At 33.3% G+C, this 144,179-nt stretch overlaps 10 protein-coding genes and 1 pseudogene across 17 annotated transcripts; 7 read left to right on the forward strand and 4 right to left on the reverse strand.

Annotated features, from left to right (window-relative positions):
* Positions 1-26,790: 26,790 nt before the first annotated feature.
* Positions 26,791-29,100, reverse strand: LOC107909007 (46 kDa FK506-binding nuclear protein). Its single transcript, XM_016836367.2, has 2 exons — positions 28,321-29,100; positions 26,791-28,035 (listed from the first exon to the last, which is right to left on the reverse strand). The coding sequence occupies exons 1-2, from the start codon at positions 28,961-28,963 to the stop codon at positions 28,016-28,018; spliced, it is 663 nt and encodes a 220-aa protein (XP_016691856.1). The 5' UTR covers positions 28,964-29,100; the 3' UTR covers positions 26,791-28,015.
* Positions 29,101-29,365: 265 nt separating this feature from the next.
* LOC107909006 (mitochondrial import receptor subunit TOM40-1) lies at positions 29,366-33,804 on the reverse strand. The gene is made up of 11 exons (XM_016836364.2): positions 33,337-33,804; positions 32,397-32,478; positions 32,168-32,267; positions 31,963-32,058; positions 31,808-31,858; positions 31,652-31,717; positions 31,121-31,222; positions 30,442-30,510; positions 30,283-30,366; positions 29,837-29,932; positions 29,366-29,658 (listed from the first exon to the last, which is right to left on the reverse strand). Exons 1-11 carry the CDS (start codon positions 33,467-33,469, stop codon positions 29,605-29,607), a joined length of 933 nt encoding a protein of 310 aa, XP_016691853.1. The 5' UTR covers positions 33,470-33,804; the 3' UTR covers positions 29,366-29,604.
* A 1,053-nt stretch (positions 33,805-34,857) lies between these two features.
* Positions 34,858-43,603, reverse strand: LOC107909005 (helicase-like transcription factor CHR28). Of its 8 annotated transcripts, none has more exons than XM_016836357.2 (12): positions 43,353-43,597; positions 42,352-42,416; positions 42,045-42,233; positions 41,321-41,949; positions 40,644-40,715; positions 40,455-40,532; positions 39,416-40,346; positions 38,988-39,118; positions 37,455-37,691; positions 35,960-36,547; positions 35,549-35,758; positions 34,858-35,186 (listed from the first exon to the last, which is right to left on the reverse strand). In XM_016836357.2, exons 2-12 carry the CDS (start codon positions 42,386-42,388, stop codon positions 35,079-35,081), a joined length of 3,210 nt encoding a protein of 1,069 aa, XP_016691846.1. In that variant the 5' UTR covers positions 42,389-42,416; positions 43,353-43,597; the 3' UTR covers positions 34,858-35,078. The 8 variants fall into 8 exon arrangements, with proteins under 8 accessions (XP_016691846.1, XP_016691847.1, XP_016691848.1 ...); XM_016836358.2 differs by having other exon boundaries at positions 42,352-42,443; XM_016836359.2 differs by having other exon boundaries at positions 42,051-42,233; positions 43,353-43,596.
* A 24,668-nt stretch (positions 43,604-68,271) lies between these two features.
* Positions 68,272-73,875, forward strand: LOC107909003 (uncharacterized). Its single transcript, XM_016836354.2, has 12 exons — positions 68,272-68,840; positions 69,472-69,748; positions 69,824-69,898; positions 70,254-70,312; positions 70,383-70,518; positions 71,324-71,420; positions 71,545-71,611; positions 72,253-72,351; positions 72,552-72,641; positions 72,922-73,070; positions 73,258-73,356; positions 73,647-73,875. Exons 2-12 carry the CDS (start codon positions 69,499-69,501, stop codon positions 73,771-73,773), a joined length of 1,248 nt encoding a protein of 415 aa, XP_016691843.1. The 5' UTR covers positions 68,272-68,840; positions 69,472-69,498; the 3' UTR covers positions 73,774-73,875.
* A 30-nt stretch (positions 73,876-73,905) lies between these two features.
* Positions 73,906-77,728, reverse strand: LOC107909004 (phytochrome-associated serine/threonine-protein phosphatase). Its single transcript, XM_016836355.2, has 10 exons — positions 77,416-77,728; positions 76,783-76,929; positions 76,600-76,667; positions 76,061-76,118; positions 75,554-75,664; positions 75,421-75,471; positions 74,854-74,997; positions 74,683-74,778; positions 74,525-74,596; positions 73,906-74,359 (listed from the first exon to the last, which is right to left on the reverse strand). Exons 1-10 carry the CDS (start codon positions 77,494-77,496, stop codon positions 74,276-74,278), a joined length of 912 nt encoding a protein of 303 aa, XP_016691844.1. The 5' UTR covers positions 77,497-77,728; the 3' UTR covers positions 73,906-74,275.
* A 19,706-nt stretch (positions 77,729-97,434) lies between these two features.
* LOC107909000 (uncharacterized) lies at positions 97,435-100,810 on the forward strand. The gene is made up of 6 exons (XM_016836350.2): positions 97,435-98,054; positions 98,212-98,310; positions 98,913-99,090; positions 99,533-99,630; positions 100,202-100,263; positions 100,442-100,810. The coding sequence occupies exons 1-6, from the start codon at positions 97,560-97,562 to the stop codon at positions 100,563-100,565; spliced, it is 1,056 nt and encodes a 351-aa protein (XP_016691839.1). The 5' UTR covers positions 97,435-97,559; the 3' UTR covers positions 100,566-100,810.
* Positions 100,811-100,861: 51 nt separating this feature from the next.
* On the forward strand, positions 100,862-108,217 carry LOC107908999 (lipoyl synthase 1, chloroplastic). The gene is made up of 7 exons (XM_016836349.2): positions 100,862-101,883; positions 102,162-102,325; positions 102,579-102,669; positions 102,785-102,942; positions 103,089-103,260; positions 107,402-107,512; positions 107,826-108,217. Exons 1-7 carry the CDS (start codon positions 101,515-101,517, stop codon positions 107,910-107,912), a joined length of 1,152 nt encoding a protein of 383 aa, XP_016691838.1. The 5' UTR covers positions 100,862-101,514; the 3' UTR covers positions 107,913-108,217.
* A 12,811-nt stretch (positions 108,218-121,028) lies between these two features.
* On the forward strand, positions 121,029-124,304 carry LOC107908997 (pyruvate kinase, cytosolic isozyme). The gene is made up of 4 exons (XM_016836346.2): positions 121,029-121,199; positions 121,476-121,772; positions 122,751-123,212; positions 123,332-124,304. Exons 2-4 carry the CDS (start codon positions 121,515-121,517, stop codon positions 124,142-124,144), a joined length of 1,533 nt encoding a protein of 510 aa, XP_016691835.1. The 5' UTR covers positions 121,029-121,199; positions 121,476-121,514; the 3' UTR covers positions 124,145-124,304.
* Positions 124,305-127,491: 3,187 nt separating this feature from the next.
* Positions 127,492-130,165, forward strand: LOC107908998 (alpha-galactosidase 1). Its single transcript, XM_016836347.2, has 15 exons — positions 127,492-127,664; positions 127,743-127,801; positions 127,918-127,974; positions 128,072-128,106; positions 128,196-128,299; positions 128,394-128,469; positions 128,557-128,615; positions 128,690-128,755; positions 128,858-128,941; positions 129,019-129,083; positions 129,165-129,247; positions 129,335-129,425; positions 129,516-129,565; positions 129,657-129,797; positions 129,895-130,165. The coding sequence occupies exons 1-15, from the start codon at positions 127,537-127,539 to the stop codon at positions 129,985-129,987; spliced, it is 1,191 nt and encodes a 396-aa protein (XP_016691836.1). The 5' UTR covers positions 127,492-127,536; the 3' UTR covers positions 129,988-130,165.
* An 875-nt stretch (positions 130,166-131,040) lies between these two features.
* Positions 131,041-135,623, forward strand: LOC107907742 (ABC transporter B family member 19-like; annotated as a pseudogene).
* Positions 135,624-138,407: 2,784 nt separating this feature from the next.
* Positions 138,408-139,415, forward strand: LOC107909001 (ferredoxin-thioredoxin reductase, variable chain). Its single transcript, XM_016836351.2, has 2 exons — positions 138,408-138,620; positions 138,752-139,415. The coding sequence occupies exon 2, from the start codon at positions 138,793-138,795 to the stop codon at positions 139,276-139,278; it is 486 nt and encodes a 161-aa protein (XP_016691840.1). The 5' UTR covers positions 138,408-138,620; positions 138,752-138,792; the 3' UTR covers positions 139,279-139,415.
* The last annotated feature ends 4,764 nt before the right edge of the window (positions 139,416-144,179 follow it).

Below are 144,179 nucleotides of genomic sequence, written 5' to 3' on the forward strand. Positions count from 1 at the left end.
TGAATGGTGGTCATATGTTGGTTGAAGGAATTAAATAAACAATTGAGGAGCAGTCGGTCCAATTAGAAGCCAAACATGCGACGAAATTAAGAAGGGAATTATCATTTCCTTCTTGCCAAGCGGTGGCCGACTCCAATCTAATTTAAGAAGCCAAATCAGCTTTGAAGAGTTAAATTAAAACTCTACTAAGCTGAAGCTATTTTCATGCAACGGGTTTAGCTAGGAAACAGGGGATAAGATTGAATTTAATTTTTTAAATATGGAAGGATATTATTCCATAAATAGAGAAGATTAGCAGCTGGAAGGTGAGGAGAAAAAAACAAAAAGAAAAATATATAGCAGCGTAGCGGCAAGCAGAATTTTCTAAAAAAATTGGACCAACAACCCGATCAAGGAGCTGGAGTAGCAGCTAGTAAATTTGGCTAATTGGGAGAAGGGAAAATCGGTCGACTTGAAGAACTTCATCTTCCAAGAGCCAGTTTGTAATTCATATTCTTTCCAATGGATTCGTGTTCTGTTTTGCTAGCTATGATAGGCTAGTTTAGTTAAGCTTAGTTCGACACTTCTGAAACTGGGCACAAGTAATTTGAAAATTTTATTTTGTTCTCAAATCAAATTCGGCACTCTTGAGTTGTTTGATTTTATCTTCCAAGGAATTTTTCTAACTCAATTGGAGTGATCACCTAATTATTTTGGGAATTTTTCTTATAACCATTTAAGTGCAAATTGAGAAATCCAATTTCTTAATTATACTTAGAATTAGTGATAAATAATTGGCCGCAGCTAATTAAGACAACTTCGGATTTAATCTTAGAAGCAGCTGGTGGATTTTCTTTGGTTAAGGCAAGGCGAAGTCTCTAAATCTCTAAAATTCCTTTAACAAAGTCGACACAGAGATAATTAAAGGAAGGTTTCAATCATGAACGTTCTCTAATTGAATAATTTACTAGGGATAGGAAATTGCTTCGTAAGTGATTTTTTCAGCCTTGCTGCTAATTTGATTTCTTAATTTCAGGTTTCAAAGGACTTGTGCTGGGTGGATTAAGGCGTCAATAACTAAGCATTATTCTTCTCTTGATATTTTCTCCTCAGCAATTTTAATTCGAGCCAGAGTTTATTTGTTACTTGAAGACTATTTTTAGCAACCGTAAAACATAAACCCCCCATTTATTCTTTTCTTTTCTTTCGCATGCCTCTTACATTCCTTTAATTTTAAATCACTTCAAATAGATTTGTTGCAAGCTTCCTTGTGGGAAGATTCCGTATTTACCCTATATTACTAGTGAATGTTGGTTAAGTAAGTGAATTTAATTTGGCAGACGTAAACGACAGCTACCAAATTTTGGCGCCGTTGCCGGGGAAGCGACGTAGTCAAATCTATTTGATTTTCAGAACTTATTTTGTTTTCTTGTTTTTGTCTTTGCAGGTAGATTAGTTCCTTTAGTATATGTTATTAAGGAGTGGAAGACGAACATCGAAAGATCCTGTTAACATCACTGATCGGCAAGCCGATCATTCCAACCCCCACGTTGAACCTAACGTTTCAGAGGATTCCAACATGGCTAACCAGACCTTGAAGCAATTGGCCGCTCCTAACTTGGCTGCGCAACCACCATCTATCACGTATCCTGCCCTTGATAGGCCATTAAAGCTTAATTCGGGATTCCTGAACTTGTTGCCGAAATTCAATGGACTACCAGGTGAGGACCCTTACCGTCATGTTAATGAATTTATAATAACTTGTTCGACTATGCAGCCAGATGGCATTGAAGAGGAACAAATCAAGCTCTAAGCTTTTCCTTTCTCGTTACAAGGTTTGGCAAAGGACTAGTTATATTATATGCCACCAGGTTCATTCACAACTTGGACAGGGTTGCATAAGGCTTTCCTTGAGAAGTATTTTTCGGCATCAAGAATAGGGTCAATCAGGAAGGAAATTTGTGGAATTAAGCAACCGGTAGGTGAGTCATTATATGAGTACTGGGAAAGGTTTAAACGACTATGTGCGAGTTTTCCACAGTATCAGATTAGTGAGCAGCTCTTAGTGCAATATTCTTATGAAGGGTTGACACCACAAGATCGAGGGATGATTGATGCAGCGAGTGGAGGTGCATTGGTTGATAAAACTCCTTAGCAAGCCCGAAATTTGATCGCTAATATGGCGCAGAATACACAGCAATTCGGTCTCAGGAGGTCCGACTTGGGTAAACGAATGGATGAGGGCCAGTCGAGTATGATGGAGGCTCAGTTAGCTAATTTAACGGCTATGGTAAGTAAATTGATGATTGGAGGTAATACGAAAGCTTCACTATGTGGCATTTGTTGTTTGGAAGGACATACCACAGATATGTGTCCAACATTACAGGAAGGGGAAGCTAACGCCGTCTTTCCAAATCAGAGAAGGTATGATCCATATCCAGTTACCTATAATGAGGGATGGAGAGACCACCCCAATCTCAGATACCAAAACCGTGCCACACCTCCGGGATTTGAGCAGCAAAATTCCCGACCATATAATTTGTCACAGCAACAACCCAACCATCAAAACCTTAGTGTTGAAACTAAGACTCATACCATGCTTGAACAAATGATGAAGATGATGGTTGACCAGAAGAAGGAAACCGATGGAAGATTCCAGTCTTTAGAATCGACAGTGAAGCAGTTGAAAACCAGAGCCTCGTCGACCGACGTTAATCTTGGGAACTTGCAAGCACAGGTAAATAATCGGTTACCATCATAGCCTGTTGCAAATCCGAGGGATAATGTCAGTGCTATAACTTTGCGAAGTGGGAAGGAGTTGAAATCGTCACTAAAGAAGTCCCAAAACAGCAATGAGGAAGAAGAAACTGAGGTAAGAAAGGTCCGATTTAGTGATATTGAAGAGGAAAATTTAGCCTTGCCAAAGGCTGATTTACAACCGTCGCAAGCAGCTCCAAAGGAAGCAGGGAAATCACGTTCACAACAGTCCCCTACTTTGCGCGATACAACAAATTTTGAGTAGGAAACAAGGGTTCCCAAACTTCGAGCTCAAGCAAGTCAAGATGCTAATAACCAGCCTCGGTCTTATGTGCCAAAGGCGCCGTTTCCACAGCTTTTGAGGAAGGAAAAGTCAGACGACGTCAATGCTAAAATTCTTGAGACTTTCCGTAAGGTACAAGTTAATATTCCATTGATTGATGGAATTAAACAGGTGCCTAGATATGCTAAGTTTTTAAACGAATTGTGCACATCTAAAAGGAAATTAATTGGAAATGAGAATATTAGTCTAGGCGAAAATGCCTCTGCGGTATTTCAAAAGAAGCTTCCTATTAAATGTAAAGATCCTGGCATGTTTTCGATACTTGTAAGATAGGAGACCTAAAACTAGATAGAGCTATGCTTGATTTGGGTGCTTCTATAAATGTCATGCCTAGGAGTATCTACGATAGAGTTCAATTAGGTGCATTAAAAGACACAGGACTGATAATTCAACTTGCAGATAGAAGTAATGCCTATCCTGATGGCGTTTTAGAAGATGTTCTAGTGCAAGTGAATGAGTTAGTTTTTCCAGCTGATTTTTATATTTTAGACATGTGAGCTAGTGATAACTCAGTTGATGTACCCTTACTTTTAGGTAGACCCTTCCTTAAGACAGCTAGAACGAAAATTGATGTGCATAAAGGGAACTTAACAATGGAATTTGATCGTGAGATAATTAAATTTAATATATTTGATGCTATGAGATATCCCACTGATATTAATTCTGTATTTACTCTTGATGTAATTGACAATTTTGTTCAAGATGTCTATGAATTAGGGGAAGAAGACGAGTTGAAATGTGTTCTAGCTAAGAGCATTTTTTATATCGCCAAGCAGGAATTTATCATTTCTAATTCTTTAATTGATTTAGTTTGCGATTTAGACTCGCCCAAATTGACACGATTCAAGCCGATTCTCCCAAACCTTACGGTGACTGGTAAGCAAATTCCTTCATTGATTTCACCACCTAAATTGGACTTAAAAGAGCTGTCCGAATATTTGAAGTACATTTATTTGGGGGAAAATCAAACTTTACCATTGATAGTGTCGAATGCTTTAACCGAGATGTAAGAATCTAAGCTGCTTAGAGTTCTTTGGGGCTTAGTACGACTTTATGTACTCACAAGATAGCCTTGGAACCAGATTCAGTTCCCAAAAGAGACCCTCAACGACGATTGAATCCACCAATGATGGAAGTAGTCAAGACTGAAATTTTAAAGTGGCTGGAAGCCGATGTCATTTATCCTATAGCCGATTCAAAGTGGGTGAGTCCAATTCATGCTGTACCTAAGAAGGGAGGAACTACAATAGTTACCAACAAGGAAGGGTTAGAGATTCCTACGAGAGTGCAGAATGGTTGGCGGGTTTGTATAGACTATAGGAAACTGAACAAAGCCACTAAAAAAGACCACTACCCCCTCTCATTCATGGATCAAATGTTAGAAAGGTTCCAAGAGTAACTCAGCCTGTGGTCATCTTCTCGTGACCAAGGAATGATGAACTGAGAGCGCTAGTAATCCCAAGGATCATAATAACGAAACCTGCAACCTTTTCTTACCAAGATAGTAGGAAGGTTCCGTGGAACTATGAGTGCAATACAACTGTCCCTGGAATGGAGACTGCAAAGGACCAGGATGTGAGTGCCGATCCAGAATATGTGAAAGGAAGGGCCATAATAGTGGAACAAGAGGGGAAAATAGCTAAGCCTGTGTTGTCTATCAACGAACCAGTGAAAGAGGAAGAAGCCGTGGAATTCTTTAAATTCTTGAAGCACAGCGAGTATAATGTTGTCGAACAATTGCATAAACAACTGGCTCGCATATCCGTACTAACCTTGCTCTTGAATTTAGAAGTACACCGAAGTGCGTTGATGAGGATGCTAAATGAGACATATGTGTCCAATGATATTTCTGTCGGCAAGTTAGATCGGTTGGTCAATAATATCAGTGCTGATAATTTCATATTCTTCAATGATGATGAAATAGCTCCTGAGGGCATGGGATCTACTAAAGCTTTGCATATCACTGCACGATGCAATGGGCATATTTTTCCAGGAGTATTGATTGACAACGGATCAGCTTTGAAAGTGTTGCCATTATTCACACTCAACAGGCTTCCCATAGACAGTTCGCACATGAAAACATGCCAAAATATGGTGAGGGCGTTTGACGGTACAGAAAGAAAGGTCATGGAAAGAATTGAGATACCCCTAATGCTTGGCCCAACAGTTTATGAGGCAGATTTTATTGTGATGGATATCAAACCTTCCTACAATTATTTATTAGGAAGACCATGGATACATTCGGCGGGGGCAATACCGTCATCATTACATCAGAAGCTGAAGTTAGTGTCAGAAGGTCGGCTAGTGACAATAAATGCCGATGAGGATATAATAGCAGCTGTATCCAATGAGATGCCGTACGTGGAGACTAATGATGAGTCATTAGAATGCTCATTTCAATCTTTGGAGTTTGTAAATGCTGCATTTGTTCCTAAAGGAAGCAAAATTTTGGTGCCTAAATTATCCAAAACTACAGAGAATGGTTTGCAGTTGTTAGTAGGAAAATGAGCTTTACCTGGAAAAGGGCTGGGGAAATATCTTCAAGGGAGGATTTAGGTTCCAGTGCTGAAAGAAAAGCAAGATCACTTTGGCTTAGGATACAAGCCAGACAGAGGACAGAGAAAGAAGGAGCTAAAAAAAGACAGGAAAGAAGAAAGGCGCGTCTAAGTGGGAAGGGAACCAAATAAAAGCAAATGATAATTCAACACATATTCCACCAAATGGCATGACTTTGAAGTTTATGAAGATTGTGGTTTATCTCTGGACTTGTTGAGGATGGTAGAACAAGAAGAAAAACAAATCCTACCTCACAAAGAATCAGTAGAAATTGTGAGCTTGGAAGAAGGGAAAGAGGTGAAAATTGGAACTGAGATTTTCGCAAAGACGAGACGAGACCTCATTGAATTACTCCAAGAATTCAAAGATGTCTTCGCGTGGTCATACCAGGATATGCCCGGATTGAGTACTGACATTGTAGTGCATCGCTTACCTATAAGGGAGGATTGCAGGCCAGTTCAACAAAAGCTCAGAAGAATGAGGCCTGATATTGTGCTTAAAATAAAAGAGGAGGTCAAGAAGCAGTTTGATGCTAATATTCTGAATAGGTAGCCAACATCATTTTAGTTTCCAAAAAAGATGGAAAAGTACGAATATGCGTAGATTATAAAGATTTGAACAAAGCAAGCCCAAAGGACAATTTCTCATTGCCACATATTGATACTCTGGTCGATAATATAGCGAGATATTCGGTGCTTTCCTTCATGGATGGGTTCTCAGGATATAATCAGATAAATATGCATCCGGAGGATATGGGAAAAACTACATTCATTACTTTGTGGGGAACATTTTGCTATAAAGTAATACCATTCGGATTAAAGAATGCGGGAGCAACATATCAGAGAGCCATGGTAGCATTGTTTCATGATATGATGCACAAAGAAATTGAGGTGTATGTTGATGATATGATCGCCAAATCTAAAACAGAAGAGAAGTATGTACAGGTCCTAAGAAAATTGTTCTTAAGAATAAGGAAGTTTCAGCTCAAGCTCAATTCGACGAAATGCACTTTTGAAACCAGGTCAGGAAAGTTATTGTGCTTCATAGTCAGTTAAAGAGGAATCAAGATTGACCCAAACAAAGTCAAGGCAATACGAGATTTACCATCACCACGTACTCAGAAAGAAGTTCGAAGTTTCTTAGGAAGACTGAATTACATTGCTCGGTTCATTTCACAGTTGACCGAGAAATGTGATCCCATATTTCACCTTTTGAAGAAACATAATCCTGATGTCTGGAATGAAGAATACCAGAAATCCTTTGAAAAGATAAAAGCAATACTTATCCAATACTCCAGTGCTGTCACCACCTACTCCAGATAGACCCTTGATTTTGTATTTGATGGTGCTCGATAACTCCATGGGATGCGTGCTGGGTCAACATGACGCGACTAGAAAGAACGAAAAGGCGATATACTATCTCAGTAAGAAATTCACTGATTGTGAAATGAGATATTCGCCTAACGAAAAACTATGTTGTGCCTTGATTTGGACAACCAAGAGGTTGAGGCAATACTTACTCTATCACACGACTTGGCTAATTTAAAAATTAGACCCTTTAAAGTATATGATGGAATCAACGGCATTGAATGGAAAAATGGCTAGATGGCAAATCTTGCTCTCTGAGTTTGATATCGTATATGTATGTCAGAAGGCTATCAAGGGGAGTGCAATAGCAGATTTCTTGGCTAGCAGAGCTTTAGAAGATTATGAGCCTCTAGACTTCGATTTCCCAAATGAAGATTTGATGTATGTCGCAAATGTTGAAGAGGATCCCCAAGAAAATTATTCTTGGAGATTAAACTTTGATGGAGCATCGAATGCGTTAGGCAATGGGATTAGGGCAGTCCTGGTGTCTCCGAATGGAGATTATCATCCTTTCACTAGTAAATTGGAATTTGATTGCACTAATAACATGGCTGGGTATGAAGCTTGAATCATGGGTATACGGGCAGCCATAGAGCGGAAAATTAAGACATTAGAAGTGTACGGAGACTCAGCATTGGTAATATACCAACTAAGAGGGGAGTGGGAGACAAGAGACCCTATATTGATCCATTATTGGAAATTGATTCTAGAATTGATCAAAGAGTTTGACAACATTACTTTCTGTTATCTCCCACGGGAAAAAAATCAGATGGCTGACGCTCTTGCTACTTTAGCTTCCATGATTAAAGTGAATCAGTTGGAGGACATGAAGCCCATTAAAATTAGTATTTATGAGATCCCGACCCACTATTACAACATTGAAGAAATAGAGAATGATAATCGTCCCTGGTACCAAGATATATTACTATATGTGAAAAATCGCGAATATCCTGATCAGGCAACGGAGAATGATAAGAGGACATTGAGGAGATTAGCTATTGACTATGTCCTAGATGGAGAGGTCCTATACAAAAGGGGAAAGGATCGAGTACTGTTCAGATGCGTGGACGCTGTAGAGGCTAAGGAAATTTTATAAGAAGTCCATGAGGGTGTTTGTGGAACGCACACCAATGGATTCACAATGGCTAGACAGATCATGAGATTCGGATATTACTGGTCCACAATGGAAAGAGATTACATCAATCATGCCAAGAAATGCCATAAATGCCAAATTTATGGGGATAAAATACACGCGCCTCCGTCACCTCTTCATGTTATGACTTCTCCATGGCCTTTCTCCATGTGGGGTATGGACGTCATTGGACCAATATCACCGAAGGCTTCTAATGGACATCGTTTTATTTTTGTGGTTATTGACTATTTCACTAAGTAGGTAGAAGTAGCCTCATATGCTAATGTCACGAAGTCAACAGTTAGTAAGTTTTTGAAGAAAGAGATCATATGTCAATATAGAATGCCTGAAAGAATCATATCTGACAATACGCTGAATCTGAATAACAACACAATAGCGGAAGTCTGCAGTCAGTTCAACCTTAGACACCATAATTCATCACCGTATCGCCCAAAAATGAATGGTGCAGTGGAGGCGGCGAACAAAAATATCAAGAAAATTGTGGCAAAAATGGTTGAAACTTACAAAGATTGGCATGAGAAATTACCATTTGCTCTTCTTGCTTACCGAACAGCTGTCAGGACTTCTACTGGGGTAACACATTTTTCTTTGGTTTATGGAATGGAGGCAGTTTTACCCATTGAAGTTGAAATTCCTTCTCTCCGAGTATTGGCTGAGCTAAGGTTGGATGAGGCGGAATGGATCCAATCTCGGTAGGATCAGTTAAATCTAATAGAAGAAAAAAGACTAAAAGCTATTCGTCACGGTCAAATATACCAAAAACGAATTATGAGAGCATATAACAAAAAGGTCCGTCCTAGAGAATTTCATGAAGGGGACTTGGTGTTGAAGAAAATCCTCCCTTTACAAAAGGATTTCAGAGGGAAATCGATGCCAAACTGGGAATGACCTTATGTTGTAAAAAAGGCTTTTTCTGGAGGTGCTTTGGTTTTGAGTGAAATGGATGGTAAAAACTTACCGAATCCCGTAAATTCTAATTCAGTCAAGAAATATTTCACTTGAAGGCAAAAGAGGAATCAAAGTGAAAACCCGCAAAGGGCGCTTTGACCCTTAAAAAATGGATAGGCTAAGGCAAAAACCCGAAAATGGTGGCTTAAACACTGTCAGATTGGGGCATATGGTGATCCTGCTACACTTAAGTCAATAAGGGAAGGATATACAACGTCTTGGGGGCATCGACAAAGTGCTGTAAATCCCCTAAACACATGTTAAATTCAGAATGGTTCTTGATTTGCACGGAGAAGTTCAAGCAGCGATATCCAAGGCACCTAGTCTTTATATAACTTGTACCGAGTTTGTTTATTCTTGAAAATACTTTATTCTTCGATGTTCTTGAATACTTTTTCTTTTCAAGACACTTGCTATCAATAAATTCCTTTTCTATTATTCGAGTTATCTCCTGAATTAATCAGTATCTTGATCTTTGTGCAAGCATGTCGCATTAGAATAATGATGGATGGACTAATAAACTTTCACAAAAGAAGTTTTGCATATTACTATGAGAATTTAATAAACCTGAAACAAGACTATTGTCTAGAACACACCAAGTTTAAAAGAGAAAGTCTAAGTTAAGATTGCTTTTTTTGGAGTTGGTTGTCTAAATATCGAATGAGATGGCAAGAAGTCTTGGAAGTTCCCTCTGGAAAAAAAATCTTTCATTTATGCATGAGCATTTGGTAGGACACCCGGGGAATGGTGTAAAAGAGTTTTATGATCTGTATCCTTGAATTACGATAGGAGAGGATTGAGAAGAGTCAAACTTTCCTACCATTGGGTTACAGTGGAAGAAGGATGGTACAAGTTCTGCATCCTGATGGATTGAGCTTTGAAGTTCACAATGGAGGGCAATTTGATTGAGTGTTTCTTTGGTGATGTCAGCCAAGCAAAAGGCGTCAGCGACAAAACCTTAATAAACTTTAAATAATAACTTGAGTGATAATTCTCAAAAAATGACATTCTGCATTCATTCAAATGTCATTCATACATGTCTAGTTAGGAGCATTGAATTCATTTTGATCATAACATCCTAATCACTAGGCATAATTAAGTTCATAGAATAGATTTTTCCAGGTCATGTTCCCTAGAGAACAGATCAAAAGCCAATGATCCTATCTCCCTAAAGTTGTAGTGGAGCGGATTAAAAACTTGGATCTTATCTCTCTGAAGTTGCAGAGAGCAGATCGCATCTAGTCTTATCTCTCTGAAGTTGCAGTGGAGCAGACTAAGCAAGCAAGTCCTATCTTCTTGAAGTTGCAGTGAAGCAGACTGAAGATGGCAAATCTTATCTCCCTGAAGTTGTAGTGGAGCAGATTAAAGCCGATAATACTATCTCCCTGAAGTTACAGTGGAGCGGATTAAAACCTTAGATCTTATTTCTCTGAAATTGTAGAGAGTAGATCGCATCTAGTCTTATCTCCCTGAAGTTGCAGTGGAGCAGACTAAGTAAGCAAGTCTTATCCTCCTGAAGTTGCAGTGGGGCAGACTGAAGATGGCAAACCTTATCTCCCTGAAGTTGCAGTGGAGCAGGTTAAAGCCGATAATCCTATCTCCCTAAAGTTGTAGTGGAGCGGATTAAAATCTTGGATCTTATCTCTCTGAAGTTGCAGAGAGTAGATCGTATCTAGTCTTATCTCCCTGAAGTTGCAGTGGAGCAGACTAAGTAAGCAAGTCTTATCCTCCTGAAGTTGCAGTGGGGCAAACTGAAGATGGCAAACCTTATCTCCTTGAAGTTGCAGTGGAGCAGGTTAAAGCCGATAATCCTATCTCCCTAAAGTTGCAGTGGAGTGGATTAAAATCTTGGATCTTATCTCTCTGAAGTTGCAGAGAGCAGATCGCATCTAGTCTTATCTCCCTGACATTGCAGTGGAGTAGACTGCAGCACTAGTTCCTATACCTCTGAAGATGCAGTAGGAGGGAATGAGGCTATTTGAAGAAGAATAGTACCAAGACCGGGCAAAATTGAGCATTTTTTAAGTCTTTGCTCTATTCTTGTTACACGATAACGAGTAAAGAGGGGCAGCTGTAATACCCGATTTTGTCCGGGTAAAAGGCCCAAAATATAAATGGGTCTGCAAGACCCAAAATGAACAGAGGCCCGAATACAGAGGCCCAAAACAGATGAAGAAACCCTAGGGTTTCTAAGGATTAACAGGGCCGCAACCATGTCCTCCACGCGAACGGGATCTTCGCAATCTTCACCTGCAAACACAAGAAAGGAAATAAAATCAAATCAAATCAAATCAAATCAAGCATATTTCTTTTATATTTCTTTATTTCATTCGGCTATAAAATAGCCATTGCAATACTATAACAGCGAGCCTGATTCGAAATCAATAAGAAAAACACAATTATTTGTGCAGCAAAACACAGTTAGTTCAATATCCGAAAGAGCAAAAATCGTTCCAAGGTTTATATTTATTTCTTTATCTTTGTTAATCTACAGTTATTTCATTACATGTTGTTATCTATATACTACGAAAATAAATAGAAAGAAAAGGAAAGAATCGACCTGAGTGGGACCCAGAACCGTCGTGAACAGTCAGAAACCGAAAGGTTTCTCGGTGATTGGAGGATCTTACAGCAGTGCTTTGTGGGTTTCGATGTCCTTTTCTGGCCATCGCATACGGCGGTACCGCCACCGGAGATCAGCGGCCAGCGCGGTGGCCGATGACCGGCCGATGGCCGGACTAGATGCCAGAGAGTGGGGAGGGGAGGGCCTTTTAGAGGATTTTTTTGTTTTTTTTAAGGAATGAGAAAATGAAAATTTTTAAGGTTTTTTTTGCTTAAATAGCCTAGTGAAACGATGCCGTTTCACCAGGCCTCTCCAGATGCCAAAACGGCGTCGTTTTGGGGAGACCGACCCGACCCGGCCTAGGATCCGCGTGTTTTATACGGACGGGCAAATTGCGCTTTTAGCCCCTCCGTCTTTTAAATATTTTATAATTAAGTTTTTTATATTTTTAAATTCGCCCTTTTATTTATTTTCAATTTCAATTTAACCCTATCTAAATGACGCCGTTTTAGAGAAGAAGGGAAAATTTCCCTTCCAGTCCCTCTATGTAATTCGCGTGTTCAATTTAATCCTTTGGGTTTTATTTATTTGCGGATTTACCCCAAAATTTTGAATTCCAGTTCAATTTAGTAATTTCTTATTATTTTTTAATGTAATTATTATTTTTTTCATTTATTTATTTATTTTTCTCTTTTTTTTCTAACAAATATTCTTTTATATAAAAACATGTATATCTATGTTTTTTTTATTTTCGAAAATGCTTAAATACCTATTTATTTTAACATGTATTTTATAATTTATATGTATATACATATTTTCCTACTTTTCTTTATTTTCACAAATGCATTATGTATTTTTTATATAAATCTTTTATAATCTAATTTATATATATAAATTCATGTGTATTCTTCATAGTTTAATGTGTATATCATGTACCTTTTATTTTATTTTTTTTGCTATTTATTTGTGTTTTCATTTATATTATTTTGCTCGTTTATGTGATACTTTGCATGTCATTGTTTTTTTTATGTATATTAGTTTTATTTATTTATTTGTATGCATTATTTCTATGCCATTGTAATATTTATTATTGTATTGTACACTTAATGTAGCATCACATCATTTTTTTACTCGATTTCAAACTTTTCAAAATTGAGATAATGCTTGTATTTAGGATTTTCAAGGAAATTGAGTCCTAACATATTGTGTTCCGATTTTCTTCGTTAAATCTAACAATCGAGCATTTCTCTTTAATCAAAAAAAATAAGAACTCATTATTGGGAATTCAACACGTTGTGTCCTAACGTATTGGATGTGACGCATTGATTTCTCGAAATGAAGATTTTTTCTAAAAAATAATAAAGGAAATATTCCGAGTTTGGGATTTTGGAGAAATTGTGCCCTAACGTATTGGGCTGCGATTTCTTAAATTTTGAATAAATGGATATTCTTTTAAATTTTTATTACACGAGTATTCTGTCCTAATTCATTTTTGAGGAAATTAAAATGTCGTGCCCTAACGCATTGGGTGTGGCATTTTCTTTCTCTGAAATGATAAGGGTCTTAATACGTAACGTTTTTAAATTTTTGCTAAGGATTATATATTTTCAAATTTTCGACATTAAGACATTAATTAATTAACTAGGTGCCAATTTTTGGGCGTTACGAGGGTGCTAATTCTTCCTCATACGTAACCGACTCCCGGACCCGTTTTTTTTTAATTCGTAGACCAAAGTTGTTTTTAGGTGACCCAATCACACCTTAATAAAAGATTGGTGGCGACTCCAAATTTTCATCGACAACTAATAATTTTTGTTTTTTTTCTAAAAATAAAAATGGTTTCGACAGTATTGATTTGAACGCCACACCTGAAATGTTGATAAGTTCAGAAACAATTCAAGATTGACGTTACTAGTTGCTAGATAAGTCAATTTGAATCTTGAAGAACTAAGAGAGTGAATAAGTTAAGCTTAATGTCATTCAGGTTCAAAAGTCCTTAACAAAGGTAACATTTGAGCTATTTATAAGCTGAATAAGGTCCAGCCGAATAGCCTTCTAATGATTACAATTTAATAAGCTGAAGTTGACTTAGTTTTCAGCTGGAAAAATTCATGGAACAACTTCAATGGTTGGCTGTCCATTGAGATGCCCGAACAGTCATGTGCTGTGTCCATTGGTGTGCACGAACAGCCTTGTGCTGTGTCCATTGATGTGCACGAACAGCTATGAGCTGAGTAAGCTTGATTCAGTTGATGGCATTAAAAACTGGAATTAAGGTACCCTTGAAGATGCCGTATACATGCACAGCCATTGAATGAAAAATAAAGCAACCGAATGGTCATGGTGTGAACAACTGATAATAAAGGGATTTTGAGTGTGAACAGCCATAATCGAATAGTCATTGAGCTTGCTGGCTATTCAGTTTAAGAACAGATTCAATAAGGTACATTCCCTTGCCGAATGGTCATCTAGGAAAATGAAAAATTCAGCTCCAAAATGCATGTATGGCCGGATGCATGCTTCCCATTAAATGAGTTCAATGAATCAGCTAAGTTCATGCATGTCCAACAACAACCTGTTTAAGACACATTAATCATTCGGTCAGGACATTAACTAAACAAATTAACACACAAAAATAAACATGTAATTGACCAAGACAAAAACATAAATTAAATTTGTCCTAAATTGAACATATTTATTGATTAGACAAGACATGATTTTAATATGTAATATACTAAGACAAAACTTAAATATGCAGCATGCTCAAACTTATTAAAACCGGACAATAATGACACACAAAAAATTCAGACAAGTAATTAAGCTGTAGGAAAGAATAATTAAATTAAAACTAGTAATTAAAATGTCTAAGAAATTAGCAGCCAAACTAGCTAGCTAAATTAATCTCAGCCTCGAGTAAATTATAAATGTCGCTAGCTGAACCATCCAGCTCTTGATTCATGAGATCCTTTTTATCATCTTTCCAAACTCGTTCCACCATAGTTGATGTTGACACCATTTTTTGATGAAAATGAGGTCGATTTGGGTTTTGAAAAATGAAAACGAAACCGGGAGTCGCCACCGATCCTTTTTGATGAGGTGTGATCGGATCACCTCGAAAAGTTGTTGTTTTTAATAAATCATTTAATTTTATTAAAACAATAATTTTGGCCTACGAAATTCAGAAAAACAGGTTCGGGAGTCGGTTACATACGAGGAAGGGTTAGCACCCTCATAACGCCCAAAATTGGTACCTAGTTGATTAGTTAATGTCTTAATGTCGAAAATTAAAAACTTTGAAGAGATTTAAAATACGATCCTTATTTTTTAAAAGAAAATTTATATAAATTAAGTTACTCGTTAAGACCCTTTCGTTTCAGAAAGAGAAAACATCACACCCAACACGTTAGGGTACAATTTCTCAAAATATTAAACCTTGAATATTACATTTATAAAGGAAATCCTCGTCTTGAGAAAAACAACGCGTCATATCCAATGCATTAGGACACGACGTGTTGGATTCCCAATAACGAACCTTTAATTTACGTTTTTATAAAAAGAGTAGTCCCGATTATTTAGATTCAACGAAGAGAATCGAAGCCCAATACATTAGGGCCCGATTCTCTCGAAGATCCCAAATACCGAATATTACTTATATTTTTAAAATTTCTTTTTTTGAAATCTAAATAAAAATGAGCGTAATGGAATAACAATGATAATGATGTAAGTAAAATAATACAAGCACAACTAAAATGAGCAACAATAAAAAAGAAATAAAATTCATAAAAAAAAGCAAATCAAGTATATATGAAAGGATAAATAAATATACAAGAAAAACTAAAGTATTTCTTAAAAATAATAACGAACATATAAATAAACAAATAAATATCAAATAGAAACGACAATAACAATACAAATAATAAGAAACAAAGTATTCATGTATGTATATCAATATGTTCAACTCGTAAGTTATAAAGTGAGTGAATGTATATACATATTACGAAAACGAATATGCATATCTATGTATATATATATAAATTAAGAAACATAAAAACATAAGTATGTATATATCTAAAAATATGTAAATTATATGTAGATTATATGAAAATAAAAAAAACATATAGATGTACATTTATATTCATAAAAATATGTGTATACATATATAAAGTACAACAATATATATTTAAGTAGATATATATATAAATAAACTTGAAAAATTATGGGCGTACACATACTATAAGAATACGTGTGTATATACATATATAAATTATAAGGTATATAAAAATACAAGTATGTACATATATGAAAATAAAGAAAAGAAAAAAAACGTAAGTATGTCTATATATAAGTATGTACAAAATCTAAAAAATATATAACAAAATCTAAAAAACGGTATAAATGGGTAAATAATAATTATAATAATAAATGCAATAATAATAATAATAATAATAAAACTGATTAGTTTAATAATAATAAAAAGGGGACTAAATCGAAAACAAAACAAAATTCCGGGGAGAAATCAAAAATAAAATAAGGCGAAAGATCAATCTGTAATGCGCACTGAAGGAGGGGGACCGATTGGGTAATTATCCCCAGCCTTTGAGCGCACCGTTTCATGCAAGACCAAAATGAAATAGGTGTAAAAAAAATGGGGTCAAATTAAAATAAATATAAACAAGCAGAAGGACTAAATCAAAACAAATTAATGATGGGGAGGGACCAAAGGCACAAATATCCCATTTCATGAAAATACACGGATCCCCCTGGAGCGGGTCGGATCGCGCACGGGTATGGGGCTTAAACGGCGCCGTTTTGATAGTTTATTTAAACAAAATTTTTATCAAAATTTCATTTTTTACAATTAAAAATAAATAAATAAACCCTCAAAAACATTCTCTTTTTCTCTCTGTTTCAAAAACGCTTCCCCTCCCCTTTTGAATCCAGCCACGACGCCGGTGAGCTCACGCGAAGGCTTCGCCGTGCCGGAAAAAAGAAAGAAAGAAAAAAAAGTCTCCCCCTTTAGCCTGTTTCCCCCTTGACTCGGCATAAACGAAACCCCGAAAGGCTTCTACGATCTCGACGCACGGAAGGAGTCACCGACGATGGCGCGCCGCAATAGAAAGGTACCCCTTTTTTATTTTTATTTTTTTAGATTTTAAAGAATAGAAAAAACCGAAATAAAATAAAAAGACTATGAAAAGTAAAAGAAAACAGAGAAAAATGAAAGGCAAAATCACCTTCAAAGTTTTTTATTCTTTCTGTTGAATCTCTTTTTTGTTAAAAAATAAAAATCCCCCCTTTTACATTGTTTGATTTTCGGCTTATATAACCGAAAAAATACATTTATTTTTACTGTCTCTGCTCTTTTGTGCTGCTTGTTTCTTCTTTCATGTTGCTTGCAGGTACTTGGCGAAGGCAGAGGCGTGGCTTGCCATTTTGATGTAAGGCTGACTGGCGGTGGCAGGCCTCGGGCGTGGTGTGCGCCGAAGGCACACATGGGTAGCAACGGCGCGAGGCAAGGGCTAGGGTTAGGTTTTTGATTTTTACTGAAATTGTTTTAAGTTTAGGCCATGGTTGATTTGGGTTTGGGCCTTTTGGGCCTGTTGTAAATGGACTGGACTATTTTTAGTTTATTTTTATATTTTCTAGCGGGCCGGAAAAATAGGCTTGTACAGCTGAAATATCAGCTTTGAATTGTTTAGCACAGGCTCGAGTAATCGGTCCACTAGGTAGCTTAATGGAATCTCGATTGGCTTCAATTGAATCCTCGGGCGAGTTCGTATCAGTATAACTCTACAATATTCAGAATAAGTTCTCAATTAAAATTATGTGGTAAAATATTACTGATGAGAACTTGCAAGGGAGAAAATTTATGTATGAAATGTCATTAGTTATGTACATGTTGTACACATGGAAAATAAGATCCACTCTCAAAGTTTGCTATTAATAGATTTTTGGGCATTTGAAGATTTTGGCATATTTCCTGAAGCGAATATTGCATATAATTATTTGAAAATTATATTTATTGACTTGGTAGCATTATAGACTTCACATTGATTTAGGCATTTCTAGTAGTAAATGTCACAATAATACTTATATGTGGATACAAATTAAAAGGAATGATAATAAAATTATCAATTTGTTACAATTTACAATTTAGTAAAATTGAAACACAAGTTAAAGTAAACCAGAAGTTTACTAATACAAATGCATTTACTACTTGGTGTGACCAGTTAGACCATCTTGGATCGTATATGATGCGAAAATTAATTGAGAATTCATATGGACATTCATTAAAGAATCAGAAAATTCTTTAATTTAAAGAATTCACATTTGTTGCTTGTTCTCAATAAAAAAAATTGGTTCTTAGAAACTCAGTAGCTAAAGCTAAGATTTAATGTCTTGTATTTCTGAAATGAATATGGGTCCATTCATCCACCATGTGGATGGTTTTGTTAGTATATGATTTTGGTATATACATCTATAAAATAATCACATGTGTTATCAACTCGCAACCTGTCGTTTGCGAGATTGCTAGTTTAAATGATTAATTTCAGATTATGCAACTAAAACAATTCATCTTGCTAATGTTGGTGAGTTTACATCCCAAGTTTTTAATGATTATTGCATGTCAATTGGGATAAAAGTTGAACATCTTGTAGCTCATGTTCAAACACAAAATGATTTAGCTGAATTATTTATCAAATGCCTCCAACTAATAGCTAAATCATTACTTATGAGAACAAAACTTTCTATTTTAACATGAGATTGTATTGGTTTACATGTTGTACGCATCAAGCCAATAAATTATAAATACTCCCCATTACAATTTATTTTTGGTCAAGAGCCAAATATTTCCCATCTTACAATTTTTGGATGTGCGGTATATGTTCCAACTGCTCCACCACAACGCACAAAGATGGTTCATAATAAGAGATTGGGAATGTATATTTATATGAGTCTCCTTATAATATTTTTGAACTATTAATTCGAGATTTAATTATGACATGAGTTGTCAGTTTTCCCAACATTAGGGGGAGAGGATAAAAAGCTGGATTAATAAAGTACTTGAAATGAATTATCAATATCTAAGATCCTTGTACAAAGCAATGTGAATCAGAAGTTCAACAGATGGTTCATTTTACAAATCAACTGCCAGATTCATTAAATCTCACATACTAGCTGAAAATGCTCCAATACAAATTAATGTCCTGATAAGGCAAACAGTTAGTACAAAAGAAAGTAATTCATGCCTAAAGCGTGGAAGACCGGTCGGTTTCAAAGATCAAAATCCTCGTAAAAGGAAATGACCAAACATTCAAAATAGTCATATAGTGGAGGCGGGGGTTACTGAAGAGACTCATGACATAACTAATTATAAAACTCAAGAAGAGATTTAGGTACCTAAAAGTGAAAATGAAAATGATGAAAATAAAGAGATCTCGATAAGTTATGTCAATACAAGAAAAAGATAGAATCGAAAAAAATGTAGTTGTCGACAACAATTTTGCTTATAATATTGCTATTGAAATAATAAAAGAAAATGAGGATCTTGAGCCTAAATCTACTGAGGAATGTAAAAATAAAAAAGATTGGTCAAAATGGAAAGATGCAATTCAAGCATAATTGAATTCACTTTCTAAATATGAAGTGTTTGGACTTGTAGTCCAAACATGTAACAGCCCGGTTTAGATTCTAGTCGGACAGTGGTTTCGGGACCACAAATCCGAGTTAGAAAAATATTTTAACATTATTTTCTGTGCTTATAGTATGTGAATTGACATGTGTGAAATTTTCGTGATTTAATTTATCCGTTTGAGTGCTTAATTTGGGAAAAGGATTAAATTGTATAAAAAGTAAAAGTGGTATTTTATATGTTGAAGGTGCTTAATTATTATGGTTTGTTAAATGGGAGGTCTTTATGATGTTATTATACCATTAATAGCTTGAGTGGACCATTATGGACATATATTAATTAATTATCATGTTTTATAATTAAGGTTAAAATAGTAATAAGTAAATAACAAAATATTAAATAAATAAAACACAAAATGACATGCATTTGGTTTGGTTTTGCCAAAACTTGAAGAACAAAAGAGATATCTTGGTGTTTTAGGTATTCGGCACATTAAAAGCTAAAAATTGGTATGTATTTTGTTTAGTTTTTGATAATTTTTACGTTTTTGAGATCGTTGCTTTGAGTACTAGCTAGCCCATGCCTAAATTTTAGAATTTGATGATGAATTTGAGTTATGCCATTTTTGATTTTGTAAGCTTTGTGATGTTAAAAGGTGAAATATGAAAGCTTGATGTTAGATAGATATATTTTGTATTGGGAATTTTGATGAATTTGAGTATTTTGGGTTAAATTGTGAAAAGTAGAAAAATTAGGTGCTTAAATGTGAAATAAATGAAATAAATGGGCTGCTAGGGACCTTAGGAAAATTTGGCTAAGGCATGGCTTTGATGAATTTTGTGTATTTTGTGATTTTATGAAATAGGGACTAAATTGTGAAAAATGTGAATTTTAGGGGCTAAAGTGAAAATTGCCCAAATTATGTGTTTGTGGTTTAAATTGAATGAAATTTGTTATTAAATAGCTAAATTTGAATGTATTTAGATCAAGAACAAAAGAAAACGGAATTAGAACGGGGGAAGTCGAAAGTGGTCGAGTAGTCGATTCCATCCGTTTGTACTCGTTCGAGGTAAGTTCATAGTAAATAATTGTTGTTAAATTCATATAGAAATGTATTTAATTGTGCTGAATTGAATTATAGTAATATTATATATGTGTATGTCGAATTTATTTAAATATGGGAGAAGTAACTACGAGCTTGAATTAATGGATTTACGATGTCCGAAAGTCCCGTACGAACCATAGAAATAATTGGGATATATATGTCATGACATAGAATTTCGATATGAGTATTTGTGTAAGACCACGTCTGGGACGTTGGCATCGATTTGAGGTTTACGTGTAAGACCCTGTCTGGGACAGTGGCATCGACGTTTGATTACATGTAAGACCACGTCTGGGACGTTGGCATTGTACGAGCTTTCCAAGTTATCCGAATATCCTTATTGTCTCTGAATAGTTCAACAGGCAATATTGAGAAATGAATGATTATGCAATAATTGTATCTGATTCAGGTACGTTCAGTTTGTTAATATAATTCGGAAATAAAAAGTGAGTATGATTTAAATGACTATATTGAATTACATGACAATGAATGATGCCTATGCAGTAAGTGACTATACATATGTTTGAAATGGTTGGTATTCGGTCTATTTGAATTGAATTGTTAACAATCTCATAATGATTTATTTTTTATGACTTACTAAGCTTTTTAAGCTTACTTTGTGCATTCTTTCGGTGTTTTTTTTTTAGATTTTGGAAGCTAGTTACGAGCTCGGGAATCGTCAAGGAAGTCCGTCACACTATCGACCTCTATCTCGGTATTTTAAAAGTTAAAAATTTTGAACATATGGCATGTATAGGCTAGTATTTGTTTTGGTTGAATTTTGAAATTGTATATATATAAAGCCATGCGGAAATGGCTTGAAATAATGTTTATAGTTGAGTATTTTCGGTCATGATATAAGTTTGCTTTGATAAGTATATTCATGAAATCATGAATGGTATTCTGATTTTTATGGTTTGATTGAATATAACATGAATTACCTAATGTTGATATATGCTTGTGATGGATGATTATATAATTCAGTTCAATAAGAAACGAATGTGTTACTTGATTGTTTTGATAAATTGTTTTGGTGTAGTTTCAAATGCTATGTGATAATTTTGCTATGATTTATGAAATTGGTATTTGGTTCGATTAATTATAGACTTATAGATTGACGTATAATTGACTTATAAATAGAGTGATAATTAGTAAATAATGCACATTCAGGTTCGACTAAAGAAAGGTAAGTTGAATATATATATGTATATGTCTATGATAAGATCAATTTTGGTTTGGATATCTTGAATAGGTTTGTGATGATATATATATATGCATAAAATGTGTTTGAACTGTTAGATATTTAAGTTCAGATTAGGATGACACATAATGATTATAGTTAAAGTGTTATGTATGGAAGTTGACTAAATATTTATATGTAATTAATTGATTGGTTATATGTGTATATTTTAGACATGTGAATTAGGTGAACTTTTAATTATTATTTGTGCTCAAAATGATTTTGGCATGGTCATATTAGTCCATGATGCTTAATTAATAAGCTAGCCTATTAGTCCATGAGATGAATGGTTAGGTGTATGTGGGTTGGCTTAGTGAAGGAATTTGTAACTTGATTGTACTAAGATTTGAATTATGCATTTTCATTAATGGTTCATATCAATTAGGTAAAATGCGCATATGACTTTGATGTTTAAAATTTTATGCTTGACCATATAGAGAAATTGCTTATGCTGAATGTATGTTTGAAGATATGCTCAATATATTTTATATTGTTATAAGATTGAAAGAAAATTTTAGTATGCGAACAATATGAGAATAGTAGTATTAAGCTTCGATATTTGAATAAGATAAGAGTATTGATGTGATTGATTTACAAACTTGAAATGCAAAGACTGCCTATTTTGAGTTGTGTTTTGTTCAATAATTCTTCGTAACCCTAATTCGGTGACGGATACGGGTTAAGAGTGTTACAAAACACCTAAAGGTGTAAAAGCCAGTAGGATGTGAATGGGTATTTGTGTGAAAACAAAATGAAATTGATGAAATCGTAAGATATTAAGCTCGACTTGTAGCACAAGAATTTTTGCCAAAGCCCGACATTGATTAAGAAGAGACATTTTCTCCGCTGGTGGATGCAATCACGTTTAGATATCTTATTAGTCTGGCAGTATGTGAAAAACTTGACATGCATCTAATGGATGTTGTTACATCCTATTTATATGGTACACTTGATAGTGAAATTTATATGAAAATCCATGAAGGATTTAAAATCCCAAAAAGATATAGAGTTTATTGAGAAAATTGCTCGATCAGATTAAAGAAAAGTTTATATGGATTAAAACAATCTAGACGTATGTGGTATAATCGTCTTAAAGAATACTTGTTAAAAGAAGGTTACAAAAATGATCCAATTTGTCCATGTATCTTTATAAAAAGGTTTGGATGATTTTTTGGTAATTGTTGTTTATGTTGATGATATAAATATTATTGGAACTCCTGAAGAGCTTCAAAATACAGTAAATTGTTTAAGAAAGAATTTGGGATGAATGATCTTGGAAAACAAAGTTTTGTCTTGGCTTACAAATCGAGCATTTAAAAGATGGAATTCATGTTCATCAATCAAATTATACGGAAAAGATATTAAAGAAATTTTGCATGGATAAAGCACACCCATTAAGTACTCTGATGATTGTATGATTGTTAGATGTGAATAAAGATCAATTTCGTCCTTGCAAGGATGGTGAAGAGTTTCTTGGTCTTGAAGTACCATATTTAAGTGCCATAGAGGCATTGATGTATCTTGCAAACAAGACAAGACCTGATATAGCTTTCATTGTAAACTTGTTAGCAAGATTTAGTTCTTCTCCAACATGTAGACATTGGAATGGAATTAAACATGTATTTAGATATCTCAGAGGGACTATTGATATGGGGTTATTTTATTCAAATTATTCAAAATCCCTATTAGTCGGCTATGCTGATGCTTGATACTTATCATATCCACATAAAGGTATATCTCAAATAGGATATTTATTTACATGTGGAGATACTGCAATATCATGGCGTTCAACAAAGCAAAGATTAGTTGTCGCTTCTTCAATCTTGCAAAAATAATTGCAATGCATGAGGCAAGTCGAGAGTATGTTTGGCTAATGTTATTGATCCAACATATCCAAAAGATATATAATTTTCCTTTACAGGAAAAGATGTCAACCATCTTATATGAAGATAATGCAGCATGTATAGCTCAATTGAAGGGTGGTTATATCAAAGGTGATAGAACGAAACATATTTCACCAAAATTATTATTCACCCATAATCTTGAGAAAAGAGGTGATATAAATGTTTAACAAATTCGTTCTAGTGATAATTTAGCAGACATTTTTACTAATGCATTGTCAACTTCAACATTTGAAAGACTACTACACAAGATTGGAATGCGTCGACTCAAAGATGTAATGTAATGTAATGTTGCCATCAAGGGGAGTCTAAAAACAAGTTGTACTCTTTTCTTTTAACCAAGGTTTTGTCCTATTGGATTTTCTTGGTAAAGGTTTTTAATGAGGCAGCTTGTAATAGAAGATTGTGTACTCCTTTTCCTTCATTAGGTTATTTTATCCCATAGGGTTTTTCCTAATAAGGTTTTAATGAGGCACATTATCCACTAATGGACATCCAAGGGAGAGTGTTATGAATATCTTATTAAGTGGATGTCCATCATGATAAAGATAAAGTTTTGATATACTTTAAATTCTAATAGTTATTAGAATTAGATCTCTACTTTTTTTATACTTCTTATGCCTATAAATAGAGACTCTGATGAAGCATTGTAAATCATCCCTTTGATTAATAAAGCACATTCTCTGTTACTTTCATATTTTCTTTATTCTTTATTCTCTCTATCTCTCTTTATTTTATAACAAAAATATATTTTTCAAAAAATAAATAAAGATTCAAATTTATTATAAAATAAATGTTAAAGGAAGTAAAAGAAAAAAAAACGACAACAGAAGAGAACATATTTTTTATTGACCAATAGTAATATTTATAATGCTTATCCAAAATCTATATTTATAAACATAAGAAGTATAAATGAAATAAACATCTACCTTTAATTTTTATATTAGAGTCCTAAAGTAGATCAAACTTGTTTTGATCTTGATGGACATCCACTTAATAATAAAATATTTATAACACTCCTCATTGGATGTCCATTAATAGATAACGTGTCTCTTTAAAACCTTACTAAGATAACACTCCGTGAAAAAAAATTCTTAGTGAAGGAAAAAAAAATTACACATATAACATGTTGTCTCAATAAAAATGTTATCAAGAAAAACCAATGGGACAAAACATCGATTAAGAGAAAAAGAGTACAACGTGCATTTACTCCCTTTCTTGACAACATCACATGATATCTCAAATTCTACATATTCAATCTTGAATGCTAGGTTTTCAAATGATCACTTAAATGTATTTTGCTAAATATTTATATCATCATCCTTTTGAAAGTCATGAGTGAAGAAAAATTTTGAGGAAGTATATTTTGATCTTTTAAGAAGTTTCAACAATAATTATAGTAAAGTTTGATCATGGTCCTTCTATAAAAATACATATATATACTTCGGATAATTTTATAATTTTCCTTCAATTATTATTCACTGAGTCAAATTTACCACGTATGTTCAAATCATTGCAATTCATATAAATGTTTACGCAAACATATTGAACAATTTCCCGGGAATTTCTATATGCTTTTATCCTTCTAAATCCTTTAAGGATTTTAATATAAACTTGCACTATATGGTGATTTATATAAAGATTGTAACAACAATTATAAGATACATGTTAAATATTTCATAAATAGCCACACTAATAAAATAGCTAAAAATTATTGCATCTACCACAAGAGAATATATTTTTATAATCATTACTAGAATTTAGCGAAAACTTCATATTTCTTTTTTTTTTCGCAAGACTACTCATTTAAACTTCAATGACTTTTTACCTTTAAATGTTTGGGCTACTAGTTTAGAAACTTCACGCATTTAATTCTACTTGAATTGTGTCTTTTCATTTTGATCCATCTATCCCGTGTTTATATTTTTCAACAAATTTCTTCAAGACCCACATTTTCTTTTATTATATCAATAATAAAATTGCATTCAAAATCGTTGTCGACAAATTTTCATTCTTACGATTTCATATTTATTGTATTGACATAACTGATTGAAATCTCTTAATTTTGTGTGTTGTTGTGGAGCAACTTAAAATAACGCACATTCAAAACTTTTAAAATAGATTGTATTTAGCTCCTAACAAAAAAATGAATTATAATGAGAAATATTTATCAGTACTTATGGCATAATGTGGATTAATGCTGATTCATGTAAAATATCATATCCTATATGCATAAAAAAATTATTCTCAACAAAAATATAGTTTAACTACTAATTGGAAGCACTTAATCATTAATTCTAAACCATTTAATAACTCATCTAATAACTCATTTAATGAACCATTTAATCATTTAATAACTCCATCTACACAACAGTTTCGCATTAGTTCAAGATAAATATCTTTAACTTGAAACCACAAAAAAATTAAAAATCGAAAGTCCCAAACACAAAAATAACCCTATTAGCACCTTCACTTGTTAGCATAGATTTATAAAGATTGACAGTGTACTTAAAATATATTTTTAAACTTAATTGTACCATTTAGTACATAGAAGGAAAATATGAACTCTGATATATATACAAGAATCAAATGACAGCAGCATTTTTCCATCACAAATTTGGTTTATCTCTCTCTTCTCTCACTCTTATCTTCATCTTCCCTAATTTTTCTACCTCTAACATCATCTTACCACAAATGAAGAATACAATAAGATGTTGAACAACTCACAAACTTGTTACTAAAATAATTACGATTCATGTAGAGTCTTAATTCATGTCCCTACATCACTCCATTAAAATATGATGACATAACAATATAACAAAATGACTCAAAAAAAGTTAATCCTACATTCCTACGTCAGAATATGATGACATGACATTATAACACAATGGCTCAAAAGATATTAACCTTCAATTAATGTTCTAACATCAATATTTCAAGTTTGGTTAAAATATATTATTAGTCTCATAGTTTGACAAGATTTGAAATTTAATAAAAAAAATTTAAAATTAAATCATGTCATTAAAATAGTAAGTCTTTTCTATCAAAACTTCTCAACTCGAAATTTTGATGAACCTGTCCTCATATGGCAACATATAGTTGGCAAAAAATAAATATATTAAATTGATAAATTTTGACCAATGACAATAATGAATAGACTAGAATTTTTAAATTGAAAAAATAAAAGATTATTATTTTTTATACAATGCCTAGAAGTTGACATGATTCATTCCTGAATTGACACGTAAATTGAACCCACATCCTCTTGTATTGGAAAGAATATCGATGCCAATCAAGATTGAATTTTTAACTTTCAAAATACAAGAACCAAATCAAATTGTTTACAGGTCCAGGGATTATCAGCACATTTTAACCTTCAAGATTTCACCAAACTTATTCAGTAAAGTGAAGAATTCATAACCGATGAAGCATTTCTTGTTGACACCAAAATATATGGACATTTTTCCAAGCTAAAATGTTGAAGACTCTGTTTAGATTTCACTTTTGTGCACAACCAAAGTCAATGGCGAATTAATTAAGTGTATGAAGCAATGAGTAAATCATTATCAATGTGACCCGCCCTGAACTTGAGCATTTGCATAGCTGATATTAGCTTGTTACCTGTCCATCACAAAGCTTGAACAAACATGCATAAATTAAACCCAACCCATAAACATCTCTTATTTTAGACTAAAAATTGGTTTGCGCCAGTTTTCAGTTATCACAAGAGCAAATAGTTAACCAGGTATAACTTTTGATGGCACCGTATAAAAGGTGAAATAACCAGAGGTTCATTCAGATTTGAGAGGAACCAAAAGAAAAACCATCAGATTCCACTTTTTTTTTTCTTTTAAGTATATATAATTCTCAACATCACATATTAACAAATTATAATTCTCAAGAAACTTAATCAAACACCAAAAAGGCAAGATCAAACTTGAAAGACATGAGCTTACAATGCCAGAAGTTTAGCGTCATCCCCTGCTTCTTGAAAGCATAAACAACCATCCTGTGAGCTAAAGAATGAACAAGAAGACAAGTAAAATCTGATGTAGATATAAACAGACGCAAATTCGAGTCTATGGTAATGATCGTAAACAAATTCGATTCTAATCAACAGTGGAAGTTACAGAGCACATAACTGCAAATCATAAGTAAAATCATATTGTTTTATGCATATGAATGATCTTTCTACAAAACCTATCTGTAGGATCAATTACAACAAAAAAAGACTATCTAGAGGCAGAAACAACAATGAAAACTCCGCAAAATACAAAAAGAAATTATAAAAACCTTGACGTATGATCATGCATGGTACCATTATGTGAAGATTTATTGCTATAATCAGGTTGATAATGAACAACTCTGCTGAAAGTATTCACTGCATCCAATCTGAACATAAACATGTTCAATAAAAATAGAATTAAAAGTTTCAGGCTTGGCAATGGATTATTGCTGTAAGGCTGCTCTTTAAGGAGACCCTCGTTTCCCTAGAAGAAATTAAAACAATTGGTCAAAACAAAAGCAGCAGCTGATGATTCATGTTTCTCACTTTTCACGTTACCCAAATATAATGTTTAATAAAAACCCTAAATTGAATTAGTTAAGTACACTGAAATAGAGATTGATTTTTATATTCTCTACTAAAAACAACAAATCACTGAAGAAATACTGCCAAAATTAAAAGGAATATATATTATGGCAAATTAAATTCAAAAGAAATGCAGTTCAATAACATCAAAAGTGTCTTTTTCTAAGGAAACTGAAATACGTACTAAGTTTTGATTCCTTTTTTTTATGTTTAGGATCATCATCATACTCAGTATCTTTATCATCGGAATCAGAACCGATTAGGTCATCATCATCTTCATCAGAGGCAGGAGAAGGGTCAAGGCGAGCAGCATCCTTGGCCCATTGGATCACTCTTTCAACTTCATCTTCTTCATCATCTTCGCCGTCGGATTTTTCGAGACCGATACGACCTTCGTTAGTGGAAATACTAGTAGCAGCAGTAGGATTAGAAGAAGATGAAGACAAGGAAGCCTTGAGAGCAGCGAACCGTGCGGAGAGATCATCGCCCAACACAGCCTTCAGTTCCTCGTCGACATTGTCGGGAACGACAACCTTCGATTTTCGATCCTTTTTCTCTTCGTCTTCTTTTTGCTCCGGTTGTGGTTTCGGCGGCGATGGTGGTGGTGCCGATGATTGTTTCTTCTGTTGTGAATGGGAAGAGGAAGGTCGGGATCGGAGAGCCTGGAATCGACGGCGGAGATCAGGGTTGAGATAATCGGGTGCCACACGGGACATGTGACTGTCGACAGAGAGTTCTAAGAGCATCTCATCCTGCGCCGCTTGCAACAGCTGATCCACCGCATCGTTCTCCGTCGTTGCGGAGGAGCTCTTCTTTCTGCCGCTCATTTTATTCCCTTTCCGTAAATACTTTTCCCTCTTGGCCACTTCAGTCTTCCTTTATCCAGTGATTCATGTTTGTTTCAGTGACAAAGTTGTAAATATCTCCCTCCTCCTCGTACTTAATAGTAATATCAATATTTGAAGTGATTTACATTTTATTTTAAATCGGTAGAAGCATCTGACCAGTCCCTCTACTTCAAAAAGCATGCAAAACCGGTCCCTCTCCTTAAAAAATTGAATGCTAGCGTTGCATAAATCAAAACCGTAATCAATTTTACCAATTTTTAAAATTTTAATTAAAAAATGTCTAGTATTTTCATCTCTGATGCTCGTGCTTAATCAAAACAAAGACTTAAGAGCATGCTTAATTCAACCAAAAAAAAAAAAACAAATTAGGAAGACAGAATATCCTATGAAATTGTCATCTCAAATTGCATTTGATTTGAGAAATACATCTCTTAAAAGTGAAAATGGCAAGCGTTAAACCAACAACAACCATTAAAATTGCTTCATCAGCTCCAATAAAAGCATCAATTTCAAGTACAAATTCAATGTTTCAATCTTCAACCCAGATTCTAAAGGTGTGACCCAAGAAACTAAACTACTTCAAACTGCCCTTTTTTTTTAAATGTGGAACAAAAAATGAATCACCCCACAGTCAATCCAAATCCAAATTTGTAGTCTTTCTTCCTATGATCTATCTGCAAAAGCATAACACCGGAGAAAAATAAATGTTAGGGCTTTCATCAATCAAGGGAAAGAAATACAAACAATGTTGAAAATAAGGGACCGAGCAAAATATCAATAACAGTTAAAACAAGTTTCTCTTTTAGTGTGTATAATTGCTTGCAAGTCTCTTTCTTAAGAAAGTCATCTTACCTCTGCAGAGAGAATGAAGTTTAGGCCCATATTTAATCGCTCTTCCAGATACGAGGTTGTGCATCCATTGGAATCGATCTTTCCCCTCAAACGACACTGACAATGTAACGAATTGATCAACCGGAATGATGGTTTAGATATATCATTATATCAAGAAAAAAAAGAATTGCATTGCTTCTTTTGACGTTTTATGGAGTACTACATCATTTTAGCCGGTCATGGTTCTCCTGTTGCCTAGCTCTACACCATTTTAAGTCCGTTAAAATATCCCCTTTGAAATATCCCCCCCCCGGCCAAATATCAAATAGCATGGAGGAAAGAAAGATGGCTTTGTAGTCCTTTTTTATTATACCCAGAAGGAAATATAGTTTACACAAAAAGCAATACAAATGCTAAATTCTAACTTCTATAGATGTAGAAACAAAATCTAGCAACCAAAAGTATACCTGTCTAAGGATGTAATCGTAGCCGACACTTGCTGTTACATCTCTTGACATGTAGTTATACATCAAATCTGTCGCGAGAGAAACCTTGATAGAAATGACGTGTAAGAATTATCAGGAAACAAATTGAAATACTTTTTGGAAAGGGGGGGGGAGTCTTACCTTATCAGATACCTTCTGAACATAGCTCAAAGCAACAATTCCAGTATTTGCAACTTGCCCTGTAGCAACCTGGAGCCAGAGAATACTTTTGTTGGTACTATGCATAGAGCAAACAGAGAATATTTCTAGCAGTAACATTTCATTTTTGTGCCTACGACCTCTTGGCAGGGTAAGGTGGAAAAATATGAAGGGAGAAACGAATTAATAATTTTATGGACAAAACTCAGATTTGTAAGAAGCGTTGCCATCATATATACCCAGAGACTAGACGAACAGTAATTCTGAATCTGAATAGCTAAAAAGTTCATGAAGTGGAGCTTAAACCCTTAACTAGGATTTTTCACGTCTAAAAACTAACACGTGGTATAACCAATTGGAGTCATTAAATTTTGACCTAGATGTTTAATGTGCAAAACATTGTTCATTGCATTAACTAGTTTTGAGTGAGTTTTACCTTCATAATATGTGGTCTTGACTCCAATGGCGTGGTTCATTCATAAGTCATTGAAATGAAAGAAAATCCTTATTCTCACAACTAGGCAACCCTAATCAGCATTTTGGTTAGGGAACTAAAATCTAAATTACACTCTTACTTTTGTAACATGTCTAGGAACATATTTAGAAGTAATAGAAAAGCACCCACTAACTATTGGACAAATATTGACAAGCCTTACATTACCATCTTATCTGTTTCATATCGGGCAGCATAACCAATGCCTGACTTTCGGTGCTGACCAGCCCAAAATACTTCACCACCTAGGGATAAATGTTGTGTTATACTCTGCACAAATATGGTTTAGATTTTAGTATACTAAAAACAACAAACAGAATCATAATGGCAGAGGTAGTGGATTCAACAGAAAACTGACAATGAAAGCCATGCAATGCCTCTTCAAAACAGGAAACTAAATGCAAAATGCAGGTGGCCTTTGGTAAAGAAAATCTAGGTTAGTTCTATCATTATCTTTATTTTAATTTTTTGAACGTAGTTGCTTCCATCATTATTAGAATAGTCTCTCAAGAGAATTTTCTATTGAGAGAAGACAAACTAGAGCACTGCAAAGAGAAATTACAAGTCCGCATTATTTTGCATCTAGGAATAGTAAAAGTACTTTTTCTAGGTGCAGATCATACAAAAAGCTGTCCATTATGCTAGGTTATGCTCTCTTAGCTCAATTCAAAATATACAATGTGGCTTCAGATGACTTACCTGGATGTAACTAGCTCCAAATAGCGCACCATTTCCCATTTGGAATTGAGACCTGAAGTCTTTACCCTATACAAGGAAAACAGAAATGTCAAAAAGATGACACACAAAGATGAAAAACAACTAGCTAAGATATAATACAGCTTAAGAGTGACTGACCTTGTAATCAAAGTTGAACATGCCATGTGACATATGAGGCTCATTTGAGAGCTGGAACAGGAAACAACAAAGTCACCAACTAGCTCACACAAAACACAGTCTGCATTTAAACACAAAAGGCAAAAGTCTAAATAATAAATGAACACATGATTTACCTGAGCATTAGCCTTCACAGTAAAATTGTCAGACAAATCCCATTTCAGTCTTGCATTGAGTCTACCATCAGTCAGCACCCTCCCAATAAGCATCAACTGGAAGACCATAATCGATCCCACTTTTAAGTTTATTTAGTAGGATAAAAATTTTAGGAGGAAAAGCGAGTGAACTGGAAGAGTAAAGATAATGAGAGAAGCCACCTACATTCGGGTCAATGAAGTTGGCACCAAATTCATAGTGAGCAGTAGGAATTTTAATGGTTTCAGCAGATTGAGAAGGGATTTCTGTTGGGCCCATAAACACACTGAGAGATGATTGGGAATGAATAGATACCAGTATTAATTAATTAATATAGGAAAGAAAAGATAAAAGAAAACATTAGTAATAATAATAACAGCGAACTATTTTGAAGAGTCAAACATGACGAAGCTACCTGTGACTGAGTGAGAATTTCTGATTTAGTCCTTTGGTGAAATCAAATCGCAATCCTTCAAAAGTTTCTGGCTTCAGAGACACTGTCAAACATTTTCAAGCAATAAATTTAAATTTTCGTAAAAAAGAACAGACCCTAACACCATTTGAGCACATTCATCTTTTTCCGACATAACCCTGCTAAAGATGCATCATAACACCCTATAACCCCAATATGCATCAAAAGAAACAATTTAACAGAACACCTGACAGTCAACAGACACAAGGAACATGTAGGTAATGAAGAAAATATGCCACCAAAGAAAGATATTAAACATGAAATTGAACACACATTTCAAAGAACTCAAGGAAAAGATTCACAAAAAAAGAACCCTTATTGCCAAACATAATAAACCATTGGCACCAAACTACTATAATGCCACCAAGGGAATTGGTTGCGTTATTAGTAGTATACTTGTTCATTTTATGAAACCCAAAGAAACTACTGCCCACTGCCCTAATTCTAAGAAGCAATTGATTTTGTAAAGAAGCTGCAATTAAGATTAATCAAAAATCAAAACCCATCAATCTACTCAGAAAAAAAGAGAGAGTTCACGTTTCGACTTCGACAAGTCATGAAAATTATCAAAAAAGAAGGGGAAAACCCCCCATATTTTCACTAATCAAAGCAGACTAGGGTTCTAAGAAAGGGACTTAACAACCAGACCGGCCAAAAGCTAAATCAGTAGCCCCTCTATTCCAGTGACTTCACCATCCATAGTCAAAACGTTAAACCATAAAATTCCACATTCACCAATAAAGATCAAGAAATGACCAACTAAGGTTTTCTCTTTATTAAAAAAAAGGGCATCCATGATCTCAAGATACAATTAAGAAATCAATAAAGAAAAGAATAAAAAGAAAAACCCGTATAGAAAATGAAGTCAGAAGAGAAGAGTAACTGAGAGCTTCGCGGTGGAGCTCTTCATAAGGAATAGGGCAAGGGAGATTCATGTAATCAGTTTTCTCATCAGCTTTGGAATGAGCCGGCTTGCAAGCATCGGATGAGGTACCAGGAGGTACAAGCCCCGCCATTGTCGTCTCTTGTTTCTCGGAGGAGGAATTTGCCGCAAAATCTCAGGGTAATGATGAGGTACAAATGGGAAGGGGCTGAAAGAAAGGAGGACTATGCAGCAGTCAAGCAACGCTTATTATGGGTTTTAGCCAGGGTTTTATTTTACGATTTCCCTACTCAAGGGTGAATATTAGATTCACAAAAATAAATAAAAAATTAACACATATGAAAATTTAATTATATATTTAATTTAACTACATAATAAATTTCAAAATTTTAATTATATTTTCATATTTCAGGAAAAAGAACTTCAATGTCTATTTTAAAGTAGCAGGAGTTGGAAATTGTTTCCCATCAAACATTAGGGATGTATGAGTTTGTGTTGATGATAAATGTTTAACACAGTAACGATAAGGTGAATGAAAGCATGGTGCTCCTACAACAATATGTAAACACCAATTCTTCTTGATTGACATTGTCGTAGTTGTCCAAGCTTGATGATTACTTGTAATTTAATTATTATTCGTTCATTTTGATATTTGTGAGCTGTAAACCTTTTGAGTTGTTTGATTTTTATCTGAATAGTAAAACAGTTACTTAGGTTTAATTGGGAATAGAAGTGCAAATACAAAAACACTGATGCGTGGATAGTGCTTTGAAATTGAAGTAATTTCTATTCAAAATAAGTCCTTTACTTGTGAATGTGATGGTATCAACTAAATCTCCAAGTGGAATGATACAGAACCTGTAATTATGTTATTCTTTCATTGACACCAGGTAAAAATAAAATAAAATCATTTTTAAAATGTGTTTTTTCTTTAAACAACTATCGTTCAAAGTTGTTTGGTCAGAATAACCTCTACCAGGAACAAGTTCAAAACAGGTATTTCTAGAAGAGCCTGTTCGAAACAACCTTGGACGATAACAATACTTATAGAACAAGATAATTACGAAAGTTGTCATCTCCAACAAGTATTCCATGGAAGATGCTTCACCTGATATTTCTTCACCAAAGCAAAGTGGAGATAACCCCGGAATACAACAGGATCCTTGGATTATTTCACTCCTGGAATGTTCTAAAAGACTTGGCTCGATGGATCAAGTATAGTAATTAAAAGATCTCTTAACTTCTTTTTTTCTAACTGGTATTATCCTTTAATTGACAAAATTGTCATAATGGTGGAAAATGTACCTTGATTGAGGCCATACTGAAGCTTTCTTTGCTTCCCATGGTCAGACCTTCAACCCAAGCCTTGTCGCATGCTTACCCTCCAATGGAACTAATAGGTACATTATCCTTTCTTCAGTGATGAAAGTAGGGGTTTTGAAGCTGAAACAAAGAAACCTTAAAAACAAACATGCAGTAATCCGGAAATAACACTATGTATTACATTACGAACAAAAAGGGTTAACTATGATAACTAAAAGGTTCGATATGCATTACAAAATAATTAAAATATTTACAAGATGCCCTTGCCTTCCTATGTCTGCACTTGATGGGAACAAAAAATTGCGTCTAGACTTCAAAATTGAGAGTCACCATCTTAATTTACAAAAATCTCACTCTTTTTGATGGAAACTACAAGGAGGAACATAAAATGCCAGGAGAATGCAACAAAATGGAGATGGCTAATCACCCATAAATAGATATCTGAGATCTTCCACGGTTAATCGAGTTGCGGAGCTCCCACTTTGATCTTCACCAAAAGCAGAAGCAACCATTTTTCTTTTCTCCTCCTACATTAAGGCAAATGAAGAAATAAATATCTCACAACGAAAATATCCATCAGTCTGCCAAGAATGCAAATTCTTCGTCTTCAAAGTCTATAAAAAACATTTGCTGCTGCTGCAAACTTGATGTTGCAGGCCATTTTCCTAACTATCAAAGTGGCACATTTAGTTATGGAGATCCTATTTGAAATTGAACATTTCTGGCCTTTAATGGTACAGGAAATGTAATTGCTTTCACTGTTGATCCATCAATATACAAGAACCAGAATAAAGAAGACCTAAATATTCCAATTAGCTTACATAAATGACATCAGCATCTTTACTTGGAAAAAATCTGAGTCATCGCACAATCTATAGAAAGAAAGTACCTGAAGAGATAATATTCTATCTTCGACTGTGTCTTTAATGGTGATTCGAGTTACAGTAACAGGACGAGTCTGTCCAATTCTATGTGCTCGATCAATAGCCTGGTCTTCAGTAGTTGGATTCCACCAAAGGTCCAGAAGGATAACATGACATGCAGCAACCATATTCAAACCAAGGTTTCCAGCTTTTAACGACATGAGCATCACAGTAACCTGCAAGAAATCAATGACTGCAAGAAGTCAGAAGAAACAGAATCACATCATGTTCAACAGTATTGATTCAGTAAGCTAAAACATTAAAACGTTTACGAATATATGCAAAATACAAGCCCAAGTCCACAGAATAATAACCAACTTGCCCATTAAGAAATATTGGCATTAGCAAATTACTTAAATTCACGTGGTAGAACAAACCTCAGGGTCATTATTGAAATCTTTGACATTCCTGTCTCGCGCAGCTAAAGACATTGTCCCATCAAGCCTCCTATAGTTTATACTATGATTACGTAGTGAGTGCTCCACTAAGTCTAACATTCTAGTCCACTGTGAGAAAACAATTGCTTTCGTCGGTCGGTCAGCTAGTGAGTTGGAATAAACTGTTGTGCGCTTTACAACTCTAATGCCTGAATGGTCAGTTTCTTTATATGTCTGCTCAGAGGACAAAGAAGTTTCACTGCATCCAATGGCACTCTGCGATTCCAGACTTGAATTCTTTAATAAACATTTTGACTTCAGAATTTCAATGACAGTCTTGATTTTTGATGAACTGTACTCATCCTGTAAAATCACTGAATTTTCAAACTGAGGATGCACAAGACTACCATTATAACCATCCGTAATACAGATCCTAAGAGTACTTCTAGAGAAAACTATATCAGCACCAAGTTGTTCTTTACATCCACGTGCAGGGCATGTATTATCATCACCAGTCAGATGTTCCGACACGCACTGGTAGCAGAAAACATGACAACACATGGTAACAACAGGGTCATCAGGTGGATCCTGTAAAAAGCATTACGCATTAGAATAATAAGACAGATGATTCCGAAATAATAAAGCTTTTCAGCTCACTATCCCTAAACTAAGAGAGTTGGAATTGAAAAATATTTCACGTATACCATAGTGGATTAAAGGTAACAACAGGTAATTATTGAGTAGAGGAAAACACACGCATACACACTTCAAGAAAGCCACATCCCTTACTCCAATAATTTGTTACTCTTCCCAGTAGGGCTGAGTTCAGTTCTGTTGGGCTTTTTGGATTTTTTAAACTTTCATTAATAATTCGGTTCGGTTCTATTCTCAGTTTTTCCATTTTAATTTTGAGTTTTTTTTTTAACTTTATCTTAACAAAAAGAGCTTGAATAAGGCTTTTGGACATTATCTGATAAAGTTTCCAAATCTTTTTCATAAATGTTTCTAAAAAAAAATTAGTTTTTCAAGCAAATAAAAAATAATCAACAACTATTATATAGTATTTTTTAGAAAATACTTTTTTATAGTAATTTTAAGTTATTTTCACTATTTTGAATATAAAATATTTATTTTTACATCATAAAATATTAAAATTAGTTATAAATTAAATTAAAAATAAAATTCAGTTTGGTTCGTGTAACCACGGTTTTTTAACTTGTGAACCAAAACTGTCCAAAACACCACAGATCGGGTCAGTTTTTGGTTTCTCAGTTTTTTGTTGCTCAGTCCTACTTCCTAGATTGAACATATTAAATGTAAATTGCCTCAGCTTTGATCTTAAAATGTTAAAAACTACCATGACAAGAAACTTGCTTATATTCCTCGGACATACCATCGTATAAAATTACAAATAAGTCATTGCTGTAGAAACAACATTCAGATGATGTGCAATAGAGCCATCTATATGTAAAATGCTAGGTTAAGAAAAACTCACTTTGCATACAAGACATATGGCAGAAGCTTCCAAGCAGTTCACTAGATTAATCAGCATTTCTCTAGGAAGTGACTTTGCCATTTCCACAGAAACTTGTCCAACAGAGTCAGACTTTCGAATGGAGTCGGAGTCAAATCCTTTGACAAGGAGTGGGTGGTCACAAGCCTGACGAAGGCGCAAAAGCATCAAAAGAATATTTGCATAATTTTGGTTCACCGTGCCAGCAGCTGCATATGCCTGTAGCAATTACATAGTAAAAGATGTAACTATCACATGATAGAGAATATCAGAACGCATGATTTAATCTCCACATGAGCCAAAAGTTTAGGTTACTCCATTTTTACAGCATCATGTCAGACTAACGTGCATGAAATATGACCAAGGTATTGTACATGATACGTTCGCAAGACACCAACAGAAATGAACTGCTTGTAAATGACAGCACGAAGCAATTTTCACTAACATAAAGGAATTGAATCTTCAAATTGGGAAAAAAATAAACCTTATTATTGGGCAATTACATTCATACAAGCTTAACAACCATTATGATTTTGTACAACAAAAATTGGACCAGATTACTAATATTAAGTTAGTGGAACTAAATTGCCCTATAAGGCTTAAAAAGAAGTATAAACAAGTTACTTTCAATTTTTACCTAGCACTAATAGTAGGTGACTGTTAAAATTAGTAAGATTGAGCAGTATACCTTGGCTGCCAACTTACTGCAAGATTCCATGTTTGCCTAAAGTCTAAAACATATCAAAAGGTTCTAGATAGTAAGGAAGAAGAGGCATGTGATTCTGCCTACTTTAAACACTAATGCAATGAAATTAGATACAAACTACCAATTCAATATCTCTCCTGCAATCACATAAACACAGACAAGTTATAATATTATGGGAGAGTAAGTTCTTATTCATCTTACAGCCTGCAGCCGGATGGAAAAAAATTACAGCACTCACCCACAAGATTAGTTGTCTTAAGTTCAACAAAGTGCACAAAAAAACTCCATTCATTATATTGGTTTACGAAATAATTTCAAATGATTATTCAAGAAAAGGCCATAGGAAATTTATCATATCCCTGCACAGCTCATGGTTTCATCACCTGCATCATCCCATGTCTTAATCATGTAACAAGTTTTTGCTATATGATAAGACTACAAACTCTTAATTACATTGCAACATTATTGAAACCTCCTTATACCTAGAAGTAACCAAAAAAAGAAGAATCCTTTCTGGAAGGTGGAGATACCTTGTTGAAGCAGAAAACTTTACCAGAATCATTTCCCAAACTATATGATTTTGACTAGAAATGAAACATAATGATTTTTGGCGTACAAAATACTGATTCAAATTTCACATTTCAAATATGCACCCACATGGATTATAAAAAGCTTGATATGACAAACACAAAAAAGAGCATGCTGCTTGTTGCAAATTAAAACAGGACAATTCCAATTGAAAGTACACCAGTCACGCATGTTTCAAAAACCAACTTGAAAAGGGAATACGGAAGAAGGATGAATGGCACCTTAAATTGAGAACGTGAATCAGCTTCTAGCTGGGTATAGAAATCCCGCTCCTCAGCTGTAAAGTCCACTTTAGACATGAGAACTGACTTTGGCGGCAACTTAATTATCGGCTCCCCATCAATCAAGGTTGCTAGATAGAAGCTAATCAAATCAGCCAAAACAGCAATAGAGATTCAAAGCTTAAATTCAAGCAAAGCACATCTATGTTAGATAATACAGTTATAGTTACTGATAGTTGTCATACACAAAAGAATTCCGCTTCTGCATAACAAGGATGAATCTACAAATTGGAGGCGGGCGGTTACTGGCCTAAATGCCACATACCAAGAGAATATATGGAGTACTTTTATAGTTTATAGGGCCAACGTATGAACTTTCTCCTAATACACCAAAATCCCACCTAAATTTGTTAAGAGAAGGAAATAACCTTTTGTGCGTCGCAGCATTACTACCTTCAGAATAGCTTGCAGCTTCTTGTAACCTTTTACATAGTCTTTAGCTATAGAACCTTTTATCCCATGGCAAAATGCTGTATATACTGAATATGGTTCATATTTCAGGAACCTGAAATAGCTGTATAAATCATCGATAGCATTTTGTATAGGTGTTCCAGATAAGCACCACCTACGCTTAGCTCGAAGAGAGCAGCAGGCTCTAGCAACTTGTGTTCGATGATTTTTTATTGTTTGGGCTTCATCCAGTATCACCCTAAACCAAGCTGGTTTAGCTAGTGCACCAGCGCTAGGATCAATAGTGGAGCTGTCAATATCTTTCTTACCCTTTTTCATCTTCATACCAACGTGAGATGCTCTCTTCCTCTTCTTGTTAATTGAAAATTCAGAAGATAATCCATATCTCTCCCCAATTTTTTCATCAATCTCATCATCATCAACAATAGGTTGTTTAGGAACTTCATTGGTTATAATTGAATATGTAGTAAGAACTACATCATACTTGGCAAATTCAGAAGGATCCTTAGTTCTACTACCCCCATGATAGATGAGGACAGAAAGTTTAGATTCCTCCGGAACTTTATCTTCCAGCTCCCTGGCCCACTGTCGAAGAATACTCGCTGGACACACAACCAATGTCCCTGCCGACAGCCTCTGTTTGCTGACTGCCCTGGCAGAAGTACTCACTTCCAGAACTGACTTGGAATCATCAGATTCTCCCTTCTGCTTCACTTCTTCCAACTCATCAGTATCATTATTATTATCGTTATAATTATCATTATCATTGTCATCATCCAAATTCAGTGCCACAGTTTTGTGCTTTTCTGGATCTTCTGATTTTGACTTGGACTCTAAATACTTTTGCATTTGTATAAGAGCAATCATCGAGATTGTTTTACCAAGGCCCTGCAAGATCAAGCCATAATCAGTCTCAGCAGAAAACTTATGCAGCAAAATATGCATGAAGGCACATTTATCAGCTTTTATGTTCACACGGGATTTTAAACAATAAACCTGGTCATCAGCTAATATTCCACCCATACAATACACACTTTTTGTTTCTCTCTGAAGCATCCAATCTAATGCAATCTTCTGCAAAATTCAATGATTAAATAACACATGTAAGATGCCCAAAAACAATAATAATAACCCATGTAACCAACATAAGACAAAGAAACATCAATTACATGTAAAAAATATGACCTGATGTCTGAGAAGAGGAACAGACAAAAGACCGTCAGGAAAGGTAGCTTCAACTTTTGGTTGGTTGAGGTCCTGCAAGAAACATAAGTCCATTTAATCTTTCTACATACAATAGAACTAGATTTTAGCAACTAGCGAAATAAAGAAGACAATAAAATATTATTGCATGTGCACAGATCACATGAAGAAAGGCACAAAAGCTAAAAGGCAAGAAAAGAAATCATGTACAAACTCATACTACATAATTTTAGGATAAAAGTTTATTAAGTTCACAATTGCGACATAGTTGCAGTGCACACAACTTTAGCCTGCATTTTCACATATGGACTTCCAATGTTTACATGATAGTATATGTGTCAGCTTTCAATATCATCCAGAAAAGATAATTAACATATTAAAGAGAATGAAGTTATGCTTATGATGTAAAACTCAGAAGTCCAGGAAGTTTGTCTTAAATAACCAAAGGCTTTGTAATTTACAAAAATAAAAAAATAAAAATAAAAAACATCATAATGAGAACTCCTTTTTATCAAAATAATATCACCCCAGCCCGATATGTAAGATGCAAGAATTCAGAGACTTAAGAGTGATATAACAAATTTCCATAACGTGCAGTGGATCATCAAATGTCTGATCATGGCAGGAAAAAGGAAACTCTCAGATTCAACAAGAAATACCTCCAGTGCTGCTTGGTAAACCATTCTCTCATCATTTACAGAAAATCTTTCTTCACTTACTCCAGCACGATACGCATGGCCATCAGGACCAGCAATCTGTGTATGATTAACAGACTTTCCATGCATCAAAGTTGGAGGAAGGATCCTACTAGTGTTTCCGTACATCATAATTTCATCACTATTACCCCTGCTGTAATGATCTCCAATATATCCCTGGCAATTGGAAAAGCTAGGGCCAGCCAAAAGGTTAGAGCTTCCGTGAGAATCACGAATCAGATTGCTGCTCACATTATCAATTAAAATATAGGGTTTGCTACTTGGTCCAGATAGTTGAAGAGAAGGAGGAAGAGTCCTCTTTAAAGCTTGCTGAGATGTCAGTTTCTCAAAATCAGTACCAAAACCATTAGCAATTCGAGAAATAACAGTCCAAGGCTGACCAATATTCCCATTCCCAGTAAAATATTCAGGATCATCATCTAGGGCAATAACTACAGTTGAGGCTTTAACATTGTCATTGGGCTCATGTCTCGGAATTTTTATCTGCGCATGGTTATTTATATTTGAAGGGTTTAAATTAGAAATTTGTGTTTGACTGGGAGAAGGAATCGTTTGGGTCAGCCTAGCATGACCTGCATGTTTAAATATAGTTATATGGATCACTGTGAATAAAACATTGAACTTTGAAGCATCAACAATATGGTAAGTTTGCAAACCAATGTCTAACCAGTACCCCTTGAATTTGTGCCATGTTTAACTGCCCATTCAGGAAGAGGCCTTGAAGATGAGGTAATTTTGTCTTCATCATCTTCTATCTCCAACTCACTATCAGAAGAACTGATGTCTATCGGATTTGTAGCAGCCATTAGAGTTAAGGAGCTAATTATTCTCCTCAGCCAAAGGAGAAAGCAGATTCCTGAAAGGAAACCCAACCTGTGGGAAGATACATTAGTGTAGTGTGGTGGCCTATAGACCACTAGCATCTACAAACCCCAACAAAACAAAACAAATAAGTACACAATATTTCCGCTGACCAGGATAGAGCATCTTGAAGTTAAGCTGCAAATCCATCCATTTAAGAAAGTGCAACTCCTACAAACTGAAACAATGAAATCACGAAGATGATCTGCATAGTCAAACATCCGATAATCACTTCCTTACAAACAGCATTACGTAGATAAGTGCAACAGCTTTGAATAATAATAATAATAACAAAACATCAGAATCATGACTTGATACAAACCAGAAGTTCTATAAAAAAATTAATTGTCATTTGTTAATAAAGTACAAAAATCAACAAATTAAGACTCTTAAGTTATGATTTTACCCAAGCAAACAAATTAAACTTTACCATTCATCTTAAAATGCTATCTATGAAATTAGGCATTTCGGTTATTGCAATCACAAACAACAAGCAGTTGGAGGAGCAGCAAGGAAGTAAATTCACTTCTATACAAAGAAGTACACCTATATGCCAATGGCACGATAAAGAACCTTAATTCTATATGAAAAGGGGTTCCCTCTTTCTCCTAAAAAGAAAATGCGTTTATCATTTCCTTATTAAAGCAGCACCCAATCACCTTGAAGTATTACTACCATTATAGTGCTCCCTATAGTTTCTAAATCATTTCCAGATTCATTCGCAAGATCCCCTCTTCTAAAAACAGGTATTCCTCATTTGATTCTTTGAGCGAGTCAAATGCTTTAAATCAATCAAAAACTAATCACCCATAATTACTACCACAAACTAAGCACCCCCGTCAAAGATTCTTCAATTTTCTTTTTCTCAAAACTACACAGCCCCATTGCTCCCTCCCCTGCCTCCACCAAGTAAACAACATCCCAAACAACTAAATCCCCAAAGAAAAAATAACTAAGCCAATAAGCAATTCCACTTCGTTAAAAGTTCAAAATTTCAAACTTCATAAAACATACATTCACAAAAAATAAACAATTGAGACCCAAAAAAAAGGTCAATTGAGAGAGAGAAAGTTCGAATTTAATCAAATCAATTAAATAAATAAAAAAACCCTACCTTAGTTAGGATTCTTCATTGTACGAAGCTAAAGTTGGTTTTTTTTTTTTGAACTGCCTACGTTTAAGAAGACAGAATCTCCCTCTCAAAGACCTGTTTAAAGCGCAGTAAGATAAAATCTGATAAAAAAAATAGGAAACAAATAGGAAAAAAAAAAGAAAGAGAGCGAAGCAAAGGGGCAGCGTTTCGGACAAGGAAAGGAAGAAAACGGGGTTAGTGAGTATGCGACGTTGACAGAGCATCAAATTTTAGGATTCTGGTAATTTTTTTCTTAAGTGAATATTTAATGCGTAATTAATGTTTAAACATTTACCCTAGTTTGCTAATTACAAGGATAATTTGGGTGAACTTTTTAAGATTTAATACTGTTTGGTGTTTCAGCATTGATTTGGTTTCTGATTTTCCTTTCATTTTGATATCTGAGTACTTTTTTTATTTCAATTAAATACACAAGCACACAAATTAAATATTTATTGGATCACATTATACCATGTAATTTGACTCTCAAATTAAATATTAAAATTAAACTCAGATACTAAACTGAAATTAAAAAAAAATTAGATACCAATTTAAAAATTGAAGCTAAATATCGACAGCAAATGGTATATTAGCCCTTTTTACTTACTAGTACCAATCTTTTTTTCTTTTTCTAGTATAACAAATACAATACAATTAAAATACAAATACGAGACCTACACATATAATTACGAATAAAAAGTAATTAAAAATAGTAAAATATATAAGGCTTAATTTTTTTACTTTTAATTTTATAAATTTAATCATTTACTTATTTAATATATAAATTTCAACATTATTGATAAGGTTTTATTAAATTTAAATATTTTTTATTAATTGAATTTTAATTTAATTAACGTTTAACTTAAATATTCTTTCTGAACTGAATAAATCATTGTTTGTTATTCAATTATATAAATGAGAGGGAAAAGTATTCAAATATTATTGAGGTATAAAAAACATCCACTGACCCTTTAAATTTTGATTAAAAATACACTAACCTTTCTAAAGTTTATCTATTAAATAAACTTTAAATAAGACGACAATTCTACCATTTATAAATTATTATATTTTTTTATATTTCATCTTTATATTTAATAATTTTCAATTAAAATTTTAAAATTTAATTAGTTAAAAATTTATTTTAATAATAATTGTAAATTGAATTATATTTTAATATAACTATATGGTAAAAAAATTCAATTAATATATGTAAGTTTCTTTTAAATTTACAAATACCGTTAATTTGTCATTCGAGTCTTCGCTGTCTATAATGGGGTTGCAAGTCTAGTGTTTTCTCTTCTTTCAAAAGCTAGGACTGGAAGGCCTTTCCTAATTTGTATAAATTCCTCTATGTTTTCAAGTTATCCTTTGTATTGAGTGAAGTGACTACTCGCCTATGCTTTATTTGTGAGTGCATCCCTTGCGAAATTCCCCTAGTCTCAATCTTTTTCTCCTTTTAGTGTGTCCGTGTATTACTTGTGTGCTTTTTATGTGTTCGGTTTAACAATAACGTGAGGCATACTTTACGTACAATTACAAATACAGATACAATAGACATATGTATTGTTCACAATTCATACAAATATATATATCATATTAGTTCAGTCAATCAAATAATGGATTCTAACATAATTCATGTTACAATGTACTTAATTGGATTAAATAAAACACTAAAAATATTTTTGAAATCATTCAGGGGCTAAACTGATCAAATCATAAAATTTATTGGCAAAACTGTAAAACCTGAGAAACAGGGGACACATGGTCGTGTGATTGGACCATGTGGGATGCTATGGACAATGTGGAGGGGTTATACAGTCGTGTGGCTAGGCCGTGTAACAAACCGTGATCATGTGGTAATTGCAAAATTAAGCTACAAGGGAGACACACCCATGTAACCATGTAGCAGGCCGTGTGGAGGGTTATTGGTTGTGTGAGATTCGAACTATCCTAGGGTTCTAGAGGCACACGCCCATGTGGGAGACCGTGTGACCTTATCCTAGGCACGATTTTGCCTTAATTCACTTGTAAAAGAACACACACCTTTCATCGGGAGCTTGTTCGACGTTCTTTACGCTCGATTCTGATCCGACGCACTTAAATCAGGTCATTCAAATGTCATTTACACATGAATTAATGGTTGATTTATGATTAAATAATATATCGAGAGATTTGTCAATAACCATAAAAGATTGAGTAATTGAATTGAAAGATTAACGTCAGATAGAAATTCTACAAAAATTCGAGATCTAAACATTTGAACGAAATGTGCTTACTATTTCTTGGCAAGGATTAAGGATGCTATTTGACAACATTTACAAAATTGATAGACAGAACAATTGTACGGAGGATTATTTAATTCAGGGAAACAAAATAATTATCAACCATTAGCATGAAAATATGGTATAAAGAAAAGGGAGATAAAATAAAAATAGAATAAATAGAAATATAGAAGTCAGTTTTCCATTAGGATTTGAAAATGGACAAATTAAAATTCTAATTAGAAAAAGAAGATAATAAAAAAAAAGATAGAACTCTATTTGAAATTTGGGGAGGAGCAAGTTGTGAATTGGTTAAATTCCTAAAGGTTGCACTGCAAATTTTCCAAATTAGGAGCAAGGGACGACAATTTGCAAATTCCCCTATTTTTAATTTAGACGCATGATTGTATATATATTATGGCATTTTTGTTGAAAATTTATGAATTTAAAAGAGGAGAAGAGATTCAAACTTAATATCACAACGGAGAAAGGCTGTCTTTAACCCATTGGGCTATTGCCCATTTCTTATCTAATTTATTAACACCAACAATATATATTTTATGTTTCCCGAAATCTTAAAATTAAAAAGGAAGGAGGGGGCTCAAAGCCTCAAACTTGGGAAAGTTTTCTATATATTTATTTTGGGCTCAATTTTTATATTCTTTATTAGTTTACATATTTACTCAATTTTTTATATGATTATAATCAATGGCGATAAAATTTTGATTTAATCATTTAAAAACTATAAAGATACAAGCTATTAAAATGGTAAAAATATATTTTTATTGTCGTAAAAGAAAATACAATTTAATTTTAATCCCTAAAAAATTTTGTGGGTTCGCAGCATATTATAACTACAAATAAAAGAATAAAATAAAAAATATATATTTAAATTAACGTTAGACTTAATACCACGAGAGCAAAATTTAAATTCGAGTTTTATAGATGATGAAAAAGTAACATCAAGAGAGCATTAACAAAATTTGGAATTCACTCGAGATTCAATATAAAATCAAATAAAAAATACTCATAAAAAATATATTATATAAAATCTGATATATCATGTCAGTTAAAAGTAAAAATCAAATTGGAATATTAATGATCAATAAGAAAACATATATTTACTCATGGAGAAAGAGGTTTCTGTTTTTCCTTTAAAAGAACACACAAACAACAAAGAAAGATAATACAAAGCAAAAAAAAAAAGGTATAAATCAAAAGAAATCCAACCTAATCATCTATCTATCAGACCCCCAAAAAGTGAAAAATCTAAGAATCCAATCAATCAAATAAAGAAGAAGAAGAAAACCCTGTGTATTAATGGCGTCACGTTTACAAAAATGAAACAAAAAAGGTAACTCTCAGCCAATATCATGGGTTATCTCTCTTTCAGAATCTTGTTATACAAAAGACCAGAGACAGCGCCGTAGGCTTTGTTGCCAGTGACATGACAGCAGATAAGATAGAAAGACCTTTGCCTGGTTAACTGCTCCACTAACACAGCTTTTTTAGAATCTATGAAATGAAACTGAAAACTGTGCTCTTGTTTTGCTTTAGCTCTCTATATATGCGTTGCTTGTTCTGGGTTTTTGTTTAAAGGGAAAATGGGAGTGGTTGGGTTATGTTTTGAACCAAAAGTGGTGGTTATGCAAGGGAAGAGGAAGTTGAGGAGCATGTTTTTGAAGGTTAGAGCAGAGATAAGGAGACAAATGAAGGTTAGGACATCAAAACATGAGTTCAGCTTCCACTATGATCCTTTCAGTTATGCTCTTAACTTCGACAATGGCAACTTCGGTTTCTTTTGCTGATCATCTTCCCCATTATTTTGTAAGCTTCTGTAATGTTGTTTTAGGGTTTGTTTTGTAATTTTATTTTTCTAAGTTTGCTAGTTGATCTTTAGCTTAAGATAAAAGATTCAAATGAAAGGAAATCTTTATTTATATATATATATTATAATAGAAGACTCTTGATGACATAGCACCAATAATATTAGCACCAAGTTGATCGCTACGAGAGAAGAATAATGAAAAATACTTATAATGTTTGCCCTCTCAAGCTATCTATTCCAGGCCATCAGCAAGTTTATTACTCTCCTTATAAATATGTTGAATAATCACTTCTCACTTCTTCTTCAAATAATCTCGAACTTTTTGAATTAAGTTAAACTCCCCATATTTAACATCACTTTTCAATTAATAATATCAATACTATCCACTTCAAGAATCTATCATTTCTGTCCATTCCTCCAATCAAGCTTGAATCCTTCAACCACACCCACACCCCCGCATCTCATATTAAACATGAGCCAAGGAACTAGAAAACCCAACAACCCATTCCCCATTTCAATCCCTTATAATACCCCCATAAGCAAACACCAGTTGAAGCCTTATGAGCAACCATCGATTTTCAACTTGTACCATCCCAAATTAGGTTTCCTCCGGCAAACCAACTTCACTTTTCTCAATCCGATGCTTATGATACTGTTCTCAGCATTCTCCATCGCACGACTACATTGTTGTTGCAGTTGCAGACTCTTTTCCAGTACCGTTTCATGCTCTATAAAATTACTATCAAAGATGAATCTATTCCTACGCTTCCATAGATTCCAACATAATATACCAAAGAGCACGTCCAAACCATTACAGTCCCCAGCAAAATAACCGGGATTAAAATGGTTCTTGTTTACAGATTTAGGAATTTGAATAGTCATGAACTCGAAAAGTTTCTCTTCCTAAACCAACCGCTTCCAAGAGGTCGAAGCTACAATACATCCTCGAATCACATGGTCTAAAGTTTCATCCTTTGATCCTCAATGATATAGATTTGTTACAAACTATATATGTTGAAAGCTAATTGGGTATTACAAACTTGTTTAATATGTAAATGTTGAGGGTTCGATTTTTTAGAATAAATATTAAATTATTTAATCATCGGTGACCAAAAAAGAAAAAAATTAAATAATTGAGTAATCATTTTATAACTTTTTAAAGTTTAAAAAAAATACTAATAGTTAGGTGACTAATGAGATTTACCCATTTTTAAATCATACATAAAAACTAATATTTTTACCCGCATAGGATTATTATATTTAATAAATAAAATTAAATAAATTAGTTCATAATTTTTTAAAATTTTTAATATTTTAAAGATAATAAGATTACAAAAATTTTAAAAACCATAATATTAGAATCACTTTTAAAAGAAAATTTATAATTGATATTAGAATCAAAGGAAATTATAAAAATAGTCACTTTTATTTATTTCAGGTTACATTTAGTCACTTATGTTTGAAATGTTACGTTTTAGTTACTTACTTATCGTGTTGCAACATTTCAGTCGCTAAACGTTAATTGTCGTTAACGGCATCATGGTGAAGTGGCACATTAACTCATCATTTCAAACATTTTTTTTGTTTGTTTTGAGCTATTTTTTTTCTTTTATGTTCTTTGAACTTTCCTTCTTCTTTTTTTATTCCATTCCCGTCTCCTTCTCTTTCTGTTTTCTTACCTTCTCTATTTCTTCTGTTTTCTTACCTTCTCTATTTCTTTTAACGTAATTTTTCTATATTTTTCATTTGTTAAAACTAGTCCCTATACTTTTTTTGAACAATTTAAATTGGGAAGATCAATCAAAGAGAGGGAGAAAGAAGAGAATGAAAAATAAAGAAAAAAAGAAAGAAAGTTGGAAGAACATAAAAAAAATTAAATTGCTCAAAACGAAAAAAATATGGGGACCAGTTATATAATTTAACCTAAATTTTTTGTTTAAAATGATGATTTAACGCGTCACCTCAGCTTACCGTTACACCGTTAACAACAATTAACGGCTCAGTGTATAAAATGTTACAACATGTTAACATAAGTGACTAAAATGTAACATTTCAAATATAAATGGCTAAAATGTAACATAAGATAAACAAAAGTGACTATTTTAATAGTTTACCCTAGAATCAATTAAAAAATAATATTTAATGAGGAAATTACAAATAGTGGAAGCCCCGTAAAAAAGTGAAAAACATGAAAGTGTTTATGTTGCGATTAACCCTTTTGGTTGTCATGATGATGAGATTCTTTCCTTTCTTTTCCTTGTATACCAATTAAAATTACGGTGCGTTAGTTTTTAGAAATTCTCCAATGAACAGTTAATCCAGTATTGGGAAACTCAAAGATTAAGAGTTTTTAAACTCTTTTATATTATTTTTAATGAAAAAATTCAACATTAGAAAATATTTTTACCATTAAAGATATTTTAAGTAAATAACATATATTGACATTATATATATTGTTGAGTACTTTTTCGTCATGTCTCATTAGAGGGGACAATCAAATATTTATGTACAAAGCTACTATTCATAAAATTGACGTTCTTAGTAGACTCTATGCATATGTTGGATACGTGTACTACTCTGGACTGCTTGCTAGATGCTTCTTGGGCATATGCGAGCAAAGACCGCGAGCTCCCTTTGCGAACACCCTCTGATGTGTGCGGCTGAAATATTTATGTGCAAAGCTACTATTCAAAGAATTGACGTTCTTAGTAAACTCTATGCATGCTGGATACGTGTACTACTCTAGGCTGCTTGCTGGATGCTCCTTGGGCATATGTGAGCAAAGACCATGAGATCTCTTTGCGAACAACCTCTGATGTGTGCGACTGAGTCCGCAAGCTCCCCTTGTGAGCTTCGTATGGTTAAACTTGCACGCATCTATTTAGTGGGCCCTAAACGAATCGCGGTAGGCAACCCGAATCTTATTTAATTTTCGGGTTGGTGATCATAATATATATATTAATTTAATGAAAATTGAGTTTTTACGTAATGCAAGAAAATGGAAATTGAAAAAGTGTTTCAACTTTCATTATAATATTGCAATAAAATAAATAAATAAAGAATAATAGAATTGAAATAAATATCAAAAAAATCAAAAAATATTTGTTTATATTTTATTTCCAATAATGTCTACAATTACGGACTAAAATTATGGTGTATTATATATAAATGTGAATAGTTTATATGTAATTTACTGCAAATGAAAATGAAAAACTCAAACTATACTTATTTCTTTCCAATTATAGTTATGCTATATTAATAATGATTAGACCATGGCAAAGTTAGGTTTTAATAAAATTTTAGGTTGGTTTGATTAGTTTGGATTTGGTTGGTATTAAAAAATTATTTTATTTTTATATAAAAAATAAAAAAAAATATAATACATCAAAAATATTAAAATATTAAAATAAATATTTCTCAACAAATTGAAAATAAATTAAAAAGTGTTTATATTTAAATAACACTAATATAGATGTAACTTAATAAGCAAATGCCTCTAAAATAGAAGCAAAATTAACAATAAAATTATAATTATACAATATCCAAAAAATAACAACATAATAGTTAAATGGTAGCAAAACTGTGGGAAACAGGAACAAAACAATAGTTTTATTTTTGCAAATTCAAGCCTAGACCAGGTTAAAAAATTTTATGCGAGGCTTGACCCAATTTTTAAATGGATTGACTTGGGTCACCGGCCATGGAAAAACCATGAGTCCTCCAAAAAGCGGGTCAAAATTTTTATGGGTTTTAAGGACAAAACTGACCCAATATCAAGCCCAATATTACCGCAAGTCTTATTGTTAAATGAAACTTATCGAAGTACAACAAAAAGTGGATAATGAGATTAGGAGTTCAATCTCCACTCATAAGAATAAAACGCGCTTTATTACTAACCGTTTGTTTTTTAGAGGACACTTGTGATGAAAAATTTAGTCACTGCTACTATCAGTTGGGAAAAAAAAAGAAGAAAAAGAAGTAACGAACTAATTCAATCCAAATTTTGAAATTTATTTTTCGTGTAAACTGCACATTAATGAGACCACAAATATTCAATTTCATTTAATTAAATCACCAAATTTTATTATTAATAAAATAAATTACTTATGCTCATCCTGTTACATAATTACCATGGAAATTTTGGTTATAAATATTGTACGAAATTCTAAATTTAATTATATTTGGAAAGTAAGTCATATCTAAATAATTATAATACATTTAACTTTTCGTAGTTACAAATTTTTAAAATAATTATAATTTAATATTTTTTAAAATTAATTTCTAATACTAAAATAAAAAATTTAACCCCCTGCGGGGATATAATACTAATATGTATGATAAGATAATTTTTATCTTTATAATTTAAGTCATATACGCATGGTCAGGCAGAAAAGATAGAAGAAAGTCTGACATGAATCATCAAAGAGCTGCAAGGGATTAGCATGTGAATGTGATGTTTACTCAACGTACAGTAAATATGGTTCCAGATTCCACGGCAATATTAGGAAGAAATGTTCATCTTGGTTTGAGAATTTATGATGTTCCTCCCAAGATAATTGAGATGGAGATTCTACAAAATAGTGTTGGTGTCAAATATCGTTGCTGTTATGACTAAATGTGCTTTGCTTCTTTATCTACCAAAAAATAAATTTATACCTTATTATCTATTTTTAATAATAAAAACTTATTGATATAATTAAATAATTGTGCCTTACATGATGAAAATTTATGTTATTTTATTTTTAATTGAAACGATTCAGACCTTAAAGTAACATTGTTGGGAAGACAGTCTTGAATTTCGAAAAGATTAATCTTCAAGAACTGTAAAATGAGCATGGAGGACATCTTGGTTAAAAAAAATGTGTAGCCAATTTGGTCTCACACCCAAGTTTTTATTAATATAAGTAATTTTAGTTATTTTTAATTTTTTTTGAGTTTACAATTACATATACAATACATTACAATTATAAATACTTAGTTGATTAACCGAGCACAAACAGATGAAGAAACATAATATACCAAAAAAAATAACTTACCTCTGGCAATTAGACATAAAAGGATTAAAGATTCACACATAACAATTACACATGAATTTTTCTTTTATCACTCATATAATAAATATTCAATGACCCGAAACTTTAACCTTTACTAACAATATCAAAATTTTCTTAACATTTTTATCCTTGAAAGTAGAAGTGCCATAGGTAGCCACCAAAAAATATCCCTTAATAATTGACCAAAGCTTAAATTAAGCTGACTCCGTAGTAAAGTTGTTTATAGGTTAAGCTAGGTTAGGTCGAGATAGGGGCGTAGTCAGGGAGTTGGCAGGATCTTGGTTCACATTAAAATGGAAAATTTTTCATTTAAATCATTTAAAATATTTTAAATTTTAAATTAGTAAAAATAAAATTGTACATTAGCTCTCCTAAAAATGATAAAAATTTATTTTAATCCTTTAAAAATTATAAAGACGTAGACTATTAAAATGATGAAATTGCATTACTATCATAAAAATTACAATTTAATTTTAGCTCTCCTTATAAGATTTTTCTGGCTTCACCTCTTGGTTGAGGTTGGATTCTAATAAAAACTTCAAATTTGAGCTTAATTCTACTTAATTTGCCAAATGTCTAGTTTATTGTTTAAAAAGTAATAGAAATAATTTTAATTATAAATATTAATGCACAATTATTTTTATTATTTTTAAACAGTAAAACGGACGAGTTTGGACGAACCAACTCGAGATTGAAAAACTTAAATAATTTGACCCAAAATAAACCATATCAGATAGACTACTTGTGTCTGTACTTATTAATAATATTGTGTGTAACACCCCTTACCCGTATTCTTCACCGAAATAGGGTACGAGGCATTGCCAAAACACATACACTTGTAAACGTATTTAACCGAGTTATAAAATTTCATCTAAATTAAAACTTTCAAATTGTTAACATGCTTTTATAATTCTTTATAACATATCCTCAAAATATTATATTCATAATAAATAGGGCCTACAAGACCCGATACATATTCATGCAATTCACAAGTCTTAATAATTCAATGATTCATTTCCATTTCATTCAATTCACAAATTTCACATGTTCACAATTCAAATCATTAAGTTCAGTACTAATACGTATTTACCATTTAACTCAACATTTATCGATTATACCATTCATTAACACAGTTACTAAGTTCACCTGTCAACCACGATCATTGGTGAGTCCCCTTGTATAAACTCACTACCACTTATCCATTTACTATAATTTTTTTGGGCCCATTTGTCACTTATCATCCTTAATCAAATTAGGAAACAGTTACGGAAAATTGAGTACTTCACTTCCACTTTACCATAGCCCTGCCACGGTCTTACACGGATCACATTTATCACTTGTCACTGATCAGATAAGTGTAGCTAAAGCTACCACTTATCACTTGTCACTTGTCACTGATCAGATAAGTGTAGCCTAAAGCTACCACTTATCAGTTGTCACCTGTCACTGATCAGATAAGTGTAGCTAAGCTACCACTTATCACTTGCCACTTGTCATTGATCAAATAAGTGTAGCTGAAGCTGCTACTTATCACTTGCCACTGATAAAAAGTACTCAAATTTGACGTTCCGTTCAATTTGATCATTTATTCGGTTTTTCGCATTGTTATTTTATTCTCAATCCATCAACAAATATATATCATCATATACTATATAATTCATGAAATTAACATTTAATCATTAAATTTCAGCCATATGAACTTACTATTTTATTACCTTTCCACACTCGTTTCCTATGCACATCACACAAGATATAAACATATCATTCAACCAAAGTCGCAAACTAGTGTATTTAAACATAACTCTTTTTGGAACTAACCACATGATAAACCATTTCACTAGAGATTACATAATTTAAACCTTACCACCCTTTTCATGATCACAAGCATATTTCCAATTGGGCACTTACCATTTCAATGCATAACTTATAAATTTAACGTGGCATAATTCAGCCACTACTTGGCCAAAGCCTAAGCATGTACACCAAATATGTTAGCCAAATACACATATAGCATAAGCATTATAAGCATGGACGAGCACAACATTTATTAATGTACCACACTTACCAACATGTGTTAATTCATAAATCATTCATGACATTACTTCATGCCAAATCATATACCAAATATACTATTCACACATACTATGAAACTTTATTTTCACGCATGAGCTATGAAACTTTATTTTCACGCATGAGCTTAAACCATGTTCAATAATGCACAAATATAAGCATCATTTCTATTTCATCGTTTATCAATTATAATCAAACATATAACCAATTATACATAAATCATTCATATACTTCCCAATTTTCCTCCTCCTCCTCTCCATTCTACATCCTTAATTTTTATAACTCGCTTATAAGTAACATTATCTATAATTTCACTATTTACTTATGTATGTTCAATGTTGTCCATCCGTGTCATAATCACTAAATTATTTTTATCTTAAGATACAGAACTCCAAATTAGGAGACGCTAATTTTCCTTGAAACTAGACTCACATATCTTCTTACCATAAAATTTTTAGAATTTTTGGTTTAGCTATTAAGTACATTTTATTCTTTAAAGTCACCTCTGTTCTGCTGTCTGACAGTTCCGACTCTTCTTCACTAAAATTAATTATCTCATCGTATGGGATTTGGATGATGTTTTTGTTTGTTTCTCTTAAAAATAGACACATTAAGGATTTTAAATATATAAATTTAAACCCATAATTATTTTTCTTCAATTTTTAATCATTTTCCAAAGTCAAAATAGGGGAACCCGAAATCATTTTAACCTTATCTCACAAAATTTATTATATCTCATAATTTACAATTCCATTACTTACACCGTTTCTTCTATGAGAAATTATACTCAACAAGATTTAATTTCATATTTTATTCATCCTCTAATTCAATTCCAACAATTTTTAGTGATTTTTCAAATTTAAACCACTGCTGCTGTCCAAAACTGTTTTAGTGCAAAATGTTGATTTCCATTTTGCCCCAAATTTCACAGTTCATACAATTCAGTTCTTGCTCAATTAACCCCTCAATTAAGCTAATTTTTCTCAATTAATACTTTACCTAGACATTATAAGTTATTTCACAACTATTGAAATTCAGAATTTCTACATAAAACCCTAACTTCAAACTCTTTTACTATTAGGTCCCAAGCATTCCCTTTCTATTCAATTCTTTCAATAAAATCAGCATATGAACAATTTAAAGCTCTAATTCCATGCTAAATCATCATATACTTCCAGCACATATTCATAGCAACTTTCAAGTTCTTTCATAGAATCAAAAACTTATGAATTCAACAAGTGGACCTAGTTGTAAAAGTAAAAAAACACAAAAATCTCAAGAAATAATCAAGAATTGAACTTACTTGCAGTAAAAATATGAAAAACAACTTAAGGAAACCCTTCTATGGTGTTTTAGCTGATGAGAATGTAGAAAAAATAAAGAGAAATCTAGATAATTCCACTTTGATCCTAACTTTATTAAGCAAATTTTGCAATATTCCAATTTTGCCTTTAATTCTCCTTACTTTCTTGCTGATTTCATGCCTTTGCCGTCCAGCCCAAATAGACCTTGGGTCTATTTCCCTTTTAAGCCCTCTTACTTTTATCATTTAAGCTATTTAATCATTTCCCATAATTTTGCATTTGTTACAATTTAGTCTTTTTTGTTCAATTAATTATCGAAACTTTAAAATTTCTTAACGAAAATTTAATACTATCTTTTTAACACTCCATAAATATTTATAAAAATATTTATGGCTCGGTTTAAATCTTCGAGGTCTCAATACCTCATTTTCGATTCTAATTATTTTAATATTTATTTCTTGTGCACTATCCACTATTTTAAAAATTTTCCTAACTTCACATTTAACTTATACTCACTAATAATATTTTCTACTCATTTGTCGAATTTAGTGATCTCGAATCACCGTTTCGACACCTCAGAAAATTCAGGCCATTACATTTTTTCTCGTCGGATTTGTGGTTCCAAAACTACTGTTCCGACTAGACCTAAAACCGGACTGTTACATTATGTTTTGTAGCAGGGCAATCATTGTCTATCTTGTAAAGTAGAAGATAATTTGAGTCGCACAAATCACATGCAAATTGTGAGTGAAGTTTTTAAAGCTTCACAAATAAGGTTATGAAATTGAAAAGTGTCCTATATAAGTTTAGTAAAATATTAAAAAATATATATTAAAAAAAAAAGACGTGCCAATTTTTTAAAACCTCTTATAGATAAAAAAGAATACACTATCAATGTATTAAATACTCACAATTTATTCAAAATTATAAGAAAGTTCGTCTGCTCTCTATTGCGATTAGTTTTAATACTTCAAAAATTATTTAATTAAATTAACCATTATAAATAAATTTAAGTTGAAATAAAAAATGTAAAAAAAAAAAGAAAGAAAGAAAGAAGACTTACATAGATACTTTAGAAGAAAATTAATTAAATCGAAAATAACATGAATACTGCACAAGTACATAAACATGTAAAAAAATATTAAAATATTAATCACTACGATAATTTTGTATAATATATAACAGAAAATTTATTTAGGGGTGGAAATAAAATAAAATTTTGGTATTAAAAATATTTAAAATTAAATTATTAATTTTTTAAAATAATTAAAATTATAAAATTTTCAATTAATCAAAAATTAGAAAAACTAAATTGAATTTCTTAATTTTGCTAAGAGTATACAGTAATTAATGCAGGAGGACGTGTGTTCAAGTACACTGAAACACATTATTCTCTTATTTATGAGTTGAGGAGGGATTATGAGTAATTCTAATGTATTGTGTCAAAAAGAGCAAATATAGTTAGAATTTATAATAAGATTGATAATAAAAAATAAAAAAATTCAACTTAATCACTTATACATTCTAGTTTTCTAATTTATGATTTAAGCTGGTTATTTAAAAAATTATAAAATTATTGAAAGAAATATTTTATAGTAAAATTTAAATTCTTTAATCATTTTCAATCCTCCGTTAACTTATAACATCATATTAGGCTTAATTCATGATTTGGCTCTTAAAGTATACTCCTTTTTTTCGGTTTAGTATTTAAATTTTTTTGTCCCAATTTCGTATTTAAAGTACACTCAAATTCTCAATTTGGTACCTAAAGTATGCCTCCGTCATATTTTTTAATCCATTTTTAACAGGCTTTAAAAAGAATTATTATAGCCAATCACAAAGCGCCACATGGCTCCTTTATGTAAAAAAACAAATATTTTCTTTTATTAAATGTATATAGACATCAAAAAAATACATAAATAGAAATAAGTATATAAAAATTCAGAAAATGTGTATAAAATCTAGAAAAAAAACATATAAATTATAAAAAAATAAAAAAATGAAATTTAAAAAAATACGATGATTGAAAAGAAATTAGTTGAAATTAATAATATTATTACAAATATTGTAAAAGAAAATTTGTCTTGTCCCAAATTTAAGGTTGTCGGAATAGTGGTTTCGTAACCACAAATCCGATGAGGAAAAAATCATTTTTCTTATATTTTTATGATCCACGATTTCACAAAATGATTTCGTGAAAATTTCGTTCGAAAATTTCGACGTTTGGGCACTCAGTTTAGTTAAAAGAACTAAATTGTAACAAGTGCAAAAGTTGAGTTCTACATGTTAGAGGTGTCCAATTGTTATGAAAATTTAAATTGGAGGTCCTTACATGATAATTAGACCATTGGTTAAGTTGTTAGACAAAAATGGATATGAAATAAGTGAAATAGAAAATTTTTAAGTTAGGGGCAATTTGGTAATCTAGTAATTAAAATGAATTAAAAGGAAAAAAGATGGCAAATTGTGCTCATCTTCTTCATTTGGATGAAATCAGCAAGGGGGGAAGCCATATTTAGGGTTTTCAAGCTTCCAAGCTCCATAGTAAGTGATCCCAAGCCCCGTTTTTAATGTTCTTTACGTTTTTAGAGTCTCGGTAGCTTAATTTAACTTATTCTAGCAATAATTTAACCTAGGGTTTATATTTTTAAAAATACCCATAGGTGAAAAGTGTTTATTTTGATGTTTTATGATAGAATATGAAGCTATAAATTATGTTAAACAACTTTTGCTAGCCGATTTTAAGCGAAAACGAGTAAGTTGACATAATCGGTAAAAATCCCTAATGTACATAAGTAAGTGTTAGAGTGAGAATTTGATGTTGTCATAGAAGAGAAAAATGTTCAGCATGTCATAAAACATAAGAATATGAGATGAAATTTAATTTCCGAGCCTTGGGGAAAAATGTAATTATGTAAAAGTTTAGGGGCAAAATTGTAATTTTGACTAAATTAGAGTCGTGGGCTGTTTTGATGAATGTAAGTATTAAATAAGTTAAATTTTCTATTTTAGATCAAGAAGAACGAAACTCGAGGTTAGACAAAGGGAAGAATAAAGTTGAAGACTAAGTTGGTGAATTGGGCTATATTTGGTACAGAGGTAAGTTTACGGTAAATAATTGTAATATTTCAATAATTATCATTAATGCTACTATTTTCCAGCAACTATGAATTTATTTCATGAATTTATTTGATGTTGATTCAAGTATAAAATGATAAGGAATTAATATTAAAAAGTCCCGTTGATACATAAGGAAAGTACTGGATACAAATGTCATGACATTTGGGTAAAGAGATCCCACGTAAGACCATGTCTGGGACATGGCATTGGCATTCTTGAGATCACGAGAGGTCCCATGTAAGACCATGTCTGAGACATGGCGTTGGCACCGAAACGAGAGGTCCCATGTAAGACCATGTCTAGGACATGGCGTTGGCACCGAGATGAGAGGTCCCCTATAAGACCATGTCTGGGACATGGCTTGGGCACCGATATGAGAACATTCCATGTAAGACCATGCCTGGGACATGGCTTTGGCATGTTTTTTACCAGAAGAGACCCGAGTATCCTTATTGTTCCAATGTAACTCAACGGGCTAATAAACGAATCATGTTCAGGAAAGTTCAGTTAAAAACATAAATGGCAAGCTCAGGTAAGTTATAGGAGTTAAGAATTTATTATATTATCAATTGATATTCAATGATGCAGCAAGAGAAGAGTAAGTTATGCATACAAGTATACTAAGAAAACAAGCAAGATAACTAGAATGAGATTATCTAAAGAGTAAACTAGAGATATAGACACTTGAGTTTAATTATTTGTGTTTAATGTTGTTATTTATTTGCTAGTAAACTTACTAAGCTTTATGCTTACTTCTTTTATTTCTCTTTCTCTTATAGTATTGCAAGGCTACTTCAAGGATCCTAAAGAAGTCGGAGATCGTCCACACTATCAACCACAACTGCTCGGTATTTTATGATGAAACACGTTTGAGTTATGGCATGTATAGGGATTTAGTTATTTTGCATGTTTGTAATTATGATTTTGTTAAAGAATGAGGTGTAAGTATTTGATGATGAATGATTATTAAAAATGGTTAAGTATGAAGGTGTTTGTTGTTATAAGAGTCTAGGTGATAAATTATGCATGGAAATCATGAAATGGGTAAAATTTTGTAGAGAAACAGAATTCAGGCAGCACAGTAACGTGACTTTGAAAAATCACCTAGGATGGTATAAAATAGATTAGAGGGTGAATGATATATGGAATTAAAGCTTGTTGAGTCTATTTTCATGGAAAAATAACGGTTTAGCAAAAGGAATTTTATATTTTTAGATATGTGAATTTTAGTGAGACATGGTCAGATCTATTTTTGGAGTCTCCTGTTCTGAGTTTAGAAAATAATTAAAAATTCTACAAAAATGGTTATGAGTTATAGTTTATATTCTTATATTTATTAATGAGTCTATTTTCTGTAGGAACAATTGGGAACACCATATGAAAATCTTAGAATGAGAAAATTTATTTTTAGTAACAATAGGTTAGAACAGTCGGATGGTGAAATAGGGGAGACTTTAACTAATAAAATGTACTAATTGGCTAAACCAAAAATTCTAAAAAATTTATGATAAGAATATATATGAGTATAGTTTCAGGGAAAGTTTACAGAATTAAATTTCGAGCTTCGTAGCTCAAGTTATAATCAATTTAGTAACTACTGCGCGATTTGACAGATTTGCTATAAATAGTGAAATTAATTTTCAGAACAAGTTTTTATGCTCCGAATTAGTAAGATAAGCTAGGTAATACCTCGTGCTTGACTCCGGCAATGGTCTCGGGTAAGGGGTGTTACATTTTGTTGGTATTAGAACAGGTTTAGTCGGTTCTCGAAAATACGCAGTATGAATAAGAGTCTACCTATACATGTCATACTTATATATTTTGATAGTGTGACGACTCCTGACGATTTTAAAATGTTTTTTTTATAGTTATGGATCCTGAACGAGCTGGTACAGATGAAGTAGAGAGTAATGCGCCTGTTTCCGCAGAAGGGATGGCGCCACTAGATGTTAATGTTAGTGAAAGGCCTGCATCAGTTAGACAGGGAGGAGGAGCTGGAGAAGCCTTCTTCCAAGCCATGAATGATTGGTTTGCCGAGTTCGTTCGTACAAATCCAGCTGTAAGACCTTCACCCCCTCATGATTCACAGGTTCCCCATGTAGCTTCCCCAACTGCAGGTATAGTTATCAGGGAGAAACCATCTGTTGATAAGATTAGGAAGCAAGGGGCTGAAGAATTTTGGGCTACGAAAGATGATGATCCAGAAAAAGCAGAATTTTGGCTTGAGAATACCATCAGGGTTTTTGAAGAATTATCTTGTACATCGGAAGAATGTATGAAATGTGTTGTTTCACTTCTTCGAGATTCAGCTTACCATTGGTGGAAGACCCTTGTATCAGTAGTACCGAGTGAGAGGGTTACTTGGGATTTCTTTCAAGAGGAGTTTCGAAAGAAGTATATCAGCCAGAGATTTATAGATCAGAAAAGGAAGGAGTTTCTTGAGCTAAAACAATGTAAGATGTCTGTGACTGAATATGAACGCGAGTTTGTCAGACTTAGTAAGTATGCCCGGGAATTTGTGTCTACTGAAGTAAACATGTGCAAGAGATTTGAAGAAGGGCTTAATGATGATATTCGATAAGCAGTGGGTGTCTTGGAAATTAGAGAGTTTGTTGTTTTAGTTGAGAGAGCCTGTAAAGTAAAAGATTTGCTAAAAGAAAAGGAGAAAGGCAAAGCTGAAGCTGAAGTGCAGGATACAAAGAAGAGGCAAATGAGTAGATCATTTCAGTCTATGTCTAAGAGGCCTAGGGAGCTCTCTAGCGGATCACATTTTTCAGCTAGATATTCTAGCCGAAGCAGGGTCAGATCTGTTTTTGGAGTCCCCTTTTCCGAGTTCAGAAAATCATTAAAAATTCTACAAAAATGGTTATGAGTTATAGTTTATATTCTTAGATTTCTTAATGAGTCTATTTTCTGTAGAAACAAGTGGGAACACCATATGAAAATCTTAGAATGAGAAAATTTATTTTTAGTAACAAGAGGTTAGAACAGTCGAATGGTGAAACATGGGAGACTTTAAATAATAAACTGTATTAATTGGCTAAACCAAAAATTATAAAAAATTTATGGTAAGAAGATATATGAGTCTAGTTTCAGGGAAAGTTTACGGAATTAAATTTATTGTCCCGTAGCTCGAGTTATAATCAATTTAGTAACTGCTGCGCGATTGGACAGATTTGCTGTAAATAGTGAAATTAATTTTCAGAACAAGTTTTTATGCTCCGAATTAGTAAGATAAACTAGGTAATACCTCGTGCTTGACTCCAGCAACGGTCTCGGGTAAGGGGTGTTACAAAATTATAAAAAAAAATTATTTTTTTAAAAGGTTTAAATTTTTTTATAAAATTATAAAATATATATTTCTAAAATTCTAAAAAAATATTTAAAGTTGAAGTTTTTTTTAATTACTTGACATTTAAATACCTTTTTAATTTTTATAACATTTTTCAATTTTTATTTTGATATTTTAAATTTTATAATTATATATTTTAGAATTTAACAAAAATATTAAAAATAAATATATCACATATATATATTTACAGTTTTAGTCAATATAATATATAATACCAAAAAAAGAAGAAGAAGAAGACATGTGGTGTGTTCTAATGGCTCCAACTGGACGGTTAATAATTAGTCAACAGTTAATCAAAGTCAAAACTATTTATTAATATTTAATATTATATTTTTATTTTTAATTTAAATTTAAATTTTTTGTTTAAATAAATCTAATTACCATGTGGCATCTTTTCATTCGCCAAAATATGTCACATGGCATTTTTCATTAGTCAAAATTACTTAACAGTTTTTTTAGCATCCATCACAAAATAGACTAAAAAAAATAATATTATAAGTATCAAAATAAAAAAACAAAAAAAAAAGAACTTCAAAAGCTAAATTGTGAGTTAAACCATATATGAATGAAAGACTAAAAAATTTTAAAAAGTTTGAGCAGACATATAGATTATAGATGATAACATTTCATTATTTATAGCCATACAATTACATCATCATATTGCCTCATCAACTCAAGCTCCAAATTAGTCCCATTTTATTTGCAATAATAATAATAATAATAAAACACTTCACTTAACCTTATATATATATATATATATATCCAGCATGCTAACATAATTTTAGCATTAAATGAATTTTTTATATTAAAGTAAAATGGGATAAATTTCAAAATTATTCATGAACTTTGATTTAATATATAATTGTATACATAAATTTTAATTTGGTACAATTATACACGTGAAACTCTAATTATGGTTTAAATGTATACTTAAAACTTTAATTTTGATTTAATCATACACATTTAAAGAAATAAATACATCAATTTATTTTTATATTAGATAAATACAATTATTTATGTATGCAATATATAAACAGAAAATGATGTTATACCAATCGTTGTGTTAATAATTTATAAGAATCAGATCAGATCGAAATTTTACATATAAAATTGCACAAAATCAAAGTTCATATATAGTTTTGAGATTTATCGCAAATAAAAAATATCGAAACCGGTTTTTGCAAATTATCAAACTTATACCTTAAAATTGGACTAAGGACATCAAATTTAATATTTTAACCATTATGTTGCAATGAAAGGAACAACTTGAGGAGAAAAAAATGGATTTATGAATTATAAAATCAAAACATATTTAAAATATTATTGCAAGTCTTAATCTAGTGTTTAAAGTTTAACAATATACATAAATAAGAGAGGTACAATGTAATACGGCTAATTAGTGTTAATGTGTCCACAATTTATTTGATTTAAAGATTTGGTCACAATGATTGAGACTTGTTAACTATTCAAATTAATAGTCTTTAATATTAGTCACACTCTAATTATTGTTTATGATTTTAGTGTAAAAAAGGAGTCCAAAATTTGTATGATTATACAAATGTCAGCCAAATCATAATTAATAATTGCAATTTGATTGCAAACGTACATGCTGCCTTTATCTTAAAGAAAAGACCAATTTGAAAACTTGCTTTTGTCCAACTATCACATAGACTAAACATTTTTTTTCAAGTTTTTAACTTTAAGATTTATCAATTTAATACACCTAGTGTGGTATAATATATATATTTTTTGAAAAATGACAGTACGGGGATGTAATATGATATTCTTCTTAGTTTAATATATTAATTATATTTAAATATGTATGTAACAAATGTTTTAGGTTTGAATCCCAAATCTTTTTAGAGGCAAAAGCTAGAAATTCTTTTAGGTGGGGTTGAAAATGAATTATAAAAATTTTGAGAGATTGAAATGTAATTTTACTATTTATTAATTTATAATTTTTGTTTTCAAATTTGGAGAGGGGTTAAAGTGTAATTTTATTATTTTTAAAAGGTTGAATTAAATCTTTTTGTTTTTTTAGGGGGCAAGGCCCCTGCCAACCTTTGACATTATCTCAGTGTGTAGTTTAAAGTTTTATATGAAAATATAAAATTGTCCTCAAAATAATATATGTTACTTTGTAAAAATAATGGGGTAACTTGACAATTAAGTTTGGAGCCGAAATTTGGTTGATATGTGGCATAAACTTAGTAAAAAATTTAAATATAGTATGTATAAACACTAAATTATATCAAACATATGATGTGCGTGAAACGATTATTTAATAAATATATAAAATATTGATAAAGAGACTAAATATTACAAAACTATTTTTTTAAAAATAATCTAAATAATTATTTATTAAAATTAATCATTAATTTTTTTATAAAAAATTACAAATGGGAACAAAAAAATAAAATTTTAACTATATGATAAAAATTTTAACTACGATTCCGTTAAAAACCGAGTTACATAATTAACTTAAAAATCTATAATTTAAGGAAATTCAATTATGAATTCATTTGACAAGACAGCTTCCAAAATCGGTGTTTGATAAGACGGCATCAAAATCATAGACCAAATGGAAGCATATTAGTAATTGGCACTATGACTTTGGTTTGATTTAAAAAATATATTTTAATTTTATCTTCTCGTATTTATGAACATTAGGTATTTATATATATATTATTATTATTATTATACTCTATTATTTCTAGGACCGACATGTTGAGCGGACTTCAAGCATGCTGGATAAATATTTCACTTTAAGTTACCTGTCAAATCACATGGTCTTGTTTCTGCGAACTCCTTGAGTGTATGTGAATTGAAATCGCGGTCTTCTCTTGCTTCGTATGAGTCCACCATACACTCAATCGTTTGATGGGACTTATTCTGGTTGTAAGTGGGTGACCCAAAACCCGCGACCCGGACCCTACTTGATATTCGAGCTGGTGAAAACCGATGTAAAATAATATTATATAAATTTTAATATATATATTTGTTAGTATTATATAAGTATATGGTGTTTAATATCATTATTAAATTAAATTAAAAGGACATGGATGCATGATTGGAAAATTTTGGGCGGTGGCCGCTTTTACCATCAATAATATCTTTATAGGTTATGTCAGGTTCCATGTGCAATACTGGTGAACATTCTCACAACAATCTTTCTTCATATTATATAATTTCCCTATCTTTCTCCAAAATAAAAATCTTCATACACGTGTAATGCATACAAATATTTTTACTATTTGTTTATAATTTAATTATGTTTGAAAAATCATAATATGATGGAGCTTTTTTTGTCTTCCGTTTGAGTTCGTAAAAGCATTATAAATATATCCCATAATTATAAATAAAATCGCAAGTAAATTGAATATGTAATATATTAAAATAATAAATTTAAATTAAATCAAAGTAGGATGAAATTTGAATTTTGATACCTCGAAATTTTTAGGATGCTAGGCGGATATTGTCAAATTCATTATCGTTTTGAGACGGATAAATTATAAAAATAGTTACTTTTGTTTACCTAAAATTATATTTTAGTCACTTATGTTTGAAATATTACGTGTTTTAGTTATTTACGTATCGTTTTAGTCCAAATAGATTTGAAGTCTCAACCTTTACCAACAATACCAAAGCTTTGTTAGCAAATTAGAAGAATTTTGAATTTATTTTATGATGCAACATTACATTTTATTGAGATCAAAATAATTCAAAATCTATCGAAAGATTTTTAATCATGGTTAGTAGCCTATACTAAAAATGATATGTTAAGAACTTTTTAATGCACCCATGCTTATAAATATCAATCAACCAAAACCTTTAATGAAAAAGAAAAGTAGAATTGAGAGAATTTTGAAAGGTAATACTACAATCCATGGTGAATAATAGAAAAGTAGATAATTAAGGGGAGTTTAGATGAACGATTGGGTACGATATGGTGCGTTTAGCTTACTTTTTGTTTCACGCTATAGTATTGTCACAATATCTAATATCACTGTCAATGTTATTTTTACATTAACTGCAGCTAAACGCACCGTCCATCCAACTCATCTTAAAATTTTAAAAATTCCAAATTGCTATAAAGAGGTAGGGATTATATTTGCATTTACGGCAAGGCAAAAATAAATAAATAATAATTATGAAAAAACAGATAACTTGAAATGTGTGAACACTTATAGTGACGAGAGTGGATGGGATGTTTCTTTAGCGACAAATAAATTGGGTATTTATTTTGGGAGTTTAAAATGGTTGGGAGTTGATGCCAATTAAACAAATGGTGGATTTGGATGAGTAATTAAATGTGGTGCGATGCGTTTAGTTTATTTTTTATTTTATACTAAAGTATCGTTATAATATTTAATCTCACGGTCACCATTATTTTTATACTAACCGTAGGTAAATATACCATCAATCTAAACTAACCCAAACTGCCAAACCTATAAAAATAAGCCACAATTTGCCCTTCTTTATCACTTAAAAAAGCCTTCCACATTAAATTCTACTTATATCAATGTCATCTCTTTTTCCACGTTTGTTTTCCAATCAAAGTAGCTAAAAAAAGAAAGAAAAGAAATGTCACTTTTCTAAATCTTTGTTTCCTTCGCTCCCTAATTTACTGTTATTATCGTTGGTTTCTAAAATTTTAGATTAAAATATTGATAAAATAATCTTTATACGTTAGATAAATGAGCATTCTGTTATAAATTTTATTTATTTCGGCTATTAAAATTTGGTTATTGTACATCAGTATGAGGAATGCATGGCATGTCACATGTCATTGTCTGGTTATTCCATTAGTCACACTAATTTTTAACAACTTAACATATATAGACTAATTTATCTATTTTTTGAGTCAAGAGAGTAAAATGTAATCTAACTCTTAATATAAGGACAACCACGTTACTTTTACCCATTAAATTTGTTGTAAAATTTTTATTTAATACATTGTCCATAAATTTTTAATTTTTATGTAAGACACGTGTGGTTAAAAAATTGAAATAAGAAGAAGAAGAAGAGAGAGTATGTGGTAGTATTTGGAAAATATTTTGGTTGTGTATCTTATATTAAGCTATTTAATTAAATTAGTATTACGAGTTAATTTGATATTAATTCAATTGAAAAATCATTAAAATACTTTTATTTTTACAAAGTAATAACAAATATAATTGTAAGGATATTTTTATCTTCTTATTTTTTAATCAAATAATACTAGATTAAAATTTAAACTTTGAATATATAAATTATTAAAATTTTATTACAATCAAAATCTTGATTTTAATATAATATTTTTATTCAAACCCTTCATTTTATTATTCAATTGAATTGAATTTTACTTCTATATTACTTAAAAGATTTATGTAAATTTGGACAAATTGAAAATCAGAAAAATAATATAATGAAATTAAAATACAATCATAAAAGTTTACAGTGAAGTATAGTAAAGTGTGATATACTTTAGTCTTTATAAAGAAAAGGATGTATACTTTTTTTGGTACATGAGTTGTAATGGGTTAAATTCAAATAAATTAGAATTAAAAGTGTAAGGTCCCTCCAAAAAAAATTTAATGCAATTTATATTATTAATTTAATTGGTGAAAAGTGTTATTTTTATTCTTATTGACATAATATTTAGAATTATTTATAACCCATTTTTAACTTATAAATAGGAAGATAATATATTTCATCATTAAATCACTTTTTCTTACATTGATAACAATATCTATGTTAATCGAGTTAAATTTCGACAGATTATTATAAAAAAAGAAATTTGTTTAGGTTTAATATCTCATATTTATTACAGATATAATGGAGTAGAATTAATAATTAAAATTATGGTATGTAGTAATATGTTATAATGACGTGTTAACGGATCTTTGTTCAGAATCATAAGATTGCAAGTTACAAAGGCGCTGTTGTTACGAAATTCAGATTTAAAGCAAGAAATATTTGTCAGTAGCCTAAATTTGTGGATGAATCATGTGATTATATATATACTGTATAAAAAGATTTTGCTTTTTATAGGATCTTAACTTTTTCATTACGTTTTCACTTTTTTTTTTCAGTGTTAAAATTTTTTCTGACGTAGAAGGAATTGGATGTTTGCAACTTTGGTGCAATCCCAATTGTGTAGCAATATATATATATAATGAAAAAAAAGTGTTAAAAAAATAATTACCCATTTTCACCAAAGTTTGCCAGAAAGCAAAGGAAGCATGCTTTTGATGTTAGAAATCCATCATCTACATCAACTCAACCCAGAAAAAGAACACCTTTCTGCCCAAAAAACCCAACCCAGAACACAACTGAAACTATCAAAAGACAGCTTTTTTATGTTCCCTTTTTAACTGTTTTTAGTTTCTTGTTTCGCTTGTCTTTCTAGTTGCTTCAAACAGCTGAGGTGTATATATATATATAATGGAGATTCTGGTTAGATGTTTTCAAATTATTGCATGAGAGAAGAGCTTGTCAGGTATGCTGAACCTTTTTTTCTTTTTTTCTGTTCTTTTTGGTTCTTTTTCATTAATGGTGCTTCAAAAATAATTTCTTTTTGTTTTCTAGTAAGAAAGAAAATAATGATTGTGAAGTTAAGGAAAACCAGAAAAAAAAGGTTTTTTTTCCCTGGGGAGGTGGGGGCTGTGGGGGGCTTTAATTTTTTCTATGCATTGTTTGTATTTGATATTTGGATTCTTCTTAGAAACCTCTAAAATGGTTCCTTGTTTGTTGCCTACCCAGTAGGTTGATAAGCAACTTGTTGTTTAATATTTTTATTTATATATATGATATAATTTTCTTTATTGATTCTATGAATTTGGTTTAGTTAGGATGTGCTTTTTGTTTTTCCAATCTGCAAAACTTTTTCACGTGAGTCAGTGTCTTTTGTTTCAAATTCTCACTGTTATGGATCTTTGTGCAGTGGAAAAGAATCCAAATTTCGGTTCTTAGTTTTTTTGCTAATTTTATAAACAGATTCATGGTTGGTCAGTCAAACTCCATAGTCAGCTAATAATTCCATTTCCATTCTCATGTAGTATGAAAGGTGTTTGAAAATATTCCACTTGGTTTACCTATTCTGATTCTATATATAATATGAATGTTTCAAGAGTTGAGAGGAACTAAATTGGAAGGAAATGGGGTGCCTGTTATCGACGCCAGAGGTTGCAGGAGGAGCTCGAAGAAGGCCGAGAAATATTGGTGAAGTTGTAGTTTTTGTTCCTGGACTGAGAATTCCTAGGCCCCTTGATTTCGCACAGCCACTTGGTGATGGACTATCCAAGAGCTTGGTTGAACGTCTATCGGCGTTGAGAACACGTATAGAGGTCATGGCAGGTCAAGAAGCACCTATGACTACTAAACCGAGAAGAACAGCCACACAACACGGTTTGATGACTCTGAGATTGTCTCTGGTAATTGTGTGATGTTCCTGTTTACTTAAAAATCGAACTTACAATGCAGGAGGTTCAACGTTGACTGATTTGCAGCAGGCTCTCGAGGATTATCTGCCGGTCTTGTTGGGGCTAGTTGAAAATGGTATCTACATCCGTAAACTATATACATGCCATAAACTATGATATAATGTTAAAAATGTTGAGAATGCTTGTGTCAATGAGAAGGAAGAAAATAGATATTCAATCATTCTTGTCTTATAAAAGATCCCAACTCTTGTGGCTTAACTTGTACTCCATTTTCAACGAATTTTCAAGTGATATACATACATTATTGTTCAATATGAAATCAAATTCTACCAAACCAAATGTTCAAACTATTGTTTTATGTTCAGTTAACTGGAGATTTTTCTTCTTTATGCCTGCAAAATCACTATCTAAGTACATCTATTGTTGTGCTCTCTGTTTCAGAAGTAAATTTTATCTTTGACCACATACAGGTAACTGGCTAAAACATAACTTGCGGTTCTGTTGGATAAATCAGGAAGATGATGTGGAGGTGAATTAAATGAGATACAAATCCCTTCATTCGCTACGATTGCCTTTTCAAAGACTTTTCTATCATGCAGGAAACTACCATGTCGGATTCTTGGTATGAGGTACTATCAGTGTTGCACTTGATGGCAGTTCTATTGTTATCACAGGCCAATTTATTGCTTCTTCCAAACAAATTTACCAGTGGTTATCAGTCTACAGCATTGGAAGGTGAGGGCAGTTGGTTCTTTTCTATGCATCTGCTTCTGTGCCAGAGTTGTTCTGTGCACTTTCATTACTCGTTGCTGCAACATGTTTTTTTCAGTGTTATTTTGTATACAAGTGCCAAGTGCCAACTAAACTAATATGTGTCTTGGTTACTCAATAAACTTCAGCATTTCAGAGTGCCTAATGTATGCAAAAAGGCATATAGTATGAATCCCTTCTATATAATTTATAAATATGAACAGATGCCATGGAGGGTTTACCAAGAATTTTTGCATTTAGTTATGCTATAGTCCATGCTGTAATTTACTAGCATCAACAAGCAAGGTTGCTTCAATACATCTTGTAATGCTGACACAAGTAAGCTTTCTTAGTCTTAGACTGGCTTCTGTAAGGCATGTAAGAATATCGTGAATGAATCTACCCCTTGAATGTACGAGACCACTGTACAAAATCCTGGAACTTACATAAATTCTAGTCTTTATGTTGAGTAATATTTAGAAAACCTTAGTTTCTTTTCCCTCTTTGCAATGTTCTCTTGATTTTGGATAATTAATTAGGTGCCACAACCAGGGGTGGCCTTCCCTATCTCTTATTCACTTGAAAATCCCTCTTACTTTAAGGGGAAATGCCAACTGATCCTTGGGTCATTGGTACCTCGGGAAATGGTAAATGTCAATCTCTTTTTCTAAGTTGATAATCATAAGGTGTCATGCAGGGACTATATGTTAGATGTTTCTTTTCATTCTTCTACTTGCACTTAATGTGTGACCTTGTCTACTAATCTGACCATTTGCTTCATCTCTCTCAGATTGCAAACGAGCATCCATTGACATTTTCTTAAAGGCAGCTGGATATCTGGACTTTGCTGTGCAGAAGGTTCTCCCTCAATTGCCCTTGGAACTTAGGTTTGCTCAAAAGATACCTGCCTAATATTCCTGAAATGAACATTCTAATACCTGTTTCCTTTTCCTTATGCATCATAATTCACTTAAAGGACTAAGCAGTGCCCAAAACTGTTGTTTTTTACAGGAATGATTTGCCACTAGATCTGTCAGAGGGAGTGCTTAAAGCCCTTTGTTTGCAAGCATTAGGCCAGGTAATCTTTTCATAATTGGTGAGGCTGCTTTTCAATGTTTTTGGTTAGGAACCTAAAAATATCTATCCATTTAGACAAAGGGTATTTCCTTTTTTCGATCTAACTATGGACAGCGGTGAGCTTATATCTAAGTGATGGCAAATTTTGCAGTAATGTGTTGTGTGCTATAATGGTACAACCCAAATTTCATGTTTCTGATTAAAAAAATTTGGCCTAAAATTAAACAAATTGGAAAACATGTAACTTGGATGATAATTCAACCAAGCACTGGTTTAAATGATAATTTGGAAAATTGATTCGCGATAGGTTCATATGCCGTGAAATCTGTGTAGAACTAGAAGCTAATAAATAATAATCATGTCAAAGAATCTTAAACCTTATTGAGAAAAAGTAAAAATGATTTCTTAGAGGACTTTAGCAGGTATTTTGACCAAGAGATAATTTTATACTTAAGGATGATCAATATACAACTTAAACATGTTTGATAGCTTCTTCTTGCTGGCTTATTTCAGTCATGATGATGTACAATATAACTTCAATTTTATTGGTCAAATTAATTGTTCCCATTGCATGCATTTGTTCCATTCTTTTTCTTTCAATTTCCTGCCTAATGCGTGCCTTCAATATCCAACTATTTACAGGGTGTTGAGATTCAACTGGGAATGGCAATTGATAGCATTAAGGCCACTCTGGCTGTGAAAAGGAGGCTAGCATGTGAGATGGTTAAATACTGGCATCAGGTAAATTTATTGTTCCTTGTTTTGCTCTTTTATAACACTCATATTGGCTCATGATTTTTTTTATTGCCTTATTGTCATTTTGCTGTCTTTCACTTGTCTGCAATTGAAGATATTGTCATTTGTTTCATTTGATTTCTCTTTGTATATAGATATATTTCATTTGTCATTGACAATTTCTGGTTTATACATTATAAATGCAGGCTGAGGAATACATAAAGGACCTTCCACTAGCAAATGGATGGGGAGAAAAGCAAAAGCTTTTCATTCAGTGGAAGCACATTGAAGCTAAGGTATAAATCTCCATGACTCACCGCTTGGTTCGCAGCAAAATTAGAGAAACAATGGTTCATGTGTTGGGGATTTGAAAATGCAAGCATCTCTTAAAGGAGCTAGTAGTTCATCACTTATGGAGATCAAAAAGCTCTCAATAATAGCTAGTCCTTTACTGAATTTCAGTGCTTTAGAAACTTGTTTCACTAAACATATATAGATAGAAACTGGCTTGCCATATGGTCCTATTGGTGCTAGAGTTCTACGCACATGAGCATTGCACATCTTTTTATATTCCAGGCTATTGCATACTATCTTCACGGATTAATCCTCGAAGAAGGGAACACATCTGCTGGCATAGCTGCAGCTGCTCTGCAAGCAGCAGAAGAGTATCTCAAAGAAAGCAAAATGGCCTGCGATTCTTTCCATGTGACACTCCCTTCGTCACGGTAGTTTACTTCTGACCTCTCTGTGTTTAACTAAATGGATCTCTAGTGTAGCATATTAGTGTTGCTATACCCAGATTTCACGGTTGGCATTGGTTTGGGGACTAGATTTTATATAGTTTATTGATTTATCGTGCCCCAGATTTCACTTAGTTGATAGATGAGATGACAGACCTTGTTTTTGTTCCAGTAATCCACCTCCCTGGGGAGCCAGCAAGTATCTTGCTGAGAGGATTCCAAAAGATATATCAAGCAAAACAATCAACTGGGATTCACAAAAACATGAAATGTAAGTCCACATTTTCTTCTTGTTTTTATTGTTATTTTTTATATTCAGGCGGGATCGAGCCAAAAAGGTTTTATAGATGCTGAAATTCAAATCGCATGTCACCTTTTAAAGCAATGGTTCAGTTTCATTCCGTTTTCAGTTTTGTAGAAATTAATTATTACAAATTTGAAGATAATGCTGGAGATGATTTTTTTCTGTTACTTTATATTTCTAATTGACCCCATTTTCTAACCTTTGACATGGTTAAATGAGACAGTGAACTTATTTTTGTGATGTGTTGGTGGTTGCAGGATTAAGCAGGTAGCTCCAGCATTGCCTGACTTTGTCTTGTCCCTAAAACCTGATGAGTATCAGCTTCCTTCTACAGATCCCTCCTGGAATGATTTACAAGTTCAAAACGTGGTTCCTACCAAGTGAAGCCTCAAGGGCCAAAATGTCAGATGTGTCTCAAATAATTATAATATATTACGCATGTAAAACACCATTTGGAATAAATCAATGTTGTTGAATGTCTTCCAATATTCATCCACGAGGGATTAACTCGATTGATAAAATGGCAAAAACAATTATAAAATTTTAGAACTAGATGATGCAGTATACATATAATGAAACAAATACAACCAGGAATATAAAAGAGACATCAACTAACATCAAGTAGCACATACTTAATAGAGAGCGTACGAAGAATGAAAGACATCCAAGGAAAAAGCATATATTAATACAGCAACCTTGAGACAAGACTCGACATGACATGATCCATTAACATCCAGAAGCAGCTTGGATGAAGCAGACAAAATTTTCAGGACAGGTCCATCTGCTAGCAGCCTAGCACAGTATCGAGGCTTCCTTGTTCACGGCTCTTTTGAACAAACAATGCTTGGATAATTTTACAGGCACTGCAGTATGTAACTCATTTTGATTACAAGAAGTAAGGAACTCCAGTCCTCGGCCCTCGCATCTGGTTATTCTCTTCTGTTTCAGTGAAGAACTTTACGTCTCTCTCCTGAAAATTTCAAAGCCGTAAGAACCATGTATGGCATGTGTTTGAGAAAGAGAGCATTTTGGAACAATAATAGCTAGAAGCAATCCACAATCCTAATTAAAAGGGGTTTTTTAAGGCAGACAACTTAAAGAGAAAGGAAGGTACAGGGAAAAAAAAATTTCTGACCATGTTCTCATTGAAGCTCAGTATAGAAGCTACATTCCCACAACGGTAACAGTAATTCGGGGCAGACCACACCTGTAAAAATCAATAATCAATAACTTCTGTTAAGCTCTTAATACAGTTAAGACAAAAAGAAGAAAGCAGAAAGTGTAGAGTCTCACTGTTACTAGGCCTTTATCTTGAAACATATACTTAAGACCTTCTTGCACAAGTTGGTGAGCTCGACAAACAAGATCAAGCTTGTTTATGTGGTTGAACTGCAACAAATGACGAGTTGAAAATTATTATTTCATCATGATAGTATTACTATAGACTGAGATGAGATCATTTACCTCAGATGTGACCCTGGACCCAAATAGCCAACCTGCTCCACGTGGACTGACTGCCCATGTTTCAATATCTTCAGGATCACTCCACATGAGATCACAGAATGGGCCTTCATGAGGGATTTCACAGTTTCGGTCAATTACCCTTATCTGGCATAAAAGCAGAAAAATATAAAAGTGCATCAACATTCAGCACCTTATAACAAAATAACGAAATGAATAAGCAACCACTACACTTGTAGTTGAGAAGTCCCTAGGAGTAGCACTTGTTAAAGAAAATACCACCCATGTGAAATAGATGGTTACTGATTAAAGACAATTATCCCTTCAGCTTTAAAACCAAATAAAATGCAACTGAATAAACATAACTAGTTTTTACTTAATAGACTTTGGAGTGGATGATTATTCACTGAACTGAATAGAGATGATATCAATCCCAGGACTAGACGGTTACAAAGTCAATAAAATCAGACACTGCAACATGGACAAAAGCTGATCAATTAAGCATGAACTTCTAGATATTACTGCAAATAAACAAGAGCTAATCAAAACTGGAGCAAAAAATGGAAATACCTGATCAATTGTTCGAATGTCAGGAGAAAGGCCACCGTGTACACAAAGTACCTGCAAAACATAATATACAGAATTAATAAAGAGGTGAAAATAAGGTGACTAGAAATAGATGCTTTGTAGGTAGAGTGCTTACAGTCCCATCTATAATTGCTGAAAGTGTAAGATAGTCAAAAACATCTGTACAATACCGCCATGCATTAGCATTTCCATACTTTCTCTGGCACTCATCATAGAAGCCGTAAACCTAGTAAAAATGTTGTGCACACCTTAAATGTCAATCCTTGGCATTTGGAACCATTTTCTAAAAATTAAAACTTTTGAGCACTGCTCAAAAATCCTTAAAATCAAACTGATCTGGTATTGGCATCTAGAATTTCTAATGGCTCTGACCCTCAGATTCAGAATGTCATTCTCAAACTAAAAGGCATTGAATCCCTTTTTTCCTCAAAATAAAGAAGAAAAAGTAATCATAGAACTGTAACAAAGCTTTATGCATGATAAGAAACAGCCTCGAAGAAACATAATGAAACAAAAAAGGTAAAAGACGCACAAGACACTTGTAACACACATAACAGAACATGCATACATTCTATAAGGTCTTTACAAGCATATTCCATTCTGATATAATTCAAAAGCACACCTGAGTTAGTTGTCTGCTTTCATGATTCCCCCGCAAGAGCGTGATATTAGCAGGATACCTATGATTCAGAGAAGAAAAAAAAACAGAGGCAGAAAGTAATGTCACCTCTTATTTATACAAGAAATAGAATTGATAGCCTAACAGGCCCAAAATAGAACTGGAAATTTAATCTCCTTTATCAAATGCATAGAGCAATAGCAGAGATCAATTCGTGATATCTGCACCTTGATGCTTCCAAATAAAACTATGGTAATGCATTTAACATATAGTGCTATCTTGCAGCAAAAAACACCACAATAGCATCAAACAGATCTTTTTACAAGTAGGAAAAAACTGGTAATTGCAAAATAAATAAGAATGAGCATTTGTTATACTTCCTATAAACTAAACTACAATTGTTTACAATGGTTTCTGATTAACAATGATTGGATACAAGTCAAAAGTGGAGAAATAATGCACCCAAGTACATGGTTGAAAATCAGTATACAAACCCAAAGGAAAATTACAGAGATGCTTAAGCTTGTATCCAGAGGGTATACCTTGCCTTGAGAAGCAAAAGAATAGTGAAAACTTCAAGACTATTATAACCTCGATCAACAAAATCTCCCTGTCCAAGGGAATACAAAGGTTTAGCACCCATTAGTTGAAATCAATACCATAAAAGACATAGAGATCACATAGAATTTGCACAAAAGTTTCCCTTCAGAAGATATAAACTATACCATAAAAATGTAATTTGTATCCGGTACATGACCTCCTGTCTGAAAAAGCTTCATTAGATCATGGAACTGGCCATGGATATCACCACAGACGGTTACTGGACTGTTGACAGGTTGCACATTTGACTCCTCGATGAGGATTTCTTTTACCTACAACGTTTTACATCATAGATTATATAAACAAATAAACCTTCATAGGAAATAAAACTGCAAGTTGACATACAGCAATGACCAAATTACACCATTAAAATGAATAACATAGAAACTGAAATCTATTGACTAATATACCAGTAAACTTTATGCATATGACTTGTCGAGCAAATAAAACAACCGGATCCAGAAGCTATATTTTTGTTAACGATAACTCAGTTATGTGAAGTTCTTTAAAAGCAATGCTAACAGATGATAGCTGCTGCGTGAGAGTTTCAAGTGCAGACATAAACTTGACATTTTGCTACAATTATAGATTCATTTCTAAATGGTTGGCTTCATCTTTTAACAAATCAAGCAACCGTTTTCGAATTCATCCCAAATTACGAATCACGAAACCACGCAAACCCTAGTTTTTTACCAATCAATTTAAAACCCTGAAAGTAAAAGGTGCTCCCAAAAAAAAGAGATAGAAAAGGAAATTACATATTCGCAAAGTAGCTGAAGCTCGTCTTCCAAAAGATGCTGGCCTTCTTTAACCTTCGATATCCATTGATCCAAATCCATCGATTTGTTTTCTCGTCTTCGGAACTTGAATCCCTTTTCTTTTTTCTCTTAGTTTTGTAAGAAAAGGGAGGAAAAAGAATCTGAATAAATATGAAAATTCGCGCTTTTGCTCCCTGTATCTAGGGTTTTTAAGCAGAGGGAGAGACTACGAGAAGATCGAAAATTTCTATTATCGCTCTCTTTTTTTATTTATTTACTTAGCTTACTTATTTGCTTATTTTTTTATTGGTCAAATTCTATATAGCCTCCTTCTACTATATGTCATTAATGGACTAATTTAGATTTTATATATAGATGTAAATTTTTGAATAAATTAATTTAATAAAATATTCATTAGCTTTCGTAAATATTAATTCACTGATTATATAATGTTTAATTAATATTAAATGTTATTATATGATTAGATTATAATATAAAAATAACTTTTATTGGTAAATAATTTAAAATACGTCATTAGTCTATTTGAAATTGAACAAATCGATTGAAAAAAATGTCATTAGGAGATACCTTATTTTGGGTATCGGAGTAGATGACTCCCAAAAGATGAAAATATAGATGTGATTGACTAAACTGACAGTTCATCGAAAATGACCCAAGTAGAATAGATTATAAATCTGTTTATGGATTCATTTACTTATGATGTTAGTAGTGTGACATATTTTAATCTTGAGTGGATGATGGACTATGTATGTGTGACTCGTATATTTGATTTAAATAAAAAACCTGAGTTCAAATAGATAAGGAACCGAAAGATGGTGCGTTGGATATACGACTTCTGCAATGTGTAGCATCATTCCATGATAGTGGAATTCACAGCCCAATTAAAGGGTAAATAATATCCTCTCATCGGCATTATATGATAGATGAAAAGTAACGTGGCCACGAGTCATTTGTTTTTATGATAAATAATTTAATTACTATTTGTTTGTAATTGACTTTTCGTGAAGGAAGATGTAATAGTTATTGAGAGATAAAATATGACCATTTTAGGAGAACGAATTTATCCCAAAAAGATTAAGAATATCTTATGATCTTAGAATGGTAACACACTTATGACAATGTCATTGGACGAACACTTAATAGGTAACTTTCATAATGGTATATAATAAGAGAGAGCTCAATGACACTTTAATGGAATGATTTCGTAACTAAATAATTGTGTAATTAATAAGTGAAAAGTTGTAACTTAATTACAAATTATTTGAACCCTAATTATTTATGTTCAATTTTTCTACTAGCTCAAGATAACTAGAAATGAATTGCATTGGAACCAAATAATATGGAATGAATGCAAATGACGAAGTAAGAGAAATAGATGCATGTATCACTATCTGCAGTAAATGCGTTTTCTCGTTAAATAAAAAAATGACTTAGGAATTAATTTAATGTTTTCAATTTATTATCTAATTAATTATAATTAAATAATTGAATTTCGAAATAGGAAGTAAATTAATTAGTTATTATAGATTTGTAGAATAAGACAATTAAATATATTTCCTCGTAGATTCTAACACATAAAGTTGCAATGACTTTAACATAATCAGAATTGATTGAAAAAATAATTTAACTAAGAAATTAATTAAATTGAATAAATAATGCTTTGGGTAATAGAATATAAATATTAGGTTTGATAAATTATAAGAGTTAGATTAGAGTCTAGGAAACATATATAATTGGACAATAAATGCATAACTTGGCCATATACCATGTAAGGGGTGGCAAACCCTAGTGTTTTACTAGTGGTGCTTCCAACCATGTACTATGGTCTACTATTGTACAATATTTTTTATTAAATTAATATTATTTTATTAGACCTTATTCAAATAGAACTCTTGTAATTTTTTCTGTAAATAGGAATTATCGATTAAACAAATTAGAATTGTAACACCACTAAAATCGCTATACTATAAAAAGTGATATTAAGTTGAAATCATATATAGTGAAATTACCAAATAAATGAAATAAGGTACATAATTGAGAAAATATATGGTTGGTGGATGCCAAATGAAGTTGAATTAAAAAGTATGTCATGATATATTAATTTAAAGCATGGAGTAAATTGCAAAGATTTGAAATATTTTGGGACTCGAGTATAATTATTTAAAATTTAAAGGGTTAAAATGTAAATATGAGAAATTTAAGGGACCAGAAGTGCAAACAACTTAAAAGTCCTTGTGATAGAAAATTGGTAAACAAGGACCGTATTGAATAAGTGAAGAAATATTAGGGGTTAGTTTCTATTTTTTCTAAAAGTGAATAGTGATTTAAAGATGAAATTTTAGAGAATTGTGAAGGGCAAAATCGCCATTTTTTAATTTGAATATATATTAAATGTAATAATTAAGGATAAATAGTGTAGAAATATTATTGGTTAAAATATTTTATTATCAAGTTTACTATTATTTTATTTTTAGATATTTCTATATTAATTAATGATTAAGTAAAAGATGAAAAGTAAAATAATCCTTTCCATATTTCTCTCAAGTTCAAGCCACCACCGTCCATGGAGAAAATAAGTTTTATTTTCTTTACAATTTAATCCTTTCCTTGAAATTAAAAGAGAAATACTTGAAATTCATAGATGTAATTGTCTAGATTGACAATACATCAGACATAACTCAAGTTAAATTAACCATAGATCCATTACGGATTAATTCATTTTTTACATTTGTCGAAACCGTTTTTTGAAAACAAAAAATTTTAGTTGTCGACTTTAAAAATAAAATTGGAGTCGCCACCGATCATTTATTAAGGTGTGATCGGCTCACCTTAAAAATTATTTTGGTCTACGAATTTTGAGAAAACGAGTTCGGGAGTCAGTTACGCATGAGGAAGGGTTAGCACCCTCGTAACACCCAAAATCGATACCAAATTGATCATTTAATGTCTTAGTGTCGAAGGTTTAAAGGATTTTAAAATCAACTCCAAATGATGAAATTTGAAAAAGGATAATCAATTGTTCAAGTCATGTAAAGAAATCGAGTCCCAATACGTTAGGGTACAACTTCTCAAAATTCCCGAACTTTGAATATCATTCTCATTTTATACGAAAATCTTCATTTTGAGGAAGTAATATGTCACGTCCAATACGTTAGGGCACAACAAATTAAGTCCCCAAAAATGATTTTTTTGGTGCTCATGTATTTAAAATAAAGAATATTCTCGGTTATTTGAAATCAACAAAGAAAATCGGAACCCAATACGTTAGGGCTCAGTTTTCCTCGAAAATCCCAAAACCTTGAATATTGCTTTTATTCACAAACTTATGACTTGAGAAAAAAAATGATTTTAAGGCTTTGGCAAAACCAAAACAAATATATTTTCTAAAAGGTATGTCAAAAAAATTAATGTACAATTATGAAACGGATACTCTAATTTAAAGCATATATGCATAAATATTTACAAATATATATACAAGTACAATAAATGAATTTGCAGATAGGTATGCGTATATACTTAACACATATACAGTAATACATATAAAAAGACGGAATGTAATATATAAAAAAAATGCATGTAGGTGTGAATATGAAAATCGAAAAAAAAAATGCATACGTTAATGCACATATAAGTGTACAAATAAACAACAAAGTTTATAATAATTTCTAAAAATATGTATATGTAAAAAAAATGCATATGTATTATAAAATGTAGATGTATACACATATATATATATACATATTTATTTATAAAAACTATGGAAACATAATATATGAAAATGTATAAAATATGTGTATATAAGAACTAAAACATGTATGTATATATGTATCTATTTTAAAAATGTATAAGTATATATATGGAAAATAAAGTATGAGAAAGTTAAAAAACTAAAAAAATGTAAAAAAAAAGTTTAAAAAATGTATGAATGCATGTGTTCATGAAAACTTAAAAACATGTATGTATTAAATAAGCATGTAGATTAAAATAGGCGTATATATGAATGAAATAATAATAACAATAATAATATTAATAATAACAATAAATAGGATAAAATAAAAAATGATATAGCATAATTATGATAAAAACAAAAAAATGGATTAAATTGAGTTGAAAACGAAGCAATGGGGCGAATTTAGAATAATTTTTTTTTAAAAAAGGGCTCACTTGAATGCGCGCGTAACAATGGAGGACCAAAAGGGAAATTATCCCGTCCTTCCAATGCGCTGCGCGGCGAGGGACCCAATTGAAACAAAAACTAAATATGCGGCCTAAATTTAAAAAACAAAAGGGACTTAACTGAAGCGTGTCGCAACCAGCAGGGACCATTCGCGCCAATCTCCTATTCGACCAGAACGCGCGGATCCTCCCCTCCGGGTCGGGTCACCGCGCGGGTCAAGGCCTGGATAAAACGGCGCTGTTTTAATCTGCTATTTAAAGCAGTTTTTTTCTAAAACCATTTGAAACCAAATAAAAGGAAAAAAATTAAAAAAAACTGAGGCCCTCTGCTAGGGTTTTTCGGCCCCTCTTTGCACCGCCGCCGCAATCGGTCTCCGCTGCGCTTTCACCGATCGGAGATGCGACGCGATGGGTTCCGAAGGTAAGTTTCTTTCCTTTGCTTTTGTTAAAAGAAAAAAAAAGAATAGACTAAGAAAATAAAACGCAAATCACCTTAAAAAAACACTTTGTATTCAATATTATCTCTGTATTTTTCTATCTCTTTGCCTTTATTTTCAGTCTCTTTTTTCCGTATCCTCCCCTTCTCAATGTACAGATTTAGGCTTTTTATAGCCTAAGAAAATACATTAGTTTTACAATATTTTTCTTTGTGGACTCTTAGTCCGTTTTTGCAGGTGTTCATGAAGAGTACGGCGCGCATAGAGAGGAGGTTGGCCCCGAGACGTGCGGCGCCTGGAATCCTGCTGGAGGCGGGAGGCTGCGGCGGCTAGGGCGTATGGTGCTAGGGTTGCTGCTATATTTTAGTTAATGGGCTATTGGGGTTTGGGCTAATTGTTTTTTAGGTTTAATATTATTGGGCCTGTAAAACACTAGACTGTTTATTTGGGTTTTTTTGTTTGGGTTCTGCATGCGGGCCCGGGCTAATTGGGTTTGCTACAGCTGCCCCTCTTTGGTCGTTGTCATGTAATGGGAACATAGCAAAGACTACAAGGCCCAATTATGCCCGGTCTTACTGAGCCTCAACTTTTTTAGTGTTTCTCTTCTAGTAGCCTCATTCCTTTCTACTGCATCTTCAGAGGTACAGGAACTAGCGTTTCAATCTACTCCACTGCAATGTCAGGGAGATAGGATTCATACATTGTAGCTTCTCACAAGAACAAAATTTGCTATCTTTAATCTACTCCACAGCAACTTCAGGGAGATAAGACTTATAGCTTCTATTTGTTCTGCTACGCCTTAAAGATAAATCGGATACGATCTGCTTTACTGAAATTTCAGAGAGATGAGATCTGTGATTTTAATCCACTCCATTGCAACTCCAAGGAGATAGGACCGGATATTTCTGTCTGCTCCACTACAACTTCAGGGAGATAAAACTTGTATCTTCGATCTACTTCGCCACCAGTATGGGAAAACAAGATCTGCTCTATTTGATCTACTTCATACCAATACATGAAGACAAGATCTGCTTTCTTCGATCGATTCCACTGCCGACTAGAGAGATAGAATTACTAGCTTCAATATATTCCACTGTAACCTTAGGGAGGTAAAATCTACCATCTTCGATCTACTCCACTACTGCCTAGGGAAATAAGATCTATAATCTTCAATCTATTCCACTATTGCCCAGGGAGATAGAATTATTGGCTTCAATGTACTCCACTGTAACCTCAGGGAGGTAAAATCCGCCATCATTGATCTGCTCCACTACTACTTAGGGAGATAAGATCTATAATCTTCAATCTATTCCACTGCTGCCCAGGGAGATAGAATTACTGGCTTCAATGTGCTCCACTGTAACCTCAGGGAGGTAAAATCTGCCATCCTTGATCTGCTCCACTACTACTTAAGGAGATAAGATCTGTAATCTTTAATCTATTCAACTGTTGCCCAGGGAGATAGAATTATTAGCTTCAATAGACTCCACTGTAACCTCAGGGAGATAAAATCCGCCATCATTGATCTGCTCCACTACTGCTTAGGGAGATAAGATCTTTAATCTTCAATCTATTCCACTGCTGCCCAGAGAGATAGAATTACTAGCTTCAATGTACTCCACTGTAACCTCAGGGAGGTAAAATTCGCCATCTTCGATCTGCTCCACTACTGCTTAGGGAGATAAGATCTGGAATATTCAATCTATTCCACTGCTGCCCAAGGAGATAGAATTACTGGCTTCAATGTACTCTACTGTAACCTCAGGGAGGTAAAATACACCATATTTGATCTGCTCCACTACTACTTAAGGAGATAAGATCTGTAATCTTCAATCTATTCCACTGTTGCTTAGGGAGATAGAATTACTGGCTTCAATGTACTCCACTGTAACCTCAGGGAGGTAAAATCCACCATCTCTGATCTGCTCCACTACTACTTAGGGAGATAAGATCTGTAATCTTCAATCTATTCCACTGTTGCCCAGGGAGATAGAATTACTGGCTTCAATGTACTCCATCGTAACCACAGGGAGGTAAAATCTGCCATCCTTGATATGCTCCACTACTGCTTAGGGAGATAAGATCTGTAATCTTCAATCTATTCCACTGTTGCACATGGAGATAAAATTACTGGCTTCAATGTACTCCACTGTAACCTCAGGGAGGTAAAATTCACCATCAACCTACTCCACTGCAACCGAGAGAGGTAAGACTGGTATCTTCAATCTGCTTCGCTGTCAATGCAGGAAGGCAAGATCTGCTATTTTCACTGATCTGTTCTCTGGAGAACATGACCTGTATAATGAACCTAATTATGCCTAATGATTAGGATGGCATGATCAAAATGAATCAAATGCTCCTAACTAAACATGTGTGAATTACATTTGAATGAATGCAAAATTTTATTTTTTCGAGAATGATCTCGCTTAGGTAGTCATTTCTCAAAGTTTATTAAGGCTTTAACACTGACATGCTATAACGCCTTCTTGCTTGACTGGCTTTTCTTCAATCCTCTCCTATCATTATTCAAGAATACGGGATTTAAATCTTTCTGGTCCCTTACACCATTCCCAAGGTGTCGTACCAAAGGCTCATGCACAAATGAAGGCTCTCTTCTCTAATGTAACCTCTTCCTATTGCCTGATGATCATTGCTTGCTAGTTTATTTAAGCTTTGTCATCAACATGACCTTCTTGTCCCTTTGTTCAATCAATGTTTTTAACGACAAAATGTGAAGGGATAGTCTTAATTTAGACTCTCCCTCTTAGATATTCAACCTTTAAGCTTGATGTATTATAAATAATAACCCTGTTTTAGGTTACCGTATTATTTAGAAACTTCTAGAGTAATATGCAAAACTTCTCCTGTGAAAGTTTTATTAGTCTATTGATCATTATTCTAATGCAACATGCTTCCAAAAAGATCATGGATAAGAATAGAGTTGGTTCTGAGCATAGCTCGAGATGAATAAATTGTCGAGGATAACAAAGATGGATAACAAAGAAATTGATTTAGGAATGCGTATATTGGAAATGAATAAAGTGTTCCAAGAATGACAAAAATAGCATAAGGATTAGGTGCCCCAGATATTGCAGCTTGAAATATTTTGTACAGGCTTTCTAAAGGCCATTATGAGTTTAACATGTGTTTAGGATATCTACAATACTTTGTTGATGTCCTAAAATGTCGCCTACCCTTTCTTGTTGATTTAGGTGTAGCAAGACCACTGCATGCCCCATTCTGATCAGTATTTGAGCTACTCTGAAAATTTCAAGCGCCATTTTGATCAACATTTGAGCCGCCCTTTTTGGGTTTTGAACTCAAATCCCCTTTGGTCTAAAGCGCCCTTTACGGGTTTTCACCTTAGCCTCTCCGGTTTTACTTTTTCATTTTTCATTTTCATCTCTTCATTTTCCACATCACTTTTTCCTTTTTTTTTGTTGGGACTCAAACTGCCCTTTGCGGGTTTTTACCTTGGTCCTCTCTTTCTTTAAATGGAGTATTTCCTGACTGAATCTGAGTTTATGGGACTTTGCAGGTTTATCACTCATCTCGTTCAAAATCAAAGCTTCTTTGGAAAAGACCTGCTCTATAACATAAGGTTCTTCCCAATTTGGCATTCGTTATATTTTTTGTAGAGTGAGGATCTTCTTCAGCATTAGGTCGCCATCGTGGAATTCTCTGGGACAAACCTTTTGCTGTAGGCTCGCATCATTCATTTCTTGGTACATTTGACCCTGATGAATAGCTTTTAGTCTTCCTCCTTCTATCAAGTTCAATTGATCACATTGCGATTGGATCTGTTCTGCTTCATCCAACTTGCTCAGCCAATACCCGGAGAGAAAGAATTTCAACTTCAATAGAGAAAACTGTGATGAACTAAAGAGAACGACACTGCTCTGGTAGAATTTTCACTGCATCATTCATGATATTAATCTTGACATACTGTAAATTTTTTATATCGTGCTGTTGTTCAGATTGTAATGACAGTGCTTAACCTGGGCATATCCTGGTATGACCATGTGTAGACATCTTTGAATTCTTGAAGTAACTCAACAATGTCATGTTTTGTCTTTGAAGTCATATCCATTCCAATCTTCACCAAGCTCACAACTTTTAATGATTCTTTGTGAGGTAGAATCTGTCTATCCTCTACCATCCTCAATAAGTCTGGAGATAAGCTACAATCCACGTCACATTCAAAGTTGCGAGATCCCTCTAAACACATGTCTCACCCAAAAGGAGATTCTGAGTCTGTAGCAGCGTCACTCATGTCATTGATATTTGGGGACCCATGGTGGGTACCAAAGAATATACAAAAGAATGTATGAATAATATGAATGAATGAATAAATATTTTGGCAGAAAAAAATCTGAAAGAAAAAAAATCGTAAAGAATGAAAGAACATTTGCTCAAAGATGTATTTCATTAAAATAATAATGTTCAGACGTGAGCCTATTTCACAAAGAAATTCCTATTGCTTCTAGGCTGAAAGCAACAAGTGTGTTCTGAACATTACTCTAACAGACTCTAAATACTTTAGGGGTTTCCTCTGCAGTCCCATTATTTAAAACATCTCTAAGGCGAATATCTAACAAGGATCCTTTTAATTGTGTCTGCATATATGGCATCGATGTGCAAACTTCTCACCACTTCTTCATGCATTGCAGTCCCTCCATCCTCAATCATGATTGGGTAACGGATTTTCTGCACTTGATGAGTCATCCAACTTGACAATTCCCATGTTGATGAATTTTTCAACTAGCTTTTTGAAGGTAATGTAATTCTCTATTGAGTGCCCCGTAATTCCCGCATGGTAGTCACATTGAGCGTTTGCATCATACCACTTAAGATACGGAGGTTGTAAAGGTTTTAAGTAATGAAGAGCAACAACATGCACATCAAACAAGCTTTGATACAGATCCTTATATGACATCGGAATTGGCGTGAATTGGGGTCTCTCAATGTTTTGTCTTGTACCAGCTTCCTATTTTGATGAACCGTGTTGGTTAGCAGCCACCTTTCTTGGCTGGCTCACAGTAACTGATTTAAAGTAACCCGTATTGTTCACCTCATGTTCTCTTCTCATTGGGACTGACCTCTTGTTACTCTCCTCTGCATCAATTTTCCCGCTCCTTATGGCGCTTTCAATCATTTCACCATTCATGACTATGTCAGAAAAGCTTTTTGTGGCACTCCCTAACATATGTGTAATGAATGGTGCCTTCAGTGTGTTAATGAACAGCATCGTCATTTCTTTCTCTAAGAGCAGTGGTTGAACTTGGACTGCGACTTCCCTCCATCTTTGTGTATACTGCCTAAAGTTTTCGTTCGGCTTCTTCTCCATATTTTGAAGGGTGATTCTATCAGGAGCCATGTCTGTTACATGACTATACTGTTTCATGAACGCTTGTGCCAAATCCCTCCATAAACCAATCGTGGTACGACTCAATTGGTTGTACCATTTAGATGCTGCCCCTGAAAGGCTATCCTGGAAACAATGTATCAATAGCTGGTCATTGTTAACGTATCCAGCCATTCGCCTGCAGAACATGGTGATATGAGCTTCTGGGCAAGTTGTCCCATTGTACTTCTCAAATTCTGGCATCTTAAACTTATGAGGGAGTACTAAGTCTGGAACTAAGCTTAGTTCTTTAGCGTCAATCCCTCGATAGCTTTCAGTGACTTCCATCGCCTTGAATTTCTCCTCTAGCCATTTGCACATTTCCTCTAACTGTCTTGGTAACTCCTCATTTAATCCTTCCTTTTCAGCCCCTTCATCGAAGTTAGGAACGACAAAGTTAACAAGGTGGTTTCCGGGATTAGAAACCAATCCAGCTTGAAAATTCGAAGCACCGGCCTGGGACTGCTGAGGCATGATGGTGACAGTAGATTTACGTGGGTATCCAATTTGAGTTTGCACATGTGGAGGGGTGAAACTTGGAGGATAGAGAGGTTCATCATCATTTCCCTCCTCGACATTTGCCATGGGGCCCTTTCCTTTATCACTTCCCCCATTTATCAGTTGGGTTAACTTTGCCATCATATCATCTTGGGATTCAAGGCTATTAGAATAGTGGTTTCGTAACCACAAATCTGATTTAAAGAGAAATTTATTTTAATATTTTTGCATGAATATTGTTATGATAGGAAAATCGTATGAAAATATTGATAGAAAAATTTTACTGATTTAGTGATTAGTTAAAAAAAGAAAGTATTGAAGAAATTGGGTAAAAATAAGGTATTGAGACCTCGATCTCGTAAAATCGAGTCAAAAATATTTTTATAAATATTTATGAAGTGTTAGTAAAATGGTATTAAAATTTCGTTAGAAAATTTTAATGTTTGGGTAGTCAATTAAGTAAAAAAGACTAAATTGAAAAAGGTGTAAAAGTTACTAGAAGGATTAAATAGCTCAATTGTTAAATGAGGAGGGACATAAATTGCAAATAACCCCAAAATGAGATATTTTGGGCGGCAATAGCTGAGAAAAATCAGGAGAATTGAAGAATTAAGGGTAAAATTGGAATATTGCAAAAATTTGCTTTAAAAGTTGGACTAAAGTGGAATATCTAGAATTCTCTTCATATTTTCTGCACTCTCATCAGCCAAAAACGTCCTAAGGGTTTCTTCAAGCTGGTTTTTCATAATTTTTGCACCAAGTGAGTTAATCCTTGCCTTTTTCTTATAATTTTTGTGTTTCTAAGACTTTTACAACTAGGTCCTATTACTAAATTCATTAGCTTTTGATTTTATGAATGAAATGGAAAGTTGATATGAATATGTGCTGGAAGTTTATGATGAAATAGGATGAAAGTGAAGCTTTAATTTGTTTATGAGATGATTTTATTAGGTGATTTCAATAGAAATTGATTTGTAGGACCTAATTGTGAAAAGTTTGGAATTAAAGTCTAATGCTAAAATTCTGATTTGCAAAGGCTATAAAGTAGTTTAAAGTGATGGAATAATGTGTTAATTTTTGAAAAATCAGCTCAATTGAGAGGTTAATTGAGCAAGGATGAAATTATCATTTATTGAAAGTTTAGGGAAAAATAATAATTAACCTCATGCACTAAAACAGTTTGGACAGCAGCAGTAGGTTAACTTTGAAAAATCACCAAAAATTGTATAAATTGAATTAGAGGATGAATAAAATATAAAATTAAAGCTTATTGAGTCTAGTTTCTTATAAAGGAAATGGTGTAGGCAATGGAATTGTAAATCATGAGATATAATAGGTTTTGTGAGACAAGGTCAGAATGAATTTGGGTTCCCCTGTTCTGACATTGTAAAATCATTAAAAATTGTAAAAAAATAATTATGAGTTATAATTTATATGCTTAGAATCCTTAATGAGTATATTTTCAGATGAAACAAACGGAAACATCATCCAAATTCTGTACAATGAGATAATTAAGTTTACGAACAAGTATCGAAGTAAGTTCGTGTAACTTGAATTATATTCTTAAATGCTTGAAATGTTTGTTATTGTTGTGAATATGAGTTGTATGTTTATTGTATGATAATTGATGAAGTATTGATATTCTTGATGAAAAGAGGAAATAAATCTCGGTTGAATGAAAGGAAAATTCGATGGATCTCTGAAAAGGAATTGACGGTAAACAGGATCTAGCCCGGACGGGTGATCCTATTCTGATATAGCCCTCCCGAAGAATATGTGGAAAATGGATTTAGCCCGGACGGGTAATCCAAATTAGGGTCTGAATTTAGCCTGGACTGGTCATTCAGATCCAAGTTCATTAGAGTAATTGTCGTTGCAGGGGATTTAGCCTGGACTGGTAATCCCGACAATACTCTATGTGTTTATATTACATGGGATTTAGCCTGGACTGGTAATCCCGCTATAAGGATGAGGTTCGCTGGAGTGTGCTTTCTGAAATGGAAATGTGCGCACATGAATATGAATTGACGGACCCGGAATTTGTACACTTAGGTATACCCCTGAAAATTCATCGAAATTCCAAGTAGTTCAACGGGGTAAATATGGAAAAATAACAAGGAAATGGAAATCATGGTATTGATGAGTTCATCAATCATGGTATAAATTATTGATACATGGAAATTATTGGACTAATTTGAATGTTGAGTTTGTGCATGATAGGGGAATAATGTATGGAATGGGTGTATGAATGTTTATTACATTGTATAGAAAATATTAGGTAAGTATAATTCTTGTTACACGAGCTTACTAAGCACAAAGTGCTTATCCTGTTTCTTTTTCCCCTGTTTTGTAGTGTTAAGAGCTCGGAGGTCGGATTTGGTCGGAGAAGCATCACACTATCAACCTCAAGATCTCGGTACATAAAGAAACTTATTTTGGAAATCAATGGCATGTATAAGCTAGTAAAGTAGATGTTAATGTGGAATGAATGTATGGTTAGCCATTAGTATGGCTAACAAATTTTGGTTTTGGCATGTGATAAGATTATCTTATGAATACAATAAATCTATCTTGAAAATATGTTGAAATGGATTGGTTGTGTTGGCTTGGTCTCGGTTTAAAATTTGCAGGGAGGATTAGATATTTATAAAGGGGTTATATTGAGTTTTTTTTTAAAAATCAGTAAAATTCGGTAATACCTCGTATCCTATTTCGGCGACGGATACGGGTAAGGGGTGTTACACTTGTTGCATCTTGTCTAACCGTTCCTGCATCTGTAGCTGAAGTCGGTCTTGCATCTCCTTCTGATGCTGTTCGAGCTTTTCCAATCTCTGATCCATATCTTTAATCTTTGGCCAAGTGCCGTAACGGTGTTTGGTTAGTTGGTTGGTTTCCAAGTTAACTGAGTAATGATTTTAGTTAATCAGGATCCCTTAACGGTGTTTAGTGCATGTGATGTAATGTGATGCAAGTGCATGGAATGAATGCAAAAAAGAGACGTTGATTCATGTTCAATTTTTTACTAGAAAACTTTACTAGAAAACAAATCTCTTTACATAAAGTGAACATATATATACAGCTTTACCCTCATACTCCAAGTGAAGACATCGACCCTTCAGATATTAAGATACATCTCGCGAATTTAACCTCCTTTTTGTTTGATCTAGGTCGTAAATCCTTGCTCATTCACGTTCATTAGCTTCTTTATGAGATTGGGACCTTTGATGACTTTTGAATAAACTTTGACAATTTGGATCCTCAGGTCATGCAGCAAAGTCGTATACTCCTCTTGTTAGGCTTTTCGTGCCATGTTTTCTTCGGACCGCCATATTATCTTCCACCTTATCAAGAAACCCGTATTCCATAACAAGCTTTCTAATCTAGTAATCGAACTCAAATCAACATCTATTTTCTAAGATGCAAATGCAATGCAATCATGATGTCATGCAATCAAAACAAAATAAACCCAAGTCAATATCACACCAAAAAGATATAATCCAATATAAACATGAAATAGCGAGAACATTTATTCAGGAATCCACTAGGGTTTGGTATAGCTCTCCCTAGGGCAAGTTCCTAAAGCTCACTATATGAGGCTTAGTTTCTAGAGTAAGGGTACCCGAACCAGCAGATTCCTAGATCCTCACCCATTATAGGCTCATGTGGATCGAGTTTAGTTCAGGGGGATACATTTCCCTATGGCTGCACGGAGATGAAAATCTCACGAAGGACTAGTTTCTCGCTCCCACTTAAAGGGTAAAACTGACCATGTAATGCAAAATGTAAATGCAAATAAAAAGTTGCTAACACCATGATGGAAAAAAATCAACGAGTATGAAGGGAACTCATGAATTTTTTTTTAAAACTTTTGATTTCCGACACAAAGACAAACATAATCAGTTTATGGCTCGCCTCTCTAAAGTCCCCAGCGGAGTCGCCAAGCTGTCGAAACTGTTTTTTGAAAACAAAAAATTTTAGTTGGCGACTCCAATTTTACTTTTAAAGTCGACAACTAAAATTTTTTGTTTTCAAAAAACGGTTTCGACAACATTCATAGTGCGACTTACCTTAATCCTAAATAAGTGACTATGTCATGGGGATGAAATTTAGTCTGGCAAACCGTGCAACCTTGGACGATTTCTTTGCTTCAAATTTGCTTAAGTCAACCCAACACTTGAAAAGTGAGAATTCTCCTGAAAACTCTCTAAGGCACTGAAAAATATAGTAGAAGAGAACTCGAAACAAAAGAGCAACGAGAGAATTAAAAAAGTTACAAGAAAGCAATGCACACTAAGTGTTTGAGTAAATGTTCTAAAATAAATTATTTAACTAACAATAGGATGATTACAAATGAAAGGGAGGCCTCTATTTATAATTGAGCTCCCCCAAATCCAACGATACAAATTGAATTACATCGACGACTAAGCTTAGTGCTTATCTACAAGACGAGAGTCCTAAGGTATTTAAACTCTATACATCTTTATCCTTTAGAAATTGCATTAATTAACCTAGTAAATCTAGTTTTACTGGAGTGTTTCACTGGGCCACCAAGACTTCAAGTAGATGGACTTCTCCATGAGTTTCACAAGTTGGGATAGTTCAAGTGGGTCAAATGAGCCCCAGTTAATAAGTTGACCTCTATAGGACATTCTGTGTGCAATGGTCGTGGGCTTTAATCTACGACCCATGACATTCTCCCTCACCCATTCTTGCGAAGCCCTCGTCGCATTCTTGGAATGACGCTGGTTTGACTCGTCTCGGAACTGCTTTAATGCCTCAGCTAATTCCTAACTAGTTTCTCTGTCGAGGAGTCACGCCCCTCGAAACATTTGCCTCAACTTATGTCTCTGTCGTCGTTTAACTCTAATTGTTTCTCTTCTTCGTACATTTCACTTAACTCTAACTTCTTTGTATGACTTGTGACTTGCATCAATCAAGATCTCCTTGGTTTGCACAAATGAGCTTCGACAAACCTACATTGGGCGGGTTAACATTGAGTATTGTCGATAACTCTGGTTTGTAATCCTCTTGGCTTACCCTTTTTAGAACTTTGAAAGGGTCTCTATGTCTTTTCCAAGCCAATGGTAAGTCAATATGTACCTCACTCATAACATTTACTCGATTCAGCTGCCTAGTTTGCATAACTACTTTTCCCATAAAGTCTAATGCACAACCCACCTTTTTTATAGGTGGTAGCCTCACTGATAACCCAACAGACTTTATATCAATTTTATTCACCTTTCGCATTATGCAGGGGGTCTCGTTAGCACTCCAATATATCAAGTCAATATTCCCACCACTCGGAACATCTGTAGCTAGCCAGATTGCCAACATGCATTAGTTCCACCCTTCTTATCATGACTTACCGACATTACGTATTGTCGTTGACAAGTATCCAATATACATATGCAATCGACAAAAGGAAACAACAGAGTATTAATTCGATCAAGGATATTAAAGCAAAGAACAAAGTCATAATCATTTAAGTGAATTACCTCAAAGTCTTTCTTGCCTTTCCACTCGCCAAATTGTAACTCAACTCTTTGTGTTACTCCCACAATTGGGACATATTTGAAATTAATCATTTTGATCTTCTTGGTCGATTTGCTAACCAATAGACCAAGCTTATTCGCGACTTTATCCAATATGAACGAGTTTGATGCCCTTGTATCAACAATAGCACTATTTATTCGGCCTATGATGTCGATGTCCATGAACATCAACCTTTTTTGTTTGTGATCCCTCTTCGCTTTCGCATAATTGAGTATTATTGACCCAAGCTTTAAACCATCACTTTCTGGCTCTACTTCATCTTTTTTAGTGATTCTGGACAGCTTAAATCGCTTCGGAAAACCTCGCATCCTATGCAAACCACAACATAAGAAGCACTTCATTGGCTTATTCTCATTCTCTTTAACCCTCTTAACTTCAACACCCTGTGTGATCGAACCAAGCCTCAATGATACTCTATCTAGCTCATCATCTCCTTCGATGACAGAAAGCACAAATCATTTTGAACAACCACTTATAATGTGCTGACCTTTTATAAATGAAGCATCTTACTGGTCCATTTGGTTTGTTCTCGGGCTTCCACTTCCTATTGTGTGGCTTCCTATTACCACTATTGTTATTATTTTAACTTGTCCTTCTTTATCTCCCCCACCATTGCCCTTTTCATTGAACTCAGATGACTCAGACCTGTTTTTCCTTGGAACAAGCTCGAATAAGGACATCACTACGATCATTGCTTTGGAATGTTCATTGACTTCTTGATGTTGTAACTCTCATCTACGAACCTACGATGCCGCCATAACAAAACGACATTAGTAAAATACATGACAATAGTATTTACCTTAGTAGCATCATCCATGATGCCTTTGGCACAGAAGTATTGCTCCATTCTTCTTAAGAAACTATTCACATCCTTTGTGAACCTCATCCCATTGAACTCTTTCAGCTTTGAAACATCTACCTTAGGCTTGAGTGCCCCAACCAACACCCCATTACCCAAAGTAGCTTTGCAGATATTGTGCTATCCCTTGAGCTCCTCAATCTGTTCCTTCAAGGCCGATACTATAGTCTCGAAAGCATCATTCTTCTCAATCGACTCACCCACAACGGTGTTGAGAACCCCTTGCATCACATCCATACTATCACTAAGGGCCTTTGCTATTTGATCCTTAACTTAGTCTTGCCTCGATTCCAACTCTGTGGCACGCCCATCAACTTCCTCAAAGGTCTTTTTCACGTCACCCATAGAGCCCTCAAGTTTAGCTACCCTGCCATCTAAATTTGACAACATATCCCTTGAGTTGTTAGCTTTCTTGCCCCTCCCACAGGTCTCTATTGACTTAACTTACTTGTCTACTCCTTTTAACATCTCGATCGACACCTTTGTACATTGACTTTGATACCGCGCGACCTTAGGTGATTTCTTTACTTCAAATTTTCCTAAGTCAGTCTAACTCTCGAAAAGTGAGAATTCTCTCGAAAATTCTCTAAGCCACTAAAAAATATAGCCGAAATAAACTTGAAACGAAAGAGCAATGAGAGAATTGAAAAAGCTACAAGAAAGTAATGTACACCAAGTGTTTGAGTAAATACTCTCAAATATATTTTTTAACTATCAATGGGATGATTACAAATGAAGGGGAATGAGGGCTCTATTTATAGTTGAACTCCCCTAGATCCAACGGTACAAATTGATTTACATCGATGACTAAGATTAATGCCTATTTACAAGATGAGAGTCCTAATAGATTTAAACTCTATACGTCTTTATCCATTAGTATTTACATTAGTTACCCTAGTAACTTTAGTTTTACTGGAGAGTTTTACTAGGCCACCAAGGTTTCAAGTAGATGAGCTTTTTCATGGGGTCCACGAGTTGGGCCAGTTCAAGAGGGTCAAATGAGTCTCATTTAATAAGTTGGCCTCTATGGGACATTCTGTGTGCAATGGTCACGGGCTTTTATCTACGACTGTGACAACTATGTTTGCATGACTCGTATGCTTTGATATATTGAAAGCTTGAGTTAAAAATAACTAAAAAGTCGAAAGCTAGTATGTTGAGTATACGAATTTTACATGACATAACTTTATTTATAATAGTGAACTTCATATCCCGATAAAAGGAGAAATTATATCCTCTCATTAGCATTACATGAGAGATGAAAAAGTAATGTGGCCATGAGTTATTTGTCTAGAATATATAATTTAATTATTATTTGTTAGTAATTGACTTTTCTTAAATGTGGATGTAATTATTACCATGAGATAAAAATAGGATCATATTGGGTGAGCAAATTTATCCCCCAAAATTAATGATATCTTATGAGGGTAACACACCGTGACAAGGTCATTGGACAAACACTTATTAAGTTGCTTTCGTAATGATATATAATAAATGAGAGTGCAATCATGGTACTTTAGTAGAATGATTCCATGATTAAATAATGTTGTAATCAATAGATGAATAACCAGAACTTAGTTACAAATTATTTGAACCCTAATTATATATGTTGAATCGGTCCCTCCACTAGCTCGATATAACTCGAAATGGATTGCATGTAAATTCAATAATATGAAATGAATGAAAACGATAAATAAGAGAAAAAGATTGTATGCATCATTATATACAGAGAATGCGTTTTCTTGCTAAGTACAAAAGATGACTTAAAGATTAAAATATTTTATTCAAATTATTATTTAGTTTATTGTAATTAAATAATCAAAGGTCGAAGTGATAATTAAATTAATTAGTCATCATAGTTTTATTGAATATGGCAATTAAATATATTTCCTCATAGATTTTAATACGTTAAAGTTGTCATGACTTTAACGAAATTAGAATTTGATTGGGAAAATAATTTAATTGAGTAAATTAATTAATTAATTAATTAATATTTTGAAATTAGAAAATATAGTTATTGGATTGGATAAATGATAAGTGTTGGTCTAAAGTTTAGATAATGCATATAATTGTGTTCAATATATGAGATAAGCCCAATGGCCTACCTCATATGAGAGGGGTGGCAAGCCCTAGTTCACCAGAGGGCATGTCGCCCTTGTACCTTTTGCCTATAAATAAGAACTATGAGATGACCTAAAATTACACAAGACACAATCAATTGAGTGCCATTGTTCTATAAAAAAATAGTGGTAATTTACTTAGATTAATTTCTATCTTTTGCTAAGCTCAAAAGTTTTTTAGTTACCATAGAAAAAAATAACTTTTTTTTATTGAAAGTTAATAAAAGTTTTTCATTTTTTGCATTAAACCAGAATTTCTAATAATTGGTATTAATCCAGGTTATGCTGTGTTTATATTATAACAAGATACGTAATTTATTTATCTCTCATTGTTTGATTAGACAAAATAAGCAGTGACATTCTTAAATTATATGCATGTTTTGAATTGTTATGTATGTGAATGAACGTATGATTTTTATTTTATATTTGTTATAAAGTAATTTTGCCAAAAGTTCTGATTTTTTATAACTTAAACTTTTTTGTGAAACCCAAAAAAGCAAGGTGACCGCCAACCCAACTAAACTTAAACTAAATGAAGAACACATGGCTGACCAATGGTTCGCTGATGACGGCAGTGGTAAACATTGATGGTTAAATTTGTTAAATTTTTTATATTTATGATCAAATTAATAGAATGTGTAAACATCGAAAGGCTAAATTTGTAAGTAAACCAATAAAAAAATTTCACGTCAACTTTCCGTCACTCAACTAACAAAAACTAATAGGAGAATGACTAAAATATTTAATTTCGAAAAGTTTAGTAAATAAAACGAAAAATTTAATAATTGTATGACCAAAATAGAACAAAGTCAATAATTTAGTAACCACTTTTACACTTTACTCTAAAACTAGTGATGTTGCTATTTTAAAATTGTTAGGATTAAATTACTCTGAATTTGGAGGGACTAATTTGCTAAATATATAAATTGAGAGGGATGGAACAGGTGGTTTACCTTTTCCATTGCAACAAAGAAAAAAACATTGTGGGTTGGGGTTTTGGCCATTTGAAGCAAGGATTATAAGTTGCTGCTTGCTCAGAGTCTTGAACTCTAAAACCAAAAACTTCCATTTGCTCAATGGCCTCCATTGCTTCATCATCATCATCATCATCATCATCATCTTCTTCTTTTACCTTCACCGCTTCCTCCCCATTCCTCTCTCGTCCCAAACTTGGTACCCATCCCTTCCCTCCTGCTCTCTTGTCAATCCCTCGTTTGACCCCAAGAAAAACACCCAACTTATCCCTATCTCTCACCACTGCGGCGGCGACCTCCAAGTCCGGCGGCGAAAATGCGGTCCCCTCGAAAAACCCAAAAGAGACCAAGAAAGAAGTAGTTGAAGAAGAGGAAGTGGAGGTGGAGGAGGAACTGCCCTGGATTCAAGAGAAGGCATTGGACCTTGTTGAGTTCACTGGTTCTGTTACTCAAGCCATCCCTGGACCCAGAGTCGGCACAAGCTCTTTGCCTTGGATTCTTGCTGTTCCTTTGGCTTATGCTGGTATCACTTTTGTCATTGCTTTTGTCAAAACCGTTAAGAAATTCACTTCTCCCAGGCACCAAAGAAAGAAATTGGTTAGTTAGACTTAAACCGCGGTTTCTTTTCTTTTTTAATCTTAAATTGATTGTTTTCCAAGTTATTAATCTGGGTTCTTGATGTGGATTTTGAAATTGGAATTGAATTTGCATACTTCTTCAATTGTTTTTACACTAATAGGGAATGGATTTTTAGGTTAATAAAAATGCAATGCTTTGCAAATCCATCGATGAGTTGTTTCAGCAAGGAAGTGATGCAGTAGATAATTCAGCATTGAAGGGATTAGTGCAAAAGGTGAGACCCATTACCCTTCAACCTATATATATATATAGAGAGAGAGAGAGAGAGAGAGTAGTCAAGAATGGAACCCAAAAGCTAAGTTGCTCGGACTTTTTATTTTTCTTGAACTACTCGTGTCCGTTTGACCAATATCTTGATATGGGTCTCCAAAGACTCTTCAAATAAATACATGAAAATCTTGGAAATAGTCGAACATATTAGCGTCCGACACTCACTCTCGTGTCCGCATAGGCATTATCTGTTCCTATATTCCTACTGAAATTTCTGTATTGTCTTGCTTTTACTGCTTAATTGAGTCCTGCTGATTTCAACTCTTCATAGACCCTCCTCATATTAGTATATAGATTCATGTTGAAAAGGGGAAGATAAATTCATCTTCAATTTAGTCTTGCTTGTAGTGCTTAATTGAGTCCTACAGATTTCAACTCTCCAAACATTTAATTGGCAAAGAATCATTACATTAGGACTTTGTTATTTAGCTTGTTCTATTTATTTATTTATACATGCACGCACGTGCGGACATTTTTTTGTTGTTATTTCAATGCATAATATGCATGCTATTTGTGTTTTAATATCAATTGCTAATCCATATCCAGACAGGTTTTAGTGTGGAGGAGATTCTGCGCAAGTATATTAGGTATTCGTTGAATGAGAAGCCATGGAGTGCAGATTTGATTTCCAGCTTGATCCAGCTCAGGAAAGCTTCAATGCTTGATGATTCTCAGATTGCTGAAATTTTAAATGATATCTCAAGACGGATCGTGCGCGAAAAAGGCAACTTTTAGTACTGCAGCTTTCCTTGTTGTGTGATATATAATATATTAATGCTCTAGTTATATATAATATATAGTGATATATGATAATATATTGATATTTGCTACGGTCCCCCCCCCCTCTTTTTTTTTTGTGTGTGTCTGATAACCTAGAATGATTTACAACATGGGTGATTGTGGTAGTTATTTCTAAAAATTGTTTTTAAAATTGCTGATATCGTATTCCTCGTTGCAATGAAGTCATCCAATACATATACTCCTGGAATTGATGGTGGTCATATGAATTTGTTTTATCATAAAGGTGTTACTGATTTAATGGAGTGTTGGTTTAGGATTCAAAGTTGCTTTTGAGACCTTTTTTTATCATTCTGTGAGCTTCTATGTGATTTATCTCCCTGGAAGTGTTTTGTATCCAACACTGATAATCTTTCTTTACTGTTCAGGCCCAGTTGTCATGGACATGTCAGGGTTTACAGAAAAGGGATTTAAGAGGAAACTTGCCGTGCAGGGCCTTTTTGGGAAGGTTTTATATCTATCTGAGGTGTGTTGTTGAACGGATAGCTTTATATCCTCTTTACTAGTGCCATCTTCTCTCTGGATTTCGTGTGCTTTATATCATCGTCTTATTTGCGTCTTTGATGATATTTTATTTGTTTTGCAATTGATAATAGCCACTTCAGTCCTTTTAAAAACATTTTGATGAATTATTTTGTAGTTTTGCAGGCTTATAGACAATAGGTTTTATATCTATCTGACACATTTTTGGACTCTTTAAATGTATAAAAAAAGATAGAAGAAAAACCGAATATGCCTGTGTAGGATACATACCTATATTCGATGATCCCACCCGAGTTTGAGTAACTTAGGGCTCTCAAATGTTTTGGGTTAAGTATGAGTTGATCTATATATCAAGTAGTCTAATAAATGGATGGTAGTCTTAAAATCGACTATTATTAAGAACCAAACCATGAATCTTGAATGCAATAAGGAGAATGAAAAACGATCATCTTGCAGCAAACAAGTATGTGGCATTTTCATTGTCAGCTACTCTGGTTTTCTACATTCAGAGTAACCATTTAAATTGATTATTTTTTTGTGATACTTTTGTGCAGTTGCTGGAGTTCTGCTCAAGGGATAGCTCCTTGATTGTGAAGGAAATATTCGGGGTTACAGAGTAAGACTCTCTATTCAACTTTCTGTCTTCATTTTAGCTCTCACAAAAATTATATGTGGGTGACAGAAAATACTAGCAGATGATGTGTTTCATATTGTTTTGCAACTCAAAAGGAAAAAGAAGACTTATACCGTATACCCTGTACGAAATAGTTAATTGTTCTCACCCTCTATTTCAGTGAGGACGCGGACAAGCTCCGGCTACACACTTTCTCCGAAGCTGGGGATATGGATTCGCTTGAGAAGATGGTTGACGGTTCCAATTCCGAAGATTCCCATGAAGATTCAGCTGATGCTGTTTGATGCCATAATAACGAAATTATAATCACCAAAGATTTTGAGGAATACCCAGGGTTTGATCTCCACCCAGAAACTTACACCCTCAATAAATGTTAATGAGCAATGTTTTTTTCCGGGATTACTTGAAGTTCAAAATTTTGATGAGTTGGTCCCTTATATGGTAAAGCTCAATTTGTATACTGTTCAATTATTGTGTAATTGTTGTGATAGTTTTGTATGTTGAAATTAGAATTTGAGATTTGAACGTATATTAATCGTAGAGTTATAAAGAGTTGATCAGCCATTCAGCAGGATGGTATTTTTTTAGGTCGAGTTGAGGTTTTGTTTTGACTTTCACGAGAGTTTGAGTGCTTAAGGCGGGGTTAAGAGAGCGGGGACATTTACAGCCACCCTATCAATTGGACGAGGTAGCATAGATGCCATTGATGCTATTTAAGGGTTTGGATTCAAACCCTGGCAATGACAAGTGATTACCATTTCGTTGGTGGGCAATTAGATACCATGCATGGTCTTTCTCGATGATGCGATTATGTTTTGTGAATTCAAGCCCCAAGTAACTCTTCAAGTACTCGAGCAGTTGAGCTCTCGACGAAACTGGAACTATCGAACCTTTGAGAGATCTATCACTTCCGGACAAAAAATACTTCAAAACTTGACTCGATAATAGCTAAATCAAAGTTTTTTATGGAGAAATTGGAGTGAGTGCATTTGTTTTTGTTATTAGGTTTCAGACATTTAAGTTACAACTAGCCAACTACCAAACTTTAACAGAACCGAACCCACGCAAGCAAAACAAAACAAGTTGGCTTATGTTTTAGCGTAGGGCGGACAAAACAAAGCAAGCCCCTGAATTGAATCCTCTTTATGTATACTTTTTTAACATCCGCTTAGCTTCCCAACATTTTCAATTTTCAATTTCCTATTTTGTTGTTGAAAATCTGAAAATAAAAAAATGTCGGTATCAATGTCAAAACCTTCAATCTCAGCTTCAATCCCCATTCCAAGACCTCGTAAACCCTCCTCATTTTCACAACTCAAAATCCGATGCGAATCTTTAGATTCAGCGTCGAAAATTGATGTCAAAAGACCGCAATCCTCTTCGTTATCGGCGGCTGGGAAGCTGATGGATTCGGATACCAAAAACGGGTCATACCCGGGTGGTATGGGTCCTTTTACGGGCAGAGACCCTAACGTGAAGAAGCCGGAGTGGCTGAGGCAGAAGGCTCCGCAAGGGCTGAGGTTTGACGAGGTTAAACAATCTCTCTCGCGCTTGAAACTCAATACTGTTTGTGAGGAAGCTCAGTGCCCCAACATTGGAGAGGTAATTTTCCCTTCTTTTTTTTTTCTACTTTTGCGATTGATTAGGAAGTATTTTTAAGCTGAAATTTGAGAGCTAATTTATAACACCAGTAGTTGCTGCCAACGGTAGATGTGAAAATTTTTCTATCGTATTCGATCATACTCAAAATCCAATTAATTTTGATTTGGATTTTCTGCATTATAAAAGACCAAATTAAAGTATTCAACATAGTTGATGGACTGAAACCATAATTAGACCCCTGTTTTTAACTGTTAAAAGTAATCAATTTTGCTGGACAGTGTTGGAATGGAGGTGGGGATGGCATTGCGACTGCAACGATAATGGTGCTTGGGGACACTTGCACCCGAGGTTGTCGGTTCTGTGCGGTTAAAACCAGCAGGAACCCGCCACCGCCTGACCCCATGGAGCCAGAAAATACAGCTCAGGCCATTGCCAGTTGGGGGTAAGCTTTAAAAAAAAGTTTTTTTTTTTGCTTTCTTTTATTACTTGCCTTGTTTAGCTTCTATTGTTTAACAATGATTATGCTTGATATTCATATTTCATGCCACACATTGATACACCTATTCATTGTTTATCAATGGCGACAAAGATCCGTTGGCCGCTGCATTTCCTAGGCTTACATCCTGTAGTCCATCGATTATTCATATCTGAATAGTTATATTATAATTTATGATTCTGTGCTGTTGTATCTGCAGTGTGGATTATATTGTTTTGACTAGCGTAGATCGTGATGACTTACCTGATGGTGGGAGTGGACATTTTGCTAAGACTGTCCAAGCTATGAAGGTTGTATATCTAACTCACTATAGCTTTCAGCTGCTTTTGCTCTTTATTTTTTATTGTGTATTTTCGAGGAAGAGATTGGAATGTAAATGCTGGGTTTTTACATGATTACGTGCAGAACCTCAAGCCAGACATCATGGTTGAATGTTTAACTTCTGATTTTCGAGGCGATTTGAAAGCTGTAGACACTCTGGTACATTCAGGATTAGATGTCTTTGCACATAACATTGAAACAGTGAAACGGCTGCAAAGAATTGTCAGGGATCCACGGGCCGGGTAAGTACATTCGTTCAATCCACTTCAACCATGTAGATGTTATGTAATTGTTACTTGAATTACATGTTTTTCAATCATTTATCGAGGATAAAAAACTGGTATGCTTGTACGAGCTAGTTAAGAGTTTACTTTGTTTAACATTGCAGGTATGAGCAGAGTTTGTCAGTTCTAAGACATGCAAAGGTGAGCAAAGAAGGAATGATAACAAAGTCTTCAATAATGCTTGGCCTTGGTGAAACTGATGATGAGTTAAAGGAAGCCCTGGCTGATCTGAGGGCTATAGATGTTGACATTCTTACACTTGGGCAATATCTACAGGTATGTTTTTATATGCAAAGATATCTAGCTTAGGTGCCCGAGTATTGGGACTTTGGCTGTGTTAGTTTGAATCCTGCCTGTGACAAACCATTAGTCCGGGTGATCTAGCAATGTTTTCCCGTGATTAGTTGATAGTGATTTTTATGTTGGGTGAAAGATTGTTCATGATTAGTGTGTTGTTCTCGAGTTAATTGATGTTCCTCTCGTAGCTCAAGTTGTCCTTTTCATGGTTTCATTAACCTTGTTGTCATGTTGAAACACATGTTTAATTTTACCACTTCTCTTGCATTGACTATCCTGCCTTGGTCAATGTTTGTAATAGTTCAAGTTATTACTTCACGAGCTATCAATATCAGCATTATAATTGATGTGGATTGGAGAAGAAAACAGCAACAATTAAAAAGAATTAGGGCTGAACAAACGAATTGTAAAGAAGATGGAACTCTAGAAAACTTAAGTTATAGAAAACCCCTAGTTTTTCTATTAATTCAAACGAAATAATCAGAATAATTAATTATGGCTGTAAAGCCTACAACTTATTTATATACGATTTCTTTCTTGCAAGTAAGGTTTCTAGGCTTTCTTGCAAATAAAGTTTTATTCCTATCCCTAGCTTTAAACCCTAAATATACTTAACAACCCTAGCCGTCTATGATATATCTCATACTTAAAATAAATATTATACGATAAAACTGTCATAATAAAATAAAAATAAAACTCCTGCGTCATTCTCCTTGGCTTGGAAAATCGGCTCTGGTAAGAAAAAACTTTCACCACTTCAGCATAATTTTCTTGATCAGCTCTTTTCAGTCTCTACTTCATGCAATTGTCCTGGATCGTATCAACAGTTTGAAAAGCTTCTCCACGGGTAATAACTAAAGCATGATTCTGGTTTTTATGTTTTTCTTCTCCTAACTTTGTATGCCCATGCAACTTCATTCCATAGGTTTCCTGGTCAAGGTTATCAGCAGCTTTAATCATTACAGAATAGTAAACTATCTGATCTCTTCCAAATTCTTGAAGTGCAAGAATGAAAATTTCAGGTGCCTGTTCTCCTGGCATTCTGACAAGACTATAAACATCTTCTATGCTCGAACCTTGATCACCAACCTTCTGAATTTCAGTGCAAACAGCCTTGACCAACTCAAGATGAAAGTGACTGCCTTGTCCTTCATCAGAAGGGTGTGACAATAGGTTCTTGTAACTAGCCATAGCTTCCTGAGGTGACTCACCAGACTTCGATGATATGCTAACATTCTTTCTAAACTCAAGCATTTCCTTCATCTGATCCAAATTAGTTAAACTTTAACCATTCAAAAGCTCAGGATTTTATGTCTCCTCATCTTTGAACAATTCTAAAGCATTGGATGTGGGGAATCTTGTGCTATATACGGATACCATGATACTAAGAAAGTCCTTTTCTTGTCGTGAAACAAATTCATCTTGCGCGATGGATTTTAGTTTCTCAGCCCTATCCACATCATAGAGTTCAGTATCCTCAGATCTACGTTTCAATCTTCTCAACTTTGTAGCTCCACCCACACCTTCATCTGGTAAGCATGGAAAAAGAAGAACTGCACCAGAGCAAACCAGTGAAAATACATGGAAAATATCACCACATTGCAAGTCTGCAGTCACATTACTTCCCCCTTCCATGAGAATTTTTCCTCCATGAATCCAAGCAGAAAAATTAACTGCTCTTTTTCTTGCATTGCAAGGAATTGGAGACTTGGACATATTGTGCAAAAACTGTTGAGAAAGTACAAACAGTTGACCACAAGTGCTGCCAGTCACGATTTCTTGGGATTCTTTTGTAAAAGAGGCAGCGTGAGAGAGGACGGATGATTTATCAGATGATGCACTAAGAACGCATGATATGAATGCAATGATGAGAGAAAAAAGAAGCCCATGTATGGTCTGATGTTTTAAGGTGTCATTGCCCCTCCGACACCATTTAAATTAACCTTCAATGTCCAGATGCCTTGCTTTCAACACATGTCGCACATGATCTCTCGGACATTCCATGTCTATGAGTTACGTTCAACACTAGTTACACTTGATCTCTCGAAGTATGATCCATTACTTTCGGCTAGATCATTAGCTTGGCTCAATATTTTTACATTGAAGAAATCTCCAGACTCATCAAAACAAATTCCATCAGAATGTTGATTCTGTATTACTAACAGCTGTGCATCGGATGCATTTTTACTAATAGCTACATACTCCTTGTAAAGGGCATTTCCTTGACATGGTTGGAATCAATTGATTGAAACGCCTTCTTTAGCTGATTAGGTTGTGTAATCGGTGTAACAGAAACAGAAGCCAAAAAAGAGAATGAAAATAGCGCTTCAGCAGCTGTAGCAACTTTAGCAATAGCATCTGGCTGCTATCATTTCTTGCAATCCCTCTTGAGGCTGAATATAATCACCCCTGATTACAGATAACTTAGGGTAGCTAGCTACAAAGTCATCCAGCTTATGATCAAGCCAGTGTAATGGTGGAAGTACTTTCCCCAAACTAATTGGGGATGTTGAGATGATTTGAATTCTGCCACCAGTTGGAATTGCGCGAACTATGCATGCCAACAATGACCTTTTATCAAGATATTAGTCGGCCCAATTGAAACTGACTTTTCACGTGAAATAGCATTAGCACCTGTTGTTCCACTGAAATTATTAGATTGCTCATGATTGTTCATGTTCTGAATAGTTACTTCTGCATTTAAAGTAGCTGTTACATCAGTTGCATGCTGTTTTGCAATGTCTAGTCGTCTACCCACCGCACTCATTATCCGCATAGATGCGCTTGGTGTTTTTAACAACTCATAAAGGCCATCTCATGTCTTAAAAGTTGTCTCAGAGAAAAAACGAACTAGACCAAAATCTTCAAATGGGTAATTGTTGTCCGGATGCAAGGAAAACAATCACGTGAAATTATCAACAAAAAGTCCTCATTCGTTTCATCCACTAGCAATGGACTTTCTTTCGAAATCAGTGGAGCTCGATTTCAGCGACAACTTACATGTTGATTGTAGGTATTTTTTCTTCAAAAGATTGTTATCCCCTTCACACTATGACTTGCTTTCAAACTTCCCCACTTTTTCTTGAGTTCAGCATTGAATTCTCTCTCAACAGAATCTGTTTCAATTGTAGAAACTGAATCAGTTCTTTTTACTCCAAAATCATCGAATGTTGTGTCCTTTGACATGTCTAGGAGATTTCCAATTCGCCTCCAATCCTCCCCTTCTTTTAAGGTTGTGGCTGTCAATGTATGAACAACCAAAGATTTTCCATTGATTGGATATATCTCAACTTCTTCACTTTCTTTAGGATATACATCATAGATCAGTTCTAACATATCATAATCTTTCTCTTCTACATGCATCTTGCAAAGAGAATAATCAACTTCGACATTGATTCCGCTCTCGTTTAATTGAGGGGAATGTATCGACCCCTCCTTTAATCCACCTCGTACCACTAGCTTTGCAGGTCCAGCATCATGAAAGACGTTTTCTTCATCACCAAAATTAAATATATCAGCGAGACTACCTTCCGGTATGTGAAACTGGTTGTGGGCACCTTTCAGAATCCCCATCAGGGTTCCCTTTTGTTCCTTTCGCAGCCAAGCATAAACTGCACGCGACAATTCTTCAATCACACGTAGTGCAGCCAATTCTGTTTCTTGACACTAATTTTGTCTTCCTCGACCACTAATGTGTCCAACCATGGCTTAATAGCAGACCCTAAGATTGATGTGGATTGGGGAAGAAAACAGCAACAATTAAAAAGAATGAGTGCTGAACAAACGAATAGGAAAGATGGAACTCTAGAAAACTTAGGTTATAGAAAACCGCTAGTTTTTCTATTAATTCAAAGTAAATAATCTGAATAATAATTATGGCTGTGAAGCGTACAACTTATTTATATCGGATTTCTTTCTTGCAAGTAAAGTTTCTAGGCTTTCTTTCAAATAAAGTTTTATTCCTAACCCTATCTTTAAACCCTAAATATACTTGGTAATCCTAACCGTCTATGATATATCTCATACTTAAAATAAATATTATAAGCATCATAATCACCGACTCCTTGCAACTCATCTTGGAATGGAAGTATTAACTTTAAATGTATTCATATTTCTGCAGCCTACACCACTCCATTTGACCGTCAAAGAATATGTTACGCCCGAAAAGTTTGCTCTCTGGAAGGAATACGGGGAATCGATTGGATTTCGTTATGTAGCTAGTGGTCCCTTGGTAAGCTCTTTGTAATTCATTGCTTTGGATTGTACTAGTTTTTCATGGATTTCAATCACGCCATTGAATGAACTTAAAAAGCGGACTTTTACACACCAGAATGAAGTAGCCAGAGAGAAACTCCCTGTCCTAATTAAATCAGTTTGAGTTTCTCCGAAATTGGCTACATAATCGAAATTTCACTACCAGCCTACCATTCATCACTTCGCGAGTAGAGACACTGTTTCTCATTCACTCATTCCTACCCTTTTTTGTTATATTAACTTCTGCTAAAGCACTTATACATATTTGGACATGAACTTCCTTGTTGCAGGTTCGATCATCGTATAGGGCAGGGGAGCTCTTTGTTAAGTCCATGGTGAAAGAAAGGGCTAACAACACTACAGCTTCAACCAATTGACGTTTCGGCCTTTATTCTGAACTTCCAAGTTGTGGCCATATATTTTCATTTTTATACGAGGATTTTTTTTTTCATTTAACGCTGTATTTTTAAGATTAAATTGAATTGTTGCAGCTGCTAAAATCTTAAAGTGAAAAGACTTGTATGGGACCCAAAATGAAAAAAAGGAGCGAACAAGAGATTATTATTGGTTAGAGACTTGATTAAGAAAACACCCTAGTAAAATTGTTTAAATGTGTATAAAATAACCCTATATATATTGTTCAAGTTCCAACAAGAGTTATGCTAAGATAATTCTTACAGCACGTTTGGTTCGCTGTATTGAATTAGAGGTGTAATGGAATAGAGGTGTAATAGCAAATCAACTGTTTGGTTGAATGTAATGGAATAGAGGCGTAATAGTAATCCTGTGTTTGGTTGAATGTAATAGAGGTGTAATAGCATAATGGAAAAAACTAAAATGACTAGAATACCTTTAGCATAAATTTGTTTTGGTAAATGATTATTGTTATTGTTATTTAAATTTTAATAAGATTATTATTATCAATAATAAATAATTTAATCATATTTAAACATAATTATTATTAAATATATTTTAATTAAAATATATAATTTAATAAAATTCTTAATAATTAGTAGAAATTTGTTTTGGTAAATTATTATTGTTATTGTTATTTAAATTTTAATAAGATTATTAATATCAATAATAAATAATTTAATCATATTTAAACATAATTATTATTAAATATATTATAATTAAAATATATAATTTAATATAATTCTTAATAATTAATATTCTTATATGAATTTAGTCAAACCATAATATATGATACTGTAAAATATAAATTAACATAATTATTATTAAATATATTATAATTAAAATATATAATTTTAAAAAATTCTTAATAATTAATATTCTTATATGAATTTACTCAAATCATAATATATGATACTATAAAATAAAATTTGAAATAATTAATATTAAATATATTTTAATTAAAATATATAATTTAATAAAATTTAAAATAATTATAACTAATAAATTATATTTTATGAATTTGTATAATTTAAAATGATAATTATTACATATAATTTAATAATAATATATAATTTCATAAAATTCTTGATAATAAATTTTCTAATATGAATTTATACAATTTAAAATAATTAATATTAAATATAATTTAATAGTGATATATAATTTTATAAAATTCTTAATAATAAAATGTTCTTATATGAATTTACTAAAATCAATATATAACTTGAGAATTATATTCTGCATAAACATAATTAACTTATATTAAGAAAATGTTAGATGAAAATGAAATTGTACATCATAATCCATATGTTATATAGTTTTACAACATCAAAAAGTTTGAACATTGATATTGAATGGTAAGAAAGAAATCTTCTGACCCATTCCAATCGGGCAACAGAAGGTAAACTAAAGAAAACGATCATTTGAGTTGGATGATCGGGAATTTTACTCAAAGCATCATACCGCTGATCGTCGGTTAAACCTTCAATTGACCATAAGGCTGAATATAAATTTGAAGCTCTCTCTTCCATATTTTGATGTTCTTCTGATTTCTGCTGAACTACCACATCGGAGGCAATACTTCTACTGATTTGCTCGCCAACGGCCTGGATTTTTTCCCCCAACAAAGTGGCAGCCTCATTAAATGAAGAAAACACATTATCACGAGCATTAGATTTCTTCTTTCTCTTGTTTGAAGATGAGGAACCCCCTTGGTCTCTATCTCCTCGCGGATCCGTACCAGAAACATCCATGTCGTCTAAAGAGACGTCAGCTTCGCAGTCATAGAATGTGTTTCTCTCTTCATTCATATCTGTAGTATGTACATCATCAGCATGTATTTCTTCAAGAACATCAGCAGCTGTTTGAGCATCTTTCCCAGTTGCTCGATCTCTTGCGTATATGGTAGTAAGCTGGTCATAGTACGGGAAAGTACGATATCTGAATTGAGCGGCTTCTTTGTGACTCTAAAAAAATGAGGAAATCATATTAGTCATAAGTTTGGTAAAAATAATATAATAAAGACTTGAAATAATCTTACCTTTAAATAGGACTCCCAAACCGCATCTTCAGCAACAACGAGCTGCCTTTGCTCGTCCCAACCAAAACCGCTATTGTTTTGGCCATTAAGCATGTCATAGACGATTGACCACTCCCTTTTAAGTAACCTAATCCTTGATTCAATATTAGGTTTCGCCTTCAACATTGCATTTGGTAAAACCGTTTGTAGCATTCTTTCCAACTCGTTCAAATAATCGGCTTTGAACTCGGTATCAGCATTAAATGTTCCAACATTGTGCAGGTCCACCATGCAGGAAACTAATGCTGCATCTTCCTCGGGAACCATTTTCTTTTGCTTCCTCGAGAAGCTTGAGAAGAAGCATTTGATTTTGGAACACCTGACATAATGATCTTAAGAACAAAAAAAAAACAAATTATATTAATTACTATTTTAATATCATGATTCAAAAGGTCAACACTTTATAAAATCTAAGGAATTAAGTTGAATATCATGAATCAAAAGCTCCATACCACAAAAAATTTAAAATTATAACACATGCTGAATTAGAAGAAATTATATTATAATTCAACAAGTTTAGTACAATACAAAAATCAATACAAAAGTTTCACAAACTAATTTCTAGATGCTTGCCATTCATCGAACATTTGGTTGGCTAGTTCCATCCTCCAAGTAGCCCAAGCATCCGATGGATGAATATTTGTGATATTCAGTTCATCGTCATCCACCACATTAATTGTAGGTAATCCTTCTCCCACCTCCGCTTCAATGGGATCAATACTCATGTGGGTTCGAATAAAATTATGGAGCAAACAACATGCAATAATAATTCTATTGTGCACCCTTACAGGATAGAACGATGGACTCCTAAGTATTCTCCATCTAAGTTTTAATAAGCCAAAGCATCTTTCAATAACATTACGTGCTGAGGCATGTTTCATATTAAAAAACTCTTGCGGAGAACTTGGCTGATAACCCTGACGCCACTTGTTCAAATGATATCGCTGTCCTCTAAATGGTGCAAGAAATCCCTCACAATTTGTGTATCCAGCATCAACTAGATAATAACAACCTATAAAATAATTTTTTTTAAAAATGATTAATTCAGCACACAAAGTTTGATCTTAATGCCATGAATTCAAAGTCCTCTAACTATACACTTTACCATGAGGAACTTTTAATCCATGTCTTCTACTAATGGCATCTCGAAGAACCCGTCCATCGGCAACTGAACCTTCCCAACCAGGAAGAACATAAACAAATTGCATCTCAGGTGTACAAACACCTAGCATATTTGTTGCTATGTCACCTTTTCGCGTTTGATATCTAGGTTTATCAACTGTTGGAACCCTAATCTTAATGTGGGTTCCATCAAGAGCACCTAAGCAATTCTATATCACATGATATAAAACATTGAGTTAGAATACTAATTTAAATCTAAATCAAGTAAATGTTGTTGAAGCTATATATAAAACTCAGTCCAATACCTTAAACCATTTCCACCTTGTGTCAGAAGAATCGGCTGTAATTGACTCCGGCTTTTTAAATAACACATCTTGCAAGCGTATGACAGCATTTAAAACACTATGAAATGCTCTGCTAACAGTTTCCCCGGATCTTCTAAAGTGATGCTTGATAACCCAATTTTTCAGGTGATGGGAGATGATATGTAAAAACATTGCTACTTGCTCGTCAACAAGCATGAACCTTGTCGACTTCAATCCCCCTATCGATTCTAACATCTCACATAGTTAAAAAAAGGCAGCTCTGTTCATCCTAACTTGTTCAATACAGGTCTCGTCACTAGCATATACAAGCCACTTCACATAATCAATTTTTGCATAAAAATCTACGGTATAGGACCTAATCCTTGGTCTATGTAAGCTAAGGCTGGCACCCATTCTAAATAAGAACCAAATCGCGATTCTATAGATTTCCAACCATATTGTCACAGCAATACTAATTCTTTTACGCCTCACACTTTGTGCAATTAAAGGCAGACGAGCCATTACTGCAACATTTTAAATTTAGAACACACTATCAAAGAATTGAAGTTGCAATTATACATTATCAAATAAAAATAAATAGCACAAATTTAGAACACACGAAGCAAAAAAATATCTATTAAATGATATCGTTGCAACTTTAATTTCATTTCTTTATCAATCACCCAAATAATAATGAAAGAGTATATTTAATTACTGATGATTAGTTTAATTAAGGTTTTCTAATTTCAAAATAAATAAAATGAAGAATGAGGATTTGGTTTAATAATGAAATTGAAGTTTTAAAACTTTTATAACATTTTAAATGGTAATTTCATTTTGTAAAAATATATATAACTTTGAAGAGGACTTATTTTTTACAAGAATTGTTACTTATCTTTCTAGTTTCGAGTTTAAAATACATGTTTAGCATTTTTTCATCAAAAAATTATTATTATTAAAATTTCAGAATTCTATAGAATTTATTAATTTAACAGCCAATTTTGACTTTTTAAGTAAAATTATTAAAAATTTTATTTATCATATTATATATACGTTAATTTTAAAAACTTCCTTACACTTTCACAATTATAATTTATGTATTATAGGGAAATCATATTATGAATGAGGAATATTTTACGTATAATGTAATTAACTTAAAATCTAAGATAGAATTAGACAATAAATTTCAGTCCATTTTGATTTTTATAATTAAGATAACATTATTTCCATTATAGGGGAAAAATAATGTTTTGAATCAATTAACATTTGTTTTAAATAACATGTATTGCGTGCATAAAAGGTTAATTATAACTATTTAAATTTTATTTCTTCAAAAACTTACATTAAAATTTAATATATTATGTATAATTGACGTAGAATTAATTGACCTAAAATTTGAAGGTTGGTATTTGTTAGATTATAACTAAACTCATTATAATTTGGACATTTAAATATATTGATTAGTTAATTAAAATCACCCAAATTAATTGACCTAAAATGATATCGTATAAATATATTGATTAGTTACTTAAAGCATGTTCAAAGTTTGAACATTATAGTTTGGACATTTAAATTTAAATTTAAATTTAATTTCGTATAATGAAATTTAAGATCTAATAAAGCATGTTCAAAGTTTGATCATTGATTAATTTTTTTATTGATGATTTGTTTAGTTAAGGTTTTCTAATTTCAAAATAAATAAAATGAAGAATGAAGATTTAGTTTAATAATGAAATTGAAGTTTTAAAACTTTTATAACATTTTAAATGGTAATTTCATTTTGTAAAAAAATATATAACTTTTATCTCATTTACATGTACAAATTTATTATTAACAATATTGTATTTACATGTACAAATAATTGTGATTTGAAGCCCATTATTTGTAGGCATAATGCTCTTTAAAAAAAAATGTTACCTATTAGTAAAAACATATAACCTATTTTAAATTCAAAAAGAACAATAATTATGCAGCAATAACCATAACCATACAAACAAAAGCTTTAATGAGCATTACAAACATACAAACAAAACCATATTCATTTGGGAAACAACAGAAGCTGCTACAACAATACAAACATGGAATCAGGGAAAACATACAAACAAAACCATGAATACCAATGGAAAACTAACCTGTAATGAGCAAATCGGGGACGACTGCGATGTGGAAGTGTTGGAACAAAGAACCTGTAATGAGAAAAGTGCTCGGATCAACCTTTTTTTTTGGGAAAATATTTATGCTATAGCTAAATATAGTATATCAAAGCACAGAACAACCATACACCAATCATCATCCATGAGCCATATCAAACCTCTCACTATTCCCTCAAAAACATAAACACCAAATCCCAAGAGTAAAACACACAGAACAGTCAACAAGCAATCCATCAATTACAAACCACAAAATTCAGCGCCAACTACAGAGTACTTGATGACCCCACCCACACCTCAACCAAATTCCTCATTAAAAGTCCAACCATCTCTAGCAAATAGTCATCATGCCAGCATACATCAGGCCCGGAAACTCATGAACAGACACATAAACTCCATTCACAGACATCCATCCTTTCTAGACAGATAATGTTCCTTGGCCAGTATCCAAGAGATAATTAAAAGAGAAAGAAGCAACATTGTTAAACATTAAAAAAGGGAATGGCTGTTAGGATAGGAGCTTTTGCGTCCATAATGAAAACTGTTGTGGTTCAAAAGAGAAAACAAGGAGAATGAAGAGAAACACGTAAGATGTCATAGTTGGATGATCGGAAACATGCTTCTAATAATAACTTTCAAATTTAATTGTAGCAGTATAATTTAAAAGCAAAGCAGCAATTAAGAACGCAAAAAGAGGGAACTATGAAACTATTAAATCCAATTGCCAAGCTTTCAAAGGATTCATGACTTTTCTTTGTTCTGTATGATACCAGGTGACAAACCATTTAACCCAATTCCAAGTTCAATAACCTACACTGAACTGCCTCCTCATTTCCCTCATTATCTAAAATTAGTTCTCACCTCCCTTTTCTTCCTAATAAAAGACCCCGAACCAGCAAGTGTCCTCTTTTCATTACAATATGAGAAGCTTAAACCCTTTTTCTTTTGTTTTTCAAGAATGCTGGAAGCAGTCATGGCACAACCATAAAACCAACCATATTAAGTAAATTCAGTGCCTAACATCCTACATGTAGTAAGTTGCACTCAGTTAATACATAACAAACCACTGGCCTCTAATTCCCCCACATTCATCCCCATTAGCAAACAACACAATGCAGGCATATGTATCATCAACCGAGCAAAAAGATTCAAATATACTTCAAAAGTGATTTGATGCTCATAATTTCTCCATCAAACCTAATTTCAAAAGGAGACAACAACAATTGATAAGCTAATTTAGCCAATGATTTGGCTCAAGAATGTAGGAGAAACTGAATTTGCTTTAGATATGCAATCAACAAACATGACCAAAAATTTCTAGTTCATAGCATGAGCAATAGCATGCAATTATCTAGATTCTAGAGGTTCATAGTTAAGACAAAGCTTAGCATCGAAAAAAGTAAGCTTCCAAAAATTTAAGAACAAAATCAAAAGAGTAGTTCAAAACCAAGTAAATGACAAAGGCTGATTATAAAATGTATAATCACTTAATGGAAACTAATTACTATTTTACAACCTTACCACAACCAGAAACTATTAACCATAATATTAAACTGATATACAAGAAATTAAAAAAAAAACAACGCATCATAAACAAATAAACAACAAAGAAAACCACACAGAATTTTCACTAATACAACAAAAGCTTCTCTTTGATTTTCATGGACTTCACCAGTTTTCACATATCTGCTTGCAGAGTGTTTGTGAATTTGACAAATATAAACAAGATATCTACTCTCTCTGAAATTACTGAATTACTGGTTACTTTAACAAAACAAAAAATATTGCACGGAATAATGTGCCATCTTTGGCTGCAAAAGAAAATAGAAAGAAGCTTCATGAATGCAAAATTTGTCATACGAAAATGGAAATATGATTTAGTGAAAGAAGTATATGCTTTAAACTTTTTGATGTTGGTCTTTGAAAAATCAGGATTTATAAATTACACCGCACTAAATTTATATGAAATCACCATCAGAAAGCAAGGGATATTAAACCCAGAAAAACTTTCATTAACTAAAACTACTGAAGAGTAAAAGATTCATAACCATGAAATCAGCATTAAACTACTGAAGAATAAAAAGCCACAAGCGCAATTATACAATAATTCCAATGAAATCAGCAACAATGAATAAAATAAAATAGCAATTTCAACAGAAACTACTGAAGAGTAAAAGATTCATAACCATGCAAAAATCTTACAATTTGATAAAAGAGTGTCGAACAAACTTAAGAATTGGCAGATTAATTTGGGTCAAAATTAAAACTCACCCGATATTGGATCCTACGTGATGACCCGAAAAACGCTTCACTCTTTTTTCAATGGATTAAGCTATCAGGAATTTCCAATTTTGTGAATATATTGAAGAGAAAAAGAGAGTTTTGGTGTGCGGCGCAGATAGGGTTGGGAGGAAATGGGGAAGGGAAATTAGACGCCGAGACGAGAAGAAACGATGAGGAAAGAATCATCAACGGAAGCTGTGGGAAATGGGAGGAGAAATTATGAGGACAGCAGAGGAGAGGGTCGGGTAGGGAGGGAGGGTAAAACAGAGAGCTGGGGAGGGAAGCCGGACGTAATAGCTATTACAGCGAATTGGGAAGGGATTAGAAAACACGGGAATTTGGGGATTAGGGGCGTAATGTAATACGCGTAATACCTATTACAGCGAACCAAACACCGGAATAGGGGCGTAATGTAATACGCGCGTAATCGGGGTGTAATGGATTGGGTAATACACTGAACCAAACACAGTGTAAGAGTAGATCATTTGCCTGCAGTATGATGATGATAGATGCAGTAAGCTATGATCCCAACGCGCTATCTTATTGCTTAAAAACTATGATAGATGTTTCTGAGTTGTTGCACTATCGCCTAACTCAACCCATGTTCCCATGGCTAAATCTTTGATACAGATTTGAAGCAGCTTCACCACGGTCGCAAGTAGTGACTAAACGAATAGCTTTGCTACCTATCGGAAGGATATTTGCGTACTCGATTGTTTGTGTTTGGGGAACAGAAGAAAATTAAAGGAAACTAGTTATATTTGCATCTAGTGAACTCACTCTGTGCCCTAACAACTAATACAATGTAATTAAGAATTACCTTGTAAGTTAAGGACACTTGTGAGACCAAGACTTTACGCTGCGAGCTTATGACTTTTGTGGGGACCACATCCTTGGCATGGACAAAATCTTTGTCACTCATACATCACATTTATCCATTGTTTTAACATTGACAATTCATGCTTATGAGAAGTCGGATTTTAGATGGTATAGAACTAATACAAGATGACTAAGTAGCATCTAGAGAATGAACAAAGGCATATCCCCTTATAAAGCTCACATGGACCAAGCTCATTTTCAGTCATCTTTCTTCTTCCTCCTGAATTCCAGTACTTACAAAAAAATGAAGCTAAACTTTTACAGATGACTAAAGAAGCTGAAAATTAACCAACAGTCTTGAAAACTAATTAACTGATACGTGAAACAGACAAACTCATACAATAATCAAAGACTGATAAATCTTTATATTGATAATGGAGTATTGTCTCTCGTATGTAGGTTTACATATGGCATAATAGATTCTCAACATAGTTCCTATTGGCACTGTAATCCACCAAACCTTCACGTGCTGGCTTCAACTAGTGATGACTAGACCTGTTCATGGGTCGGGCCACTTGACCCGGCTCGAAGGCTCGCCCGAAATGTGGGAGGGTTTGAGCAAAATATAGGCCCGAAAAATAGGCTTGGATAAAAAATAAGGCCCGTTTAAAAAATGGGCCAAGCCTTAGATAAGACATTTTTGGCTCGGGCCCAACCCGAATTCACTAAAGGATAAAAAATATTTTTTATTTTTTAAATATTATCTTCTTATTGTTTTCTCCTATTTTGCTACAATTTTACTATTATGTTGCTACTATTTTGTTGTTATTGTTTGGATATTATATAAAACTTATTTTATTGTTAATTTTGTTATTATTTTAAAGACATTTGTTAATTTTCTTATTATTTTAGAGCTATTGCTTGTTAAGTTACATTTATTTTAGTGTTATTAAATTATACATATTTTTTAAAATTTATTTTCAATTTGTTGGGAAATATTTATCTTGATGTTGTTAGTATTTTTGATGTATTATATATATTTTAAAATTATATAAAAAATAATATGGACGGGCCGAGTCGGGCCCAGATTTTAACATTTTTATCCGGGTTGGGCTTAGACAATTTTAGATCAAATTTTCGGGTCGAGCCTATCAAACGGGCCCATGCAGATGACCGAACCATACGGATTAGGGGGTTACATAACTTAAACCTGAAACACAGAGTCCACATGTATAGCAATGGAACATATTTGTTATAACACAACCTTCATTAACTTTTGTCTAAACCTTGCAATCAATTTGGTTCTGTTCTTCCACATCCCAACATCTTCTTTTTTACTCATGTTCCAAGAACAAATGCCAAATAATTCTTACAATAGACCACACTGCCTGTCGTTTGATCATGGATGGCTCAAACTTTTTCTCAAATCAAGGCTGGTATTGATTTTCCCTTTATACAGTTAGACATTTACGGGTAGAAAAGGTGCATACATGCATACCCACACAAATATATATACGATTAATAATTTGAACACAGTAAAAGCTGCGCGTAAAGGATACTTATTTCCTCTCAGCGAAAATATTGTTCCCACTTTTTCCATGAAAACAATGGGTCTATCTAGAAACAATGATTTTCTATCAAAACTGTGTTCTTCTTGGTCTTAAACCACACCTTTTGACCATCCATTTGGAATATCTCACGTGACCCTAAACATTTGAAATTTAGTTACGAAATAAATAATTAAAATTTAGGGTAAATTACCAAAATAATCACTTTGGTTTACCTCAGGTTATATTTTAATCATTTTATATTTGAAATGTTACGTTTTAGTCACTGAACCATTAATTGTTGTTAACGGTATAACTGTAGGTTGTCGTAGCATGGTAAATAATAATTTCAAACAAAAATTTTATATTAATTTATACAATCGATCAGAATATTTTTTTCGTTCTGAGCAATTTAATGTTTTTTTAACTTTCTTTTTTTTTCTTTATTTTCTATTCTCTTTTGCTTCTCTCTCTGTTTTCTTCTCTTCTCCATTTCTTTTAACGCATTTTTTCTATGTTTTTCGTTTGTTAAAACTAGTCCCTATACTTATATTTTTTTAAACAATTTAATTTTTTTGAGTGAGGCGAGCTTGTGGACTAGTTTTAACAAATGAAAAATATAGAAAAACTATGTAAAAAGAAATAAAGAATGGAGGAAAACAGAGGGAGAAACAGAAGAGAAAGAAAAAAAAAAGAAAAAAAAGAAAGTTAAAAAACATAAAAAATAAATTGCACAAAATGAGAAAATATAGAGACCAATTGTAGAGTTTAACCTAAAATTTTCGTTTAAAATGATGATTTAACATAACACGTCAGCTTACAGTTACATTAACGAACGGCTCAATAACTAAAATATATCATAAGGCAAACAAAAGTGGGTATTTTAGTAGTTTACCTTAAGATTTATTATAAAATTAAAAAAGGAAGAATAATTCTGCTGGTAGGTAATTGGTATATTCTTAATAATATTCCTCGTAGTTAAAAGAATTATAAGAAAAGAGAATATGAAGGTGGAAGTGGAAAATTGTGAAGAGCTAATAAAAGGCGTGAGGAGGCAAATGCAAAAAAAAAAAAGGGGTCTTTTTCCACTAAATTCTACAAGAAAGCCATTTTTCACGTTTTTGCATTTTCAATCCTTCCAAAGGCTGATCCTTCTTGCTCGTTTCGCTCCTCCCAAACATTCAATCTTATTTAATACAATTATTCCCACATTTCTATTTTATTTTATTTAAAGTCCTTTAATTTTTTAATATACTTTGAAAGTGCTTAACGTTTGCATGCTTTATCAAACGCCTTTTTTTTTTGACAAATTTAATAAAAGTACCATTAAAAAAATTAATGGGGATGATTTGGAATTTCATATGTGAAATATTTTTAATAAGATGTAATTTATTACTTAAATAACTTTATAGATAATTACACGTGGAAAATAATTAAACAAATAAATAATACATGAAATTAAAAAAACTCTAAATTTAAAGAAAATAAATGTAATTATTTAAAAAAGATTTAACTCAATAGAAAAACCTCTTAATAAATAAATGTATGAAAGATTGAAATATTAAATTTATTCATTAAATCTGTTAAAAATTATAATTTGAAAAAAAAAATTCAAAGATTAATGACAATAAAAGTTCAAAAATACCATTAGAACTATTTTGACAAAACAGTTTAAATTTATTATTAAACTAATTTTTCTCATTAATTGCTTGTCATGCATAAAGTTTTAGATTAATATATAATAAAATTATACTTTGACTTCCAACGTTCACATCTAAATTTTTTTTTGATTTTATCCCTGAATAACTCTTAACAGTAATTTAATTGAAATTTTATAAAATATAGATATAAAAAGAGAAGGGTAGACAATAGAAATCAAAGTTGAAAACGGTGGGTGCACGTCGCAGACTCCAAAGGCTAAAAACCGCCACCTACCTCTTTTTACTCACTCAGTCACGTGCTTCTTTATTTTCCATTTTTTTTCTAAAACATAATTAAATTAATATTATCCAATAGGAGAAAAAAAATTATAACATAAACTTAAAAATAAATTATTTTATAAAGTTTTATATTTTAGTTTCGTGATTAAAAAAAATTATCCAGAAAATTTGCTATTTAAAAAGAGAAGTGTACAAAGGAGTCGCTAATTTAGTTTCCTTTCCTAAGTTTCTCGTTTGCATTAAGGGTAAAGTCGATTCACGATTTAATTTGATTGATATGATAATTATCTTCTCATTTATAGATTATGAAGGGACTAATTAATATTACAGAATTGTTACATATTTTTTCATTCATCTGTTATCTCCTGTTAAAATAATGACATAATACGTTAGTTTAAAGAGCTAATAATCAAATTGGTTCCGAAATATAAATAAAATATTATTTTGATATTTTAATTATTTTTTTAATAACTATTCTAAAATATTTTTAACCATATTAAGAATAAATTAAAATTAATTATAAAAATTATAAGTAATTATTTTAAATTAAAATAATTATTTTTATTTAATATTTTAAAAAACCTAAAAAATATATTTATATTTTAGAGATCAAATCAATCATCAGCCAAATAACAGATGAGTGATAAAATAATAATAATTCGATAATATTAATGACTATTATGTAAATAAATACTTTGGGTGGCCAAAGCATAATTTGGACCAAAGTTTAGGGACTAACGTGTTGTTTACCCTTACATTAATTTCAAAGAATCCTATAAAAAAGTTTAATTTTCTTTTTTTAAAGAATAAAAAAAGAAAATCTTCAATGTGCCGCCGCCTACCACCACGTCCACGTGTAAGAAATTTCTACCCCCATTTCGGTCTTGTCCTGCTCTTACAAAAGCCGCTACCCTGCACCAGTATTAGTCCCCCTCTCCTCTCCTTTTCTCTTCACTCCACATCTCATATTCCTTCATTTCTTTCTAAATACTTCCATTTTTTTGGTATGGCGATTACCTCTTCTTTTTTTTTTCGTTTTTATTTATTTATTGTTTATTTTGTTCTTTGTCTAGCATTCAATTTTTATTTTATTTTTTTATGTTTGATTATATTTTGTTTCTCTCTGATTTCACGTCTTTCCCTTCAAATTAAGCCATTTAATTATTTTTACCGATTTTTACCTTGGGTTTATGCCAATCTATTTCCATCTTAGTTAGATCTCGTCTTTGTCTTGTTTGATGATTTTGATTTTTGAAATTTTTTTTTGATAATGGGTGCAGATTTTTTTTAAGTGAAGGAACAGTGAAAAGCAACAGGAAATGGCAAATATAGATATCGATGGGATCTTGAAGGAGCTTCCCAATGATGGGCGTATCCCTAAAACCAAGATCGTTTGTACTTTGGGTCCGGCTTCACGGTCCGTACCTATGATAGAGAAGCTGTTGAGGGCTGGGATGAACGTTGCTCGCTTCAATTTCTCTCATGGCAGTCATGAGTATCATCAAGAGACCTTGGATAATCTTAGGTCTGCTATGCACAACACCGGCATCCTTTGCGCGGTCATGCTTGACACCAAGGTCCATTTTTTCCCCTTGTTTTTCTATATGATCTTATCATGTTACTTGGATTTAAGTGTGAGCTTCGAATACAAGTACTTAGAGGCTTATTTTGGATGTACTTAAAGGCTTATTTTGGATGATTTTATTCGAAAAATAAGAATCGAAGTAATATAGCATTAGTATAGTAAGTAGTAACTCACTCAACATGCTCACTTGAAATTAACTTTGCTGTGTCTTTCAATGGGCAAAAGAGATAACCCGAAATTTTCTACACATGCTAGTATTATGTTTTTCCGATTCGGGTATGTCGGATACAGGTACAGTTCTCTTATACGGTATACCTCGACATCAAATACCTTGTGTCCGCCTTGCCGAGCCCCCTCTTACACTTCAGACTCCTCGCTTGAGAACCCCTCCTAGCGACTCCGTATTCAGGGACACCTCGCTCAACAAGATCTTTGACTGAATTCCCAAGTCAGGTCAAGTGGGTCCTATATACGGATAACTTGATCCAATCGGAGAAGCCCCATACATACCGACATCCAACCTTAGACCTGTCGGTACGGACCACCTGCCTATCCAGGCCCAACCACAACACCACGCGTGGCACCTTGGGATAAGGGAAAAGCCTCATAAATCAGGTCCCGGATGAGAGGGCCCGTAGCGACCTCCATATTATACCTTCCTGTTAAGACTTAATCACCTTCATTGCCATCTGCCTTCGACCACCTTATGGCTCTCCACCGATTGGGTGAACCGTCCTTCATGAATCAACAAGAATTGTTGAAAGGCCCCTTGAAGGATTGATTGAAAATAAAGAGTCAACATAACTAACCCAACATATCAATATGGGTTTTTGTTGTAACCTCTAATAAACTTAAAATGAAAGATACGAGTCTTAAGAATGTTATATGTATACGTTTTCTCAGTTCTTTTAGCGCATGGTTTTTCATTTTCTGATGGTTGTTTGTATTCGATTGTGCTTTGCTGTTGCAGGGCCCTGAGATTCGAACTGGATTCCTGAAGGATGGAAAAGCTGTTCAACTGAAGGAAGGCCAGGAAATTACCGTAACAACCGATTACGATATTAAGGGATATGAGAAGATGATCTCCATGAGCTACAAAAAGCTGGCTGTTGATCTGAAGCCTGGGAATACCATTTTGTGTGCGGATGGTACAATCACACTTTCGGTGTTATCCTGTGATCCTGCTGCTGGGACTGTGAGATGCCGATGTGAAAACACAGCGATGATCGGTGAGAGGAAAAATGTCAACCTTCCTGGTGTCGTGGTGGATCTTCCCACACTCACTGAGAAGGATAAAGAAGACATCTTGGGATGGGGAGTTCCCAACAGTATTGATATGATTGCTCTTTCCTTTGTACGCAAAGGGTCTGATCTTGTCAATGTTCGTAAGGTCCTCGGTCCCCATGCTAAGAAGATTCAATTGATGTCAAAGGTGTGTTAAATCCGTTTCCCCTTTCAATTATGATTTAAAAACGAGAGGTTCTATGTGGTTTCTCTATGCAATTTGATTTCTAATGATGCGAGGTTTCCTTGTGGTTGCGATTCATTTAGGTTGAGAATCAGGAGGGTGTTATCAACTTCGACGAGATCTTGCGTGAGACTGATGCATTTATGGTTGCCCGTGGTGACCTTGGAATGGAAATTCCGGTTGAGAAGATCTTCCTAGCACAAAAGATGATGATATACAAGTGTAATCTTGCAGGCAAGCCTGTTGTTACCGCCACTCAAATGCTTGAATCCATGATAAAGTCTCCGAGGCCAACCCGAGCTGAAGCAACCGATGTTGCTAATGCTGTCCTGGACGGTACCGATTGTGTCATGCTCAGTGGTGAGAGTGCTGCTGGAGCCTATCCAGAGCTTGCCGTGAAGATCATGGCTCGGATTTGTATTGAGGCAGAATCTTCCCTTGACTATGGAGCAATCTTCAAAGAAATGATCCGATCGACTCCACTTCCAATGAGTCCACTGGAGAGTCTTGCATCCTCAGCTGTACGAACAGCTAACAAGGCCAAAGCTAAACTCATCGTTGTCTTAACCCGTGGTGGAACGACAGCCAAATTGGTCGCCAAGTACAGACCAGCTGTTCCTATCCTATCCGTGGTTGTCCCAGTCTTGACAACCGATTCATTTGATTGGACCTGCAGTGACGAAGGTCCAGCCAGACACAGTCTGATATATAGGGGCTTGGTTCCCATCCTGGCAGAAGGGTCAGCCAAGGCAACTGATGCCGAATCCACCGAGGTCATCTTAGAAGCAGCAATGAAGTCAGCTACGGAGAAGGGGTTGTGCAAGCCTGGTGATGCCATCGTTGCACTGCACCGTATCGGGGCTGCTTCGGTTATTAAGATCTGCATAGTGAAGTGATGATCAAAAGCTGGCTTTTTAGATATTGCATTTAATTATCCCTTTATTGTTCTTAAAAATCTAAGCTGGTTCAACTTTGAATATTCAGCTGAAACACTGTTTTGTCTCAGCTTCTGATGACTTGCTAGTTAATCGTTAATGCTGGATTTCTTGCTCCCAACTCTTCGGGTTTAAATTAAGTAATCATGTTTCATGTCGGATCCATTTTTATACATGGATATGAAGATATTATATATTTCAATTACATGAAAAATCTTGAACAAGTTGGACATTTTTGTATTACACGTTTTATCTAATAAAATTACTGCAGGGCTGTTATTCTTTACTTCATTACTATGTAATTAAGCAGTTTAATAAATCACTTTTTCAATTATTTTTTAATTATTTAATGATATTTTAGTAATTTTTTTACTCGAACCTTAAACTTTAAACTCAAATCTCCATCTTTGAACCTCGAACTTGTTTAGGATTTAGGTCTTGAGTTCGGGATTTTGGGTTTAGATTCGGGTCGAGGTTCGGTGTTCGAGTTCGAGATTTAGGATTCAAGGTAAAAAATTATCAAAATTATATGTTAATGATATGAATCAAGGATGATGTGGTGAGAAAAGTCTATAAAATAATTTCTCCTTTTATGTTTTCCTATTTTTAAAAATTTTCAACTTTAATATTTTATTTGTATTTTTAGTAATTTAGTCCTGTATATTCAAAATGTTAAAGTTAAATGATTCAAATTGGTAAATATTCAAATTAACAATAATAAGCTAACAATATTATTAGTATTAATTGATTTTTTTTGTCGTTTTAACTCGATTGACATGGGTATTGTTGCTTTTACAGGAGGACTTGGATTGAAAGTGAGTTGAAGCACATTATCGTTTTAATTATGGGTTGGGAGGGCTATGAATAATTTTAAGTATCGTGTATAAAAAGAGCAAATCAAAATTTTTAATAAGATTATTTAAGTTTAAATTTTCTTTTACACATTTAGCTTTTCTTTTAAATAAAATAAATAAAGAGATTAAATTAAATAGAGTGACGAAATTTCAAAAGTCGGGAGCATAATTAAACCTAATTAATCTGTTGCTGAATAAAACCTTTGTTCCATTTAAATTAAGAATTTTATTTATATAAAGTTAGTCTTTTCCTTCTTCTTCTTTTTTCATTTTTTCACTTTTTCTTCTAAACACAACAAATAAAATAAAATTTCTTCCTCCCACATAAACTTTTTTTCATTTTTCGTTTTCCATTTTTTCTTTTAATTGCCATTTATACGCTTTTTTTTTGTAAAATTAAATAAAGATAACAAATTTATAGGGTTTATAAAAACAAATTATTCGAGTTATTAATAAGAAAAACACAAACGGCAAGTTGATGTTGCATTTAAAAAATCGATATAATAACAAATTTAGTCTTCAACTTTTACATATTATATCTATTTGGTCATAATTTTAAAAAATTAACCCTCAAAATTTACAAATGATCTCAATCTAATCCTAATTCTAAAAAATATATAAAAATACATAAATATTTTTTAAAAACTAAAGTGATAAATTTAAATTATATTAATATTAAATAAATTTAATTATATTAAAATAAAATAATATAATATAAAAATCTACCACCCCTGCCTCTCCCTAGTGGTGCTCATGGGCTGGGTCAGGTTGGGTTCGGACTGAGTCTAAACATGACATTAACATACTTTATGCTAACACAAGCCCGACTTGACCGGAAACACAAGTCTAAAATTTTGCCAAAACCCGCTCATATCTGTAAAAGACTAACCCAAGCCTATTTTAAGCCCACTCATATTATTTTTTTAATTTTTTTTAAAATATTTATGCTATTTTATCTTAACATTATTTTAATGTTTATATTAGAGTAATATTATATATTTAGTATAAGTTTATTTTTTTTAATGTGTTCTAAATTACATAATATAAAGTATTATAAACTTAAAAATGGGTCGGACTTGGGCCTTGAAGATTCAAACTCAAGGCTGACCTATATTTTAAACAGACTTAATATTTTTATTCGAACTCTCTTAAAATTCAAACAAACCTTTAGACCTTGACGAATAATCCGACCCATGAACAGTTGTACCTCTTCCCTAGAGGTGCTCATGGGCCGGGCGGCCCGGCCCGACCCGACGGCCCGCCCGAAATATGGGAGGGTTTGGGTAAAAATATAGGCTCGAAATATGGCTTTGGGCAAAAAAATGGGGCCTGTTTTCAGGGCCTCGGGCACCACTTTTTTTGCCCGGGCCCGGCCCAGCCCCGCCAGATATAATAAATATATTTATTTTTTTTAATTTTTTTTAATTTTAAAATATTTTTAAAATATTTTTTTTAAAATTTAAAATAAATTTTTAATATTTATTAAAAAATGGGCCGGGTCGAGTCAGGCCCGGGCTTATGACTTTTTTCCCGAGCGGGTATGGGCAAAATTTTAGGCCCATATTTCGGGCCAGACCGAATTTTTTATGAGTCTGGCCCGAACCAGGCCATACCCGGCCCATGGGCACCTCTACTCTTCCCCCTCCCTCCAGCCATGAAGTAATTTTGGAAATAGAAGTAGGTTTTGATATGATGCCACCGTCTTCTATTGCCGGTTGCAAGGCAAATGAGAAAAGGCAAAAGATGAACGCCACTAAGGTGCGAATCAATTTTCATAAACCTATGGCAAATATATTGTAATATTGTTATAATACTTCAAATTTTGCTGAATCTTCATAAATCTTTAATTAGTTAATATATTTTAGATTTTGTTTAATCTAATATTTTATTCAATCAATTTTTAAAAAAAATATATAATGATTTTTTTGGTCTTCCAACTTTACAAAAAAATCATTTTAGTCCCATTCAATTTCTGTTAACTTTATTAACGTGGCATCCACATGTATGCATGTTAACAATTAATTATTTTTTTAAAAATTAAAAAAATTACACTTTTTAATAATTTTTTGTATATTTTTTGAATTTTTAAAGTTTGAAAAATTAATTAATTGCTTATGTGGCATCCACGTGTATGCCATGTCAGCAAAGTTAACAATAGTTAACTTCTTCATCCATTTTGGGATGATTTGACAAACAACGTAAATTTAAGAACTAAAAGAGAAAAAAAATTAAATGGAGGGTTAATATGATTTTTTTATAAAATTGGAGGGCAAATTTTAAAAAGTCCAAATTTGATTTTGTTTAAAAAAAATATTATTTTTCCCAACTTAACAAACATGATAATAACAAACAAATAAAAAACACAACAATAAAATAATTTGAAATAGAAAAATGAACATCTTTTACTACTTCCCTGATCATTATAAATACATCATACAAATACCAAGGATCATCACACTGCACATTTTTTTTCTAGAGCTCTTAAAAGAATTAACAAAGATGGAAATTAAAGGCTATATTGTGGCTTTAATAATGGCAATGACGATGATGGAATTAGCGTCTTTAACACTGGCAACCAGTAGGAGAAGTATGCTCACCAATGGCATTGGATTGACTCCTCCCATGGGGTATGTTGTATTTTTAGCTCCTTTTTCTTTTATTTTTTTAATAAGTACGTGTTTTATATACCCTATTTGAATTTGCAGGTGGAACAGTTGGAATCATTTCGGATGCGATGTTGATGAAAAGATGGTAAAAGAAACTGGTAAATATAGTATTACTAACCATATATATGCTTTTTTATTTGAAATTATTTTCTTTTTTTTTCAAAATATTATATACATTAGCTTAAATATGAATATTTTTTGTTTTTATTGACAGCTGATGCTCTAGTTTCAACTGGTCTTTCCAAGCTTGGATATGTATATGTTAATATAGGTATATGCTGTTATTATAATTTTTCATTTACTTTAATCTAAAAAAATAAATACCCTTTACTTGTCATCATTGATTTTCAACATTTTTGCTTTCTTAGATGATTGCTGGGCTGAAATTGCTCGTGATGACAAGGTATTTAGAGCTTTGAATGTTCTTATTATGTTAGGATTGAAAAATATTGGTTTGGGGCTTATAATTATTGGATTTTGATCAAATTTCAGGGCAATATAATGCCTAAGAACTCAACATTTCCATCTGGGATAAAAGCTTTGGCAGATTATGTTCATAGCAAGGGTCTTAAGCTAGGAATCTATGGAGATGCAGGGTAATGTACTTACTATTGATGCTCAATTGTATGAATCTTGTATAGGTTATATGACAATTGCTTATGGATTTAATAGTGTTTTCATTTTGTACAGGTATTATACTTGTAGTAAGACAATGCCTGGTTCACTCGGTTTCGAAGAACAGGATGCTAAAACCTTTGCTTCCTGGGTATGATTTTCAGTGATCATTTCCCTTGTTTTAATTGAACCTAAAGCTTAATCCAGTTGGTTCGTGCGATAATTGTTTTGTATGCAGGGTATTGATTATTTGAAGTATGATAACTGTCACCATGATGGATCAAAGCCAATTGAAAGGTAGTGTAGTTGTCTTCTTTGTTTTGATTTGCAGCCATATATATGCTTATATATTGCTTTAATTTTTCGTGTAGATATCCTGTTATGACTAAAGCTTTGAAGAAGGTTGGCCGCCCCATATTCTTTTCTCTGTGTGAATGGTACTGTCTAAATCACAGTTTGATTTAAGCTTTTAGTTTAAGTAACGATTTTCTGATTCTTTTTTTTTTACTTTGCCATTTGTTTGATTTTTTGTTTCTTAGGGGAGAAATGCACCCTGCTGAATGGGGTTTCCATGTAGGAAATAGCTGGAGGACAACTTGTGACATAACTGATACATGGGAAAGGTAAAGATTTGCTAACGTATTTGGAGGATGTTAGAGTCGGCCTAGAGTATAACTTACGATATTTTGTTGCCTGGCAGTATGATTTCGAGAGCTGATCAAAATGAATTGTATGCTCAATATGCAAGGCCTGGTGGCTGGAATGGTTAGAGTTTTCTTCTAGTTCTGCAATTCTTTTTGAACCATATGAAATGTTTTGTGATTACAATTCTTGTTATATCGATAGATCCGGACATGCTTGAGATCGGGAATGGAGGGATGACGAAAGATGAATATATAGTACATTTCAACTTATGGGCTATTTCCAAGGTATTACAATTGATATTCTCCTTTTTTATGCTTGTTGATATGCATGATGTTGCATATCTGGTCTGAAAAACATGAATGCTATTGCAGGCTCCTCTTCTTCTCGGCTGCGACATAAGGAATATGACACAAGAGACTATAGAGATCATTTCAAACAAAGAGGTCATTGCTGTTAACCAAGGTACATAATTAGAAGTACAGTTCTTCAAAAACGCTTTAATGCATCAATAGTTATCAAACTTTTTTAACTCAATGCGATCTTCTACAATAGATTCTTATGGTATTCAAGCTAGGAAGGCTAGGATGCACGGTGATGAAGAGGTGAAACCTATGCAACAACCCCTTTTGTTTAACCATATGATCATATAACATGCTCGGATTGGTCACTTACCTTTTCGGTGCCTTGTAACAGATTTGGGTTGCGCCACTTTCCAGCTATAGGACAGCAGTTGTCATTCTCAATAGGGGTTCAGTTCGCTATTCTGTAACCGCGTTCTGGGAGGATATGGGACTAGACCCCAACACTGTAGTTGAAGCTAGGGACCTTTGGGAGGTACTCAAATTATAGCTACAAGCTTTATAGTATATCCTACTGTCATTTTCCATTGCTTTAGTTCACTTATTCATACACATATATGAATCTCTTGCAGCATAAAACACTGAAGAACCGTTTTGTGGGCAATATTACAACAATGTTGAACCCTCATTCATGCAAAATGTATGTGTTGAAACCAGTTTCTTGAACTTAGTGATTCTTGAATTGGGTCACTTTCTTTTCCTTTTTTTTTTTTTTGGATTAGCATTTTGGAATTAGTTCTTTAATAATATTTGATGAAGCAAGCTTTCCTCTTTAATGTAGTTGGATTAGCATTTGTAATTAGTTTCTTAATAATATGAATGAAGCAAGCTTTTTTACTCCAATGTTAGATGTGGTTGCTGTACTCTTGCAGATTTTTTTCATATTTATTCATTAGATTCAAGTCATTGAAGATGATAAAAGCAGAAATGAATGACTTAATTAATACAAATCCAGGTCTCCAAATTGTATTATATATTGTTAAAAGATTTGTTGCTCTGCTATTATAAAGCTTATCCACAATTATGAACCTCCACATTTATAGAAAGGGATTTTTTGGTCAAATTTTGCATAAAACAATTTCAGAGTGCAGGAATTTTGGACCATCTCATTTATTTTATTTGCTTGAATAATAAAAATATAATAATTTTTTGCCTGCAGTCCTTTGGTGGCTCAAACCATTGCTCAAAAGTCACTTTTCTTTGATAGTCCATGAAGACCTTGTCCAAGAGAAATTCCGAGAGTACTCGGATTACCTTATTGAATCCGGAACTTAATTCAATTGATTCATGAACCAAGATCACCCCGTAATTAAGTTTCCACTAAAGGGAGCTTTCATTTATGGGGACTAATCTTTGGAATAGGACAAAAAGTTGAAAACCCAAGTTATTATTACTATTATGATCATGAACCCTAATTTCAAGATTGAAAACCCTATGTTTACTTAAATATTTACGCTGACAGGGCTGGCTGGCATTGCAGAAGGAACCTACCTATATGTATTCTTCTGCCTGTCACAACAGCCATGACATGCAAAAATATTAACTTGGGATTGTTCCAAAGAGAAAACTACTCACTTCTCAACCTTATATTTAAATCATCCAGGGCCTATCCTTGATATATTCTTTGTTGAATGTACTACTAGTATTTTATATTATATATATGTACACACATACATTGACGTACCAGGCAGATTGAAAGAGCATACTGTATTGTGACAATGGCTTCCAGAACTCATGGACTTGTGCAGGTCGAAGAGAAAAACCGGGAAGGAACAGAAGAAGAGAAGAAGGATGGAGAGGATGCTAATAGAGCATTTCCATTTTATATGCTTTTGCGGTATGCAGATACACTGGATTGGACTCTTATGGCACTAGGGACCTTGGGTTCTATAGTCCATGGCATGGCTCAACCTGTTGGATATCTGTTACTAGGGAAAGCTCTTAATGCATTTGGGGACAACATTAATGACATTGATGGCATGGTTAAAGCACTCGAGAAGGTATCCATCCACAAGCTGCACCAACTTGAAAAACCGATCATATCAAATATTCGGTTTTACAAATCTCTTTGTCTTGTTTGCTTGTGCAGGTTATTCCCTTTGTATGGTACATGGCTTTTGCTCCATTCCCTGCTGGTGTACTAGGTACCTTAACGAGCTGACAATATGATATTCAGACTCCATAGAACTCCCATGTGCTGCTCTATTCTTATGGTTTCGAGTTTTGCAGAGATCGGATGCTGGATGTATGCAAGTGAAAGACAAATGGCTCGACTACGGTTAGCATTCCTGAGAGCAATGCTAAGCCAGGAGATTGGAGCATTTGATACGGATATAACGAGTGGGAAAATCATTAGTGGAATGAGTTACCACATGAGTATCATACAAGATGCAATAGGGGAGAAGGTAGATAGATTATTCATTCGATTCGATTCACCTTGCTTTAGCTTATTTTCATGTTCCGAAATGTTGACATACTGCTAACATAACTTATGGTTCCCAGCTAGGCCATTTTCTTTCAAGCTTTGCAACATTCTTTTCTGGAATCCTTATTGCTGCTATATGCTGTTGGGAAGTGTCCCTACTTACCTTCGTGGTTGCTCCTACGATTCTAGTGATCGGAGCCACCTACACCCGAAAAATGATTGCTATTTCAGCTACTAAGATGCTCTACATATCAGAAGCTACATCAATGGTAGAACAGGTAAAATTAGCATCATTCCATATTTTCAACTTCCAAAGGTGATTAGTACATATGTGTATTAGTTACCTCAGTAATAAACATCTGAGGTTTACATGCTGCAGACCATCTCTCAAGTCAAAACAGTATTTGCTTTTGTTGGAGAGAATTCTGCAATTAAATCGTTCTCAGAGTGCTTGGATAAACAGTTTTCATTAAGCAAAGGAGAAGCACTGATAAAAGGTGTAGGCACTGGCATGTTTCAAACTGTGACCTTTTGTGCTTGGGCACTGATCATATGGATTGGAGCCGTTGCCGTCACTTCCCGGAAAGCAAAAGGAGGGGATGTCATAGCTGCGGTGATGAGCATTCTCTTTGGATCCGTGTAAGAAAAAGACCTCATCCTCGAGGTGAATAAAATGATTCATCCCACTTTCAACATGTATGTAATACAGGATTCTCTTGCAGATCACTTACTTTTGCTGCACCAGACATACAAATCTTCAATCAGGCAAAGGCTGCAGGGTATGAGGTTTTCAAGGTGATACAAAGAAAGCCAACAATAAGTTATGATTCAAAGGGAAAGGAAGTTGAGAAGATCAGTGGTGACATTGATATACGCCATGTATACTTTGCTTACCCTTCTCGTCCCGAAAAGTCAATCCTTCAAGGATTTTCATTGTCGATTCCAGCAGGAAAGACGGTTGCTTTAGTCGGCAGCAGCGGATGTGGAAAGAGTACTGTTATCTGCTTGGTTCAAAGGTTCTATGATCCCCTCAAAGGTTTCGCAGCTTCTTCCCTGGGTCTGCATGCAATAAATTGAACCGGTTTCGATATTAACATGTTGACGAAAGTGCTACACATTGCAGGGGAGATTTTCATTGACGATCATAACATCAAGGATCTGGATTTGAAGTTCCTCCGGAAGAATATTGGAGCAGTACCCCAAGAACCATCACTCTTTTCCGGTACCATCAAGGATAATATCAAATTAGGATACATGGATGCAAGCGATCAACAGATCCATGATGCAGCAACGATGGCAAATGCACATACTTTCATTTCTCAACTTCCGAATCAGTACTCAACTGAGGTCGTCTACCTAGTCTCCATTGTGTTAAGTTTCTATCATGCCCTGTGCGAGTCCACCAACCAATGATAATTTTACGGTTGAAACTGAAAGCAGGTAGGCCAAAGAGGAGTGCAGCTATCAGGAGGGCAGAAACAAAGAATTGCCATAGCAAGAGCTATTCTAAAGAACCCTCCAATTCTTTTACTCGATGAGGCAACAAGTGCACTTGATTCAGAGTCGGAGAAACTGGTTCAAGATGCGCTGGAGAGGGCTATGCAGGGCAGGACCGTTGTCCTGATAGCACACCGGATGTCAACCATTGTCAATGCCGATATAATCGCAGTTGTGGAGAATGGACAAGTTACAGAAACAGGAACTCACTCCAGCTTGTTAGACTCTAGCAATTTCTATAACAATCTGTTCAGCATTCAGAACATCGGGCAGATTCGGGATTCGAGGTAGGTTCGAACAAATTCACACTAATACTTAAGGTAAATTATTGAAAACACTAACTTGCTTGGAATGTGGAAAATGGTAGGACTACTGAAACTACTGAAGAATCTGCCACTCCTGATAAACAGTTTTCAACTCTAGACATTGAGCTAAAAGAGGAAACAAGGGAACTCGATGGACATCGTACCGAATCTTTGGAGCAAGTTGAACTGCAAAGGAGGGAAAACACGAGTATGTTCTTCAGAATTTGGTTTGGCTTAAGGAAACGTGAGCTTGCAAATGTTGCTACTGGTTCTATAGCTGCAGCTTTTGCTGGTGTTTCAAAGCCATTTTTCGGATTCTTCATCATAACTGTGGGAGTTGCATACTACCAGAAAGATGCAAAACAGCTAGTCGGAAAGTATTCGATTATCTTTGCACTTATAGGATTGCTAGCTTTATTCATGCACACCCTGCAGCATTACTTTTACGGAGTGGTTGGAGAAAAGGCAATGGCAAACCTCAGGAAAGCTTTATATTCAGGTACTAATCTATCCTATTCGAATATCCCAATATGTCGTTCCGAATCCAAATCTTATCTCAAGCACATACTTAACCTCTGTTGCATTAAACTACTTCAGGTATACTACGTAATGAAGTTGGTTGGTTTGAGAAACCAGAGAACAATGTTGGTTCACTTACCTCAAGGGTCATCAATGACACCTCAATTGTCAAAACCATTATTTCTGATCGGATGTCCGTTATCGTCCAGTGTATTTCTTCGATACTGATTGCAACAGTCGTTAGCATGGTTGTTAACTGGAGAATGGCACTAGTAGCTTGGGCAGTGATGCCTTGCCACTTCATTGGTGGACTCATTCAGGCCAAATCAGCCAAAGGATTCGCAAGCGACTCGGCTGCTACTCACCGTGAAGTTGTTGCCCTTGCATCTGAATCCGCAGCCAACATACAAAACATCGCATCATTTTGCCATGAAGAACACATACTAAGGAAAGCTAGAATCTCCCTGGAAAAGCCAATGAAAAGGAGCATGAAAGAAAGCATCAAATATGGCATCATTCAAGGCTTTTCCCTTTGTTTATGGAACATAGCTCATGCTGTTGCATTATGGTACACAACAATTTTGGTCGATAGGAAACAAGCAAGTTTCGAAAATGGTATTAGAGCATACCAAATTTTCTCCCTCACAGTACCTTCAATCACTGAACTATGGACATTGATCCCTTCAGTCATTTCAGCAATCAACCTACTAACACCAGTATTCGAAACCCTCGACCGGAGAACCGAAATCGAACCTGAAAAACCTGAAGATTTGCAGCTTGAGAGGATCAAAGGCAAAATCGAGTTCCAAAACGTTAAATTCAACTATCCATTAAGGCCAGAAGTGATTGTCCTCAACAACTTCAGTTTACAAATTGAACCAGGAACAAAAGTAGCCATTGTTGGACCAAGTGGAGCTGGTAAATCCTCAGTGTTAGCCATTTTACTAATGTTTTACGTTCCATTAGAAGGAAGGGTTCTTATTGGCGACAACAACATAAAGGAATACAATCTAAAGATGTTGAGGAAACAAATCGGATTAGTACAACAAGAGCCACTTCTTTTCAGTTCTTCCATTAGAAACAACATCTGTTACGGAACCGAACAAGCTTCAGAAACCGAAATCATGGAGGTATCAAGACAAGCAAACATACATGAATTCATAAGCAATTTACCGGATGGATACGACACGGTTGTCGGCGAAAAAGGGTGTCAACTTTCCGGCGGGCAAAGCAAAGGATCGCCATTGCTCGAACCTTGCTAAAGAAACCTGCAATCTTGCTTATGGATGAAGCAACGAGTGCGCTGGATGGTGAGTCGGAAAGAATCATTGTAAAGGCCCCGGAATCGTTGAATCAAAAGGGTAATGATGGGTTAGTGAGTAGAATCACGCGGATTACGGTGGCTCATAGATTATCGACGATTATAAGCTCGGATTTGATTGTGGTTATGGATAGAGGAGAGATTGTTGAGAGTGGGTCTCACTCAACGTTGATATCAATATCCGAGGGAGTGTATTCGAGATTATGTAATCTCCAGAATGCAATGGAAATGTAATCTTTGGCGGTTCTTTTTCTTTTCTTCTTCCGTTAGAATGTTAGAAACATGCATAAAGCGAAGGTACTGCAGTTTTTGAGTGCCTTTGAACAACAGATGTAGTTTAAAAATAATCTCTAAATTATTTGAATATTTTCATTTAATGATTGTACTGTTAAATTTTGTTCATGTCCCTTTTAGGTTAATGTTAAATTAGTACTCATTGAAGAGTAGAAAAACATATATTAGATTTAAGTCGAGAAGAAGAAAGTGAGCTTTGATGTAGGCGGTGTAATCATAAAAGCCCAAGAACTTAAAAGAAAACTTTCAAATAATTCAGTGATTATTTTATAACTTTTTTAAATTGAGTAATCAAAATGTAAATTTACTAGTAGTTTAAGGACTTTTAATGTAATTTATATTTTAAAATGTTTTATTATTTTTTCAATCTATCCTTAAATTTTATGGTGCTGATCAGGAATTTGTTAGAGGAATTTTATTTATATTAAAATTTTTTATTTTTTAAAATTGAATTTAATTGTTTGAATAAATATATTAGAGAATTCTAAATTTTGCCAGAAATTTCAAGATGAAATTTTAATAGATCAATTTCTTTTTTCAAATTTCATTTAAATAGGAAGATTTTTAAAATTCCTCATAATTTATTTGATTTAATACACATGATCCCACTATAAAATAAAAATCTTAAACTTTAAAAATTATTTTTATTTAATTATAATATATGTTTTTTAAATTTTATTTTATTAAAGCTATTTATAAAGTTTTATAAATATAATGATATCTTTATTGTATATTTTTATAATATTTATTTAATATAATTATTATTTTACAATTTGAAAATTCCAACAACATCTTAAACAAATAATGCTTTGATATTATCAACATGAAATTGTGACATATATTAAAATTCATGTTTTATTCCTTTTTAAATATCTTTAAATGATGTTGATGAGTTTTAACTCAATTAGTATGGGCGTTGTTGTTAACGTAGGAAGACATAAGTTCGAGCACGCTGAACGCATTATTCTCTTAGTTATGAGTTGGAAAAAAATTATAAATAATTTTAAATATTATTTTAAAAATAACAAATATATAATCGAAACTTACAATAAAATTATTAAAAAATAACTTTAAATGATATTATCTTCACAAGTGAGAATATTTTTTTTGTTTGTTTATTATCTTCACTATCTTCTTCTCACTTCTCAGTTTTGTCAACTTCCATCATTTGTCTCACCACTCATCAATGCTTATCCCATTCAAATGCAAAATGTTCCAACGGTACCATGAAGAATTTCTATGATTTTTATTACCAACATTTTAAAATTCTGGATTTAATTAAAATTTTTAATTTTTAAAAATTTTAATGAGATCTTTAAAAAAAATTATAGGGGTTTATTTTAAAATTTTAAAAATTTTGAGAGAATTAATGAAATTTTCCAGAAACATAAATTAAATTCTTTGAGATTTTAAACGAGGGACATAATTAAAAATTTTCAAATTTTGGTTGGCCAAAGCTCATCTACCTTCATTACATTCTATAGAGGTGTAATCAAGCTAAATCGAGTTTAAATATCAGTAAGCTTGAGCTTGACTCGAAATTCAAAACTTGATATTTGGTTGAAGTTTGATCAAATCTTTTTTTTAAGCTCAAGCTATTCGAGTTTGAATTTGTTTAAATTTGTTTATTTGAACTTGATTAAGCTTGTACATATTCAAGGTCGGCTCAATAATTAAGCTCAAGGTTAATAACATATATTAAAAGTAATAACGTAATTTAAAATATGTATTAAAAATGAAAAGCTTGATAAGGCTCGCGAATCATTAAAGTCTAGTATTATTAAAGCTCAAATTCACCTCAATCAATAACTTGAGTTTGACTCGATAATTATTGAACTAAATTCAAAATTTTTCGAATCAAATTCGATTAATTTACAAACACCAATATCTCATTAATACTCTCAATCACCACCACATATGATAAAATTTAAACTATAATATATTCGAAGTGAAGGACTTAAGATATTAAAGTTTTCAAAAGTCTCTCACGAATTTTTTTTATTTAAAAAATTGTAAATTTACTTTTTAATTTACAATTAAAATATTCACATTCCATATATATAGGAACATAAATAAGTTCAAGAATCACTTTAAAAAATAAATAAAGTCCAAATATATATATTAAAAAATAAATAAGTCTAATTTTTTTATAAAAATTGAATATTTAAAAATTCAAGAAACTATAAATTTTATGTATTGTACAAATTAGAGTCGTATTAATCGCATTACGATTAAGACTAATTAAAAAAAAACAATCCAAAAACAAAATTTAGATATTTGAAACGGGTTAAATTGGATTTCGTTATCCATAGCATAAAAGATTGGACCCGGTTTTTTTCTCCGCCTCTCCTTCCTCATCCCCTCCGCTTTAATTCCGTGGCCAAACATCATTTTTCATCTCCGCCACTGTTGTCAATGATGAAGAAAATTATTACATTAATTAATTAATTATTGTATTAAAAATATTTAAGATAGTAATTAAATTTTATTCCTAATAAATTATTTTTTATACAATATTTAATTTTTTTTAAAATACGTCTAAACACACTTAAATCTAATAAATCAAGTCATAAGAGAAATTTTAATATAAATAAATAACTGACTTTTTTATTTATGTGAAACTTGATAACATAATAAAACATGGAAATTAATAATATGATAAATTTGATATGGATTATGTAAACATTATTAATAGAGATTATATTTGATGCTGCATCTGTTCATGAATTCACAATTTATCATTTAATTTTAAAGTATTTAAAAAATAGTTTAAAAATAAAATAAAAAATTGAAATAATCACTCAGTGGATAGTTTTGAATATGTTAAACACGTTACATATTATCATACACCCACGTATACGATCAACCAAAGGCCAAAAGACTGGTAATAAAGAACTCCACGCTGACGCTCCCTCCCTCCCTTTCCTCTATCTAACGGTTAGCTTCTCTTAGCTGCCTTTCGATTCTTGGATTGAGTTGTTAAGGCACTAGAAATCATCGTTTCTGAATCTAATTCAAACCCATATTTGTTGAGGATTCGATCGTTCTAAGTTTGGGATTTTTCCCAGGTAAAGGAAACAATTTGTGGTTCGAAAAGCCAGAATAGAATATGAGTACAAGTACGGCCACGTCCGGTACATGTTTGATCATATGCTCCAATGGAAAATCATCTCTCGAAACCAAAACCTCCACGATGATTACGTTGAAATCGTCGTCGTTTCCTTCCCGTTTAACCGCCGTTTCTATAAAGGTGAGGACGAGAGTTGTTTCCTGCCAAGCTGTCTCCACCGCTTCCGTCGACAAGGACGAGAAAGACGCGTCGATTTCGGGATCGGAGGAAGACCCAGAGGCGGCTAAAGTTGGGGCAAAGGTTAGGGTAAAAGTGCCTCTCAAAGTTTACCACGTGCCTCGCGTCCCTGAGGTGGATCTGAACGGCATGGAAGGAGTGATTAAACAATTCGTGGGGGTGTGGAAAGGGAAAAGGATTTCAGCTAATCTACCTTTCAAGGTGGAGTTCGTCACTGAGATTGAAGAGCGAGGACCTGTCAAGTTCTTAGCCCATCTTAAAGAGGATGAATTGGAATTCCTTGATTAAAATCCTGATTCTTATCTGTATGCCAGGCAAAATACTTTCTATCTTATAACTAAAAAAAACCCAATAAATGCTCACTGTTGTATGTAATTTTTACCTACTTTTAAAGCCTGCTGACAAGTTAACTGCTTATTCGTGTATATGCTTTGTACTTGTTTTCCACCTTCCTAGTGTTGTGGTATACTAATATTTCAAATGCCATCAGGAATCTGTTTTGATACCATAGTTGAATATGTAGCCCTTTTGGAGGGATCTAATAGGCCTCTGTTTATATATGTTTTCAGTTGTTGTGTGCTCTCTCACAATTGGTATAGTTTGATTTGGACTGTGTATGCTCTTAAACAGTGAGCTAAAATGAATTGTGTGAACTTGGTTGTTGTGATGGGGTCGTTTAGTATTAATGTAAAAAAGTCAGCTATTTCTGTGTGAAAGATGGTCCTCTGTCATTTAGTAAATATTCTTGAAGAAGATTTAGTTTGTAATCATCCCACCACAAGACAAACTTGACATGTTTTATACGTATTAGTATGCAAGTTGGTGCTTAAGATAGTTAGTGGATTTTTAACATTTTACGGCACTGGTGAATTAAAGAGAAGAATCTTACTTGTTGAATCACAAAAGTGCTTGCCTAGCTGATAAAGATTTTTTTTTTTTTTTTGTGGGGGGGGGGGGATGGGTCCATCTCGAAGTAGACAATAGGGAAATTTGAGTTGCTTTAGTGGTAGCTTTTACAACATAGGTGCCGGTGACCATAGAGTTATTTGTGTAAATGGATTAGGATCATTTTCGTTTAATGTCATTGCTGGAACTTCTTCACAGACTGATAGGCGAATGACTTAGAAACTGGAATCCAAATTCTAAATTTATTTTTTTCTTGTTTGAGAAAGTAACGTGGATTCTCCATTTTTGTTCCTGCTGAATTTTCTATATTTTGTCGTGCTTATTATAGCTATTATTGGTGATAAATTATAGCATCTACTCTCAGTAAATAGTATTAAAAACTGTGTTATCAGATAAGGTGATTGCTATAATGGAATGGACGACTTTTTAAGTTGGTTCATCTTATACTTGGCTTTCTGTGTGCAGATTTATCCAAGGTAGCTTCATTTTGAACTATAATACTTAGGTCATCAAGTTTCATTACACTGGCACATTTCTTGAGCACCATCTTTTAATCGCTATAAAGCATGACTTTATGAGATAAATCCTTCATATTGCATGTCTGCAAATGCCTTGTCTTTCAATTTGTTGGTTAATTTTGTGAAAGCATTTCATGCATGAATATCTAGCCACATCTTATTTGACATTGCTATTCTATGCTGTGGGGGAACTCATTATTCTGCTACCATTTTATCTGACTCTTGTAAAGCAGTATCAAACTTCATGGACTGCAATTCTACTTAAAGACAAATGCCACTGGGGTTCTCTTCACCTTAATATTATACTTCGACTACTGCAATTAAATGTGGTTCTTTGCTTTTCTATGGCTATGAATTCTTATAAAACAGCTTGATTAGGTATTTCTTTAGTTTGCTAGAGGTCTTCTATCTTGAATGGTAAAAAGTGAGCAGTACTGTTACTTGTAAAACCAGCCTCCGCCCCCCAAGGGAGCTCTTCTTGTTTGAATATGGTTCTTTGAGCATATATGTTATCACAACTAATTTTACTGGAGTTAAAATGTGCATTTCATTTATATCTTTTAAGGAGATAATGCTGCAACTCAATTGAGGTAATGCCTGATTTTACTGCTATAACTGGTCTGGACATTCTTCTTAGAATCGAGAGTTAGTAACCTGTCAGTTTGGCAAAATGCTATTTAATAATTTTGGTAATGATGGTTGCTTTTCTATACTGATATCTTGAAGTGGATCCTCATATAAATCCGAGTAGTTCAGTGGTATGCAATGGTGGGATATAATGTATGTATGCTTCTGCAGCACTTAATTTGTACACATGAACAAATTGGCATTGGTTCCAGTGACATTATCAAGGTAGGAACTAACTTGAAACTTGTATATGTCATTTAGTTCAGCTCTCTCCCTACCATCGGCCCGTTTATGAATCTAAATCCCGTGCTGTCACTCAATCATGCCATGCTGTGATCTTCTGCATTGCTGCATTGGTAAAAGTAACCCACATTAGCCACCGAAGGGAAAATCATGAACCTTGTTATGCTATTTCAATCTTGCATCGCTTTTATGGCCCAAAATACCGGCATTACTATGCTTGTGTGTGTGTGTTCTTGCAGTGTTAGATGAAAGAATCTGGTGGATCCTGGGCCTCAGCAAAGTGCTCCTCGCCACTGAATCTTTAAAAAGAGAAAAGTGAAGGGGCGTGGAGTTTTGCAATGATTGGGTTTGTATTATTGAGTTGGTGAAGATGATGGTTGAGCAGAAATGGCATTCCCATCTTTTACCTTCCTAACTCTAAAAATGCATTCTTAATCAAGTAGGTTGCTGGCTCCACCTATCCAATCTCCACTCATTGCCGGTTGCCGTAATGCTTTCTTCAATCAGCTAAAATATGAAAAATAAAATAAAACACGACGTGAGAACTAGACCTGTCCATGGGCTGGGCGGCCCGGCCCGGCCTGGCCCGACAGCCCGCCCGAAATATGGGAGGGTTCGGTAAAAATATAGGCCCGAAATATGGGATTGGGCAAAAAAAACGAGGCCCGTTTAAAAAACGAGCCGGGCCTTGGGCACCACTTTTTTGACCTGGGCTCGGCCCGAATATAATAAATATATATTTTTATTTTTATTTTTTAATTTTAAAATACTTTTAAAATAATTTTTTATTTTTAAAATATTTTTTAATGTTTATTTTAAAAATGGGCCGGGCCGGGCCGGGCCGGGCTCGTGCTTAAGATATTTTTCTTGGGGCGAGCCTAGGCAAAATTTTAGGCCCATATTTCGGGCCAGGCCCGGGCTTAGGGGGAGGGCCGAAAAAAATTTTCAGGCCCGGCCCGAACTCAGCCCGACCCATGGACAGGTCTAGTGAGAACACGAATGTCTCAAAATTTACATAATATAAATTATTAACTTGTATAGTTTTATTTAAATATAAAATATCTTAAATGTAATTATGATACGCTAAAATATATGAGTATAATATAAATACATAGATTGTTAAATCTAAAATGGACGATAATACATTCTCAACTCTTAAATAGAAAAATAATACGTACTGAAACACACTCGAATTTGAGTCCTTCATTGTCCACTCAAATTTAATTACGGAATAAATTTAATAGAAAACTTGGATAAATAAATGCACTTAGTGGTTGAATGAAATTATTTCTACGGGCTCCATGTTTTGATTCTTGTGAATTCAAAAAGAATAAGCGTTGACTTAGTTAAGCACCCCCAAAAAAAAAAAATCAACGAAGAGAATGTGAAGAAGAAACGAAAGCAAAGGAAAATGGACAGATAGATAAAAAGACCATCATGTTTTTAATCATTCACTTTGGATCAATCACAGTTAAGGTATTTTATCAATTTTAAAATTATTTTATGTATTTATATTTTGTATTTATAGGATTTGTTTAGAATTATTGTATGCTGCTGCCTGGCCATCTCAATTATATTACTATATTTCTGCACATGCAATTGCATGGAAAATCAAAATACCATCTTATCCCTATACACGTTACAACCACCATTTTTCAACTTTCATGATTACTACACTCCAATCATGTTACTGATACATAAAGTTAGAAATTTTTTTGGATGATAATTAAATTATATATTTTAACGATGATAAAAGTATAATTTTATTATTTTAATAAATTATATTTTTATAATTTTTAAAAGATTAAATTAAATTTTTATTATTTTGGGATTAAATTATAATTTTATTATTATTAATTTAAAATTTTATAAATTATAAAGTTACTAAATAAAAATTTTCAATTTTAAGAGGCTTGCTCCGCCAATATATACAATTGAATTTCGTCTTCATTATTTTAATACAAATACATTTTTTTATATAAATTTTTTTCATTTTACTATATATATCTATTTTGTTTTTAATGGTTTTTTCAAGTATATTTTTTAAAAAAAATTAGTACTTTAGTAGGATAATAAATCATAAATTGATGTTATTTTCATTTGTAAATAGAAAGTTTTCATTTTGAGCAATACCAAAAAAAAATTATCAAAAAGTTTGATATTAAAAATAAATTTAATTCTTACACTTGTAAAATGTGAAATCGAATTCTTTTATAAGTTACATTTAATTAACAATAAATTTTAATTTTGAATTAAATTTTATTTAATAATCATTTCATCAAAATTTTACTTATTATAAAAAATTAAATTTATTACACTTATTTAGAATTAGATAATGATATTATTTGCATGGACTAATTATTTTAAATATATTATTAAAGCCAATTGAGTTTTAGTTCGATTGCTATGAGCAATGTTTTCAATACAGAAGACGTAAATTTGAGTACGCTGAAGCGCATTATCTGCATATTTATGGGTTGGGGAGGGGCTATGGGTAGTTTTAAGCATTGTATCAAAAAGAATATATATGATCAGAACCTATAAATTTTATTTTTTTATTTCTTTTTTTTTACTCCAGCTGAAAAATGAAGGGACGAGTGTCATTTAATTAGCGATGCACATCTACGAGAATCTTTTGTATTATCTTTTTATATATTATAATTAGACTTGTTCATGGGACGGATTTTGGGTTTGAAGAACAGCCCAAAAAATAAAATAGTTTGGATAAAATACGAGACTTGAAAAATGGGCTTGGGTAAAATTTAAAGCTTGTTTTCCATATGGGCAGGACATTGGCCAAGATTCTTTTGCTTGAGCCCGACCCAACCTGAATATATAATGTTATAAAAATATTATATTAATTATATATGTTAAATAATTATTATATATATTTAT

The sequence above is a fragment of the Gossypium hirsutum genome, chromosome D02 (assembly GCF_007990345.1).
Source record: "Gossypium hirsutum isolate 1008001.06 chromosome D02, Gossypium_hirsutum_v2.1, whole genome shotgun sequence".
Lineage (NCBI taxonomy): Eukaryota > Viridiplantae > Streptophyta > Magnoliopsida > Malvales > Malvaceae > Gossypium > Gossypium hirsutum.

Bases quoted from the DNA above. Each gene is read 5' to 3' on its own strand.
- LOC107909007 (XM_016836367.2), bottom strand. From the start codon at position 28,963: ATGAGCGGCAGAAAGAAGAGCTCCTCCGCAACGACGGAGAACGATGCG. The intron at 28,036-28,320 runs GTACGTATTTCA...AATTTCTTCTAG, and splicing joins AAAAAAGGAATCAAAACTTA to GGAAACGAGGGTCTCCTTAA.
- LOC107909006 (XM_016836364.2), bottom strand. From the start codon at position 33,469: ATGGCGGGGCTTGTACCTCCTGGTACCTCATCCGATGCTTGCAAGCCG. The intron at 32,268-32,396 runs GTAGCTTCGTCA...ATCATCTCTCAG, and splicing joins AAATTCTCACTCAGTCACAG to TGTGTTTATGGGCCCAACAG. The intron at 31,718-31,807 runs GTCAGTCACTCT...TTCCTTGTATAG, and splicing joins TGTTCAACTTTGATTACAAG to GGTAAAGACTTCAGGTCTCA.
- LOC107909005 (XM_016836357.2), bottom strand. From the start codon at position 42,388: ATGGATTTGCAGCTTAACTTCAAGATGCTCTATCCTG. The intron at 42,234-42,351 runs GTCAGCGGAAAT...GTTTCCTTTCAG, and splicing joins CTTCAAGATGCTCTATCCTG to GAATCTGCTTTCTCCTTTGG. The intron at 37,692-38,987 runs GTGCCATTCATC...TAATTGCTACAG, and splicing joins ATTCACGTTCTCAATTTAAG to GCATATGCAGCTGCTGGCAC.
- LOC107909003 (XM_016836354.2), top strand. From the start codon at position 69,499: ATGGGGTGCCTGTTATCGACGCCAGAGGTTGCAGGAGGAGCTCGAAGA. The intron at 71,612-72,252 runs GTAATCTTTTCA...AACTATTTACAG, and splicing joins GTTTGCAAGCATTAGGCCAG to GGTGTTGAGATTCAACTGGG. The intron at 73,357-73,646 runs GTAAGTCCACAT...TGGTGGTTGCAG, and splicing joins GATTCACAAAAACATGAAAT to GATTAAGCAGGTAGCTCCAG.
- LOC107909004 (XM_016836355.2), bottom strand. From the start codon at position 77,496: ATGGATTTGGATCAATGGATATCGAAGGTTAAAGAAGGCCAGCATCTT. The intron at 76,930-77,415 runs GTAATTTCCTTT...AAAACGTTGTAG, and splicing joins TTCAGCTACTTTGCGAATAT to GTAAAAGAAATCCTCATCGA. The intron at 75,472-75,553 runs GTAAGCACTCTA...TATGTTTTGCAG, and splicing joins CAGCAATTATAGATGGGACT to GTACTTTGTGTACACGGTGG.
- LOC107909000 (XM_016836350.2), top strand. From the start codon at position 97,560: ATGGCCTCCATTGCTTCATCATCATCATCATCATCATCATCATCTTCT. The intron at 98,055-98,211 runs GTTAGTTAGACT...ATGGATTTTTAG, and splicing joins GGCACCAAAGAAAGAAATTG to GTTAATAAAAATGCAATGCT. The intron at 98,311-98,912 runs GTGAGACCCATT...ATCCATATCCAG, and splicing joins TGAAGGGATTAGTGCAAAAG to ACAGGTTTTAGTGTGGAGGA.
- LOC107908999 (XM_016836349.2), top strand. From the start codon at position 101,515: ATGTCGGTATCAATGTCAAAACCTTCAATCTCAGCTTCAATCCCCATT. The intron at 102,943-103,088 runs GTAAGTACATTC...TTAACATTGCAG, and splicing joins GTCAGGGATCCACGGGCCGG to GTATGAGCAGAGTTTGTCAG. The intron at 103,261-107,401 runs GTATGTTTTTAT...ATATTTCTGCAG, and splicing joins CACTTGGGCAATATCTACAG to CCTACACCACTCCATTTGAC.
- LOC107908997 (XM_016836346.2), top strand. From the start codon at position 121,515: ATGGCAAATATAGATATCGATGGGATCTTGAAGGAGCTTCCCAATGAT. The intron at 121,773-122,750 runs GTCCATTTTTTC...TTGCTGTTGCAG, and splicing joins CGGTCATGCTTGACACCAAG to GGCCCTGAGATTCGAACTGG. The intron at 123,213-123,331 runs GTGTGTTAAATC...CGATTCATTTAG, and splicing joins AGATTCAATTGATGTCAAAG to GTTGAGAATCAGGAGGGTGT.
- LOC107908998 (XM_016836347.2), top strand. From the start codon at position 127,537: ATGGAAATTAAAGGCTATATTGTGGCTTTAATAATGGCAATGACGATG. The intron at 127,975-128,071 runs GTATATGCTGTT...TTGCTTTCTTAG, and splicing joins ATATGTATATGTTAATATAG to ATGATTGCTGGGCTGAAATT. The intron at 128,756-128,857 runs GTACTGTCTAAA...TTTGTTTCTTAG, and splicing joins TTCTTTTCTCTGTGTGAATG to GGGAGAAATGCACCCTGCTG.
- LOC107909001 (XM_016836351.2), top strand. From the start codon at position 138,793: ATGAGTACAAGTACGGCCACGTCCGGTACATGTTTGATCATATGCTCC.